The sequence below is a fragment of the Coregonus lavaretus genome, assembly GCF_964263955.1.
Source record: "Coregonus lavaretus genome assembly, chromosome: 9".
NCBI lineage: Eukaryota > Metazoa > Chordata > Actinopteri > Salmoniformes > Salmonidae > Coregonus > Coregonus lavaretus.
The window spans coordinates 48,208,282-48,352,460 of record NC_139996.1 but is presented as its reverse complement, the minus strand read 5'-3'; the positions used below and the strand labels follow the sequence as shown (position 1 = coordinate 48,352,460).

General features: G+C 43.4%; 7 protein-coding genes and 1 pseudogene across 10 annotated transcripts; 3 read left to right on the top strand and 5 right to left on the bottom strand.

The window, feature by feature from the left end:
* Positions 1-8,521: 8,521 nt before the first annotated feature.
* On the bottom strand, positions 8,522-24,524 carry LOC311135505 (apoptosis inhibitor 5-like). The gene is made up of 14 exons (XM_084169510.1): positions 23,845-24,524; positions 22,829-22,990; positions 22,501-22,594; positions 21,522-21,587; positions 20,991-21,142; positions 20,344-20,550; positions 19,701-19,805; positions 19,497-19,586; positions 18,935-19,119; positions 14,421-14,514; positions 14,187-14,243; positions 13,782-13,861; positions 13,157-13,299; positions 8,522-9,084 (listed from the first exon to the last, which is right to left on the bottom strand). The coding sequence occupies exons 1-14, from the start codon at positions 23,917-23,919 to the stop codon at positions 9,014-9,016; spliced, it is 1,581 nt and encodes a 526-aa protein (XP_084025636.1). The 5' UTR covers positions 23,920-24,524; the 3' UTR covers positions 8,522-9,013.
* On the bottom strand, positions 24,453-31,130 carry LOC311135385 (sorting and assembly machinery component 50 homolog A-like; the record flags this gene model as incomplete). Its single annotated transcript, XM_084169320.1, has 15 exons — positions 30,979-31,130; positions 29,489-29,599; positions 29,230-29,331; positions 29,039-29,126; positions 28,797-28,903; positions 28,387-28,517; positions 28,164-28,251; positions 27,782-27,910; positions 27,143-27,214; positions 26,935-27,021; positions 26,613-26,683; positions 25,598-25,665; positions 25,359-25,505; positions 24,567-24,626; positions 24,453-24,457 (listed from the first exon to the last, which is right to left on the bottom strand). Exons 1-15 carry the CDS (start codon positions 30,997-30,999, stop codon positions 24,453-24,455), a joined length of 1,287 nt encoding a protein of 428 aa, XP_084025446.1. The 5' UTR covers positions 31,000-31,130.
* A 405-nt stretch (positions 31,131-31,535) lies between these two features.
* efcab10 (EF-hand calcium binding domain 10) lies at positions 31,536-32,952 on the bottom strand (the record flags this gene model as incomplete). The annotated part of the gene is made up of 4 exons (XM_084169523.1): positions 31,536-31,604; positions 31,734-31,824; positions 32,081-32,245; positions 32,850-32,952. 4 exons carry the CDS (start codon positions 32,950-32,952, stop codon positions 31,559-31,561), a joined length of 405 nt encoding a protein of 134 aa, XP_084025649.1. The 3' UTR covers positions 31,536-31,558.
* Positions 32,953-33,794: 842 nt separating this feature from the next.
* On the bottom strand, positions 33,795-34,917 carry LOC311135513 (ubiquinol-cytochrome-c reductase complex assembly factor 6-like). Its single transcript, XM_084169524.1, has 3 exons — positions 34,800-34,917; positions 34,202-34,341; positions 33,795-34,014 (listed from the first exon to the last, which is right to left on the bottom strand). The coding sequence occupies exons 2-3, from the start codon at positions 34,307-34,309 to the stop codon at positions 33,913-33,915; spliced, it is 210 nt and encodes a 69-aa protein (XP_084025650.1). The 5' UTR covers positions 34,310-34,341; positions 34,800-34,917; the 3' UTR covers positions 33,795-33,912.
* Positions 34,918-35,168: 251 nt separating this feature from the next.
* LOC311135507 (G/T mismatch-specific thymine DNA glycosylase-like) lies at positions 35,169-44,073 on the top strand. Of its 2 annotated transcripts, XM_084169516.1 has the most exons (11): positions 35,169-35,315; positions 35,597-35,667; positions 36,475-36,698; positions 37,106-37,305; positions 37,548-37,617; positions 37,900-38,035; positions 38,219-38,301; positions 38,428-38,522; positions 38,785-38,959; positions 43,279-43,404; positions 43,606-44,073. In XM_084169516.1, exons 2-11 carry the CDS (start codon positions 35,612-35,614, stop codon positions 43,749-43,751), a joined length of 1,311 nt encoding a protein of 436 aa, XP_084025642.1. In that variant the 5' UTR covers positions 35,169-35,315; positions 35,597-35,611; the 3' UTR covers positions 43,752-44,073. The 2 variants fall into 2 exon arrangements, with proteins under 2 accessions (XP_084025642.1, XP_084025643.1); XM_084169517.1 differs by lacking the exon at positions 35,597-35,667 and having other exon boundaries at positions 35,187-35,315.
* A 25,093-nt stretch (positions 44,074-69,166) lies between these two features.
* LOC311135508 (G/T mismatch-specific thymine DNA glycosylase-like) lies at positions 69,167-80,060 on the top strand. 2 transcript variants are annotated; one of them, XM_084169519.1, is made up of 10 exons: positions 69,167-69,297; positions 73,689-73,861; positions 74,098-74,411; positions 74,605-74,674; positions 75,108-75,243; positions 75,410-75,492; positions 75,599-75,693; positions 75,980-76,151; positions 78,007-78,151; positions 79,001-80,060. In XM_084169519.1, exons 2-9 carry the CDS (start codon positions 73,798-73,800, stop codon positions 78,126-78,128), a joined length of 1,056 nt encoding a protein of 351 aa, XP_084025645.1. In that variant the 5' UTR covers positions 69,167-69,297; positions 73,689-73,797; the 3' UTR covers positions 78,129-78,151; positions 79,001-80,060. The 2 variants fall into 2 exon arrangements, with proteins under 2 accessions (XP_084025645.1, XP_084025644.1); XM_084169518.1 differs by lacking the exon at positions 69,167-69,297 and having other exon boundaries at positions 73,714-73,861; positions 78,007-78,172; positions 79,001-79,087.
* A 35,847-nt stretch (positions 80,061-115,907) lies between these two features.
* Positions 115,908-118,736, top strand: LOC311135384 (uncharacterized protein; the record flags this gene model as incomplete). The annotated part of the gene is made up of 8 exons (XM_084169319.1): positions 115,908-115,988; positions 116,111-116,191; positions 116,770-116,828; positions 117,239-117,308; positions 117,396-117,485; positions 118,157-118,240; positions 118,347-118,451; positions 118,602-118,736. The coding sequence occupies 8 exons, from the start codon at positions 115,908-115,910 to the stop codon at positions 118,734-118,736; spliced, it is 705 nt and encodes a 234-aa protein (XP_084025445.1).
* A 2,927-nt stretch (positions 118,737-121,663) lies between these two features.
* Positions 121,664-133,614, bottom strand: LOC311135383 (phosphatidylinositol 4-kinase beta-like; annotated as a pseudogene). Its single transcript has 11 exons — positions 133,162-133,614; positions 126,169-126,396; positions 125,671-125,904; positions 125,427-125,536; positions 125,203-125,306; positions 123,427-123,550; positions 123,200-123,313; positions 122,783-122,934; positions 122,363-122,495; positions 121,998-122,118; positions 121,664-121,845 (listed from the first exon to the last, which is right to left on the bottom strand). The product of its transcript is annotated as a phosphatidylinositol 4-kinase beta-like (transcript).
* Between the last annotated feature and the right edge of the window lie 10,565 nt (positions 133,615-144,179).

Below are 144,179 nucleotides of genomic sequence, written 5' to 3'. Positions count from 1 at the left end.
GCTGCATATATACGTTAATCACTGACGCATCAATGACTAGAATCTGTCCATGGTGGTGAACCGTACAAGGCCCCTCTCAGACCTTGTAAAGCTATGGCGAGATCTTGCTAAACAATGCATTTATCTGGAGAGGTCACGGAGCCTACAAACATAATGATATTCAAGGTACCCTTCCTGCACACGGGTCCTCTAAGGATAAAGACTGTGATTCGATATGAAGTTGCGTTTTGGGATTGAATGCCTATATGATCAGAGGCTTTAGAGGCAGGAGGTGCTGTTGGTACTTTAAGTCTAACGACCAGGGCCGTTTCCATAAAGCGTCTCAGAGTAGGAGTGCTGATCTAGGATAAGATCCACCGTGTCCATATAATCGTATTCACTGTGATCTAAAAGCCAGAACGGATCCTAGATCAGCCCTCCTACTCCGAGACGCTGGATACATACGGCCCCAGGTAGCTGAAATAGAGTTTAGGGAGCAATAGAGCTCTATTGGGGTTCTACATCGTATAGTCTACCACCATCAATAAAGGCAAGTCCACCAATAGAGGCCGGATACGTGTCACCATTCGAGAACGCTCAATGAGTTTCTCTACGTTTTTAGGACTCACGTGGTTCTCCTGCTCTCTCCTTCTCATGTTGACTACTTACTGAGGAACCGTATCAGCGCTCAGACTTTCTCTTTCTCTTCTTTTCTCTTCCACTCCTGGTGTTGCTGCCACCCACTCCTCCCCCACCTCCTGGTTATTTTCGGCTGTGTGTTCGTGCGCGTGTGTGTGTGTGTGTGCGCCAGGCTCCGGATGGCTGGTTTGGGAAATACCTGGTCACGATCAATCAGGGGAAGGTTTAGCTAAGAGCATGTCTCCCCCTACTGCCTGGAAAAGAGAATTGCATGCATATACAGATGGTAGTTAGTCGATGCATACAGTACATAAACGCAAACACACATCACAGGAGGTCGGTGCCACCTTAATTGGGGAAGATGGGCTCGTGGTAATGACTGGAGCGGAATTAGTGGAATGGTATCAAACACATGGTGTCCATGTCATGTGTTTGATGTGATGCCATTCCATTTACTCCGTTTCAGCCATTATAATGAGCCGTCCTCCCCTCAGCAGCCTCCACTGACACACATAATATACAAAACACCCCCTTTTGCCCTCAGAACAGCCTCAATTCGTTGGGGCATGGACTTGTCGAAAGCGTTCCACAGGGATGCTGGCCCATGATGACTGTCTCCTGAGTGGCGCAGTGGTCTAAGGTACTGCATCGCAGTGCTAGCTGTGCCACTAGAGATCCTGGTTCGAATCCAGGCTCTGTCGTAGCCGGCCGTGACCGGGAGACCCATGGGGCGGCGTGCAATTGGCCCAGCGTCGTCCAGGGTAGGGGAGGGAATGGCCGGCAGGGATGTAGCTCAGTTGATAGAGCATGGCGTTTGCAACGCCAGGGTTGTGGGTTCGATTCCCACAGGGGGTATGAAAAAAATAATAATAATGTAAGTCGCTCTGGATAAGAGCGTCTGCTAAATGACGTAAATGTAAATATGACTCCAATGCTTCCCACAGTTGTGTCAAGTTGGCTGGATGTCCTTTGGGTGGTGGACCATGCTTGATACACCCCGGGACCACCCATACACAAAAAAAATGTATGCACGCATGACTGTAAGTCGCTTTGGATAAAAGCGTCTGCTAAATGGCATATTATTATTATTATTATACAAATGGAAAACTGTTGAGCATGAAAAACTCACCAGCATTGCAGTTCTTGACACAAATCGGTGCGCCTGGCACCTACTACCTTAAATATTTTGTCTTGCCCATTCACCCTCTGAATGGCACACATACACAATCCATGTCTCAAAGCTTAAAAATCCTTCTTTAACCTCCTCCCCTTCAACTACACTGATTGAAGTGGATTTAACAGGTGACATCAATAAGGGATCATAGATTTCACCTGGATTCACCTGGTCAGTCTGTGTCATGGAAAGAGAAGGTGTCCTAATGTTTTGTATCCTCAGTATGGTAAAGAGAAATAACAAATGATCAGGATTAAAAAGAGGGCAACAAAGGTGAAAAAGGAGAAGTCAAAGAGGCTTGTAAGACAAGAGAATCTGGGAGACAAAGGTTGCATCCCAAATAGCAACCTATTCCCTATTTAGTGCACTCAGTATTGCCAAGAGTATAGCAGCGGTAACTTGTGCAACTCAAACGCCCTGAGAGGAATAGACTAAGTGTACACTTCCAATCAGATGCCGCCTCTTTGTATTGGTCCCACCCATGTCATGATAGAGTCATATTGCCCTTAAGTGCAGCTCTAGGATACGTCTCCCCCACCATAGATCTGCAGTTACTTACACCTACACCAATGCATGACAATGTCAGCCAAGAAGGTCATGATGTTCTGTCTCCACTTGACAAACATGACTGACTCATTACAGAGGAACGATTTTCCACTCTGGGTTGAAGAGAACGGGATTCTCTCTACCAGACTACCAGGGCTGTGTTCAACAGGGCACAACGTTGTGCAACATTTAATTGAACAGAAACTGTGTTGTTCTGAACGACCAGTTGAAGAACGTTGTGATTATGGTGGCTCAGAGGGTGATTGTGTACAGTGTATTGCTTGTATTGAGCTGCTGCACACGTTTTGTCATTTCAAATGGTCACACTCATGTTGATCAGTTCACACCCTGCTACACCCACAAAATCGGAGCAATGTTGAAGAGCTGTGTGTGCAGTTGGGGAAAACGTGTAGTTCAATTTACACCGTTACGAAATGTAGCAAAACGTTTCACGAACTGAATGCGCCCCAAGTTTCAAAGCTTCTCTTACCAGATCTCAGTGGTCTTAGAGTGGGATGGAATCAGTTCTGCAATGCAAAGAGAAACAAAATACATAATGAAGCTTAAATGACTAGTTTGTACTGTAGGAGATAAAAATAGATCCAGTGGTTTTGATGGAGGGACAAAATGTTGGCCTGTGTTGCCCTCTAGTGGAGGACCTCAGGGCCGTATTAAGTTTCTGAGTCTGTAGTACTGATCTAGGATCAGTTTGGCATTTTAGGTCCAAATGAATCCTGGATCATTTACATTTACGTCATTTAGCTGACGCTCTTATCCAGAGCGACTTACATTATTATTTTCATACTGGCCCCCCGTGGGAAACAAACCCACAACCCTGGCGTTGCAAACACCATGCTCTATCAACTGAGCTACCTCCCTGCCTGCCATTCCCTCCCCTACCCTGGACGAATTGTGCGCCGCCCCATTGGTCTCCCGGTTGCGGCCGGCTACAGCAGAGCCTGGATTCGAACCAGGATCTCTAGTGGCACAGCTAGCACGTGCCTTAGACCACTGCGCCACTCGGGAGACTAGATCAGCACTCATACTTTGAGATGCTTTATGAATATCGTCCCAATTGTTCAAACTCAATTATAAACTGGTTTGTTCGAGCCCTGAATGAGGATTGGCTGACAACCGTGGTATTTTATTTTTATTTTTGTTATTTCACCTTTATTTAACCAGGTAAGCCAGTTGAGAACAAGTATATCAGAATGTGGTATATATTTACTATTCTAATTATATGTTGGCAACCAGTTTATAATAGCTAAGGGCTGTATCCAGGCACTCCGCGTTGTGTGGCGTATAAGAGCAGCACTTAGCCGTGGTATATTGGCCATATACCACAACCCCTCAGGCCTTATTGCTTAAAGAACCAACAGCAGCCAGGATGTTCTTTGCTGCATCTCAGCATCCCAAATGGCACCCTATTCCCTTTATAGTGCACTTTTCTACTCAAAAGTAGCGCACTAAATAGGTTATAAAGTGCCATTTGGGATGTGGTCCCTGGTCAAAAGTAGTGCACTTAATAGGGAATAGGGTGCAATTTGGGACACAGGCTCGTCTTGCTATTAAAGATTCCGCAATAAGAAATAACCGGGGACTAGAAATCCCAAACGCTTAAATTGTCCAGTTAAAATCTCACTTTTAAAAGTTCATATTCTGTTATTTCATACCCAAATAATGTGGTTGACTCATCCTATACTCGATTTTGTGGCCAAGGTATAAATTGGAGAGAAAAGCTTGTAACTCAAACAGACCGTTTAAAAAATGCTTGCTATTTCCTCATAGAACATGATGTCATGTAGGCTCACTCGGATGAATATTTGTAATGACCGGTATAGGCACACACCATTCTGTTGTTGGGGTACACCCACACAATTCCAACACAGAAAATCTGCTTTTGAACAAACTATTTCACTCATATTTTAATTAATTATAGGTTATATTTAATAGAAATCTGGAAACACTGGACAGTTACTTTAAAAATAGTATGGTATGTGTGTTTACTTTCAGATTGATATCATCATCACTGTCACGTGAGTTTGATCTTAACCTCATCCTCAGGCGAATTGTTACCGCATGTAACAGAGAGAGCCTATCAAAAGAAACAAGAAGGGTCTTCATTCAGGAGACTATTAATGATACGATAATACATTTGATATTTAAAGTCCATCAGCTCCATTGAGAAAAAACAAAAACCATAGAAATAAAAATATGAACCCATATGACCCCAAATATGAACCATACTAGACCACGTTGAAATTGGATGTTTATCAGTTCGTAGTTGGGCATTTCCCACAAGCAGCCTTTTGCTTCACTGAAAAACAAACAATGTATTTATATAAAGAGGTGAAGTGAAACTACCATCTGCTTCAGAAACATTTGAGAGGGAGAAAAATAACCTCCTCCACACACACATGTCCCCACATGCAGACCTGTAGCTCCCACTGTGAGCCTGTGTGTGTGTGTGTCTCTGCGTGTCGAGCTAAGCCAGCATGTGTACGACGCGTGAGTGAGGGAGAGCGCGAGTCGGCGCTCCATCCGGGTGTGTAAAATAAAGAGCTTTCTAAACAAGGCAGGCGCTATTTTTAGCTCCTTCAATTAGTGAGCCCCGATTCTACACTCCCTACTTCAAAGCAGTTGTGCGCCGCCCCACGGGTCTCCCGGTCGCGGCCACTAGAGATCCTGGATTCGAACCAGGATCTCTAGTGGCACAGCGATGCAGTGCCTTAGACCACTGTGCCACTTACACAGACATTTCTCTATCCGACTACACACAGAAATGCATAGAATTACTTACGATCTAGCAGTCTTGTTTGCCTGTGATTATAAACACCCACACTGTGTGACAAGACTGGACATTGAATACTGAACTGTCATACCTTCTGCCAGTGTGTGACACCATATGATTCTGTTCACTCTCCTCAACAAGTCCTTGGAGAGGCCCTGCCATGTTGTGTAGTTCGGTTGAGTCCTTGTCAACAGCCGTTTCATCTCTCCCTCTGCAAAGTGTCAATTTTCTTCTTGCCAGTGTCCAAGGTGCTGAAGATGAGGGTTAGGCTGAGGTCTTTAGAATCATCAGCAACCTAAGCACAAGGTTTGTTCCACCTTTAGATAGGGGTCACATCAACACACTATGTATATATACACAAAAGTATGTGGACACCCCTTCAAATTAGTGGATTTGGCTATTTCAGCCACACCCGTTGCTGACAGGTGTATAAAATCGAGCACACAGCCATGCAATCTCCATGGACAAACATTGGCAGTAGAATGGCCTTACTGAAGAGCTCAGTGACTTTCAACGTGGCACCATCATAGGATGCCACCTTTCCAACAAGTCAGTTCGTCAAATTTCTGCCCTGCTAGAGCTGCCCCAGTCAACTGTAAGTACTGTTATTGTGAAGTGGAAACGCCTAGGAGCAACAACGGCTCAGCCGCGAAGTGGTAGGCCACACAAGCTCACAGAACGAGACCACCGAGTGCTGAAGCGCGTAGCGCATAAAAATCGTCTGTCCTCGGTTGCAACACTCCCTACTGAGTTCCAAACTGTCTCTGGTAGCAACATCAGCACAAGTACTGTTCGTCGGGAGCTTCATGAATTGGGCTTCCGTGGCCGAGCAGCCGCAAACAAGCCTAAGATCACCATGCGCAATGCCAAGCGTCGGCTGGAGAGGTGTAAAGCTTGCCGTCATTGGACTCTGGAGCAGTGGAAACGCGTTCTCTGGAGTGATGAATCACGCTTCACCATCTGGCAGTCCGATGGATGAATCTGGGTATGACGGATGCCAGGAGAACGCTACCTGACTGACGAACTGACTTGTTGCAAAGGTGGTATCCTATGATGGTGCCACGTTGAAAGTCACTGAGCTCTTCAGTAAGGCCATTCTACTGCCAATGTTTGTCTATGGAGATTGCATGGCTGTGTGCTCGATTTTATACACCTGTCAGCAACGGGTGTGGCTGAAATAGCCGAATCCACTCATTTGAAGGGGTGCCAACTGTACAGTTTGGTGGAGGAGGAATAATGGCCTGGGGCTGTTTTTCATGGTTGGGTCTAAAAAAAAGTTTATGTCTATTCAATCTTCTCAGATCTACAGCACACAGTGGTCATGATACCTTCATCCTCCTTTGACAGCAAGGTCATTTGGTTCACTCATTCAGTAAATAAATCCTAGCAAGTGCTCAGCCCATAACAAAATAAAATGGGCGTGTTCAGTTGGTTGAACATTTATATTTGCTATGTTTTACAACAGTACGTACCAAACATCATGTTTTCCCAAAATGGTGCAAATACCAGGAGCTTGGAGGTTAGCTACAGATTGTTAAACCAGATGTGATTTAACCAACAATTTTTGGTATCCATTACTGGGAGTTACAGGTTAGGTACTATTTGGTGTAGCACAGAATCTTCGACTAACCTTAGCGATACGGTCTTCGTCCTCGATTCGTGGAAAAATGTAGTCTCGTAAAATGTCTGTGTCCGGTTGAATTTAGAAAATGCTCCTTAATTAAAATACTTTTCTTGCTCCATGTGTACACCGCCATCTTGTCTATTTCAAGTCTTCTCTCATTAAGACAGGTGGGTGTCCACCCCAAAGTGCCACATGTCATAACAGACACCTGACTAGGCTACTAGCTACTACTAACGTTAGACATTTAAGTTTCGCACATGACAAAATCCCACAATTTTGTATCCGTTTCACACATCCATGTGGTTTTATGGAAAACATATGAATGAGCTCCTAACATATATATTTTTTGTTTAAACCTAGAGCCTTACGGATTTGTCAAATAGCAGTCATGTACGCTACCATTTGTACTATCATTCCTAGGTGGCGCACACTGCTGAAGCGGTTGACTTGAAACCAATAGTGCACTTTAACCATGGTTTTGAGACCCTCTCGCATTAAGCTTTATTGGTTGAGGAAAGAAACTGATCTCTGCCGGTCCTCGATGCTAGATTCAAAACGCATGTGACGAAGTGGATAATGCATAGCCTAAAATATAAGAATATAGCCTACACTATCTCCTCGCCAGGAGAGGGCGTAATCACTGTATGGGTAGGCTCCACCATGCTTCCGCCTCACCGGCCTGGAAGCCGAGGCTACATATGGAATGTGGTGGTCAATGTGGTTCATCATGAATTGAGGTGTACCATACAAAGTCCCATATGCATTAGTAGGTTATTTCATAAAGAGGACACTTTCTGATGTGAATGAATGTAGGCATTAGCTATATTATTGATTGGAGTTCCTATAGTAACCTACAGCAAAGGATAATCAGAGTTAGATGACTTTGTCAAAGAAGTAATTCACCATCTGATACTAATACAGCCAAGTGTCTTCCTCCATTAAGACGGTCGATTCGAGTCCTCCGGAATCGCGATAAACCCCTTTAAAAATAATGGCAACACTGCCATCTGTAGGATGGTGGGAGTGCAACCTATCCTACTACTGTACACTTTGTAATGCTCATCCTCGAGTCATAACGCATGTGACAAAGCAGATAAGAAAATTGCATTTAAAGCATTGTAGTGCTACATTTAGGTGTACACGTCCATGTAATATAGCCTATGCAATACGATTATTAGGCAATAGCAGTGTGTTTGTGCGCAAGGCTGAAAGAGGTAGCTCCTTATAAAATGTATTGTTAAATCTTAATTTTTTAACTGTTGGCTGTAGGCTACGTCCCTTTTCAACACACTAACACAATACATGCAAATCTACATTTCAAAGGGGAGGAAAAACATGTGAGATTCCAACCCTTGCCACAATTACAAGGCACTTTACAGAGAGCAATTTGACCATTCAGTCAAATACAAGTGATAGTGAACGTGCGGTTGGACTGAGGTATGAACAAGTATTGGAAGTCCAACGTTCTGTCACGTGCCAGTAAATCGGCAATTTTAATTGGCTGAAACGCATCGAACCTGTTTAAATTTAAATGGTTGCTTATGTTCACAAGTAAGGCCCCCATGTCCTCAATCTGCCTTGGCTGGTTTGAATGACTACCTATGTCCAATTAATACAACTAATAATGATCTGTGCTATTTGGCGTCACAACCTGTTTTGTGGAGGAAATAATCTAGTTTTACTAACAAAACAAAAAAACTGAAAACATCGAAAACCAATGTTGATCTAATTTTAACAAGGTGTTACACAAACAAAGGGAGCAAGGTGGTGAGACTTCAATACAAGTTTATGATAAAATTCAGATGAAAACTTCATTGTCGATTCATACAAAGTAGCGAAGAGAGCAGGCCAATCCAAATCCAAGCTCTAAAAATGTAAGGATTAAATAAAAATATAGAAAGAATGCATTCGTCACCATTTTGTAAAACAAAGAAAGACGTTCCGACATCTGACAAAAATATCAAAATCAGGTACAACTTGGCAGTCTCTGGTTCCACAAAAAGACACTCATAATAATAAAAAAACTAAAACACGATGATCTACTTGAACAACCGCTTCGCCGGGGAACAGTGTCGTGGTAGAAACAACTGGTAGAAAAGTCTGAAGCCCAGTCTCCTTGAAGTGGATTTACTTTGAGGGGGGCGTTTGGAGCCGGAGGAAAAAGAACAAGTGGACACGGGTTGAGGAGCGGTGGTCGTGGAGACCACCTCAGTTGCGGCAGGGATTCTGATGTGCTGCAGTTCAGTGTGTGATGGTGGACTCAGTAGATTCGGCCTCGGCTCCTGCCTCCGAAGCCTCGTCCCCGGCCTCCCCTGAAGCCTCCACGCTGCTCTGGAATCACAACACAGGGACAATAGACAGAAGGTCAGTATGAGGACTCATCATTTGAGTCAGGAGTTTTTCCTGACTGCTTTACCTGGCCAGGAAAGACTGGGCCCTAGTTTTAGTAATTTAGCGTGTTTGACGGGATAAAACCCGATGGCAATGTAGTACATCTCAAACAGCCTATAAAAAGGAAGAAATAATTGGGTCACATGGCCAGAGAAAAACTCCTGCCCCGACTCATCTTGTATTAGAGCTAAAAGGCGTTTTTATCTCAATATTAAATAATTAAATACCTTACTGTAATAGTTTTCCATTCAACTAGTCAAAAAGAAACAAGAATGGCTTTAAAGCAAAAATCTATTTCTCAAGCAAGGATTTTGCTAGGACTGAGGGATTTCTATTAACCTGAGCTGCTGTGCACCGTCTATGGCACGTGACGTGAACGAGCAAAAGTGGTGATGCTGCATTTACATGGTACGAGGTAGACGGCAAACCGGATGTCATTGTTTTCAATGAGAGCACGACGGTAAGTGCCATTGAGGCTGGCGGTGAACGCCGCCAAGGTAGATGGGACTTGCCCCCCAGAGTTAAAATATTTCAACTTTTGCAGTCTGCATTAATGTTGTTTTCTACCGGATGTTGATTTGCTGAAATCACCATAGCAACGCATACCATCGCGCTGGCTTGCTTTTGCCGTCATCAACTAACTTTCTTGTCCCACTATGCCGACTGGCATGATGGTTTTTGCATCCCTAGCCTAAACGCAGCATGAAGGAGGAGCGCCCTTCTCAAATCAAACAGGAATCTGCACCGCTCGGTCATGTTGTCAACAAGGCAGCATGGTGGATCGTCCAGAAATATCTCTTTTCCATAAAATATGTTTTAAATTTTCAAACTAGTTTTAATTAGGAAGGCAAATAAAGCCTTCATATCAAAAGGCAAGTGAATCCTACTCATTACTACACGTGCTCAATCTAGTCTATGTCACTTGTTGAGACGACTTCTCCAGTGCCTTTGAACGGAGCACCTGGCTCACGCCCAGGAGGCAGCCAGGTTCCAAAACAAATGCAATCACTTTTAACCAGGTACAAACTCCGACCACTGGGGGTAATCCTGGCCAGATAATCGAATCCCCTCACTGTCTGGGAGTGGTCTGAGTGAGGGGCCTAATGGGAGGGATATGTAACCTGAAAACTAGCCGTTATTGGCAGAGAGATTTACTACAGACCAGTATCCCTTCTTTCTTTTCTCTCCAAAACTATTGAGCGTGCCGTCTTTAGCCAACTCTTGCTATCTCTCTCAGAATGACCTTCTTGATCCAAACCAGTCAGGTTTCAAGACTGGTCATTCAACTGAGACTGCTCTTCTCTGTGTCACGGAGGCTCTCCGCACTGCTAAAGCTAACTCTCTCTCCTCTGCTCTTGTCCTTCTAGACCTGTCTGCTGCCTTTGATACTGTGAACCATCAGATCCTCCTCTCCACCCTCTCCGAGCTGGGCATCTCCGGCGCGGCTCACTCTTGGATTGCGTCCTACCTGACCGGTCGCTCCTACCAAGTGGCGTGGCGAGAAGCTGTCTCCGCACCACGTGCTCTCACCACTGGTGTCCCCCAGGGCTCAGTTCTAGGCCCTCTCCTATTCTCGCTATACACCAAGTCACTTGGCACTGTCATATCCTCACATGACCTCTCCTATCATTGCTACGCTGACGACACACAACTAATCTTCTCCTTTCCCCCTTCTGATAACCAGGTGGCGAATCGCATCTCTGCATGTCTGGCAGACATATCAGTATGGATGACGGATCACCACCTCAAGCTGAACCTCGGCAAGACAGAGCTGCTCTTCCTCCCGGGGAAGGACTGCCCGTTCCATGATCTCGCCATCACGGCTGACAACTCCGTTGTGTCCTCCTCCCAGAGTGCGAAGAGCCTTGGCGTGACCCTGGACAACACCCTGTCGTTCTCCGCTAACATCAAGGCGGTGACCCGATCCTGTAGGTTCATGCTCTACAACATTCGGAGAGTACGACCCTGCCTTACACAGGAAGCGGCACAGGTCCTAATCCAGGCACTTGTCATCTCCCGTCTGGATTACTGCAACTCGCTGTTGGCTGGGCTCCCTGCCTGTGCCATTAAACCCCTACAACTCATCCAGAATGCCGCAGCCCGTCTGGTGTTCAACCTTCCCAAGTTCTCTCACGTCACCCCGCTCCTCCGCACACTCCACTGGCTTCCAGTTGAAGCTCGCATCTGCTACAAGACCATGGTGCTTGCCTACGGAGCTGTGAGGGGAACGGCACCTCCGTACCTTCAGGCTCTGATCAGTCCCTACACCCAAACGAGGGCACTGCATTCATCCACCTCTGGCCTGCTGGCTCCCCTACCTCTGCGGAAGCATAGTTCCCGCTCAGCCCAGTCAAAACTGTTCGCTGCTCTGGCACCCCAATGGTGGAACAAGCTCCCTCACGACGCCAGGACAGCGGAGTCACTCACCACCTTCCGGAGACATTTGAAACCCCACCTCTAAGGAATACCTGGGATAGGATAAAGTAATCCTTCTACCCCCCCCCCCCCAAAAAATAAAAAACATTGTAAAGTGGTTATCCCACTGGCTATAAGGTGAATGCACCTATTTGTAAGTCGCTCTGGATAAGAGCGTCTGCTAAATGACGTAAATGTACGATTTGGAACTCTATTTGTTATTGGTCTATTAAACCTATACGGCCTGGTGATGTCACAAGGCAAGCCAAAAATCCACCCATGCAAAACCTGCTGATTAGAAAGCAAATTGTATTTTCAAACAGCAACTATCAGGACATAACACTTGTAACATTTTTACAGTTAGTTTCATCAGATGTTGTATAATATGATAACAAAACACAGAAAAAAACATTTTGGCTGCACTGGGCCTTTAAAAAGGATAGTAATATTTAGCTGGTGCCATTCCCTCCATTTAGTTGCATATTTCTCAATAGCTCACATAAAACAGAGGGCTCAGCTTAAAAACAATGGTGATTTTGGATTTCCTATCCTTTTAACACATTAGCAACATTTAAGCATCAGCATGTGCACCTCAGTCACTCTAGTAACACCCTCATATTCCCCATATAGGGTGTACATGGCACAATTAGGGTTGCAAAGCGTTATCTTCGGTAATTTTGGCAATTAACAGGTAATCTATGGTAACTTTGGTGATTTATACTTGAATAACTTACTCATATATAGTATTCATTTTTTGTTTATATCTGTATGCATATTGTCTATGAGTTTCAAGTGATTAGACCATATGGTTCAAGAGAAAATTGCCTATTTAATGAAAAAAAGCATCTAAATCAACAATGGCATTATTTTCAATGAACTCTGCAACTCTTCCAACGATTGACTCTTTTACATTTTAGTCATTTAGCAGACGCTCTTATCCAGAGCGACTTACAGTTAAGTGAGTGCATACATTTGTTCATACTGGTCCCCCGTGGGAATCGAACCCACAACCCTGGCGTTGCAAGCGCCATGCTCTACCAACTGAGCTACAACTGCCACCAGTTCGGCGCCAAAACATTTACAACAAAGACATTAAACATAGTAAAATATGTTTTACAGCTTTGTCATTCTATTTTTATTCTAAAATCACCTTACTTGATTATTTTATATGTTTTACATATGATAAGGCCACACAGAGGTCCAGAGATAATTAGACACCTGTGATAATTTAAAGTACCCAAAAGGCCACTAGATGTCATCGGATAAACTTAAAGAAACTTGAAGTTACCAAAATTCTGGTTATTTACTGGTAAAACTTTGAAAAGTTTCCAGTAATATACCCTCCCTTTGCAACCCTAGGCACAATACAAGATGGAAGTGAACAACATCCACCACACACACAATGGAAAGAAACAGTAGGCACCAAACATCTTTCCAGTTCAGTCATTGACTCTCTTACCCAGAGTGACTAAGTTACACCAAGTGCACTCGACAAAGGTAGATGAGACAAAACGTGAGAGAACCCATGAGAAAAACCCAGATACAACGTCTGTGCAACGTTCTACTGTTTGACATGCTACCCAAGTGCCACCCTCACCGTTGGTGAAGTTGCCAATGGTGGCGCTGTACTTGCCGCTGGGAGGGTTGTAGATCTGTCTCGCGTTCCTTCGGGGCAGGGGGGACAGCTGCTTCTTCATGGTACTGCCTGTGCCCATCTCCTCCCCGGATGGGCGCTTCTGACTGATGGGCACAGAGGGCAAAGGTCACAGGTTACATAGAGGTCACCTGGGGTCATAATGCTAACACTAATGTTGCGTTTTCAGTCTTATCTGATGAGGTTCTTGTGTTTGTACTGAGAAGTTGCTAGTGTCCATACATTGAAGTGGGCAGGTCAGTTGACCCATGAATTAACATTAAAAGGGACATTGCACTCCAAAATCAACATTGGTCAGACGTTTCCCCACACCATCAGTTGTATAGATCTAGCTACATAACTCATCCACAAATCTGGACACTACATGGTACTTATCTCTTCCATTCTTTTTAGATTGTGGCAGAGAGACGGATTTACATAAGATGGCCTGGGATGTGAACTCATCTTGACTACGTTTGAGGTCTGAACATTTCGGATTTTAGAGTGTAAGGTTAATAACACTTAATCAGAAACCCGATATTCTCGGTCACCAGATTACCCATGACAACATTTAAAAAAAGAGACTTACGCTACAGCCTCAGGCTTCTGGACAGGCTTCCAGGACAGAGTGACTGTGCTCTTGTACGATGGTGGGTTGTGGAAGAGATCCTGCAGAAAAGCAGAACAGTAATGAGAATGTTAGAGATACAACTAGCTATGTACAGTTGACCCAGTGTCTTTCAGGGTTGACCCAGTGTCTTTCGGGGTTGACCCAGTGTCTTTCAGGGTTGACCCAGTGTCTTTCAGGGTTGACCCAGTGTCTTTCAGGGTTGACCCAGTGTCTTTCAGGGTTGACCCAGTGTCTTTCAGGGTTGACCCAGTGTCTTTCAGGGTTGACCCAGTGTCTTTCAGGGTTGACCCAGTGTCTTTCAGGGTTGACCCAGTGTCTTTCAGGGTTGACCCAGTGTTAACACATCGAAGATGAACATCTCACCTTGATCAGAACGTTGATGTTGTTCGTGATCTTCAGAGCCACCACTTTGATCTTGTTCTAAGAGGGATGAAAACACAGATTACACTAGAACAGAAGGAACACATGATTAACAATGTCTCCAGAGACTGTTCCTGATTGAATCTGCATGATTCTTTGTGGCTGGTGAGATACCGTCAAGAGGAAACAAAGCAAGTCCTCATCAGAGAGCAAAACAGCTGCTAAGACGATACATACCTCGTCTGTCTTCAGTGCCTCTCCCGTCTTGCCTTGTAGGGCTACTCGCAGCTGGCGAATGTATACCTGCAGCCCTCTGGCAAAGTACTGTAACCTGAAGGCAGGAGAGAAGACAAACTAGGGTTAGAGTGACTGAAGAAAAAAAAAAAAGATGACATTACTGGCATCCAGACACTATAGTGTCTGGATTGTGGTCCTCTGTAGCTCAGCTGGAAGAGCACGGCGCTTGTAACGCCAAGGTAGTGGGTTCGATCCCCGGGACCACCCATACACAAAAAAAAAAAAAGTATGCACGCATGACTAAGTCGCTTTGGATAAAAGCGTCAGCTAAAATGGCATATTAAATTATAGTGGAGACCAGGGCCTAAAATGTACTTTTTGGTCCACCAGACACTATGGCAGATAGATCTACCGGTCACATTTGTCATCAGCCCAAATCTTTACCACCATAATTACATAAAAAAACACATTTCCATGCTTTGTAATGTTTCTAAAACAAGAAATGTATTAGTAAGAAGTAATGTGGTATATCGCGCAATTTCATTTGTGACCTGAGTTTTAATCAAAATAGAGAAAAACTGTTCAGCTGCCCCTTGAAGGGCGGGGGGTTACTATGGTAACGGGACCACTCGAGTCCTGTCACGTGTGTCTAAATACATTTACCTCACGGTGTATAAGACACCGGTCTGATTCGCGCCTGTCTGAGCGGACTGATCCACTGTGGATGGAACATATAACAAATGCGCTTTCTCCCTCGTTGGATAGCGGTCGCTGTCCACGGTTCTGAAACACAGTGTGCTGTTGAATTGGCGCCTTTTCCTAGACCATGTTGCTATGTGCATAATAGCAACGTTAACCAGCATATTGGTGTTGAGAACAACGCCACGGAGGAAGCAGCAGAATGAAGAGATGAGAAAACAGCCCTTGCCTTATTGTCTAAGAAAAGTGAGGAGAGGAAAACAAAATAATATTTATAACAATAATAATAATGCTCCTTTTTCTTGATAGCCTTATTATTACTATTATTATTATTGTAATAATAAATAATCAATCAATCAATCAATTTTATTTTATATAGCCCTTCGTACATCAGCTAATATCTCGAAGTGCTGTACAGAAACCCAGCCTAAAACCCCAAACAGCTAGTAATGCAGGTGTAGAAGCACGGTGGCTAGGAAAAACTCCCTAGAAAGGCCAAAACCTAGGAAGAAACCTAGAGAGGAACCAGGCTATGAGGGGTGGCCAGTCCTCTTCTGGCTGTGCCGGGTGGAGATTATAACAGAACCATGCTAAGATGTTCAAAAATGTTCATAAGTGACAAGCATGGTCAAATAATAATGCCATTATCATTAGTAGGCTTGGTATAGCAGCCTTGAATAACCACCATCGAACTGTAGGCCTAACAGCACATTGTGTTTAGTCTTAATACCGTAACTTACTTAAGCCTATATTTCATCACTTCTATAGGCTACTGTATCAATCAATCATTCATTCATTTGTTAATTTCATCACTTTGGAAAGTATTCAGACCCCTTTACTTTTTCCACATTGTTAGGTTACAGCCTTATTCTGAAATTGATAAAATCGTTTTTTACCCCTCAATCTACACACAACACCCCATAACGACAAAGCAAAAATAGGATTGACATTTCTGCTAATAATAAAAAATTAACGTTAAAATGACATTTACATAAGTATTCAGACCCTTCACTCAGTACTTTGTTGAAGCACCTTTGGCAGCGATTACAGCATCGAGTCTTCTTGGGTATGACGCTACAAGCTTGGCGCACCTGTATTTGGGGAGTTTCTCCGATTCTTCTCTGCAGATCCTCAACCTCTGTCAGGTTGGATGGGGAGCATCGCTGCACAGCTATTTTCAGGTCTCTCCAGAGATGTTCGATTGGGTTCAAGTCTGGGCTCTGGCTGGGACACTCAAGGACATTCAGAGACTTGTCCCGAAGCCACTCCTGCGTTGTTTTGGCTGTGTGCTTAGGGTTGTTGTCCTGTTGGAAGGTGAACCTTCGCCCCAGTCTGAGGTTCTGAGTGCTCTGGAGCAGGTTTTCATCAAGGATCTCTCTGTACTTTGCTCCGTTCATCTTTCCCTCGATCCTGACTAGTCTCCCAGTCCCTGCCGCTGAAAAACATCCCCACAGCATGATGCTACCACCACCATGCTTCACCGTAGGGATGGTGCCAGGTTTCCTCCAGACGTGACCCATTCAGGCCAAAGAGTTCAATCTTGGTTTCATCAGACCAGAGAATCTTCTTTCTCATGGTCTGAGAGTCCTTTAGGTGCCATTTGGCAAACTCCAAGCGGGCTGTCGTGCCTTTTACTGAGGAGTGGCTTCCGTCTGGCCACTCTACCATAAAGGCCTGATTGGTGGAGTGCTGCAGAGATGGTTGTCCTTCTGGAAGGTTTTCCCATCTCCACAGAGGAACTCTGGAGCTCTGGCAGAGTGACCATCCGGTTCTTGGTCACCTCGCTGACCAAGGCCCTTCTCCCCCGATTGCTCAGTTTGGCCGAGCGGCCAGCTCTAGGAAGAGTCTTGGTGGTTCCAAACTTCTCCCATTTAAGAATGGAGGAGGTCACTGTGTTCTTGGGGATCTTCAATGCTGTAGAAATGTTTTGGTACTTTTCCCCAGATCTGTGCCTCAACACAATCCTGTCTCAGAGCTCTACGGACAGTTCCTTTGACCTAACGGCTTGGTTTTTGTTCTGACATGCACTGTCAACTGTGGGACCTTATATAGACAGGTGTGCGCCTTATTAAATCATGTCCAATCAATTGAATTTACCACAGGTGGACTCCAATCAAGTTGTAGAAACATCTGAAGGATGATCAGTGGAAACAGGATGCACCTGTGCTGAATTGCGAGTCTCATAGAAAAGGGTCTGAATAGTTATGTAAATAAGGTCTCTGTTTTTTTGATTTTATAAATTTGCTAAAAACCTATTTTCGCTTTGTCATTATGGGGTATTGTGTGTAGATTGCTGAGGATTTTTTTTTTTTTTATGTAATCCATTTTAGATTAAGGCTGTAACGTAACAAAATGTGGAAAAAGTCAAGGGGTCTGAATACTTTCCAAATGCACCTGTAGATGTAACAGTATGTCAGAAGTTATAATACATTAGTCTTTACGCCAGTGGTGAAGTTACAGCAGCATCCCATGTCACAAGTGCGCTAGATTAGGGTTGAAATGGCTACAAGCTACTTCACCTTTAAGGTTTTGTATTGGTTTATTTTTTGTGACCAATGTGAATTTAAATAAAGAATAATTTTGGCAATTGTAATTAAATTGGTTACTTACTGTACATGTTATCCTTGTAAAGAGACTACGGTGAATGCTTTTGTTTATATGTTTTGTGCATATGAACTGAAAATAGAGCATATTTAATGCAACCCTTGCTGTTAATAGATTGCAAAGCAGCATACAACTGACCTAAACGTTTGGAAACTCATCCATAGCCTTAAAATGCATCTCAAGTGCAATTGCAATGTTTAGCTCACATCTGAAGGCTGGGGGGCATTTAGGATGTACCGCGGATCGCTAAAATATCCTAATGATTATGATCACACTTCCTCAATTCAAATATTATGGCGACACTATAGGAACGCTGGTTTAGAAACTTGGGAATCAAGCTAGAGTTCTCTGTGTGGTCCTATCACCTGTACATGTTGAAATACTATCTTCACACCTAGAATAACAACCTCCAGGCTTCGGTCATAACTGTCCATTTATTTGAAAAAAATGACAGGGGGCAGTTTGGAAAAAAAACGAGTCTTGTCCGAATCGTCATCTGGAATGACAGACATTCTGGAGTAAATTACATAACCAACGTTCTCTACGAGTAATACTACTCCCATGCGAATAGGTCTTTGGACAAGTGCATGTGTTGCATACATGTGTCACGTAAAGAGAGTAAGGGCTGAGGGAATAGGCCATGTTTTTCCTAAACAAATTAGGGATTTCGGTAACAGAACTTCTCAGTCAGAAATGGCTGTAATTAGGTTGCAGCTTCAACAACACAGACAGAACATAAACTGTGTTTATCGCGCTGTGGTGGTCGCTGCAGCAGGGAGGAGAGAGAGACAACAGGTGCTAGTCACTCGCAAGTCTGAGCCCGGCCCGGCACAATCAAATCAATTGCTAGTCGGACTCCCTCTAGTCATTTGTGTGTCTTAATTATTATTACCGAATGTAATGCTTGCACTGTAGAGCCCTGCAAATTGACCACCCGCAAACGTGGCTGGTGAAATAAACATTCTTACCCGCCAATACCTAAATCTACCCGCATTTGGCATGTGTTCATTTAATGCCCTGGAGGAGACTGATAGAAATTCAACAGAAACATTGCTATAACGCATGAACGCAGATCACTAAACTGAAAATGGTGCGAAAACACAAAAAGACCAGAAGATATATGCCAAACGTTCCCACAACAAACCAAGACTGATCAAAAAGACACACAAACGTTGACAAAACATTTGCTGGGGGGGGAACCCTTCCTCTACCTGATCTTGAAGTCTTTAAGGCGCTCTGCATTGATCTTGTCGATGAGGAAGTCAGGCAGCTTCTTGCCCAGCTGGTGGAAGCTGAAGAGGAGACATTCCACGTAGCTGAACTGCAGCTTGGGCTCGTCGCTCGTCGTGTTCTCGCCATTCTCACCCTCCGCCTCTGGGGGAAGCGGCATCAACTCCTAGACACAGGGAGGAAGGGGTTGATCAGTTCGCCTTTTACCAGCCAGGACCAGTTAAGGACAAAACACACCACAACGAACATCGGCTGGGCACACTAGATCACCTCATGGGTGTTGACGTAGCAGAGGCGGTTCAACATGTAGAATCGTTAGGAAATTAAAATGACGGCCAAAGTTCTGTGGTAAGAGGCGAGAGGATGGTCACTCGTTGCTTTTAGCTGTCGTTTGCACGGTCTGTTTTGTCCATTAGCCTTTTACCAGTCTGATAAAGCAGATTTACATGTCCCGGTCCAAAATCAACACCGACCCACTATCCCACGCAGTATGGTGAAAGCACACCGAAGTCCATTACAAGGCTGAGCTAGGCTGTTACTTACCAGAAGCTTCTCAAAAAGCATGGTGAGGTTGGCCTCCACCTTCTCCATGTCCCCACAGAAAGGACTCATCTCAGCAAGCAGCTTTAGCACCTACAAACACACACACGTCAATGACAATGCTATTATCCTGGCATGTTGGAGCCAACATTGAGGACTAGTTGCCTGAACTCTGTATGGTTGGTACAGGGGAGGGCGGTAACTGACCTCCAGCTGAATGTCCAGCTCTGCCACGGGACTGGTCAGGGTGCTGAGGTTGGGCAGGACGTGGTCACAGAAGTAGGTCACAAAGCGGGTGGAATGGACATTTTTCTGGAAGGGTAGCAAAGTTCAAGAAGTCGCAGAAAAAAGTTAATTATAAGAAAGGGGGGAGGGGGTCGTCTACTTGATGTGGTTGGTCGAATCAGGTCAGAACCTTGACCAATAAACATGCATAAACAGGAAAGTAGTAACAATGAGACGTAACGGCACAAACAGATACTGAATCTCAGGGTTCTCATCACAAGAGTAATTAGCCATTTGCAAACAATCAACAGTATGTGTGAGGTGACTGTGTGCGTGAGCATTGAGCAACACATTAGCACGATGTGTTTGGTGATACCGTGTGTGTTGTGAGTGGGAGACTGCAGTTTCCTCAGTTGGTAAACGTGTGGTGCTAGCAATGCCAAGGTCATGGGTTCAAATCCCACAGGGGGCACACACTAAAAGTGTATGCACTCCCTGTAAGTCGCTAAGAGGAGTACATTATTATGACTTGGACCTGTGTGTGTTATAACACTCACAGAGAAGAGGGGCATGGGCTGACCCGTCAGCTTGTGTGTTATAATGTGTATATGTATGCATCACTCACAGAGAAGAGGGGCAGGGCCTGGCGCGTGCACTGCAGCAAGCGGTCCACGGTGTCGGGGTCGGCGGGGTTCAGCGCCTGCTCCAGGAAGGCCTGGTCCACCACCAGCTCCACCAACTGCTGCCGCCCGCTCACCGTCTGCAGGCCCTTCAGTGCCATCAGGATGCGCATCAGCAGCACAAACTCCTCCCCCGTCACGTCCTCCAGCACCTGTGGTTGGAGGGGGAATGGTTCAGAGGTCAATGTGGGTCAGAGGTCAATGTGGGTCAGAGGGCTGAGACGTGTTCAGTAGGCACAAAGCTAAAGAAAACCAGACTACAACGGGGAGGGACTACATGGACTTGTCCAACAAGAAACAGTCATTTTCGCTTGCAAGACGTTTTGCTATGTTGTGCCCTAATGAACAAGATCCAGGAGTCAACGTGAGGCTGACCAGTTACAAATATATCCAACACACAACTAGATTACAGATCCCTACTATGAAGATCTTGTATTCAGTTTGCCAATAATAGTAAGAAAAACACATTCTACTTCATCCCATCTGAGCCCTTTCACAAAGTGCTCTACTAAACAGCCTCAAGCATGGAGTGTATCATCCCAGGTGATTCACTTTGATAGTTGCTACCAAAGCAGAGAGATATGGAACATACCTTCTTTGTCTCTGTGAACACATAGTCCTCCACGTCCTTGGTCATGGTGTCCTCAGGCAGTGTCTTCAGCTTGATGGAGAGGAACTTGATGGCCCTCTCCCTCACTATGTCCTCCCCCTGCAGGATCTGAGAGAAGAGGCCTCGCAGGGTAGCTGAGGCCGAGCAGAGAGATACAGGTTGGCTAGACAAAGTACTTAGAGGCTATACAGTCCTTCAGCCTTGGAGGGGAAGCCATGTTATGCTCACTTCAACAAACGACATCATCTAACTCTAATCCAATGCCCATTTCCCCACTTCATGTGGGATTGAGGCCTGCCAAATTTCTCTTAAAGCGTTGTGCGAGGTTCTACACAACAGATCGTGTGGAATAAAGTCCGCTTGAGGTATGAAAACATCTGAGAAACGACTATTTCTTCTTAACTACATTTGTATTCGTAGAGCATTGCATTATCCTGCCTGTTCACTCATGAAGTAGTCCGTCTTTTAACAATTGAAAGCCTATTCAAACGTGAGAGAAAAATCGACGCTTACCCTTTGCGTCCATCTTGAAGATGGAGACCAGCGCTGTGTTCACTTGGCTGAATTCGGCCGAATCATCTGTAAGCACCAACGTAGAAGAGAGTATAAATATTGGTCCCACAGTTTCACAGAAAGTACATATCTTCTGACAAACTACGCTATGGCATACATAATGTCCACTCCAAGGATACTACAAACAGTGTGGCCTAAGTGGGTCATTTTGTGTTCAGACGCTGCTGCTAGCCTGAGAAAAGGGAAGTCAAAGACAAGCACAGACCTGATAATAGTGCCGTTGATTGCACTTTATAGGGTGGTGCAGAAAGGGAGTAAGATAGGTTTTCATGTTGGGGGTAGGGGTAAATGAGGCAGCAGATAAGGTAGCGAAGGCGGCTCTGAAGAGGGAGGAGGTAGATGTGGTTGTCCCGTTAGGGGGGGGATGGAATGTAGGAGTATCATAGCAGAGGGGTTGACCCAGGAGTGGCAACATGAGTGGGAGAGAGGGAGGCAGTTTTTCTCTATCCAGAAGTCTGTGAGGAAGGTCAGCAGGTATCTGGGGAGTGAAAGGGTGGGGGGGGGGGGGGATGGGGTTCTGTTGACAAGGCTGAGGTTGGGCCATTGTGGATTGGGAAGTGGGTTATTGCTAGTGGGGAAACAACCAGATGGGAAGTGTGAGGAATGTGGAGAGGTAGATAATGTGAAGCATGTCCTGTTATATTGCAGGCGGTATGCTGAGGATAGGAGGACATTTTTCTGTGAGCTGGCCGAGTTGGGCGTAACCACATTTTCGCTTGTAACAATTTTGGCCTCAAATGACAGGCAGAGCGAAATAGCAAGGACGTTGTGGTTTCTCTATTCCAGTGGCCTGCACCTACGGGTGTGAGGCTATTAGAGAATTAAATGTGTCATTTGCACCCCAACCTGAGGAATACAGCGTCTTTGCCGGAAACGTACAAGAAGAAGTAGTAGGTGGGTTAGCTCAAGAGTACTGTACCTGTCTGGAGAAGCTGGGTGAGGATATCTGCTACCCTGACGATGTTCTCCCCGGCTGCGAAACGGGGGAGCTCTTTGATGGCCTGCCTCCGAATCTACAGGAGGAAGGAAGATGACAAACCAACAACAGGTGAGAAATGGAGTAGTGTGACTACTCTGATCAGGCATTACCCAAGTACACTTTTACATTGATTGATTGATTTCTCAAATCTAACTTCTTATGTTTCAAGTGTGTATAGTGGTATATGCATGTTATATTTTGTCAAATGAATTGTGACAATAGTATTTTCCAAATGGAAATGATAGTCCCACTGGGATCAAATCCTTACTGAGACGTCTTCATCCTCACACAGGTCAAGCTGAGCATTGATTGCCGCATCTGCCAGCTCTGGGAAACTGCTGAAGAATTTGGGAATGAACTGTGCAGCCAAGCGCTTCTCCTTGGGACCCCCCTTCACCCCATCAAGGATCACCTGATAGGCATATTTGTGCTGGAGAAGAGATGGAAACAAATTGATACATTCACAAGTTTGTAATATAGGACATCACTGTCCAACATGAATGCAAAAGCTTCCAGTGAATTGGTCAAAAGTGTTCAGTAGAGGACTAGAAAATTGAGCGTTCTGCCAAACAAGCCTGCAATGTTTGAAGCCCTTGGCATAGTAGCTAGCTAGCGCAGGATGTTGGTGGCATCTTAATTGAGAAGGACGGGCTTGTGGTAATGGCTGGAGCCGAATGGTTTCAAATACATCAAACACATGGTTTCCATGTGTTTGAGGCCATGCCATTTACTCCGGCAATTATTATGAGCCGTCCTTCCCTCAGCTGCCTGCTGTGTCAGCTAGCCTTTGAGTTTAACATTGTAAATCTTACCAACATGACAAGTTGCAAGAGTCATGGCGTAAATACGTTTTCGGCAGAAGCTGTGCGCGGGAATCAACATCAACTCATCTTGGCCAACTACAGTACTTAGATAGCTAACTAGCCGCTAAAATCGTCGTTAGGTATCTAGCTAACTACCCCGCTTGCTAGAAATTAAAGTTGATTGCACACAGCTAACTAGCGATGTTCCATGACTGAGCTAGCTGACAAGCTAAACTAAAAACGTCGGGTTACGTTAACTGAAATGAAGAAGGATTAACGTTAGCTACCTACATAGGCACATTTTAGCTAGCTAGCAAGCTAACACTTGTTTAGCATGTCCAGGCGATGCTAGCTAGCTGGCTATGTAGCCAATTCGTTAGCATAACTTTCACCTTTGGCTTCCACTGCTGATATAATTTATATGAAAAGGTAGCTATTCTGGAAGATATTTCAATTAGCTAGCCATTCATCTGATGCTTACCTGGTTCAGGTCCTCTGGCTTGGCATCAGCAAGGATCCCATAGTTACGATACAGCTCCTCGATAGTGACCGCCATCAGTGTCCGACTGCGTGTTGTCGAGATGAGAATACCAACAATATTCCACAGATATTACTTTCAATTCGTCCCTTTTAGTCCAGAATTTCTCCAAACAAAAACAACACTACGTTCTGGTAGTACTGTGTATTGGAAAAGGGGATGGGGAGGGGGGGAGGAAACGTATAGTATGTTCGCTGTGAACGAAACCACGCAGTCCGTTCCTACAACGTACACTAGCCTTGCTACCAAAATTAACATCAGGAAAGACTTTAATGCGCATGGGCCCGCTTCAAACAACATCAACGTTCTGAATGGGCGGACAAGATTCCCCAGTATGCAATGTTAATCTTCTTCATATTCCCTAAAATACGGTTGTTTATATTATTGCGTGCCGAGTGGAGTAATCAATTTGATAGCAGTGATGGCAAACACATATCCTATACATAAAGTAGGGGTACTGGCCCGTTCATTTACTTTATACTTTTTTGGCACAGCTCCTTAATAAATAATATACTCTGACCAACTCAAGCACATCTATAAACTTGTCTGACCTAACCTTGAGGCAAAAATGGTTTAATCCATGCTGTGTTTCAATGCACTAACCATAAATCCATGCCATGCAAAATCAACCGGAAGGTAGGTCAATGCCATAGAAAGACACATACAGCGGATACAGCGGATACACTCTGCCAGTTTCCTCAGGTGTGCTTGAGGCCCGTCACCTACTGGAAAACACACACAGCCTGAGTAAAGCCAGGGCAGGGGTTCCCAGACGTTTTCACTCAGGCTCCCCTTCCATCCCCGTGCGCGCGCGCCAGGTCTATTTCTATGGGCACAAGCACTGTTGCTGCAATTCTACACATTTTGTCATGGGGTGCAGAGAACATTTTGCAGTTTTAAAGCTAATTGTCTTGCAATTCTATACATTTTGCCATGTCTAATGTGTATTCATGTGATATTTGAGTGACTCAAACATTACTACAAAATCTATGGGCTAAGAAAACACAGCTGAAAAAAAAGATTTGATCTGGAAATTTCGGACAAGTTATAAATAGCTCTCTAAGGTTTGCAATGACTAACATGACAAGAGGAACTGATGATGCACTACCCAATCTCGAAATTGCACCTTGTGCATTCTACTATTACAACTTTCAAGAGTAGGTTGAAAGCCGGACTGAGTTGCCCCACAGTTTGGGAACCACTGACCTAGAGGACTGAAAAGCACAGAGGATTCTCTTTCCCTGTATAAAGTCCCAGAACAGACCATTGTAAATTGAGTGGGTTTAAACCAATACCTGACCCAAATACCATATGACTAAGTTGTCATAAAAAAGACTGATTATTATTAGGTGGTGGCATTCCTTCCAATATAATGGTGATTGAGTCCTACAGATTTCTCCTACGGATGAATTTGAACAACATTGATTGTGGGGTGAATTACATCTTTAAACACCCACCATAGTTGAGGTTACACAGGTTCCCGGCATTGAGGAAGAAGTGGGTCCTGAAGAGGTCTCCGAAGCCCCCTTTGCCTGGACGGAAAGGCAGTGGAGTATACAGGTGGACGGCTCCAGCCCAATACGCCTCACCTCCCAGGTAGTCACCTGTCATACCAACAATAAAACCACACGTGATGTGAGAATGTAACCTATCTTAAATCGGACTTTATTGAAACGGACAGTGGATAACATCTCACCTTCACTCTGAGGGCCGATGCTGTACATACTGAATCCCCTGACGCTAGTAGGACCACCGAGATAGAACCTAAGTGACACATAGGGGCGGCAGGTAGCTTAGTGGTTAAGAGCGTAGCGCCAGTAACCGAAAGGTCGCTGGTTCTAATCCCCGAGCCGACTAGGTGAAAAATCTGTCGATGTGCCCTTGAGCAAGGCACTTTACCCTAATTGATCCTGTAAGTCGCTCTGGATAAGAGCGTCTGCTAAATGACTAAAATGTAAATGTAAATGTAGATCAAAAATCATATTGTATTTGTCACAAGCTTCGTAAATAACAGGTGTAAACTAACAGTGAAATGCTTACTTACAGGCCCTTCTCAACAATGCAGAGAGGGAAAAAATTGAAATAATATAAAAATAAGGAATAAATACACAATGAGTAACGATAACTTGGCTGTATACACAGGGTACCAGTACCGAGTTGATGTGCAGGGGTACGAGGCAATTGAGGTATATATGTAGGGATAAAGTGACTAGGCAACAGGATAGTTAAAAAACAGTAACAGCAGCGTATGTGATGAGTCAAAATAATTAGTGCAAAACGGGTCAATGCAGATAGTTAAATAGTTAACCAATAGCTACTCGGACTAACTGTTTAGCAGTCTTATGGCTTGGGGGTAGAAGCTGTTCAGGGTCCTGTTGGTTCCAAGACTCGGTACCGCTTGCCGTGCGCTAAAAGAGAGAACTGGGTGGCTGGAGTATGACAATTTTTAGGGCCTTCCTCTGACACCGCCTGGTATAGAGGTCCTGGATGGCAGGGAGCTCGGCCCCAGTTATGTACTGGGCCGTACGCACTACCCTCTGTAGCGCCTTGTGGTCGGACACCAAGCAGTTGCAGGTAGAAAACCATTAAAGGGTCAAGAAACATCCTAATATACAGATAACATGGCAGGCCACGTTAAATCGTCTCGCGGGCCATGTTTGACACCCCAGCTTTTCAGTGGCGGTATTGTGGAATAGAGAGTACTGTCTTACCTGTCAGCAATGCAAGTTGGCTTATCTCCAATGGGCAGGAGGCACCCCCCCCAGAGAGATGCAGACAGGACCTGGAAGATAGAGGAAGAGGTCTCATCAAAGGTGCTCTCCCACTTGCTCTTTTATCCCACATTTATTCCAACCTGACCACAACCATTTGTCAACCCTCCATCAACAAGCTGTTGGTTATAACTTGTGTTTACTGTAAAAGTGATTATTACCAGTTCAATACTCAGACTGCATTCCAACTTTAGATCCATGTGTGTAACTAAAGTTCACACACACATTTCTTCTTGATAAATAAAACAATTGAGGTTCTCACCGAGTCCCAGAAGAGACGTCTGTTAAACTGGATCTCAAAGTCCTCTTTCAGGAAGCTGGCATCTCCTCCAGTGTATCCAGCCAACTCCTGCAAAACCACAACAATGCATCAGCTGAATGTGTTGTTGGTTCAACATGGTTTGGGAAATGGTTTAAATAGGAAATTATTACTGGCTGCAACACTGGCCAGGTAATGTAAACCTAAACACCTGGTTGATCTTCAGCAAGGCACCACTCCTGGGAAGGATTGCAGAGTTTCTGGTGTCGATGACCATGGAGTGCTATGATTGCAAAGGAGAGGAGACATGTTGATGAAAAGTTTTGTCTCAAATGTCTCAGTGGGTCAAATCCTAACTTGAGATCCACCTGCGCAAAACACATTTTTGCACACATTTCCCATTGACATCATCAATGCAAGATCTGCACAAAAGTCCAAATTAAGTGTACAGATCTCAAAATAGGATTTGGGCTCAAATGTATTATCATGATTAGGCAAGACTGCCTTCTTGTTTTGTGCACCAGAGGCATGGAATAGTCTACAATCCATGCTTCATCTAGATATGTCAGTGCCACTGAATGAATTCAACATTTTGATGGGAGACTGTCACAGAGGAGTGTAAATGCTTTAAAAAAAGTCTGGATCATGTTGTTGAATTGTATTGTATGTTTTTAATTCTGTAATGTATTGATTGTTGCTGCCTTCTTGGCCAGGTCTCCCTTGAAAAAGAGACTCTGGGTCTCAATGGGCTTTTCCTGGTTAAATAACGGTTAAATAAAAAAAAATAAAAAATCCCTGGTACTAAAGGTAGTTGTGGGGGGATTGTGAAGCGAAACTGAAGTCCCGGTACCGAGAGTGATGACTTGAGGGAGTGGCCGCTCTCCTCCCGGACTACAAACGATGCGGTACGCGTCAGACAGCCCAGCTCTCGCCACACACCCTCCCACTTCAGGGTGTGGTTTGTCTTCCAGAGAGGGAACTGTTTGTATGCAAAACAGTAAGGAAGAAACCAGAGAGGATCAAGCATTTGCAAAAGCATTACAGTAGGATGAAATTGAATAGTAAAATAGCTGAGAAATTCAATTCTACTCATATTAGTTAGCATAACAACAGCAAAAATAAAACAATCACTTTGGTTATTTCACATAGAGTCCGGAGGTAACACAGAGCACAGGAGTATACCACACGAGACCTTGTACAGTAATGATAAATTAATGGGAAATGATCTTTACACTGAATTCTGTGGAGACGCCACGATCAGTCTCTCTCAGCGAGCTCCATGGAAATTGGCCTGCAACTTTGTACAAGTTGACGGCGAAACTGCAACAGCCAGAGAAAGTCAATTAGATAGATACGACAAAAAGAGCTCAGGGAAATACAAAATAAACAACAACACAATTCACAGTTTTTCAAGCATTGCTAATGATGGAATTAGCAGCTTGGTTTTTCTCATACTTGCGCTCAAAGTGGCCAGGTTGGGGCTTGAAGAACGACAGCCCATAGGAAGTTTCTTTGGTGCCGTAGGAGAACTGGAAGGTGAGCTTTTCTGCACGACCGAAGACATTGGGCAGCTTCAGACCAAGAACCTAAAGTAGGAGGCAGGTAAACTAGTAAAAACATGACAACAGAGGACGGTACCGCAATAGCACTTGTAATCACCACCATGGCTCTTTCTAAATTAATCTTTCCTCGATTCCTGGTATCCGCTCTCCTCGCTTCCTTCTCAAATGCATTGGAGAAGTTCCTAGGGGGAGGGGCTTTGGACCTTCTCCTCCAATACGGTTGAGAAGCAGGCGAGGAGATAGGATGTGAGAAATGAATTGAAACGATGCACTGAATAGAGCCCATCACTCAGGAGTTCTCACCATGCAGCCTTCGTTATTTCCAACCATGGTGTTATAGCTGCCAGTCATACGTCTCAGCTCAGTCACATCAAACGTCACATCTAGTCCATTAGGTAAAGCATCCACCCCTGAAAGGAAGTATTGTTTTGTTGTGAGTGCTTTACCCACTTTCCCATTCATTTAAGTCTCTTCCAAAGTAACATACTAAACTTTGGACAGATACTGTTCAGATTCAGAATAGATCACCTTTCTAACCACAGTACCTTGTGAGGTATCGATGACAACCTCCACTTGTCTGAAGATACCAAGACGTAGGAGCTTCTGCCTGGCTTCGTGGGCTCTCTTCATGACCTAGAACAAACAGTAAACAAAGTTGATCATACTTTTGCTACAGTCTCTATACAGACTCCACACGAAAATCCATGGTCTGTACTGTACTGATAGATTCACTCACGTCAATCAAGTTCTTGGCTCGGAAGACATCAGCAATCTCGTATGTTAAGCAATCCTCCTTGGTTCTTCCGAGACCATCTATGTGTACACGTTGGACTATGACCTATAGGACAAATATATATAAAGGAATTATAATCTGCATTGACAGGCAACAATAAAAGGTAACTTTTACATTCAACCAAACAGAAATTATATTGGATTAAGTAACAACTTGAGCCAATGTGGTTTTCATTCAGGACTGAGTTACCAAAACACCTTACATCTTTGTTTTCAAGGACCTCTTGTTTTGACTCCTGCTCGATATCTGGCGTCTCAATGTCATCTGCATGAAACCCCAGCTCGGGTCCATGCATTGGCAGAGGATCAAGACTCTGCAACACATCAGAGTTAGTGATGAATACGATTACTTATCAGGCTATATATTGTATTGTAAAGCTATCTGTACAAAACTCATTAGCTGAACAGGTAGTTAGGTGGCTTTAGTGTTTTGGTCATTATGATAAGGTACTAGTTAATCTCAACATTTGTATTTGTATTTATTATGGATCCCCATTAGCTGCTGCAAAGGCAGCAGCAACTCTTCCTGGGGTCCAGCAAAATTAAGGCAGTTATATACAATTTGCAATATATTACATTTCACAACACATTAAGTGTGTGCCCTCAGGCCTCTACTCTACTACCACATATTTACAACACAAAATCCATGTGTACGTGTGTGTATAGTGGGTATGTTATCATGTGTGTGTCTGTACAAGTGTGTGTGTCTCTTCACAGTGCCCACTGTTCCATAAGGTGTATTCTTATGTGTTTTTAAAAATCAGATTTTACTGCTTGCATGAGTTACTTGATGTGGAATAGAGTTCCATGTAGTCGTGGCTCTATGTAGTACTGTGCGCCTCCCATAGTCTGTTCTGGACTTGGGGACTGTTTAGAGACCTCTGGTGGAATGTCTTGTGGGGTATGCATGGCACAGGAGGTTGGTGCCACATTAATTGGGGAGAACGGGCTCGTGGTAATGGCTGGAGCGGAATAAGTATAATGTTATCAAATAAATCAAACACATGGTTTCCATGTGTTTGATGCCATTCCATTCTCTCAGTTCCAGCCATTATTATGAGCAGTCCTCCCCTCAGCAGCCTCCACTGATGCATGGGTGTCTGAGCTGTGTGCTAGTAGTTTAAACAGACAGCTCGGTACATTCAACAAGTCAATATTTCTCACAAAGACAAGTAGTGATGAAGTCAAACTCTACTTTGAGCCAGGAGAGATTGACATGCATATTAATGTTAGCTCTCCTTGTACATTTAAGGGCCAGCCGTGCTGCCCTGTTCTGGGCCAATTGTAATTTTCGTAAGTCCCTCTTCGTGGCACCTGACCACAAGACTGGTATTTACAAGTCACATTCTTAAAAATGTAATTAGTTGAATTTACTGGAAATTTCAGACTGTGGTTTTAAGCATCTAATAATGCAAATAGTAAATGAACCACCATGCATATGATCAGTGGCTGTAGTGCGCGCGCTACACCGGTGCTGTTGTTGCAACTATGCAGCATTTGAACATGTTAATTTCCTTCACTTAGTGACAAGGTATGGACAGTTCGTGTTTCTGGAGTTTAGCTAGCTGCCATAGTTGGCAAGCTGTCCAACTGGGCCCCTTTCGCTTTGCGTGCTATGACTACGCTAGCTATTACGGCTACTGTACTCAGAGGTCATGCTTTCACCCTTTGCATTTTAAGCAGTTATCCTTACCCTAGCGTGAACGGTGCCCATGATTAGGTCTTGAATGTAATGTACTTCAAATGTTGGTGTTTATTTTACGAAATTAAGGGACATTTAATTCACACTCGGCTCAAGAGTATTGTAGCTTCGTGGACAGGGAACGCCATGGCACCACCAAAACCACGCCCCCTCATTCATCCTGGGGGTGTTCAAGATGTCAACGTTTCACAATATATTGCAAAACTAAAACATGTTGAAAACAGTTGCTTACTGTAAACACAAAACAATAGCGTCCACATAAAACCTCTTGATAGCCAGTAAAATGAATATTTTCTAAACTGAAGCTTTGCTTAGTTAACATATAATAACATATACTTGGATTTGTGTAGGACTTTTCGAACAGGTGCATGCCCATTGATGTATGGTGGACAAGCCGAGACAACTTACATTCAAGACTGTGACCATACTGGGTCCAGACAACACATGCCTGACTGTATAACTAATCAAATTTGACCATACATTTAATTATTATGAAGAGTTCATATAGCCATCATAGACATATCAGTCAAAATATCACACGCTCAGAGTGATGGGACAGAGATCTCCAATTTTATTTAGATATAAATGTTGCTGAGCTTCTCTGTAAGCCCTCCTTCCTGTAAAAAAAAATATAGAAAAAATGACAAAGATAGTCATATCACACAGTATCTCACAATAACAAACATTTGATCCAGTGAATGAATATTTGGCTTATGTTTGACTTAAAAGAGATCTATAGATCTTACGCCTCTCTCTTGAAGGTTTCCTGAGATATCTTGTCCTTGGCCACACCTTCAGGACACTCATTAAACTTCTCAATCCCCAAAGTGGTTAGTGCTGCGAAACAGAATCATACATAGTATGTTGAATGAGTGTTTCCTTGGGAGTGATGGAAAGGCATAAACATTGGGGTGTGGTATATTATTATTAGACTTATAGGCTTAGACTTATATAGGCCGAATCATTGGTATGCCCCCCACTTGTTTTTGATGCACTTATCTGATACAGTAGGTACCTCACTGTCCTATCCCCTACAAATTGTTTCTGGGCCATTGCCTCGCAAATGATCAAATGGACCATTTCTGTGACTCACCCTCCTTGTACTGAACAAAAGTGATGTGCCCTTGCTTGGTAGGGTCCAAGATTCCCAAAACGGCATCCAGGTTTGTGTCATTGAACAGGCTTGGGCAATCCAGTGACCGCATTTTGGACACTCTCAGTTGTTCAAGCTGTGTGATCAGGAACTCATTTGGTCTCTCTGTAGTAGAAACAGCACAGATGATGGGGAAAAATATGTATGTCATGTGTCAATATTCCACAAAGCTTAGCCTGCCCTGCTAGGTAGGCTATGTCATAGGAATGATCCTCCTGTTTTGCAGTAGATCAAACATTGGTCCTCTGTAGCACAGCTGGTAGAGCACGGCGCTTGTAACGCCAGGGTAGTGGGTTCGATCCCCGCGACCACCCATACACAAACAAAATGTATGCACGCATGACTGTAAGTCGCTTTGGATAAAAGCGTCTGCTCTGTGGCATATTACTATTAACAACTTATTTTAATAATAATAATAATAATAATATAATATAATATTATTTTCAGTATATCTCAACCATTCTCTTTTGCAAACTAGTGTGAAACAGATCCTGAAAAACAACACTGATTTGGGGGGGATTTCAATTACTAATGTTACCAAAGAGGATGCCAGTGATGAGTTTATTATGATGTCCCTATTTCCTAACGTTAGTCAAGCAGTCAGTGCAGTTAGCGTTAGCACAGCAGCAGGCTAGCTTACGTTTTACTTCAGCCACCAAACAAGATGGGAAGAAAATGTGAACAAATAATTTAAAAAAAGAAGTCTAACCTGGTCTGTAAAAGAAGAGCATGCTTGTTAAATTATCCATGAGTTCGATAATTTTGTGTTTTCTAAGATAATCTGCAGCCTCTTGTTCTCTTGGTGTCGCCATTCTTGCCGTCTCAAAAGTCTAGCTAGCTACATTGGTTGCTATCTATGGTTGCTATGGATACGCCAAAACCTCTGGCGCTGTCTGCGACAATGGTCGGCTGTGCGCGCCTGAATGATCAAAATCAGAATGATAACTTTCAGAATAATTTCAAAGTTTATTCATTAATAAATAATGAAACTCCGATTTTGAAATATATTTGGTGAAATATGCCCTTTCTACGATTTTTTTTTGTTGCGTGTGGACCCAACATAAAAGTATATTAACCCAACATAAAAGTATATTAAAAGCATAAACCCAATAAACATTTTATTCACATCTGCTGCTTAAAAACCCACTGAACATTTACATACATACAGTATCTGACATACTCATACTAGTCTGCGCAGTATCTATATCTGACATTCACACAGCATGTGGCAAGGCTGGAGACATGAGTGATCAATCAGAAGACATGGTTAAAACTTGAGATCACTTTGCTATGGCTCTCGCATCAAGAACAGCAAAGGGGTGTCTTCTCTGCAAGTAGTCCTATACTCAAGACCTCATTACATTTACATTTTACTCATTTAGCAGACGCTCTTATCCAGAGCGACTTACAATTAGTGAGTGCATATATATATATTTTTTCATACTGGCCCCCCGTGGGAATCGAACCCACAACCTCATGAGTTCTCCATGACAGTAGGTTCGATAAATGCAATTGTAGGCTCCTGACCTAAATAGGCTGAGGAGCCTGAAGCTCCAACCAGCCATCATTGCCTGAAGCAACTTTGAATAGAATTGGCACAGGCACATTTATACCACATTAGAGTCCTTTTCATAACAAATGTGATACGCACATGTACATCCATTTTGTTTTATTCACATTTGTCCCTTTGTGGTTTTTAAACATGTGCAATATGTACAAGGATTGCTCCAGAGTTAGATACTGTACAATAATTAATCAGTCTACTGAAATGGTCACTGTCTTTGGGCAGCAGCGGCAGCAGCCTCTTCTCTGGCTTTAAATCCCAGCAGTTCAGTCCTCAACTCGCCAGGTTTGGGAGGGATTTCTGGAATAGTCTGGCAAAGGGAAATAAAAGGTGCATGCATTACATTGGCGTATCAGCAACATTTCAAGCAATGCATTTACGATCTTATGAACAAGTATGCAAAACACAAGACAATGTGGACCCTTCATTTTACGATACATGTGGTCATATAATGAAAAAGCACATGGGGAAGGATAGGAGTTTGTTTCCATGCTTACCAGATCAGGTCTGTAGTACTGATGGACAACCTCTGCTCCGACAAACATAGATAGTACACTGGCACCAAACATCCGCAGGTACCGAGGCCAAGACACACCAGCAGGCATCTTCACATCAGCCAAGAGGACCAATCAGTTACCTATACAGGAGAGAGACAGACAGTGGTGTAGTGATTTGACATTAGCATAAAGCTGGAAGATTTTGATTGGTTCTGGATGGGTGGGCGTTGTGCTAACCCTAACCAGTACCCCAACATCATCCTTGAATCAAATAATCATCACAACATGCTTAGGGCTTGTAGTAGGGTACATTCATGACCTTCCATAATCACAGCCACAAGAAACACAGTTTACATGTGAAACACAGATTTTCTGATATTACATGGAACATCATCAGGGATCCATTGTCATACTGCTACAGTAGTTCTGTCTCCAAAATATCTTATATCCCATATATCTCAATCCTTAGTTATGTCACTTGGCATATGTAACGTTACCTAGCTAGCTGAGTAGCTAGCAAGCTAGTAGTAGATCTTTGGTCTTTGCTCCATAGTCAAACCACCTAAAATAAACACTTGCACTCAGCTATTAACATTACCTTGCTCTATTCTGAAACAGATAAAAGGCGAGTTTGAAGAACTGTTGTTTATAACAGAAATCTATTTATAATTGAAGCACATTGGCAGGTCACTTAGCTAGATAACAGCTCTGCTAACGCAGCGTTTCTTCTTCTTTAGAATGTTATGTTACCGGTGTGGGTAATATTGGCGCGCTACTGCCACCTATCTCGTTCCATTTTCGAGAGATGGAATCTGTAGTTGTGAAATTCTGAAACGACTTTTTCATTCTGGTCAAAAGCGTAATGTACCTACATTATGTAGATAAGCCACATTTAAATATAATGGGTTAATGGCACAAAAGCCAAGTTGATGTGAGCCCAGATCCATACTCCAACCCAGTAGGTGGCGACAATGCAAATACTTTTGCTAGGAAAAAGCCAACAAACTGAAGACAGATCCCCCCAATGTTCCTAAATGGTCTTTGTTTTGGGTGCATTGATCGCCCTCATTCGGTGCATTTGCTGAAAAGGGAATTGTAAACATATGTATAACAGGTATGTCTCTACACAACATATTTTATTAGTTACGCTAGCACGTTTATATACCCTCCTACGCAATTTCCAGAAAGCTTGTTTAGTATAGTAGACTGTGTAGCTAGAATGAATGTTGGTTGTCTGTAGCCCTTCCTACCACCAGACGTCTTTGTGGTGCTATGATAACAATCAGTTTGCCAAATCTAAAGACCTACAGCTTGCCAGTACTCCTACTGTGGTAACTTACAGAGTAAAGGCATATCATTGTAGCTAACAGAAACATGAATATTAATTTATTTAAGTAAATCCTCGTAAAGATGGAAGAAAAGCAGTATACGTCACTGACGGTTCCTACGGATTATCTCCAACAGTGGTGAGTTGTCCTCCAAATGCATTGGTGTTGGAGGTTTTGCATAAAATACAATTGTTGTGGAGTGTCAGTGCAGTCTCCATCAACATACATTTATGAAATAAATTGAATTTTGTAACAACTGACAAAACAGTTACTATTGTCGAGGCCTACACTAGGCTATGCATTATTGTCATCATCACAAACAACATCAGAAAAAGCATGCTTCTTATTGCAACACTGTACTTTTAAAATGAAGAAGCAATCATGGTCCTGTGTAGACAGACAGCCGGGAAGGAATTCAGAAAAACAGACAGACCGACAAACAAAGACAGCTCTACATGGTACATGATCAAATTTAAGATTTGCTAATAAAAAAATGTCATTGGAAGTCTATATGCAAAGTTACTCTGTTGATGCAGAGTATGAGGCAACGTGTCATTGATATGGCCATTTACATTTAACTAAAGTAATCCTAGACCTTAAAACATATGCATAATTAAAACATGGTCATTAATAGCACACATCCATATGAAATCAAATTATTGGCCCATGAGTAGGGCCATAAGTTTTTTCTGACCAGGAAACATGACATGTCAAACCAATGTGTGTGTGAAACATGTATTATTTGAAGGCCTCTATCATCTTTGTTGATGTAAACTCATTCTGAGATCCTAGGAGCATGAACAATTTGTCTATGGGCCCTCCGTCGTTTGTGCGTCATTTTGTTTGTCATCAGTTTCGTCTCATCTCGTGACAAATCCCATGAAAACAAAAGAAGATAGTGTCACCCCAGTCTGCCTCTTGTCCCGTTGTCTTCTCGACCTGTAGGTACCAGTCCACCCAGCAGCACCCCCAAGCTCAACATGTGATGCAGTACCATAACACAGGTCATATGGGTCATTACATGGAGGGATCCAGAGAGGACCGGGTCATGACGGAGCTGTCGGTCCACCAGGAGCTCCCTGTCCACCAAGAACTGGACTTCCATCATGACTTCCTCGGCCATCAAGAGCCAATTGTCCAACATCATCAGCCTGTGGATACATCACAAGGTATGTGATTACTGCCCCTCCCCCTACTTAGCCATGCAATCTACCATGTTTGCTTGGTAAATATTTGTACAGCTCGATTTGCCACTCTGTGCTCTCTTTCCTCCACATACCGTAAACACATTTCCCCAGTCCCCATCTCCCTGGTATTAACATGAACTGACCCATCCTCATGCAGTGCTGTTCCTGTAATCAATCGGTCAATCAATTCAATTATATTTGTCTAGCACCTTTTACAGAATCATTGGGCATGTTTGAGATTGACTACATTGCAGTCGGACTGCACAGGATCACTGATCTATAAATCACCTTGCTTCCCAGATAGGCACTCATTATGTGATCAAGATAAGTGATTCTGCAGCTCGCCTCAAACAGATTCCCCTCAAACTTGTTGATTTTCTTTATTTTAGCTCCAATGCCAGGGAAGAGAAAGAGAGGTCGGCCTCCCAAACAGAAGCCGGGGGAGGGCCAACCACAGGAGGACCACGATCAGGCAGAGGCTCTGAAGAAAGCCAAAAGGACCCTTAACCGCTTCAATGGCATGTCAGTGGATGAGGTTATGGCCAAAACCCTGCCAGACATTATTGACCACAACCTGGACATTTTGATAGTGAGTTTTAACATCATTCAATGAGTGACATTTTTGGAATGGGAATGTTGAGTAGGTCTTTTGATGTGAAGTTTGGCTACATTTGTTTTATCTGTACCGTTTCCCTCTAATGATAGCCCATGGATCAAACGCAAATGTTAGTTAGATTAAAGCTATTAATTACGTGAAAATCTAATCTCTAAAATAACTTTTCGTTCTCTAGCATGTTGCAATAATAAGGTATTTTATTATCCCTTTCTCAGATTGGTATCAATCCAGGACTATTGTCAGCCTACAAGGGACGACATTACCCAAACCCAGGAAATCATTTTTGTACGTTTCACTCAGTATTATTTTTTTCACTTCTATTTTCATATATCCAGAATATTGTAATATGACATACTGACTGCCTGATCAGGGTCATGTTTATTGGGGCACACCGTAGCAAAACGGAAAACAAAAGCTAGCTGTTCTTGTTGGACAAGTTCAGATAGTACCTCCCTGTTTAACTCGTTTGAGACAGCCTTCTTACGTTTCGTGCCTAGTGAGCACGACCCACGTTATTAGTAACATTATGATGAAAGTGACTGAGCTAGTTCTTGTTTCGGACCTTAGGGAAATGCCTGTTCCTCTCTGGTCTTACTGAAGAGCAGCTCAACCACATGCACGATCAGAGCCTACCGGAGAAGTATGGCATTGGCTTTACCAACATGGTGGAGAGAACAACCCCAGGAAGCAAAGACCTCTCAAGGTGTCAAACCCTTTTTTTGTTCAAATGTATAATAATTGTCAAATGTATGTTATTAAACGTGCCATCATAGTAATAATAGTTATAAAACTAACTTCCATGATGTGTTTTCTCTTTAGTTTAGAATTGTCATCATGGTTAATTGGCTGTTCATTGTCTAGGCTAACTGTGTTACTATTTCCACAGCAAAGAGTTTCGTGAAGGAGGCCATCAATTGGTAGAGAAGCTGAAGAAATACAAGCCACTAATTGCAGCTTTCAATGGAAAATGTGAGCACATTTTTGTAGAGGATATCAGTAATTACAATTGTAGTTTTTTATGCTGTCTTTTACAGTTAACTTAAAAAATATACTATTAAAAATGATGATGATAATCATTGCATTGCTCTTTGGCAGGTATTTACGAAATTTTCAGCAAAGAGATCTTTGGAGTGAAGGCAAAGAAACTCGAGTTCGGCTTACAGCCGTACACAATCCCAGAAACCGAAACGGTAAGTAGATTTACCAAAATAGTAAGAAGTCGCAAATGTTTGTATCATGTATCTTGATGTTTGTGGCCATTCTCTGTTCCTCTCATTGGCTGTTCATACTGTTGTTTTGGGGTCTGTTCAAGAGGGTGCAGCGTTATAGAATATTCGGATAGAAATGTATTGTGTGTAGATCAAGTTTAGTGTTTGTGAGTCATGTCGGCTCTGCACATTACATTCCTACCTGCAACGTTGCAAACATTTTCACTCATTAAATACACCCCAGGTGTGCTACTTGATGCCCTCGTCAAGCCCCCGGTGTGCCCAGTTCCCCCGCGCTCAGGACAAGGTTCACTTCTACATCAAGCTGAAGGAGCTACGGGACAAGATCAAGGGTGTGGCTCCAATCGCCCGTGAGGTGCAAGAGACGGAGTACCACTTCGACTTGGGACTTGCCAAAGGTAACTGAATTAGTCTCCCGTTGCCACACTTCAAAGTCTCGTTCACTTGGCTATTTCAGAACGAACATGAGAAAGCTGGAAACTGAATCTCTTATACAGTGCCTTCAGAAAGTATTCATACCCCTTGACTTATTCAACATTTTTGTTGTTACAGCCTGAATTTTATTTTTATTTTTTATCTACACACAATACCCCATAATGACAAAGTGAAAACATGTTTAGACCTTTTAGCAAATTTTTTTGAAAATGAAATGCAGAAATATCTCATTTACGTAAGTATTCACACCCCTGAGTCAATACATGTTAGAATCACCTTTGGCAGTGCTTACAGTTGTAAGTCTCTAAGAGCTTTGCACACCTGGATTGTACAATATTTGCACATTATTCTTAAAATAATTATTCAAGCTCTGTCAAGTTGGTTGTTGATCATTGCTAGGCAGCCATTTTCAAGTCTTACCATAGATTTTCAAGCAGATTTAAGCCAAACTGCAACTAGGCCACTCAGGAACATTCAATGTTGTCTTGGTAAGCAACTCCAGTGTATATTTGGCCTTGTGTTTTAGGTTATTGTCCTGCTGAAATGTGAATTTGTTTCCCAGTGTCTGTTGGAAAGCAGACTGAACCAGGTTTTCCTCTAGGATTTTGCCTGTGTTTAGCTCCATTCAGTCTCTCTCTCTTTTTTTTTTTTATCCTGAAAAACTCCCCAGTCCTTAACGATTACAAGCACACACATAACATGATGCATCCACCACCATGTTTGAAAATATGAAGAGTGGTACTCAGTGATGTGTTGTGTTGGATTTGCCCCAAACATAACGCTTTGTATTCAGGACATATAATGTTCATTTCTTTGCCACATTCTTTGCAATTTTACTTTAGTGTCTTATTGTAAACGGATGCATGTTTTGCAATATTCTGCACAGGCTTCCTTCTTTTCACTCTGTCATATTAGGTTAGTATTGTGGAGTAACTACAATGTTGTTGATCCATCCTTAGTTTTCTCCTATCACAGCCATTACACTCTCTTAACTGTTTTAAAGTCACCACTGGCCTCATGGTAAAATCCCTGAGCAGTTTCCTTCCTCTCCAGCAACTGAGTTAGGAAGGACGCCTGTATCTTTGTAGTGACTGGGTGTATAGATACACCATCCAAAGTGTAATTCATAACTTCACCATGCTCAAAGGGATATTCAATGTCTGCTTTTCTTTTTTTTCTTCCCATCTACCAATAGGTGCCTTTCTTTGTGAGGTATTGGAAAACCTCCCTGGTCTTTGTGGTTGAATCTGTGTTTGAAATTCACTGCTCGACTGAGAGACCTTACAGATAATTGTATGTGAGGGGTACAGAGATGAGGTAGTCATTCAAAACTCATGTTAACCACTATTATTGCACACAGAGTGAGTCTATGCAACTTATTATGTGACTTGTAAGCAGATTTTTATTCCTGAACCTATTTAGGCTTGCCATAACAAAGGGGTTGAATACTTGGACTCAAGACATTTTAAGCTATTCATTTTTAATTAATTTGTACAAAATTCTAAAAACATAATTCCACTTTGACATTATGGGGTATTGTGTGTAGGCCAGTGACACATCTCAATTCAATCAATGTTAAATTCAGGCTGTAACACAACAAAATGTGGAAAGAGTCAAGGGGATACTTTCTGAAGGCACTGTATACACTGAATATAATGTTATTGATAAGTAGGGTGTCCAATCAAAAACACATATTTTGAACAATGGGTAAAATAATATGTTAATTGTGTAGATAATCCTCTAAGAAAACAAATGGTCCAACTCTCATGTCTCTATCACAATCCATTCAAAAGTTATTGGAGTGTTTCCCTTGTAGTATGGCCAGAATTAAGGTGACTAAATCAATGGAAGCCAGAGGGAAAAAAGTGGTAAAAAAAATAATCTGGAAAGTTTAATCGCGTCAACTACACTGGATTCTGTGCAAGAATTAAGGCAACTGGCTACCTGACAGGCTCACTTTCTCGTTGAACTCCTGTTTCTTCTCAAATCCGCAAGACATAAAACAATATAGAGGTAAGATGGATATCGATTTTGAGACATGACATGTAGTATTTTCATATTTTAGCATACGTTATTAATATTAATGAGAAATTCCTGTTATTTTTCAAAGATTTCTCACAAAAACAAGCGTATCTCTGTGAAATGTCAGCGGAGCACTGAGCGTATACCAAGCTTTTCTTCAAAGCCTTTTACATTAATTCAGCTCATGTCATGCTAATTTTACTTTTTGCGACCCGCGGAAACAACTTTGAAGACCGACCACAAATTGAAAAATCCTCTAAAGTTATGAGAAACCTGCATGGCTATGTCAGAGCTTATTATCGGATCTATTATCTTACGAAATCAGACTTTTTGGATATAATGTTAATTATATGTTAGAGAAAGACCTCACTGAACGATTCAGAACATGAATAATAATTTGTCTTCTAAAATGTATTTTATAACATAAGTAAGTGAAATTATCACCAAAGTGCGTTTTCACCCACTCTGGGCACAGTGGGTGGACATAAGGAATAAGACTGATATGATAATAAGGATGCCATCATGTTACGCAAATTATATTCGGTCATTTGCTGTACAAAAATGTTAAATGAAGATACAGTGAGGGAAAAAAGTATTTGATCCCCTGCTGATTTTGTACGTTTGCCCACTGACAAAGACATGATCAGTCTATAATTTTAATGGTAGGTTTATTTGAACAGTGAGAGACAGAATAACAACAACAAAATCCAGAAAAACGCCTGTCAGAAATGTTATAAATTGATTTGCATTTTAATGAGGGAAATAAGTATTTGACCCCTCTGCAAAACATGACTTAGTACATGGTGGCAAAACCCTTGTTGGCAATCACAGAGGTCAGACGTTTCTTGTAGTTGGCCACCAGGTTTGCACACATCTCAGGAGGGATTTTGTCCCACTCCTCTTTGCAGATCTTCTCCAAGTCATTAAGGTTTCGAGGCTGATGTTTGGCAACTCGAACCTTCAGCTCCCTCCACAGATTTTCTATGGGATTAAGGTCTGGAGACTCCAGGACCTTAATGTGCTTCTTCTTGAGCCACTCCTTTGTTGCCTTGGCTGTGTGTTTTTGGTCATTGTCATGCTGGAATACCCAACCACGATCCATTTTCAATGCCCTGGCTGAGGGAAGGAGGTTCTCACCCAAGATTTGACGGTACATGGCCCCGTCCATCGTCCCTTTGATGCGGTGAAGTTGTCCTGTCCCCTTAGCAGAAAAACACCCCCAAAGCATAATGTTTCCACCTCCATGTTTGACAGTGGGGATGGTGTTCTTGGGGTCATAGGCAGCATTCCTCCTCCTCCAAACACGGCGAGTTGAGTTGATGCCAAAGAGCTCGATCTTGGTCTCATCTGACCACAACACTTTCACCCAGTTCTCCTCTGAATCATTCAGATGTTCATTGGCAAGCTTCAGACAGGCCTGTATATGTGCTTTCTTGAGCAGGGGGACCTTGCGGGCGCTGCAGGATTTCCGTCCTTCAAGGCGTAGTGTGTTACCAATTGTTTTATTGGTGACTATGGTCCCAGCTGCCTTGAGATCATTGACAAGATCCTCCCGTGTAGTTCTGGGCTGATTCCTCACCGTTCTCATGATCATTGCAACTCCACGAGGTGAGATCTTGCATAGAGCCCCAGGCCGAGGGAGATTGACAGTTATTTTGTGTTTCTTCCATTTGCGAATAATCGCACCAACTGTTGTCACCTTCTCACTAAGCTGCTTGGCAATGGTCTTGTAGCCCATTCCGGCCTTGTGTAGGTCTACAATCTTGTCCCTGACATCCTTGGAGAGCTCTTTGGTCTTGGCCATGGTGGAGAGTTTGGAATCTGATTGATTGATTGCTTCTGTGGACAGGTGTCTTTTATACAGGTAACAAACTGAGATTAGGAGCACTCCCTTTAAGAGTGTGCTCCTAATCTCAGCTCGTTACCTGTATAAAAGACACCTGGGAGCCAGAAATCTTTCTGATTGAGAGGGGGTCAAATACTTATTTCCCTCATTAAAATGCAAATCAATTTATAACATTTTTGACATGCGTTTTTCTGGATTTTTTTGTTGTTATTCTGTCTCTCACTGTTCAAATAAACCTACCATTAAAATTATAGACTGATCATTTCTTTGTCAGTGGGCAAACGTACAATATCAGCAGGGGATCAAATACTTTTTTCCCTCACTGTATGATCTCTAGATTGTCATGTGTTTGTCAAGGCAGTTCAGAGTGTTGAAGATGAGTAACCTTGTATTTCCTGTATCACTGTGCTACAGAGGATGCTAAGAGGATGGCCATCAAGGAAGAGCAGGTGGATCCTGAGTACGAGAACTGCGGAGGGGCACGCCAGGATGCAAGTCAAAGCACCAGCTACTGCAACATTTCCTCCACCAAAGAGACAGGTGAGAGTAGGTTTCTGAAGACAAGAGTGCTTGTATTTTTTACTTTCGTTAGTTAACCTGGGCCATCTGATGAGGCTGATAGAAAAGTAGACCCTAAAGATGAGACGAGTTAGTATCACTATTCATACAGGTTTTAGGTTTGTTAATCTAAAAGGACATATGTAATAAATATATTATGTTTATTTTTTTTGCTTCTTTCAGAAATGCCCAGTAAGGACCAAGCTACAGCAATGAGCCACATGCCATACGACCAGTGGATGACACAGTCGTTTGCGGACCAGATACCGGACATTAGCTGTAACAGTAGCAATGTACCTCAACCTCAGTTGGGAGCAGAAACCTTTTGAAGAAGGTCCCACAAGAAGAGTCATTGGGTCATACCGTTTCTGAGGCATCATAATGCATGCGTTACACTAGAAGGAAGATTGAGGGGAAATGGCCCATCTTGACTGGACTCCCATTTTCAAATCCTCTTTAAAACACAGGCCATTTCTTTCTTATTTTTTTAACTATTTATTGCATTTCATACAGCATGTGTCCAGTGTCTTATTTTTATATTTTTAAAGAATGGGACTTTGTCGTATCTCTCACTTGTACATGTGGAAGTGTAATTGTGCTCTGGAATTTTCAAGTTTGTTAATACAGAGATATTAAATCAGTTGTAAAACTGACATTGGCAGTTGTTTTGTGTGATCGCAGAACTTATTGATTGTACATTGTTCATTAGGGCACACCGTATCAAAACGTATTGCAACGGGAAACTAAAACAAGTGTTTATTTTTGGAGAAATTTGGATAGTACCTCCCCGTTTGCTTCAGTTTTCTGTTTAGTTAATTCAACAGCGGAAAGCTTTGAAGAAAACCGATAAACGGGGATGAACTGAAATGTTACGCTTTTTTTTTTTACAGTGTCACCTAATGAACACGACTCTAATTTCCATCTCCTGGGTTCACGGCCACCTTGCCAGCAGTTCCAGCAGGTCTCTCAAGGCCTTTTTGCACACAGACTGTTTCAGTTGCTCAACATCAGGTGAAGGTAGCCCCAGTTTCCTCCTTGTGACTGATGATTCATCTTAATCCTGAACCATACAGTACCAGTCAAAAGTTTGGACACACCTACTCATTCAAAGGTTTTTCTTTATTTTTACTATTTTCTACATTTCTAGAATAATAGTGAAGACATCAAAACTATGAAATAACACATATGGAATCATGTAGTAACCAAAAAAGTGTTAAACAAATCAAAATATATTTTAGATTTTAGATTCTTCAAAGTAGCCAGACTTTGCCTTGATGACAGCTTTGCACACTCTTGGCATTCTCTCAACCAGCTTAATGAGGAATGCTTTTCCAACATTCTTGAAGGAGTTCCCACATATGCTGAGCACTTGTTGGCTGCTTTTCCTTCACTGCGGTCCAACTCATCCCAAACCATCTCAATTGGGTTGAGGCCAGGTCATCTGATGCAGCACTCCATCTCTCTTCTTCTTGGTCAAATAGCCCTTACACAGCCTGGAGGTGTCTTTTGGGTCCTTGTCCTGTTGAAAAACAAATGATAGTCCCACTAAGCGCAAACCAGATGGGATGGTGTATCGCTGAAGAATGCTGTGGTAGGCATGCTGGTTAAATCACAGACAGTGTCACCAGCAAAGCACCCCCACACCATCACACCTCCTCCTCCATGCTTCACGGTGGGAACCACACATGCAGAGATCATCCATTCACCTAATCTGCGTCTCACAAAGACACGGCGGTTGGAACTAAACATCTCAAATTTGGACTCCAGACCAAAGGACAAATTTCCACCGGTCTAATGTCCATTGCTCATGTTTCTTGGCCCAAGCAAGTCTCTTCTTCTTATTGGTGTCCTTTAGTAGTGGTTTCTTTGCAGCGATTCGACCATGAAGGCCTGATTCACACAGTCCCCTCTGAACAGTTGATGTTGAGATGTGTCTGTTACTTGAACTCTATGAAGCATTTATTTGGGCTGCAATCTGAGGTGCAGTTAACTCTAATGAACTTATCTTCTGCAGCAGAGGTAACTTTGGGTCTTCCTTTCCTGTGGCGGTCCTCATGAGAGCCAGGTTCATCATAGCGCTTGATGGTTTTTGCAACTGCACTTGAAGAAACGTTCAAAGTTCTTGAAATGTTCTGTATTGACTGACCTTCGTGTCTTAAAGTAATGATGGACTGTCGTTTCTTTTTGCTTATTTTAGCTGTTCTTGCCATAATATGGACTTGGTCTTTTACCAAATAGGGCTATCTTCTGTATACCACCCCTACCTTGTCACAACACAACTGAATGGCTCAAACATATTAAGAAGGAAAGAAATTCCACAAATTAACTTTTAACAAGGCACACCTGTTAATTGAAATGAATTCCAGGTGACTACCTCATGAAGCTGGTTGAGAGAATGCCAAGAGTGTGCAAAGCTGTCATCAAGGCAAAGGGTGGCTATTTGAAGAATCTCAAATCTCAAATATATTTTGATTTGTTTAACACTTTTTTGGTTACTACATGATTCCATATGTGTTATTTCATAGTTTTGATGTCTTCACTATTATTCTACAATGTAGGAAATAGTAAAAATAAAGAAAAACCCTTGAATGAGTAGGTGTGTCCAAACATGACTGGTACTGTATATTTCACTTCAGCAGAGCAGCAGAGTAATTGCCAAATACATGAGACAGACATCTTACAATTTCACATGAGAAAATGTTCATGGAACCAGAATTGAATCACACCTTTCATTAAACAGAAATAAGCATGTCTTGTCTTATCGTAACCAAAATGTTTATGTGGAGGTGTTCATAATTTACAAGGATTGTAGCTGAGTCAAGCTTTCCTGACACACCTGTGATATACTGTCTGGGCACATCATGTCAATAACCAGTCTATAAAGTGTATGCTAGTGGCCAAATTCCTACTCATGGATTATGACTGTGATTCAATTTACTTACTGGGTTGTATTATCTCTTTTTGAGAAAGAAATCTTCCTCCCTGTAACTCAGTCTTGTTTTGATGCTATACTTTGTTGTGTAATTGAGGATTTATGTTGACCCTGAAGAAAATGTACATTATCCCATTCAAACCTAAAAGCCTGGCCTGAATGGATGCTGGACTTATCTGGTGTTGATGATGATGTTGGGTTTTGACAAAGTAAAATCTTCAATATCAAACACAAATGGTAGACAAATGGGTAAGTTCAGTTGTTCCTACACTGTAATACTCTATTGTAGTACTGTTGTAATTGCATAGTTTTTCGTTATTCCACAGCCACAAGTGGAATAGGGATTGTCCTTATAGAGTACCACAGTATAAGTCATAATACCCATAAAACCTAGCGGTCAAACAAGGAAATGGTTCCAATCATTTTTCCACCATTCATTTTTCCCATAGGGGATTTTAGAAACACTTAAATTAAGGGCTGTATTTCATGTAGGCTTACCCTGGTGTGGCGTTTTGATAACCGTGTAAATCTCTCTAGAACAAGGTGACTTATCAATATAGTCGCCTGTATTTACCCCCCCAAAATGAAATGCTAATTAGCTGTTAATGTGGCTATCATAAAGAACTACAAATGCCATGATGATCTAGAAGAGGCTGCCTAATCGAGGCAAAGGTAATAATCTCTGGATTAACAATCTAATATTAGCTAAATTGAGTGATTCATTAATTGGCAACATTTATTTAAATTGACAATTCAGTTTAGTGTCTTGTGTAAGTTTTAAATTGACACAATACCTGTTAGCGAAGGTGTCAGCTAGAGATGACGTGCAGGAGCTTGCAGGGATTTGTAGTCTTGCATGATGTCTACTTTGACGCTAAGGGAAATTTACATGGTTATCAAAATGTCATGCCAGGGTAAGCCTACACAAAACACAGCTCTTATTTGAAGTGTTTCTAAAATTCCCTATGGGAAAAATGAATGGTGGAAAAAAACGATTGGAAACATTTCCCTGTTTGACCGCTAGGTTTTATGGGTATTATGATACCACTGTGGGGCTCTATTGTGTAACAAATCTTTCAACACAATGCAAAACATGGCTAAAGTAGTAAAGAAACATGTTGATGCAATGTTGTTACTACACACAAAATAAGGTTCTTGAGGGGTTCTTTGTCAGGGGTGAGAGTGACGTGTAACCATTTTTTAGTTAGGGTGCTTTACTGCTCAGGTAGGGTTCTTTACTGCTCAGGTAGGGTTCTTTACTGCTGTGATGGTTGTGAAGAACCATCTTGCTCTTCACTTCTCCACCATGTTTTCCTTTATGCCATGAAATTCTACACTAAAAAGTTCCTTTAATTTTACGGTACACTACAGGCTACTGGTTGCAGTGAAAGTATGGTAAACAACAAGAAGTTACAGAATTGTGTGTATTTGTGCCAACCGTCAGTGGAAGTGTTGTACCAGTTTAAGTGGTTGATGGTTATGTTGTCAAAGGTTGACCACCTCTTTTAGCAATGTCAGTTCTGCAATCTTTGTAAGAGCATGTGACAAAGAGCTGCACTGTTAAGAGGTTACTGTGCATTTTACAGTAACTTAATGGAAGTTAGTAGCCTGGTAGTTGCTGTGAATTCTGCTTTATCTAACTGGCAACTAGCTATCAGTATCAAAAAGCTATCAACATTCACAGTAACTTAATAGCCAGTAACTGCCATTAACTTACTGTACTTTCACTGAACTTTACTGATTACAAGATAGCTCAACATTAGTTGACAACTACTAAGCATTCTTTGTGGTTAGTACACTTGAGACTCAGCCTCCCTCACCAGGCCTCAACCTTTTGGTTGACAGCCAACTGACCTTCCTGCCACACCAACAGGTTAGTGAGCATGACAGAGATCAGCCACAGTAACTTACTGTGAATTTTACAATAACTACTTGCAGTAAGCCAACAGTAATTTATCGAAAAATAAACATGAACTTCCTGTTGACCAACTGTCATTAAGTTACTGGAAAATGCACAGTAACCTCTTATTAACCGTGCAGCTCTTGATTGTCACAGGCTCTTACAAAGCTTGTAGAACTGGGAGTGGACAAATGAGGTGCTCAACCTTCATCAACTTAATGATAAAACCACTTAAACTGGCACACACTACCACTAACGATTGCCACAAATACACTATATATACAAAAGTATGTGGACACCCCTTCAAATTAGTGCTGACAGGTGTATAAAATCGAGCACACGGCCATGCAATCTCCATAGACAAACATTGGCCGTAAAATGGCCTTACTGAAGAGCTCAGTGACTTTCAATGTGGCACCGTCATAGGATGCCACCTTTCCAACAAGTCAGTTCGTCAAATTTCTGGCCTGCTAGAGCTGCCCCGGTCAACTGTAAGTGCTGTTATTGTGAAGTGAAAACGTCTAGGAGCAACAACGGCTCAGCCGCGAAGTGGTAGGCCACACAAGCTCACAGAACGGGACTGCCGAGTGCTGAAGCGCGTAGCGCGTAAAAATCGCCTGTCCTCGTTTGCAACACTCACTACTGCTTCTGGAAGCAACGTCAGCACAACAACTGTTTGTCGGGAGCTTCATGAAATGGGTTTCATGGCCGAGCAGCCGCACACAAGCCTAAAATCACCATGTGTAATGCTAAGCGTCGGCTGGAGGGGTGTAAAGCTGGCCGCCATTGAACTCTGGAGCAGTGGAAACACGTTTTCTGGAGTGATGAATCACGCTTCACCATCTGGCAGTCCAGCGGACAAATCTGGGTTTGGCGGATGCCAGGAGAACGCTACCTGCCCCAATGCATAGTGCCAACTGTAAAGTTTGGTGGAGGAGGAATAATGGTCTGGGGCTGTTTTTCATGTTTCGGGCAAGGCCCCTTAGTTCCAGTGAAGGGAAATCTTAACGCTACAGCATACAATGACATTCTAGACGATTCTGTGCTTCCAACTTTGTGGCAACAGTTTGGGGAATGCCCTTTCCTGTTTCAGCATAACAATGCCACTGTGCACAAAGCGAGGTCCATACAGAAATGGTTTGTTGAGATCGGTGTGGAGGAACTTGACTGGCCTGCACAGAGCCTTGACCTCAACCCCATCGAACACCTTTGAGATGAATTGGAAAGCCGACCGTGAGCCAGACCTAATTGCCCAACATCAGTGCCCGACCTCACTAATGCTCTTGTGGCTGAATAAAAGCAAGTCCCCGCAGTAATGTTCCAACATCTAGTGGAAAGCCTTCCCAGAAGAGTGGAAGCTGTTATAGCAGCAAAGGGGGGACCAACTCCATATGAATGCCCATGATTTTGGAATGAGATGTTCAACAAGTAGGTGTCCACAAGTTTAACATATTTTAGACCATGCCCCCAAATATGCTAATGAGCCCCTGGTTATTCTCGCTTCTCTTCCTCACGAAGAGTATCTCTACTCTAGCTCTCATATCGATTGGATACCTGTTTTCCTGCTTAACTGCTCACAAGTGAACCATGATAGATATCGCTGCCGAGCGTAGGTCTTCAGACCCTGTCGAGAGGTTAGGTACTAACCATTGTGTTCCTCACAATGGCCACTGCTATCCCGTCCCAGGATGAGCCTATCACTCAAACCCCCACGTTCTAGTGCTTGCGGTTCCATGATTGCGGGAAAGATTCCCACCCTCTATGCATCAATTGCTTGGATTAGGAACACACCCTAGAGGTGCTCAAGAGGTGAGCACTGCAGACTGCTGAAGAGAGCAGGTCTGAAGAGGAGGCTTAAATGTGCGTCTATCTTGCCTCCGAGCCAACAGCGATAGCTGAGGCTCAGCTCTCCGCAACAGAGCCAAGTTGGGCCGAGGTCATGGATAGCCTAAACTCCCCCCTCCTCACTGTCTGACGACGTGGTGTCAGGGGAAGACGAGGATGACAGAGAGATTAATTTTATGGATATCCTTGAGATAGCGCAAGTGATTGGGACGACCCCCGCCTGGACATGCGCAATAAGAAGGAATCCGGGTTTGGCAACCCTCTCACTGGCTCACCATCTCAGCCTCTCGCGCCGTGTTACTATCGACACCAGCGCCTCACTCCCTGGGAAGGCGGAGCACTTTACTGCCTCCGTTTTTATCAGAAAACGTACAAGGCCTCAGCCCAAGCAAGAGCTCTTAATGTGACCTTTTTATTGTTAGCATATCAGGCTTAGCAACTGGACTCAGACACCCTAGACCCAGATGCTTGGGAGGAGATCTGTATGATTACAGACCTGAACCTCCGTGCCTCCCGTAGTGCCATCTGTTAGAAATTGCGTAATTCAAATCTGGTATTGGAATAAGAGAAAACATAATCAAGAGATATTCAATCCAAGCTAAATTTATTATATGCAAAATGTATATAAGTATGTTGGTTCGTATACGGGCTCACTGAAATACCACGCAGGGCAGACAGAGAACTGATCCATTGTTACAGGTTCTTCTTCAAATACTCTGACAGAGATATTTCCCACTCCCTGCTGGCCAATCAGAGTAGAGACTGAGCGTGGTTTAGACTTACTCAGCCTATCGTTGGCACACAGGCTGGTCCCAGTCCCTTGGCGCTCCACCGTTGCACACTGTTGCCAGGCATACGTTTTTATCATAACAACCTGTGGAGTCAGCACCCAAAAGACACCGTTCCACTGTACTGTAAGTACCTACGTTCAAGGACGGTTCACAGACAACGGTTCACAGACAACAAAGAGGCAGTGTTCGTATCTGTAAGAAATACAAGTCTTATCTGTAAGAAATTCAAGTTTTATCTCATCCTAGCCCCTAACGTTCCTCACATGAATCACAGCTTGTTATGTGAAACAATTTATATCAGTACAGTACAAACCTTTTATGCTTTAATCATTAATGCATTCTTTCTAAGTTAGTCATCACTCCAGTTATGAGAAAATCCCCACACATCCAAGGCTGTGGTCGTATCATGAGCCTAGCGGTGGTGGGAGAAAGGGCTTATCCAACCTAACAGACAAAGAAAAGGTGGACCTCCTGGATGCCCCAGTGACACCCAAGGAGTTGTTTGGGTACACTATCGATGCCATGCGGCAGAAGTGTGACATGCAAAAGAGAAGCCTGTTTCAGCCTGTTGGTTCCTGCGTCTCGCCCCAGCCGCCTCACAACAGTCTTACGCCGCAGCCACAGCAAGGATCCGCCCCTCTATCCTTCCTAAGAGAGGTAAGATGGGTTGGCCAACCTGGGCGCAGACCTGCCGGCTGGATAGGATAGTGTGCAGGACCTACGGCTCTCTGCCCTACCCTCTCTCTTTGGGTTTAATGGTTGCTACTTCTTCCCCTCTCCGGGTTTCGCAGCAGTGGGAAAGCAGGGCTGCGTTAAGACAAAACCCTATTCTCTATGCAGCAGCTCAATTTGTGATTGTGCTCACATGAGAAAATGGAGGTCAAAATGCACTATGCCTGCCCATTATCCTCTATTCTGACCAATAGCAAAAAATCCAGTCCTTTTAACTACATAGATCTGTCCAGCAAGGTTGTCTGCTCAGTGCTCTGCTCTTTGCTATTGCCCTTGAACCCCTAGCGATAAAAATAAGGGATCTTCCTAATATCCACCGTCTTAAGGTGGGAAGCATAGAAAGCCGCTATCGTTAAATGCAGACGATGTGCTCCTTTACCTCTCAGACTCAGTAGCCTCTGTCTCTAGCCTACTAGGGCTAATCAATTAATTTGGCAAACTGTCTGGCTACACAATAAACTGGGGCAAAAGTGACTTCATGTGTCTCTCTGACAATATTACTGCAAGTGAGCTAGAGAGGATACCATTTAAAGTGGTGCATGACCACTTAACCTACCTGGGACTTAAAATACCCCAAAAACCAAAGCTCATCTTCAAGCTGGTTACAAAACTTGAACAAAAAATAGAGAGCTGGAGAATATTGCCTCTATGCATGATGGGGAGAATAAATGCCCCCAACAATGTTTATCTTCTCAGGTTCCTTTGTCTTTGCCAGAATCTCCCAATTTTTCTTACCTCTTCATTTTTGAAAACCCTGGACTCAACAATCATGCCATTTATCCGGGGTTAAAAACCCCATCATATTTGTAAAGTGCACCTGCAAAAGCCCAATGAAAGTGGAGGCCTACCCATCTTTAAACACTACTACTGGGCTGCAAATGCCAGGGTGTAAACTTAATGGCGATTGGGTTTCCCTGATGTGTTAGACACTGATGCCATCCTGTGGCGAAGTTTGGAAGTCAGTACCACAATAAATACCTATTTTACGGCCATGTTTTTCTCCAAAGCAGAGTGCCCAAACAAATTAACAGGCAACAACTTTGCTTTGAGATATTCTTAAACAATTCTAAACCAGATTAAGCATGTTTATAAAGTGCCTGATGCCTCTGTATAAACCCCAATACGCTTTAATCATTATTTTGTTTCATCTCGGTCTCATAAAGGTGTTTGTTGAATGGAAGAAGGGGCTGGCCACAATTGAAGACCTACAGTATACAGTCGTGGTCAAAAGTTTTGAGAATGACACAAGTATTGGTCTTCACAAAGTTCGCCGCTTCAGTGTTATGAGATATTTTTGTCAGATGTTACTATGGTATACTGAAGTATAATTACAAGCATTCCATAAGTGTCAAAGGCTTTTAAAAGACAATTACATTAAGTTTATGCAAAGAGTCAATATTTGCAGTGTTCACCCTTCTTTTTCAAGACCTCTGCAATCCGCCCTGGCATGCTGTCAACTAACTTCTGGGCCACATCCTGATTGATGGCAGCCCATTCTTGCATAATCAATGCTTGGAGTTTGTCAGAATTTGTGGGTTTTTGTTTGTCCACCCGCCTCTTGAGGATCGATCACAAGTTCTCAATGGGATTAAGGTCTGGGGAGTTTCCTGGCCATGGACCCAAAATGTTGATGTTTTGTTCCCCCAGCCACTTAGTTATCACTTTTGCCTTATGACAAGGTGCTCCATCATGCTGGAAAAGGCATTGGTCGTCACCAAACTGTTCTTGGATTACATTTACATTTACATTTTAGTCATTTAGCAGACGCTCTTATCCAGAGCGACTTACAGGAGCAATTAGGGTTAAGTGCCTTGCTCAAGGGCACATTTACGTCATTTAGCAGACGCTCTTATCCAGAGCGACTCACCAATTGGTGCGTTCACCCTATAGCCAGTGGGATAACCACTTAAAACATCTTGGATGGTTGGGAGAAGTTGCTCTCGGAGGATGTGTTGGTACCATTCATTATTCATGGCTGTATCCTTCGGCAAAAATGTGAGTGAGCCCACTCCCTTGGCTGAGAAGCAACCCCACACATGAATGGTCTCAGGATGCTTTACTGTTGGCATGACACAGGACTGATGGTAGCGCTCACCTTGTCTTCTCCGGACAAGATGTTTTCCGGATGCCCCAAACAATCGGAAAGGGGATTCATCAGAGAAAATGACTTTACCCCAGTCCTCAGCAGTCCAATCCCTGTACCTTTTGCAGAATATCAGTCTGTCCCTGATGTTTTTCCTGGAGAGAAGGGTCTTCTTTGCTGCCCTTCTTGACACCAGGCCATCCTCCAAAAGTCTTCGCCTCACGGTGCGTGCAGATGCACTCACACCTGCCTGCTGCCATTCCTGAGCAAGCTCTGCACTGGTGGTGCCCCGATCCCGCAACTGAATCAACTTTAGGAGACAATCCTGGCGCTTGGTGGACTTTCTTGGGCGCCCTGACGCCTTCTTCACAACAATTTAACCGCTCTCCTTGAAGTTCTTGATGATCCGATAAATTGTTGATTTAGGTGCAATCTTACTAGCAGCAATATCCTTGCCTGTGAAGCCCTTTTTGTGCAAAGCAATGATGACGGCACGTGTTTCCTTGCAGGTAACCATGGTTAACAGAGGAAGAACAATGAATTCAAGCACCACCCTCCTTTTAAAGCTTCCAGTCTGTTTTTCTAACTCAATCAGCATGACAGAGTGATCTCCAGCCTTGTCCTCGTCAACACTCTCACCTGTGTTAACGAGAGAATCACTGACATGATGGCAGCTGGTCCTTTTGTGGTAGGGCTGAAATGCAGTGGAAATGTTTTTTTGGGATTAAGTTCATTTTCATGGCAAAGAGGGACTTTGCAATTAATTGCAATTCATCTGATCACTCTTCATGACATTCTGGAGTATATGCAAATTGCCATCATCAAAACTGAGGCAGCAGACTTTGTGAATATTAGTATTTGTGTCATTCTCAAAACTTTTCACCATGACTGTTGGGGAGTAGTGAACTACATGTAGTTCAACTAGTAATGTAACTACATTTTGCAGCAGCTTGGTGGTAGTTGAACTCAATTCAAATCTTGGAAGTTTTTTCAGTAGTTAATTACTTTCTTGCCATGTAGCAGTGACTATAGCTCAGCATTCAACACCATAGTACCCTCCAAGCTCATCATTAAGCTCGGGGCCCTGGGTCTGAACCCCGCCCTGTGCAACTGGGTCCTGGAATTCCTGACGGGCCGCCCCCCCAGGTGGTGATGGTAGGAAACAACACCTCCACTTCGCTGATCCTCAACACAGGGGCCCCACAAGGGTGCATTCTCAGTCCCCTCCTGTACTCCCTGTTCACCCATGACTGCGTGGCCAGGCATACCTCCAACTCAATCATCAAGTTTGCAGACGACACAACAATAGTAGGCCTGATTACCAACAAAGACGAGACGGCCTACAGGGAGGAGGTGAGGGCCCTGGGAGTGTGGTGCCAGGAAAATAACCTCTCACTCAACGTCAACAAAACAAAGGAGCTGATCGTGGACTTCAGGAAACAGCAGAGGGAGCACGCCCCTATCCACATCGACGAGACCGCAGTGGAGAAGGTGGAAAGCTTCAAGTTCCTCTGCATACACATCACTGACGATCTGAAATGGTCCACCCACACAGATAGTGTGGTGAAGAAGGTGCAACAGCGCCTCTTCAACCTAAGAAGGCTGAAGAAATTTGGCTTGGCACCTAAAACCCTCAAAAACTTTTACAGATGCACAATTGAGAGCATCCTGTCGGGCTGTATCACCGCCTGGTACGGCAACTGCACCGCCCGCAACCGCAGGGCTCTCCAGAGGGTGGTGCAGTCTGCCCAGCGCTTCACCGGGGGCAAACTACCGCCCTCCAGGACACCTACAGCACCCGATGTCACAGGAAGGCCAAAAAGATCATCAAGGACAACAACCACCCGAGCCACTGACTGTTCACCCCGCTATCATCCAGAAGGCGAGGTCAGTACAGGTGCATCAAAGCTGAGACCGAGAGACTGAAAAACAGCTTCTATCTCAAGGCCATCACTGTTAAATAGCCATCACTAGGCGGCTTCCACCCGGTTACGTAACCCTGCACCTTAGAGGCTGCTGCCCTATATACATAGACTTGAAATCTGGCCACTTTAATAATGGAACATTAGTTACTTTAATAATGTTTACATATTTTTGCTTTATTCATCGCAAATACTTTTTCATGCTATGAAAAAGTATTTGCCCCCTTTCTAATTTTCTCTACTTTTGCATATTTGTGATACTGAATGTTATCAGATCTTCAACCAAAACCTAATATTAGATAAAGGGAACATAAGTGAACAAATAACACAACAATTACATATTTATTTAATTTATTTCATAAACAAAGTTATGCAACACCCAATTCCCCTGTGTGAAAAAGTAATTGCCCCCTTACACTCAATAACTGGTTGTGCCACCTTTAGCTGCAATGACTCCAACCAAATGCTTCCTGTAGTTGTTGATCAGTCTCTCACGTCGCTGTGGAGGAATTTTGGCCCACTCTTCCATGCAGAACTGCTTTAACTCAGTGACGTGTGGATTTTCAAGCATGAACTGCTCGTTTCAAGTCCTGCCACAACATCTCAATTGGGATTAGGTCTGGACTTTGACTAGGCCATTCCAAAACTTCCAATTTGTTGTTTTTTAGCAATTTTCATGTAGACTTGATTGTGTGTTTTGGATCATTATCTTGCTGCATGACCCAGCTGCGCTTCAGCTTCAGCTCACAGACTGTCAGAAGCTGATGTGGATGCGGTGTTGGAGTCAGGCGCAGGACACAGAAGCTTAGTCGAAAACGACTTTAATTGTCACAAAGACAAATACAAAATCACGGGCCTCAAAACACAGGAGGCGAGCGATTACGCAAAACGTGCGTAAAACACTAACAACTAGAAAACAAATACCATTCACCAGCGGACAGGCGGACAACAACACACAACTGCAAACAAAACCAAAGGAAACTTATAGGTGACCTAATCAATACATAATACGAAACAGGTGCACCAACAAGACAAAACCAAACAAACATAGAGAACATCAAGCGGTAGCAGCTAGTACTCCGGGGACGACGAACGCCGAAGCCTGCCCGAACAAGGAGGAGGAGCAGTCTTGGCGGAATTCGTGACACAGACGGATGGTCTGACATTCACTGGAATGCAGTGTTTGGTTTTCGCCAGGCATTACTGGAACCATGTCGTCCAAAAAGTTATACCTTTGAATCATCTGTCCATAGAACGTTATTCCAAGAGTCTTGATGATCATCCAGGTGCTTTTTGGCAAACTTGAGTCAACTTTCTGGACGAGATGGGTCCCATTATGCCTGGCGAAAACCAAACACTGCATTCCACAGTAAGAACATCATACCAAAGGTCAAGCATGGTGGTGGTGGTGTGATGGTTTGGGGATGCGGGTAGCTTTAGTGTAGCTTATTGAGCTGACAGACATTTTTCACTGTTTCGCTATGGTTTTAGTCATCAATCTAGCAAGAGGGAAATATTTTATTAATGTAGTAGTGTCCCCCTCCCCAGAAAGCTATGACCTTTGGCTTTCACCTGGAATTGTTAATTTATGACAACAACAAAAAACACTTTTCAACCCATATGATCTAGTACACAATAAAAGTATAATAATACATATACAAATATGATGGTATGATAAAACAATCTATAAATGAATGAATTCACCTTTTCATACTTTATAATATGTCAATATATAGTTATTATCTGTTTTAGGAACATCTACCCAAGATTTTTCACCTTCTTTATTACTTTACCAAACATATACTGAACAAAAATATAAACGCAACATGTAAAGTGTTGGTCCCATGTTTCATGAGTTGAAATAAAAGATCCCAGAAATGTTCCATACGCACAAAAATCTTATTTCTCTCAAATTTTGTGCACAAATGTGTTTACATCCCTGTTAGTGCACCTTGTGCTGGGAACAATAAAAGGCCACTCTAAAATGTGCAGTTTTGTCACACAACATAATGCCACAGATGTCTCAAGTTGTGAGGGAGCATGCAATTGGCATGCTGACTGCAGGAATGTCCACCAGAGCTGTTGCCAGATAATTGAATGTTAATTTCTCTACCATAAGCCGCCTCCAACGTCGTTTTAGAAAATTTGGCAATACGTCCAACCAGCCTCACAACCGCAGACCACGTGTAACCACGCCAGCCCAGGACCGCCACATCCGGCTTCTTCACCTGCAGGATCGTCTGAGACCACCCACCCGGACAGTTGATGAAACTGAGGAGTATTTCTGTCTGTAATAAAGCCCTTTTGTGGGGAAAAACTCATTCTGATTGTCTGGGCCTGGCTCCCAAGTGGGTGGGCCTGTGCCCTCCCAGGCCCACCCATGGCTGCGCCCCTGCCCAGTCATGTGAAATCCATAGATTAGGGCCTAATTAACTTATTTCAATTGACTGATTTCCTTATATGAATTGTAACTCAGTAAAATCCTTGAAATTGTTGCATTTATATTTTTGTTCAGTATATAATGACATTAGAGAGTCAAAATCTGTTAAATTTGTGAAGATCTAAATCAACAGTTGGACCATTTAAACAGCGTGCGTCCCACCTATAGACAAGGGGACAAGGGCTATGTAAAGGGCTCGATTTTGTTGTTTTGAGCATATGCAATGTGTCTGCATCCGACATAAAACAAATGTTTGACTTCCACACAAAATTACTTATTTACTTATTTTAGGTTTAAGGAAGTGTGTAGGTCGCATTCTTTATCGTAGAGCTATAAAAGTGTATTTAGATCTGCCTGCTCGAGACAAATTCAGCGATTTATTTGCCATGGCTGTGCCCTGAAGCAGTCGAGCTGGATAAATGTTTTTCTAAGGACCGCCCCTTTGAAGTAACATTGCAGTGAAGTGATATAAATGAATGTAATGATGCAGCCGACAGAGGACATAGTCCTAGGAAGGTCTGGATGGCGGTCTTCTGACTTGAAATGGTGGGAAATCAATAAAATAAGTCATGTAAACAGTAGTAATTCTAGTGCCCAATTTCGGGGACTGTCAGCTTATTAGCTTAACTTCTTACAGAGTGAAGTAATTGGTAGCTTGGTCAATTTTCAGAGTAGCTTCCCCAACAGCAATTTGCATCATTTAACCAGTTAAAGAATACACTTGAACTCTAAGTCAGACAAACTTTGAAACCCTCACTGTGCAATGCTCATTTTATGACCTGTTATTGTCCTCTCCCAACTCAAAACACCTAGTCTTCCAGTTTGTATCCTTTTTCTCCAAATATACAGAGGCCTCTACTAGTCATCTCAAGGAGACCTGGTGTGAAGAGTTGAATATTGAGATCTCCGATGATATCTGGGGAGAAGCCCTGTCTAGAATGAATTACCTCTTGTTCCATCCATGCCAGGTATCAATTGATACAATAAAGTAATGCAGACTTCATTACTTCAAAAACAAACTACATAGAATCTACCCTCAGGTTTCCCCAATGTGTGACAGATGTAAAACCTCAGAGGGCTCATTGACTCATCTTTTTTGGCAAAGCCCCCTACTAAATGACTTCTGGGTGAATGTATATATATTTTTATGGTATTCAAATGTGTATGAAAGGGCCATTGAACCTGACCCAGAATTAGCTCTCTTCAGTTGTTCAAAATCTGCTCTTAAGTCATTTTACGAGGAACAACAAGCTTTGATGTTCAGAATGGTGGCTGCCAAAAAAACATCTTCCTCACAGAATGGAAATCACCAACTTCCCCTTGCTTCCGGAGATAGTTAGCGGAAATGATCAACACCATAAACATGGGGGAAAAACACATTTCTACAGCACTAACTACTCCAACAGATTTCTAAAGATTTGGAGTCCATTTCTTGATCTTCCGGATAAAGACTGATTGTGAAGTAATTGTGAACGCTTACCTGACTACTTGTGTTGTTGTCATGATTATATTGTTGTCCTATTGTTGTTTTATGCCTTAACCAATATTCCACTTTACAGTGTATATGTCTGGCAGCTTTGTTTTTGTGTTTTAGTTTTATATTGAACTGGAAAATAAAATCCTTTAAAATAAAGAATGAAGGGGCCTCTGGAGTGGCGCAGCGGTCTAAGGCACTGCATCGCAGTGCTTGAGGCGTCACTACAGACCTGGGTTTGATCACGGGTTAGGGGAGTGTTTGGCCGGCCGGGATGTCCTTGTCCCATCGTGCTGTGGTGGGCCGGGCACATGCACGCTGACACGGTTGCCAGTTGTACGGTGTTTCCTCCGACACATTGGTGCAGCTGGCTTCCGGGTTAAGCGAGCAGTGTGTCAAGAAGCAATGCGGCTTGGCAGGGTCATGTTTCGGAGGACGCATGGCTCTCGACCTTCGCCTCTCCTGAGTCCGTACGGGAGTTGCAGCGATGGGACAAGACTGTAACTACCAATTGGGGAGATAAAAGGGGTAAAAAGTAAAAAAATAATGGATGATGACCTCCACCGCAGCTGTGGAGTGGGTGACGTCAATTGCCAGAGGGTCAGCCTGCAGAACTGGCAAGTGTCCTTTTTTTGTCCAACTCCGGTGTGCATATTGTACTGCTTGCATTGCGAGTGCACACAATAGACTTTAATTTGCTGATTCGTTTCCTACCTCCTCGCCATCCGTATATTTTCCATAGGGTCCTGTATTGAAGGCCATCCTTGAGCCCCTTACACAGGGTTGTTTCAATCTGTTCGAAACTTCTGAGGAATCCTTGTTTGTAGTGGAGGAACGTTGCTGCCATTTCTGAATCTTTGGTCCTGCCTTAAATGGATAGGCCTAGTTTACCCAAATCACAAAATGACACATTGGTTTCCTTACCCTGTAAGCAGTCTATGGACAAGGTATGACAACAATCCATGCTTCGGTTTAGTTTCCCTGGCACTGTTTACAAATGCATCTGTGGCACAAATCCCATTCCAATCATGGGACCCATATGAGCTTTTTTCGCACTTCATGTTCAAATCATCTACAGTGCCTTCAGAAAGTGTTCCAGCCTTAATTTAAAATGGATTGAATTTAGATGTTTTGTCACTGGCCTACACACAATACCCCATAATGTCAAAGTGGAATTATGTTTTTAGAAAGTTTTACAAATTAAATAAAAATGAAAAGCTTAAATAAATTCGGAAGTGTCATGTCTACTCTCGCTCCTCACCTCCGGAGTTCGACGTTGCCGGTATACTAACCACCGGTCCTAGGATCCATCATACTCTACAGCCAGTCGACCCAGCAAGCCAGCACAACAGCCCATTCAGCAACCCGCTCAGGTCAGCGATGCCCGTTTGTCCCTCCCGGATAAATATGACGGCACACGATCTAAATGCCGTGGCTTCCTACTTCAGTGCTCCCTCTACTTTACGCACCAGATGGGAGCTCCCACCACCGAGGTTGTCCAAGGTTGCCATGGTTATTTCTCTGCTGACTGGGCAGGCGTTGGAATGGGCCACGTCCGTCTGGGAGAGAGGAGAGGAGGAGCTAGATTCATATGAGGGGTTCATGGCTCTGTTCAAATGCATCTCCGATCATCCCCCGGAGGGCAGAGAGGGGGGTGAGCGTTTACTCCAATTACGGCAGGGGGACCAGACGGCTGCCGAGTACACACTCACCTTCCGGACAGTAGCAGCATCCAGCGGATGGAACGAGCCGGCACTTCGCACGCTATTCAGAAGAGGTCTGCGCAAGGAGGTCCAGACGGAATTGGCCTGTCGAGATGACAACCTCTCCTTGGACACACTCATTGCGATGGCCATCCGTCTGGATAACCTACTTCGGGAGCGTCGGTACTATCATCGCTTCGCTCCCTCCCTCAGTGAACACTCTGGATCAGAGCCTGAACCCATGGAGGTAAGGGTCACACGCCCCCCCGCGGCAGAACGACGCAGAAGGAGACAGCTGGGGCTCTGTCTGTATTGTGGTCAAGGAGGGCACCAGGTCCAACGGTGTCTGGCACTTCCTAATCCGGGATCCACAAGAGCAGAGGGACGGTCACGTGATCTTCCACTTCCTAGGGCAGGAGAGAGTATTCCATCTTCATCACTTTCTGCTAAACTATTTTTCGTGTCCATCACACTAGTTGACTGTCCCTCATGTACTGTGTCTACAGCGTTGGTGGATTCTGGTGCCGCAGGGAACTTTATTGACCAGACCCTTGCCTCCTCTCTTAACCTCATCTCTTACCCGCTCCCCTCTTCTTTCCCAGTTCAAGCCCTTGATAATCGGCCACTAGGATACGGAACCATCACCCACATCACCCAACCACTCACCCTCACCGTGGAGTCCATTCATCAGGAGAACATCCCCTTCTTCATCACCAGTGCACCAGGTCACAAGATCATCCTCGGCCACCCTTGACTTCAACGCCATAACCCCACCATCTCATGGTCGAGAATGAGAATCACCGACTGTTCACCCGAATGGCGGAGGACCTGCTCCCCTGTCCCCTGTGGTTCCACGTCGGTTGACCTGTGGTTGCCCTTCAGCCCAACATCCCGGAGGTATACCAGGACCTGCGGGAGGTATTCTCCAAGACCCGCCCCACCCGTCTTCCTCCTCATTGCCCCTGGTACTGTGCCATCGACCTGCTGGCAGGGTCTGCACCTCCGCGAAGACGCATCTTCCCTCTGTCGGTGGCTGAGACCCAGGCCATGGAGGATTACATCCAAGAGGCGCTCCAACAAGGTTTTATCCACACGTCCACTTCTCCTGCGTCGGCTGGTTTCTTCTTCGTGGCCAAGAAGGATGGAGGGTTACGTCCATGTATTGATTACAGAGGACTCAATGAAATCACCACAAAGTACCGTTACCCTCTCCCGTTGGTGCCGGCAGCCATCGAACAGCTCCTCGGGGCCCGGATCTTTACCAAACTAGACCTGCAGAGTGCATACAATCTCATCCGCATCTGGGAGGGGGATGAGTGGAAGACGGCATTTAGCACAATGTCTAGTCACTATGAGTACTTGGTGATGCCTTTCTGTTTAGCCAATGCTCCGTCAGTGTTCCAGGCATTCGTTAACGAGGTGTTCAGGAACATGCTCGGACGCCAGGTGGTCGTGTATATCGATGACATCCTGGTCTACTCAGCTACCCTGGAGGATCACATCACTCACGTTCGAGCAGTTCTGGAACGCCTCCTGGCTAACCACCTGTTTGTCAAGGCTGAGATGTGCCGATTTCATCAGAAGGCTGTCTTCTTCTTAGGCTATCAAATCACCGGTCCTGGGATCCATCATTACGCACACCTGGCATCAATCATTACGCGCACCTGCACATCATCATGAGGCACACCTGGACTCCATTACCTCACTTATTACCTCCCCTATATCTGACACTCCCTTAGGTTCTTTCCCCAGTCAGTATTATTCCTGTGGTTATGCGTAGACGCTACTGCTACGTTGTCTCGTTCCACGTTTGTTGTTTTATTAGACGTTTCACCTGCACCTGCTTCTCGACTCACAGCGTCTTCATTACAAGGAGTAATAATCTACTTAACATGTCACATAATAAGTTGCATGGACTCAATGTGTGCGATAATAGGGTGTAACATGATTTTTTAATGACTACCTCATTTCTCTACCCAACACATACAATTATCTGTAAGGTCCCTCAGTCGTGCAGTGAATTTCAAACAAACATAGATTCAACCACAGAGACCAGGGAGGTTTTCCAATGCCTCGCAAAGAAGGACACCTATTGGTAGATGGGTAAAAAAAAAAAAAAAAAAAGCAGACAATGAATATCCGTTTGAGCATTGTGAAGTTATAATTACACTTTGGGTGGTGTACCAATACACCCAGTCACTACAAAGATACAGGCGTCCTTCCTAACTCAGTTGCAGGAGAGGAAGGAATCCAATTGTAACTTTAAAACAGTTAGAGTTGAAAGGCTGTGATAGGAGAAAACTAAGGATGGATCAACAACATTGTAGTTACTCCACAATACTAACCTAATATGACAGAGTGAAAAGACAGAAGCCTGTACAGAATACAAATATTCCAAAACATGCATCCTGTTTGCATCAAGGCACTAAAGTAATTCTGCAAATAATTTGGCAAAGCAATTAACTTTTTGTCCTGAATGCAAAGTGTTATGTTTGGGGCAAATCCAATACAACATGTTACTGAGTACCACTCTCCATATTTTCAAGAATAGTGGTGGCTGCATCATGTTAGGGGTATGCTTGTAATCGTTAAGGACTGGGCAGTTTTTTAGGGTAAAAAATAAATGGATTGGAGCTAGGCACAGGCAAAATACTAGAGGAAAACCTGGTTCAGTCTGCTTCCCACCAGACACTGGGAGATGAATTCACCTTTCAGCAGGACAACAACCTAAAACACAAGGCAAAATCTACACTGGAGTTGCTTACCAAGAAGGCAGTGAATGTTCCTGAGTGGCCGAGTTACAGTTTTGACTTAAATCTACTTGAAAATCTATGGCAAGAGCTGAAAATGCTTGTCTAGCAATGATCAACAACCAATTTGACAGAGCTTGAAGAATAAATGGGCAAATGTTGCACAATCCAGGTGTGGAAAGCTCTTAAGAGACTTAACCAGAAACACTAAGAGCTTTAAATCGCTGCCAAAGGTGCTTCTACAAAATATTGACTCAGGGCTGTGAATACTTATGTAAATGAGATATTTCATTTTTTATAAATTAGCAAACATTTCTAAAAACATGTTTTCACTTTGTCATTACGGGATATTGTGTGTTGATGGGTGTCACGTCTACTCCCGCTCCGGCGCTCAATGTCACCGGTCTACTAATCACCAGTTCTGGCAACCCATCTTTACCCGCACCTGGCAACCATCATTACACACACCTGCGTCTCATCAGTCACACCTGGACTTCATTACTCCATTGATTACTTATCCTTTATATAACACTATTTTGTTATCAGTCATCAGCTAGTATTGTTTGTTTCTATGTCAGATGCTTCTCTTTTTTTGTATTGGTCCATGTTTGTTATTATTAAACTCACTAACTGCATCCTGACTCCCTGCGTCTACATTACAATGGGTGATTTTGGGTGTTTTTTTTATTTATATAATCCATTTTGAATTCAGACTGTAACAACAAAGTCAACCGGTATGAATATTTTCTGAAGGCACTGTATAAGTGACTTTGTTGTGCTTCACAATCAATTTTACATACTTTCAGGTGCTTTGGACATGATGTGTGGGGAAAAAAAAGAATGCTAATATCGGGTCCATGACTTGAATGGGATTTGTGCCACAAATTCTAAAACGTTAGCATTTGGAAACCGTGCCAGGGAAATAAAAACGCATGGATTGCTGTCATACTTTGTCCATAGATTGCTTACCGGGTAAGGAAACCAATGTGTAATTTTGTAATTTTGGGGAATTATCCCTTTAATTTAGTCCAAGAAGTGAGAGATGAGAGGAACATCAAGGCTGGTATTCGAATCCAAACAATAGGCTCAAAAGACGATTTAATGCCTACATACTTACGCAAAAAAACGGTTCTGGTCAAGATGTTAACAAATCACAACAGGAACAGTAGCTAGCTAGCGAAACACAAGAGTCATTGTCTGTTCTTTTGAGTTTTGAAGTTGAGTCTTTGCCTGACAAAGTGAAGTTAGGATATATAAGTTATCCTGTACGAGCTTATGTGCCGAATACATTACGATGTTACAAGTGTCAAACTTATGGGCATGTGTCAGCAGGGTGTAGGAGGGAGGTTCCAAGGTGTGAGAAGTGTGCAGAAGGGCATGAGACAAAGGAATGTGTAGCATTGGGGAAAGTAGTGGTATGTGCTAATTGTAGGGGTGCCCATGGGGCTGGGGATCAGAAATGTCCCGTGCGAGAGAGGCAGGTTGAGGTTTCCAGGGTAAAAGTAGTGAAGAAGTTGTCATATGCTGAGGCAGTTAATAAAGTAGAGGAAGATGGGTCAAGGGGAAGGAGTGGTGAGAGTAGTAGATATGTACCAGTACAGAGGGATAGGTCAACAACTGATAACCAGGTGGCGAATCGCATCTCTGCATGTCTGGCAGACATATCAGTATGGATGACGGATCACCACCTCAAGCTGAACCCTGGCAAGACGGAGCTGCTCTTCCTCCCGGGGAAGGACTGCCCGTTCCATGATCTCGCCATCACGGTTGACAACTCCGCTATGTCCTCCTCCCAGAGTGCGAAGAGCCTAGGCGTGACCCTGGACAACACCCTGTCGTTCTCCGCCAACATCAAGGCGGTGACCCGCTCCTGCAGGTTCATGCTCTACAACATTCGGAGAGTACGACCCTGCCTTACACAGGAAGCGGCACAGGTCCTAATCCAGGCACTTGTCATCTCCCGTCTGGACTACTGCAACTCGCTGTTGGCTGGCCTCCCTGCCTGTGCCATTAAACCCCTACAACTCATCCAGAATGCCGCAGCCCGTCTGGTGTTCAACCTTCCCAAGTTCTCTCACGTCACCCCCCTCCTCCGCACACTCCACTGGCTTCCAGTTGAAGCTCGCATCCGCTACAAGACCATGGTGCTTGCCTATGGAGCAGTGAGGGGAACGGCACCTCTGTACCTTCGGGCTCTGATCAGTCCCTACACCCAAACGAGGGCATTGCGCTCATCCACCTCTGGCCTGCTGGCTCCCCTTCCTCTGCGGAAGCACAGCTCCCGCTCAGCCCAGTCAAAACTGTTCGCTGCTCTGGCACCCCAATGGTGGAACAAGCTCCCTCACGACGCCAGGACAGCGGAGTCACTCACCACCTTCCGGAGACATTTGAAACCCCACCTCTTTAAGGATTACCTGGGATAGGATAAAGTAATCCTTCTACCCCCCCCCCCCCCAAAAAAAAATAATTGTAAAGTGGTTATCCCACTGGCTATAGGGTGAACGCACCAATTGGTGAGTCGTTCTGGATAAGAGCGTCTGCTAAATGACGTAAATGTGCCCTTGAGCAAGGCACTTAACCCTAATTGCTCCTGTAAGTCGCTCTGGTTAAGAGCGTCTGCTAAATGACTAAAATGTAAATGTAAATGTAAACTGATATATTTTTCAGTAAGATTGGATTTTTAGCATTTATAGCAATGGTTATTAATTGTACTGCAGGGATGGAACGTAAGTCTAAGAAAATTGAGGTTGTGGTGGCAGCTGCATAGAGGTATCTGGGTGTGCGAGACTTGACATCAGAAGAGTTACAGGGAGTGTTAAGTGGTGATGTCCCATCATTTCAGGTTGAAGGCATGAGGTAGGAATGAATATATTTAAATAGTGGAGTGGGTGGTGTTAATGATTAATAATAATTTTGAATTTGTGAGTGTAGTGTTAGATGGTAGGGTATTTCTTTATTTTATTTTTCAAGCAAAATATAAGGGAGTTGTACACCAGTCTAGTAGGTGGCATTGGATACCAACCGCCGTTAAACCACTATCAGTCACCATTAATCAATACAACTGCATATTTTCCTCATACTTTCCCTCATTTTTTATTTTTTTTGAAGTTTTATTTTAAAAAATCAGCATGATTTCAGGAAAATAAAATCTTTAAGATTCCAGCAACACGAAGGTAGCACCTCAGTGGAGCATTGCTGTGTGCCACAATGTGTGGCAACGGTGAATTTCAATTCTGTGTTGAGCTTCCACACATTCCCCATGTTAGAAGTTAGAAGAGATGGATTGTAAATATTCGACTTGACAAGTTCACTGTAACAAATCACACCGAGGTCTGCATCCGTCCTTTCCTAGCTGAGGACTTGATTGAGCCTTCGACCAGCACCGGGCGCAGAAGATTAAATATTAATAAGTTGTATCCTGTTTGCAATGTAAAATAGCTTGCTACCTACGTTAGCTAGCTAAAGTAGCTAGCTAACCACCTTAAAAGTTGTCAATGTAGCTCGACACACATTTTTTTTTAAACCGTTTTGTTTCTTGCACATAGGGGTAACAGAAAAAGCCTTAATTTGATTAACATCGTTCAGTCATTTGCGGGAGATCTAGCAGACAGCAGGTGTAAAGTGCCAAACCGGTACCTAGCTTGATGTTAACGTAGCAATGGAAGTTGACTGGCTGGCTGAGTAGAATGCATAACTACAGTGTCATAACGCGTCGCTAGAGCCAATTAATTGAATAATATAGGCTAAGACTGTTAGGTTGAATACTTTGACTCTGGGTGTGTTAGTTTTGTGAATAATTCACATGAAACTTTCACTTTAATGGTCAGCAACTAGAGAGATAGTGACCAGAGTTTTACATTTCCCAAGTTTATTGCACATATCAGCAGGGATGTAGTGCTGCCATAGTGCAGGGGAGGGGCGCTCCCTCACTTTATTCAATTTGAGAATACACGCTGCTGGTAAAAGATATTTCTGGAAAATGAATAATGATACATTCTCAAATTCTATTTAATTACCACAAAAATTCCATGAAAACGATAGAATGAGAATGACAAACTAAATAAATATGTAGGCAATAGCAGCCTATAGGCAGGTAAATGTGGTTTCTTCCCCATCTTCTCCCTCTGGCGGAGCGCGAATGATGAATAATTGTAGTGTGTGCAAAGGCCCATAGGTAGGAGGATTTACCACTTTGAGCGGGCCAAATCCGACATAACAAGAACTGCCACAGACAGAACTCCAGGGGTTGCTAAAACACCAAAGAGATCTAGGATCCAAATTCACCACGTGTATGCCTTGATGTTCATATAACTCTTGTGCAGTGGAACCCAGAACCATATGTGACCACTTGGTTATGGTGCCGTCCTTTCAGCACCACGATTTGAAGGGTACTCAAATTGCTTAAAATAACCTACGCCTAATAGTCCTATTCATCACTTATTATTATTACAAATAGAAGATTATAACTTCTCACAATGGTGCTTGTTTAGTAAAGTTGGATCAAAGCTCAATCAAATCAATGTCTTGCAAGATCACAATGAATAATTAGTATTTAACAGAACCTAATATAATAGTATATAGGCATACTGTAGCATAGTAGGCCTATATGTAACACCAAAAACACCTCAATCATTTCTTAATTCTACCTGAATAGTAGCCGTTTAAAAACTATTCCTGGGCCGCAAATGGCCCGCATGGCGTAGTATGGACAACTATTTTTGTGGTATGGATGCCACATGCTTTCACCTCAGTCCAATCGGGCTCTCTATAGTAGCATATGCAGAGTTTACACCAACCAAATATTCATTTTCCAGCCTTCTTTTCCACCCCATATATTGATGAGTCCCAATCATGAAAATGTCTCCCCTCATCAAATCCCCTCCCACTCCCTTATCTATCACTATCGAATTGAAACGGCAAACATGCCTGCAAGTTGTGTCAGAGGCTTGGAAGCCAATGGAAAACAACCTCGCGAGTTTAAAAGTCCGTAGAGCAAACCAACGGTGATATGGGGGAGTGAGGCTTGGGTTATATATAGTTTTGCAGTTCATATTAGCATAAATCCCTGATGTCAATAGAAATGTTTGTCATACATGCACTAAACGTTGACGTATTATTTTAGGAGAAGAATGTTTTACTTTGTTTCCCTATTAATCATGTTGGTATCTCCCCATGTCAAAGTTGACGTGCATACGGTCATGTCTTTCTTTGTTACTTGCTACGTGCTAGCAAGTCCAAAGGGAAAGTGATAGAGTACAATCGTTTTCAAGAAAAAAAACCACATTCAACCATATCTGTAAGAGGTATGTATGCATTTGATCAATTACATACGATTCGTATCCATTGGACAGCGAACCAGCTCATTGCTAGTTTGCAAAGGTAGCAAGTCATTCATCCATGCTATTTAGCGCAATAGCTAGCTAAGCTAGTTAACGTTAGCTAGCGAATATAGCTATGCATGCTAGGTATCGATCTATCTTGGCTATCCATAATCGATTAGATTTTGATTGAAAGTACACTATAGACGAAGTCGGGGTAGAATGTGTGTTGGTGTTTACTTTGTTGACAAACCAGCTACTAAAGCGGCACTAGTTTAGCACAAAATGGATCATTTTGACTTTCCTCCCTGACACTGTTGCTAGCTAACGTAGCTAATTCAGAAAGCCAGACATTGACAATGAACAGGAAATGTGCTATATCCAAATCAGAATAATAATGTGTCCTCAACATGAATATTGATCGAACGAACAAAGTAAATCCACCATAAAGATGGAAGAAAAGGTGTATGGAGCACTGCCTGTCCACTCAGAATATCTTCAACAGTGTTGAGTTCTTATCCCGTCAAAAAGAAGCCCAGGAGGACGCCGATTGAACGAAATCCCCCCATGAATGGCCAAATGTTATGAATCTGAAATAACAGCATGTTTTGATTGCATTTATTCATTGTGAAACCTACATCTATGAAATCCTATAACCTAATGCATTGAATTGAGTTATTCACAGAATTACCGTTGTCTTTACTTGCACGCCTAACTGATTGTGCATCTTATGATCTGAGATCCAATCACACACAGACGCATATATACACTATATATACATATGTACATACAGTTGAAGTCGGAAGTTTACATACACTTAGGTTGGAGTCATTAAAACTCGTTTTTCATCCACTCCACAAATGTCTTGTTAACAAACTATAGTTTTGGCAAGTCGGTTAGGACATCTACTTTGTGCATGACACAAGTAATTTTTCCAACAATTGTTTACAGACAGATTATTTCACTTATAATTCACTTCATCACAATTCCAGTGGGTCAGAAGTTTACACACACTAAGTTGACTGTGCCTTTAAACAGCTTGGACAATTCCAGAAAATGATGTCATGGCTTTAGAAGCTTCTGATAGGCTAATTGACATCATTTGAGTCAATTGGAGGTGTACCTGTGGATGTATTTCAAGGCCTACCTTCAAACTCAGTGTCTCTTTGCCTGACATCATGGGAAAATCAAAAGAAATCAGCCAAGACCTCAGAATCTTTTTTGCAGACCTCCACAAGTCTGGTTCATCCTTGGGAGCAATTTCCAAATGCCTGAAGGTACCACGTTCATCTGTACAAACAATACTACGCAAGTATAAACACCATGGGACCACGCAGCCGTCATACCACTCAGGAAGGAGAAGCATTCTGTCTCCTAGAGATGAATGTACTTTGGTGCGAAAAGTGCAAATCAATCCCAGAACAACAGCAAAGGACCTTGTGAAGATGCTGGAGGAAACAGGTACAAAAGTATCTATATCCACAGTAAAACGAGTCCTATATCGACATAACCTGAAAGGCCACTCAGCAAGGAAGAAGCCACTGCTCCAAAACAGCCATGAAAAAGCCAGACTACGGTTTGCAACTGCACATGGGGACAAAGATCGTACTTTTTGGAGAAATGTCCTCTGGTCTGATGAAACAAAAATATAACTGTTTGCCATAAAGACCATTGTTATGTTTGGAGGAAAAAGGGGGTGGCTTGCAAGCCGAAGAACACCATCCCAACCGTGAAGCACGGGGGTGGCAGCATCATGCTGTGAGGGTGCTTTGCTGCAGGAGGGACAGGTGCACTTCACAAAATAGATGGCATCATGAGGAAGGGAAATTATGTGGATATATTGAAGCAACATCTCAAGACATCAGTCAGAAAGTTAAAGCTTGGTCGTAAATGGGTCTTCCAAATGGACAATGACCCCAAGCATACTTCCAAAGTTGTGGCAAAATGGCTAAAGGACAACAAAGTTAAGGTATTGGAGTGGCCATCACAAAGCCCTGACCTCAATCCTATAGAAAATGTGTGGGCTGAACTGAAAAAGCGTGTGCGAGCAAGGAGGCCCACAAACCTGACTCAGTTACACCAGCTCTGTCAGGAGGAATGGGCCAAAATTCACCCAACTTATTGTGGGAAGCTTGTGGAAGGCTACCTGAAACGTTTGACCCAAGTTAAACAATTTAAAGGCAATGCTACCAAATACTAATTGAGTGTATGTAAACTTCTGACCCACTGGGAATGTGATGAAATAAATAAAAGCTGAAATAAATCATTCTCTCTACAATTATTCTGACATTTCACATTCTTAAAATAAATGGTGATCCTAACTGACCTAAGACAGGGAATTTTTACAATGATTAAATGTCAGGAATTGTGAAAAACTGAGTTTAAATGTAGTTGGCTAAGGTGTTTTTTATTTATTTTACCTTCATTTAACTAGGCAAGTCAGTTAAGAACACATTCTTATTTACAATGACGGCCTACACCGGCCAAACCCGGACGACGCTGGGCCAATTGTGCACCGCCCTATGGGACTCCCAATCACGGCCGGTTGTGATACATCCTGGAATCGAACCGGGGGTCTGTAGTGATGCCTCAAACACTGAGATGCAGTGCCTTAGACCGCTGCGCCACTCGGGAGCTATGTAAACTTCTGACTTCAACTGTACATACATACAAAAGTATGTGGATACCCCTTCAAATATGTGTATTTGGCAATTTCAGCCGCACCCATTGCTGACAGGTGTATAAAATCGAGCACACAGCCATGCAATCTCCATTGGCAGTAGAATGGCCTTACTGAAGAGCTCAGGGATTTTTTTACGTGGCACCGTCATAGTATGCCCCCTTTCCAACAAGTCAGTCTGTCAAATTTCTGCCCTGTAAGAGCTGCCCCGGTCAACTGTAAGTGCTGTTATTGTGAAGTGGAAACGTCTAGGAGCAACAACGGCTCAGCCGCGAAGTGGTAGGCCACACAAGCTCACAGAATGGGATCACTGAATACTGAAGTGCGTAAAATCGTCTGTCCTTGGTTGCAACACTCGCTACCAAATTCCAAACTACCTCTGGAAGCACTGTTCGTCGGGAACTTCATAAAATGGGTTTCCATGGCCGAGCATCCGCACACAGGCCTAAGATCACCATGCGCAATGCCAAGCGTCGGCTGGAGTGGTGTAAAACTCGCCACCATTGGACTTTGGAGTAGTGGAAACACGTTTTCTGGAGTGATGAATCCCGCTTCACCATCTGGCAGTCGGACGGACAAATCTGGGTTTGGTGGATGCCAGGAGAACGCTACCTGCCCGAATGCATAGTGCCAACTGTGAAGTTTGGTGGAGGAGGAATAATGGCTCCTGTACGTCACTCTGGATAAGAGCGTCTGCTAAATAACAAAAATAATAATAATAAATAAAATATATATATAGAATGGCTTTACAGTCCAGTTCTGCCTAATCTAGGAGACTTAAAATGCAGGTGTTATAGGGAACATCACAGGTTATTTCTATGATATGTAGAAGCTGTGTCTACTGTATGCTACCTCATGAATATGGTGGAGGTACCTTTTCTGGACATTCTGGTACCTTTTTAAAGATTCTGAAATGTCCTGGAGGGCATGGTGTACTTTACAGGTCTCACTACAACAGCGTTTCCCAAACTCAGTCATCGGGCCCCAAAGGGTCCACATTTAGGTTTTTGCCGTAACACTACACAGCTGATTCAAATTATCAAAGCTTGATGATTAGTTGCTTATTTGAATCAGCTGTGTAGTGTTAGGGCAAAAACCAAAACGTTTTTGCCCTAGGACCGAATTTGGGAAACCCTGTACTAGAATATACACTGAGTATACAAAACATTAGACTGATCAGGTGAATCCAGGTGAAAGCTATGATCCCTTATTGATGTCAGTTGTTAAATCCACTTCAAATCAGTGTAGATGAAGGGTTAAAGAAGGATTTTTAAGTCTTGAGACAATTGAGACATTAATTGTGTATGTGTGCCATTCAGAGGGTGATTTAAGTGCCTTTTGAACGGGGCATGGTAGTAGGTGCCAAGCGCACCTGTTTGTGTCAAGAACTGCAACACTGCTGGGCTTTTCACGCTCAACAGTTTCCCGTGTGTATCAAGAATGGTCCACCACCCAAAGGACATCCAATGAACTTGACACAACTGTTGGACGTATTGGAGTCAACATGGGCCAGCATCCCTGTGGAACGCTTTCGACACCTTGTAGAGTCCATGCCGACTTATTGAGGTTGTTCTGAGAGAAAATTGGGGGGTTGCAACTCAATATTAGGAAGGTGTTCCTAATGTTTGGTATAGTCACTGTATTTCAGTTATAGAATTAACACTGGGGGTCCTTTTCTTTTGTCTTCCTTCTACAGGATTCAGTCTACTCAGCAGCTTCAAGCTCTGCAGGGACAGTGTCCAGGCATCAACCACCACCACAGTCCTCACCCTCACTACGCAGAGGGACCAAGAGAGGAGAGGGTCATGGCACATATGGCTGTCAATCATGAGCTCATGGCTCAGCAAGAGCCCGCCAACTTAGTGAAAGGTACCCTGGTTCTTTATTCCCACAGAGCTGTATTCAATTAAAATAAGGACATGATCCTCAGTGTATTTATGGCCCGATGGATTTAAAGTTGATTAATTTGTGGGAGAAGTGTTCTATGATGCATTTCCCCACAGATTAAAAACAAATGTCTCATCGACAAATCAGCGTTCATGTGACAGTCGAGGCTAGTGTGAATGTTCACAGCAAGGTGATTGGAAGATCTCTCCCTCTTGCAGCTCCAGCGAAAAAGCGAGGGAGAACGGCACAACCGAAGGAGCCCAAGCCACCCAAAATGCCCAAGCCACCTAAGGAGCCCAAGCCACCCAAGGAGCCCAAGGCACCCAAGGCCAAACCGGGCCCCAAGGCCAAACCGGGCCCCAAGCCCAAGAAAGGCAAGGAGGGTCAAGAGGCAGACGGCACGCAGGGGAAAATAGACGAGACCTTCAAGAAGGTCAAGAAGAAAAGGGACCGCTTCAAAGGCATGACTGAGGATGAGGTCATGAGTAGAACTCTGACTGACATCCTTGACTACAACCTGGACTATGTTATCGTGAGTTCAACGCTTTTGTCGCTTTGTGCCAGACAATTATTTTATGATGTGCGCCAGACAATGGAGCTACTTGATTTGTCCAATAAGAAATGCTCATTTTCTATTTCAGCTGGAAGACGTTATGTCTTGTGTGCTCTAATGAGCACAACCCGGTAGTATAATGTGCAACTCTTTGTGCAACTTTTTGTTCTAGATTGGAATCAACCCAGGTCTGGTGGCAGCCTATGTTGGACGATGGTTCCCTGGCCCTGGAAACCATTTCTGTAAGTTGCTTTAAGTATATATTCAGTCTCTTACTTTGAAAACATTTACAATCTTCTTCTTGTGGTCCTCTGTAGCTCAGCTGGTAGAGCACGGCGCTTGTAACGCCAAGGTAGTGGGTTCGATCCCCGGGACCACCCATACACAAAAAAAATAAAATAATGTATGCACGCATGACTGTAAGTCGCTTTGGATAAAAGCGTCTGCTAAATGGCATATTATTATATTATTATTATTATTTGTCAGCTCTTTCTTTACCCCAACGCCATTTATGAATCAAATAAATTGCTAAGCTTTAAATTCAAGGCAATGTTATGTTACTCATGCCGAACAGGATGATGCAGTTGTATGCTTAGTGCGCAGAGCATTAAGATCTTCACCCCAATTTCAGAAAAATAATGGTACAACGAATTAATGAATAGTTATCCTCTTCAGGGAAGTGCCTGTTCTTGTCCGGATTCACTGATGAGCAGCTTAACCACATGAGCGACACCAGCCTGCCAGAGAAATATAAGATCGGCTTCACCAACATGGTGGCAAGGACAACGCCTGGAAGCAAAGACCTCTCAACGTAAGCTTAGGAAGAAAATAATAAAATCCGTCAGTCTGCAATGTGCTAAAGAATAATGAGTGAGATGATAGACATTTCTGTCTCGAACAGTGGCCACACAGCAAGCTGAATTCACATATACTGTAGATGGAATACAATGTATGACTCAACTTATGTTTCTTCACAGCAAAGAGCTACGTGAGGGCGCCTTAATTCTTGTCGAGAAGCTGAAAAAGTACAAGCCACTTATAGCTGTTTTCAATGGAAAATGTAAGTAGCTACATGTATCCCTGCTAGAGGAGAAAATTCCAGTGGCCAGAACTTTCCATTGAAATTGAAATTCCATATTAACCATTGAAATACTGTTTATTCTCAGGTATCTATGAAATGTTCTGCAGAGAGATGTTTGGTAAGAAGCCCAAAAAGCTTGACTTTGGTCTGCAGCCACACAAGATACCGGACTGTGAAGTGGTAAGGGTTCTGCTACCTGGTAGTGTGTGTTGTGGTGCTCCAGATACTGTATTTTATGATGAATGGATGATAAAGAAATGAAGAGTTGAAAGAAAACGTACTTCCTGGATTAAGGTATTTTTCACAATAACTGGTCAAAGTGTCACCTTTTGACTAAAGATTCAAATCTAACAAAAACTATTTGAAATAGTCAACATTAACTATGATTATTGGCATTGAGCATACAGTGGAAGTACAGTGCCATTTCCCTTTGAAATGACTCATAACCCTGCCCTCGCCCCTACAGGCATTGTATCTGATGCCCTCGTCAAGTGCCCGCTGTGCCCAGTTTCCCCGTGCCCAGGACAAAGTGCACTTCTACATCAAGCTGAGGGAATTGAGGGACCAGCTCAGGGGCGTGGGCAGATCTGACGAGATTCAGGAGTTGGAGTACACCTTTGACCTGGGACTGGCCAAAGGTAAGAGAACGTGCTGCAGTCAGTGCTATAATGAGTATTCAGACATTTGCATAATGTACAGTGAGGGGAAAAAAGTATTTGATCCCCTGCTGATTTTGTAAGTTTGCCCACTGACAAAGAAATGATCAGTCAATAATTTTAATGGTAGGTTTATTTGAACAGTGAGAGACAGAATAACAACAACAAAATCCAGAAAAACGCATGTCAAAAATGTTATAAATTGATTTGCATTTTAATGAGGGAAATAAGTATTTGACCCCTCTGCAAAACATTACTTAGTACTTGGTGGCAAAACCCTTGTTGGCAATCACAGAGGTCAGACGTTTCTTGTAGTTGGCCACCAGGTTTGCACACATCTCAGGAGGGATTTTGTCCCACTCCTCTTTGCAGATCTTCTCCAAGTCATTAAGGTTTCGAGGCTGACGTTTGGCAACTCGAACCTTCAGCTCCCTCCACAGATTTTCTATGGGATTAAGGTCTGGAGACTGGCTAGGCCACTCCAGGACCTTAATGTGCTTCTTCTTGAGCCACTCCTTTGTTGCCTTGGCCGTGTGTTTTGGTTCATTGTCATGCTGGAATACCCATCCACGACCCATTTTCAATGCCCTGGCTGAGGGAAGGAGGTTCTCACCCAAGATTTGACAGTACATGTCCCCGTCCATCGTCCCTTTGATGCGGTGAAGTTGTCCTGTCCCCTTAGCAGAAAAACACCCCCAAAGCATAATGTTTCCAACTCTATGTTTGACGGTGGGGATGGTGTTCTTGGGGTCATAGGCAGCATTCCTCCTCCTCCAAACACGGCGAGTTGAGTTGATGCCAAAGAGCTCGATTTTGGTCTCATCTGATCACAACACTTTCACCCAGTTCTCCTCTGAATCATTCAGATGTTCATTGGCAAACTTCAGACGGGCATGTATATGTGCTTTCTTGAGCAGGGGGACCTTGCGGGCGCTGCAGGATTTCAGTCCTTCACGGCGTAGTGTGGTACCAATTGTTTTCTTGGTGACTATGGTCCCAGCTGCCTTGAGATCATTGACAAGATCCTCCCGTGTAGTTCTGGGCTGATTCCTCACCGTTCTCATGATCATTGCAACTCCACGAGGTGAGATCTTGCATGGAGCCCCAGGCCGAGGGAGATTGACAGTTATTTTGTGTTTCTTCCATTTGCGAATAATCGCACCAACTGTTGTCACCTTCTCACCAAGCTGCTTGGCGATGGTCTTGTAGCCCATTCTAGCCTTGTGTAGGTCTACAATCTTGTCCCTGACATCCTTGGAGAGCTCTTTGGTCTTGGCCATGGTGGAGAGTTTGGAATCTGATTGATTGATTGCTTCTGTGGACTGGTGTCTTTTATACAGGGAACAAACTGAGATTAGGAGCACTCACTTTAAGAGCTCGTTACCTGTATAAAAGACACCTGGGAGCCAGAAATCTTTCTGATTGAGAGGGGGTCAAATACTTATTTCCCTCATTAAAATGCAAATCAATTTATAACATTTTTGACATGCGTTTTTCTGGATTATTTTGTTGTTATTCTGTCTCTCACTGTTCAAATAAACCTACCATTACAATTATAGACTGATCATTTCTTTGTCAGTGGGCAAACGTACAAAATCAGCAGGGGATCAAATACTTTTTTCCCTCACTGTACATCATTAACACAAGCTACATTATTATGAAAAGGGACAGTATGACATTTCATTTTGATATGAAATGAAAATCCATCACAGTCCTGCCCCATCTCATGGTCTCAATGTATTCATAATCACCTGAAGGAGCTTTTTGAAAACTGTCTTGTTTACCAGATAAATTACCAAAAAATACATTGAATTCATTGTTTTTCTCCCCCTTACAGAGGACGCCAAGAGAATGGCGATCAAGGAGGAGGCGTACGACCCAGGCTATGAGGCAGCCTTCGGCGGAGCGTACGGCGAGGGCGGGTCCGGGCTTGAGGAGGGCCAGAGCAACGGTCACTAACTTCTCGTCGGCTGTAAACACAGGTCAGCACATAAAGACACAAAGTATGGACCATACAAATATAATGAGAAGTAACTATTTCTATGGTGGGGACTCGTCACAGGACACTTGAGTCGTAAAAGTGGTAGTTAACCCAAACTACGAAAATACTTATGCATCCTCACCTTGAAATGAGTCTAGATGCCACGAGGTATTGTGATCCACACACTGGATTTGTATGTGCCCTGAATTCCTCCTCCTGACTCTGCTGTAGATCTAAAGGGGCTGAATAGGTGTAAGTAATATGGCGGAAATTACATCCAGCCTATTAAAAAGGCATATTTTGCGTATTCCTATCCAATCCCTTCAGATCTACAGAAGTGGCTAGGGGTCGATTTGGAATGCAGGGATAGTATACTATACGCAGTCACATAGAGCCCCACAGTGGGCGTGTCATAAACCCTAGCAGTCAAAACAGGGAAATGGTTCCAATTGTTTTTCCACCATTCACTTTTCCCATAGGGGATTTTAGAAAAAATAATTGCACCCCTTGGGGTCCCCAGGACCGAGTTTGGGAAACGCTGAACTACAAGCCAGAGGATGGGTACATTGTTGTTTTGCAGTTCTCATAGAGATTTACACACTTATCAAAACACTTATCAAAACACTTATCAAAACGAAGAAGAAGAAATGGACTACTTTAAAATAGAGAAAGCCCTCAATGGTGCTGCCCATGCTGTCACAGAAGCCGTAATACCACAGATACAAAGAAGCCCGATCTAGCGACCTCCATGCCTAAAACACTTAACTACCTGTTCCTAACAATGGGCTCGAGGTAGCATGCTCAAATGACCTCACCTCAGAGCTTTAAAGGTATTTTCTTCTAATTTCAGACGCTGCCAAGAAGGCAAACACTTACCAACCTCCTACGGCCGCCACCACCACAGAGGGACAACTCCCAGACAGACAGTGGATGATAAAGTCTTTCACTGATCAGATTCCAGACATTGGTGGCTCTAAAGAACCACAGGCATGGGCGGGCAATGTATAAGAAAGGGTAAATGGCTCCTAACGAGCCCTATCTAGACGTGCACAGACCTCAACCCCACACATCCTTTACCCTCCCTTCAACAAGAAGCTGCACCTCAGTTTGAAGACTGAAATGATAGTTTTTTTAACATTTTTAATGGATTTTTTTGCCGAGTAGGGATATACACTTGACTAGTTGATAGATGGAATTGTCTAAATTGATCATTTTTAAAGGATTTGTGGAATATTAGCTTTTTGATCTGGTTTTGTCATACCGTGTGTTTGATTGCCCGCAAGGCAGTCTTTTAAATATGTGAAATCAGGGATTTGACAATTTGTTGTAAACTGTACTTTGCCACAGGCTGGCACAGTAGGTATAAGCAAAGCATGAATACTGTATTTGTTAATGCTCTGACTGACAGTACAAATGGCCCTAAATCAAACTTTTACACACAGGTCAAACAGTCCTAAATGAACCTGTGGCAAAACACATACAGTAAGATGATACTGTAAGTAATGCATTGTGAAGTTTAGGATTAGCTAGTATTCTACTTTTATAAATTCTGTACCTTGAGGAGAACAGGTACTGAGTGATATGTGAACGAACTTGACACATGGTCAAAAAGTGATTCCACAGAGGGCAATGTCTTCACAAGCCTTTTATCATGGAGTTGCAATACTCAAGATGGGTGCTATATATTTTATTTTGCTTTATCTTATATTTAGTATGTTTCTGAAAATGTTGATAAAATTATGGGGATTTTCTATTTTACTTGACATTGTTATTTTTTTTACTTTGCAGCCTGAAAAGATAGTATCAGGTAATATTGTTTTGTAAGAGTTCTGAAGGTGTGTTTATTAAAAACCTTGTCTCTAGCCTTCGTTCTGTTAGCAGGTCAATAAATTATCTTCTGTTGCATCCTGAATGACTAAACCCTGATTCGTCTTCATAAAAAAACAAAAAAAATGTTTTTAAATGATTTGCAACGGATACGAAAAATGAGTTTTGGACAGGATGTCCCTTCAATCAGTGTTTTCCCCCGTTTGGTGCCTAATGAACATGACCCTGTTCTTTCTTCCCTTTTTCCACATTTTGTTACATTACAGCCTTATTCTATAATTGATTAAATACATTTCTTTCCTCAATCTACACACAATACCCCATAATGACAAAGCGAAAATAGGTTTAGACATTTTTGCAAATTTATTAAAAATAAAAAAACATCTTATTTACATAAGTATTCAGACCCTTTGCTATGAGGCTCGAAATTGAGCTCAGGTGCATCCTGTTTCCATTGATCGTCCTTGAGATGTTTCTACAACTTGATTGGAGTCCACCTGTGGTAAGTTCAATTGATTGGACATGATTTGGAAAGGCACACACCTGTATATATAAGGTCCCACAGTTGACAGTGTATGTCAGAGCAAAAACCAAGCCATGAGGTCGAAGGAATTGTCCATAGAGCTCCGAGAAGGGATTGTGTCGAGGCACAGATCTGGGGAAGGGTACCAAATCATTTCTGCAGCAACTTCTTCCATTCTTAAATGGAAGAAGTTTGGAACCACCAAGACTCTTCCTAGAGCTGGCCACCCGGCCAAACTGAGCAATCGGGGGAGAAGGGCCTTGGTCAGGGAGGTGACCAAGAACCTGATGGTCACTCTGACAGAGGTGGGAGAACCTTCCAGAAGGACAACCATCTCTGCAGCACTCCACCAATCAGGCCTTTATGGTAGAGTGGCCAGACGGAAGCCACTCCTCAGTAAAAGGCACATGACAACCCGCTTGGAGTTTGCCAAAAGGCACCTAAAGGACTCTTAGACAATGAGAAACTAGATTCTCTGGTCTGATGAAACCAAGATTGAACTCTTTGGCTTGAATGCCAAGCGTCACGTCTGGAGGAAACCTGGCACCATCCCTACGGTGAAGCATGGTGGTGGCAGGACCATGCTGTGGGGATGCTTTTAATCGGCAGAGACTGGGAGACTAGTCGGCATAGAGGTCCTTGATGAAAACCTGCTCCAGAGCGCTCAGGACCTCAGACTGGGGCGAAGGTTCACCTTCCAACAGGACAACGACCCTAAGCACACAGCCAAGACAACGCAGGAGTGGCTTCGGGACAAGTCTCTGAATGTCCTTGAGTGGCCCAGCCAGAGCACGGACTTGAACCCGATCAAACATCTCTGGCGAGACATGAAAATAGCTGTGCAGCGACGCTCCCCATCCAACCTGACAGAGCTTGAGAGGATCTGCAGAGAAGAATGTGCCAAGCTTGTAGCGTCATACCCAAGAAGACTCAAGACTGTAATCACTGCCAAAGGTGCTTCAACATAGTACTGAGTAAAGGGTCTGAATACTTAAGTAAATGTGATATTTCAGTTTTATTTGTTTATTTTATTTTTGAAAAAATGTCGTAACCTGTTTTTGCTTTGTCATTATGGGGTATTGTGTGTAGATTGATGAGTGAAAAAAACCGATTTAATCAATTTTAGAATAAGGCTGTAACGTAACAATGTGGAAAAAGTCAAGGGGTCTGAATACTTTCCGAATGCACCTGTAGATGTAACAGTATGTCAGAAGTTATAATACATTAGTCTTTACGCCAGTGGTGAAGTTACAGCAGGATCCCATGTCACAAGTGCGCTAGATTAGGGTTGAAATGGCTACAAGCTACTTCACCTTTAAGGTTTTGTATTGGTTTATTTTTTGTGACCAATGTGAATTTAAATAAAGAATAATTTTGGCAATTGTAATTAAATTGGTTACTTACTGTACATGTTATCCTTGTAAAGAGACTAAGGCTGGGATTCAATCAGAAACCAAGCTATAGTGGCTTGACATTTTAAAGGACATTCCTAAAATGAATCTGACATCTGCAGCGTTTACCTTGAATGCGATCTGTGAACGCAGTAACATTGCCTTTAAAAGTAGCAAAGCCCACAAGTGCGATAGGTATATTCAGCGAAATTACATTGCCACGACCAGCACCACAGATATTGAAATGAGCGAGATGCAATACTTAGCTCTCACACAGTATCGGCGCATGAGCATGGGTTCGCTTCACGCTGTTCACAGCGTGGTAGCCAGGGCACCAAAACAGCGGAGAAGTTGAACCTCACGCTTCAACGCTCTTAGTTTTGGAAATTGACCCACTATGCTCTTTACTTTCTGCATCTACGTCATATTGCTGAGTCTACCTTTAATTAATGTAGATGTACAGTGCCTTCAGAAATAATTTACACACACTTTTTCCACATTTTGTTGTGTTACAGCCTGAAGTAAAAATGTAATTGAGATTTTGTCACGGGTCTTCACACCATACCCCATAATGTCAGTTGTAGTATGTTTTTAGATTTGTATACAAATTAATTAACATTTACATTTTACATTTTAGTCATTTAGCAGACGCTCTTAACCAGAGCGACTTACAGGAGCAATTAGGGTTAAGTGCCTTGCTCAAGGGCACATTAACGTCATTTAGCAGACGCTCTTAGCCAGAGCGACTCACAAATTGGTGCGTTCACCCTATAGCCAGTGGGATAACCACTTTACAATTTGGGGGGGGGGGGGGGGGGTTAGAAGGAATACTTTAGCCTATCCCAGGTATTCCTTAAAGAGGTGGGGTTTCAAATGTCTCCGGAAGGTGGTGAGTGACTCCGCTGTCCTGGCGTCGTGAGGGAGCTTGTTCCACCATTGGGGTGCCAGAGCAGCGAACAGTTTTGACTGGGCTGAGGGGGAGCTGTGCTTCCGCAGAGGAAGGGGAGCCAGCAGGCCAGAGGTGGATGAACGCAATGTCCTCGTTTGGGTGTAGGGACTGATCAGAGCCTGAAGGTACAGGGGTGCCGTTCCCCTCACTGCTCCAAAGGCAAGCACCATGGTCTTGTAGCGGATGCGAGCTTCAATTGGAAGCCAGTGGAGTGTGCGGAGGAGGGGGGTGACGTGAGAGAACTTGGGAAGGTTGAACACCAGACGGGCTGCGGCATTCTGGATGAGTTGTAGGGGTTTAATGGCACAGGCAGGGAGCCCAGCCAACAGCGAGTTGCAGTAGTCCAGACGGGAGATGACAAGTGCCTGGACCAGGACCTGCGCCGCTTCCTGTGTAAGGCAGGGTCGCACTCTCCGAATGTTGTAGAGCATGAACCTGCAGGAGCGGGTCACCGCCTTGATGTTGGCGGAGAACGACAGGGTGTTGTCCAGGGTCACGCCTAGGCTCTTCGCACTCTGGGAGGAGTGAAGCTTTTGTCTTGAGTCAATAAATATTCAACCGCTTTGTTATGGCAAGCCTAAATAAGTTCAGGAGTAAAATAACGACGCCTATTAATAGATAAAAAAAAGAAAAGAAGAAGCCGACACGGAATATTCCTTTGCGTATGGTGTTATTAATGGCACTTTGGATGGTGTATCAATACACCCAGTCACTACAAAGATATAGGCGTCCTTTCTAACTCAGTGGCTGGAGAGGAAGGAAACCGCTCAGGGATTTCACCATGAGACCAATGGTGACTTTAAAACAGTTACTGAGTTTAATGGCTGTGATAGAAAACTGAGGATGGATAAACAACATTGTAGTTACTCCACAATACTAACCTAATTGACAGAGTGAAAAGAAGGACGCCTGCACAGAATAAAAATATTCCAAAACATGCATCATGTTTGCAATAAGGCACTAAAGTAATACTGCAAAAAAAAATGTGGCAAAGAAATTAACTTGGGGCAAACCCAACAAATCACTGACCACCTTTAACATGCACCCCAATATCCCGTTATTATTTTGGGATAGTAAAGTATTCTGTTTTTGAATTGCTGCATATAAACATTATATCCGTTTACAATACCCCGAAAAAGCATATATCCCGGTTATGAGAAGCCTGGGATATGCTGATCTTTGGGATACTGGGGCATGTAAACATCTTATCCCGTTTACTGTTGTTTTTCACTGTCTGTGCAGGCTCAGTTTCGCATATCATGGGTGTTGTGATGTTTTCATCTGATTGTCAAACAAATCACTTCAAGAAGTAGGCTACCTGCACAGTTCAATCCACCATAATAATTTATTTAGCTGATACTCTGTACTGGACCTTATAGTTTACTGGCTTAGGCTACTTTCACCCCTAATTTAGACACATTTCTGCTTATAATTTTCAACATTTGGTAGGCCATATTATAATTTCCGACATGGTAGGCCATTTGTTTGTCAACTATAGTTAGATACATGCAGCTTCTCTTCTGTCATTACTTGTTGCCCTAGAAGACTAAATAAAGTAGTGCTCACCAGAATAATGTCTTACATCGATAGAATTAATGCATTAGTAACCTAGTTAACACCAGTAAAGTTGTCTGTTTCGTTTAGGGACCGGGGAGAAAATGCAATAATTTAAAAACAGTGGAAACCGTGTATAAGGAAATGAAAAGCTGAGAAAACTGTAGCTCCTCCAGTGACAGGCATGAGGCAAGAGGTCTTGATTCAAATACAGGGCTTTAATGCTGGTCAACCCGTGAGAACTGGTTTAAAGAAAGAAAAAATACATTAACAAAATAATGCCATATGCATGTCTCACACATCTGGCGTTATAATCAAGCTCATACAGCTAGCCACTTTATGTATATTTTACACCAAAACTGACGCACGTAAACACAAACACCCTCATAGCAAAATAAGTAGTCAACAAACCTCATTGCTGCTTATCACACGGAGGTACTAAACATCCTTTTAAATGTCCTTTATCTTCTTCTGTATACTTTCTTTGTAAGTATGCACTTAAACACGATAACAGTGGAAAAATAATTCGCTTTTTCGCGGTAAAGTTTTCTCGGTGCGTCGCTAAAGGCGCTCGGGTGACAACACTCGGGCGGAACCAATAATTAGTTCCGTCTTGCTGTAAACGTACAATACAGAAGAAATTAAATAATAAAAAGTGCAAATACATGAAATAAACTGGCGACAGAGGCAGTTACACTCCCACCAAATCACAAGTGATTTCTTAAAACTTGGAGACAAACCTACTGCATGAATAAATAAAATGAAACTCTGTCCTAATAAACAACTAATAAACTGTGTGTGAGTGTATGATAGAACCATCAGTCTGCTTCTAGCAATGTAACTGTTTTCTGAATGGGTCTCTCCAGGTAAACAGGTTTGGCTGTACGCTTTCCTCTTCCATCCAGGGAGGAGTCACTGATGAGTAACTTGAGTCTCCTCACTCTTTCATCACTTCCAGGATAGACCTCGATGACTCTTGCTAGCTTCCATTGGTTTCGTGGTGTGGCAGCATCTTGTAACAGAACAATGTCACCGACCTTTGCATTTCTGCGATCTTTGGTCCACTTCTGTCTGTGTTGGAGATTCAGGAGATACTCTTTTTTCCATCGTACCCAAAAGTTGTTGGTTAAGAGTTGAACTCTGCGCCATCTTTTGCGGAGGTAGAGATCCTTCTTGACAAACTTTCCAGGAGGAGGGAGAATGATTGTGGATTTCATGGTCAAGATGTGGTTTGGTGTCAAGGGCTCTGGACTGGTAGAATCGTTCAGATGATCAGTGGTTAGAGGTCTGCTATTCACAACCGCCATAACCTCATATAGAAATGTTCGTAGGGAAGAGGAGTCAAGTTGCCTGGACGACTGTTCTAGAATGGACGCCAGGACACTTCTGATAGTGCGGATTTGTCTTTCCCAGACTCCACCCATATGACTTGAGGCAGGGGTGTTCATGATGAACTCGCAGCCCAAATCTTTGAGCTCTTCTTGATCCATCTCTTTCAGTGCTTCAATGAACTCACGCCTTGCTCCGACAAAGTTTGTCCCTTGATCACACCTTATCTGCCTTACTGATCCACGAATGGCGATGAATGAACGCAGAGCATTGATAAAGGCATCTGAGGTCAAGTCATCAAGTGCTTCAATGTGAACTCCTCTTGAACACAACGGACATAGTTTGTGCAACTGGTTGGCTTTGTCTTTGACCTTTGTCTCCTTATGATGTCTAAGGCGTTGAATTTCTTGAGAGAGAGTTGCTTCTTGGACCATCTTGATTATGGTCAGCTCCGCCTCTTTCCTTTCCTCCAAGTTCGAGGCCTCACAGGACTTTGGCTTGAGACCTTTGATTTCCTTAGCACGGCGCTTGAGTCTGGCAACAGCCTTCACCATTCTTGCCCAGTCTGAGAACTTGTGTAGACGATCTAAAATTGTTTTTGCTTCTTCTGCCTGAGTGTCATGAACCTGAGCTTTCTTGACCTCTGGGTCACTGCTCTCGATCTCTCCCACCATGACAACTCCAGTTGGTAGCTCTTTTTGCCAAAGAAGGTCTGGACCTGTGAACCAGTTAGAAGCTGTGAGTTGTTCTGCTGTGACACCCCTTGAGGCGTGGTCAGCTGGGTCATCTTCTGAAGCCCTTTCTACAAAATCAGATTCCAACACCTTGATGACGTCTGTTGGAAGGACTACTTCTTTGATCTGTGTTCTACAGACATAGTGCACTTCGTTTGGGAGATTTGGAAGAACTGATGTCACTTGCTTCACAATGACTTGATGGCTTATTCCAAAGGCATCTCCAAAGTCAAGACATGGGTTGCCATAGCCGACTACACTCCAACCCAAGTCTGTTCTCTGAGCAAAGGGCTCATTTTCTTCTCCAGCAACCACTTGTCTTGGTACAAGAGCTTGAGGACAGTTGTAGCCAATTAGTAGGCCGATGTCACAGCTCTGCAGAGGAGCAATTTCATCTGCAATGTGCTCAAGATGAGACCATGCCTTGGCAGTCTCTGGTGTGGGAATATGATCTCTGTTTGCAGGGATGAATTCTCTTGAGTAAGTTCCTGGCAGGTAGATTATCTTATCGGAGTAGAATCCTCTTATTTGTAGATCAGTCAGCCTTCTGCTAGGCACCACTGTATTTCTTGAAGCCATTGTGGAGAGCTTTAACTGGACTGGTTCATTTTTAGTGTGAAGCACCTTTGCTGTCTCTTCAAGGATGAAGGTCGTGTCACTCTGTGTATCGAGAAGAGCGTACACAAGAACTTCATGATTTGGCTTACTTGTAGTGGACAACCACACAGGAATGACTGAGGATGTATGGGTGCCTTTAACATTCTGGATAACTCTGTTAGATGTTACCTCGCGTAGTGGTTTTGTCACCCTTTCTTGTGAACGATCTGTCGTTCCTTCTCTTGACTTGTCACTCTCCATTTCTCCATCAGTCCTTGTTGACATTCCTCTTTCTTTGCTGCGATTATCGTGTAGGCAGGTTGGATGTCCTTTCTCACAAGTATCACAGATCCTTCTATTTTCACACTCCTTTGAGCGATGGCCAGGCTTCAGACAGCCAAAGCACAACTTCATCCCTTGAACAAACTTGACTCGCTCAGAGATGGTTTTATTCATAAATTTCCAACACTTGTGTAGACTGTGACCTGACTCACAAAAAACACAGCTTGTGGAGGAAGCTTTTTCATCTGAGTTAGTTGCTAGTACCTTTGCTCCGAGAGCTCTGTTCTTTAAAACATTGATCTGCTCACCTTCAGCAGGTTTCAGAGCATGGAGAGATGTTATTGGGTTATTTGCAATCTTAGCTTCACGTGTGAGAAACTTTACAAACTGCTGGAAGCTTGGGAATGTGTGACTTTCTTCCTCCACTTCTATGACCTTTCTGTTCCATCTCGAGGTCAGCCAGTCTGGAAGCTTTGCAAGTAACTTCTGGTTCTCATTGCAGTCATTAAGTACTTCGAGGCCTCTGATCTGAGTCATAGCAGCCTCACAGCTCCGAAGAAAATCAGCAAACTCTTGAAGTTCGATACTGCCTTTGGAGCTTATCTTGGGCCATGCCTCCAGCTTATCTCTGAATGCTTTGGCTATGAGGAATGGATTTCCATATCTTTCCTCGAGAATCCTCCATGCTGCGTGATAGGCTGACTCTGAACCAAGCAGGAAGTAGCTCTCTATAGCCTTTTTAGCAGGTCCACCCACATACTTTCGCAAGTAATATATCTTTTCTTCGGCTGGAATGTTTTTCCGATCAATGAGTGTCTGAAAAGAAACCTTCCAGTCATTGAATCTGAGTGGGTCGCCATTGAATATTGTTGGTTCAGGTATAGGAAGACGACCTGCACTGATGGACTCTGCAAGTGCTCTAACAAGAGCTGCTGTGCTGTCATCCTGCTTTGAATGTGCCCGGTCTTGTGGTGAAGAATGGTGCTGCAACAGATTATTTTCATGTTTAACTTCTTCCTTTTCCTTCATACAGACACTTTGATGGAGTAGACTGCTTATTTCTTTATCTGAGCACTCACTCTGATCATACACTCGCTGACGTGCCTTAGCAGCCTTTAACTTTTTAACTATCTCTAGTCGCTCCAGTTGTCTCCGCTTTGCATCTAGCACCTTTTGTCTCTCTGCAGCTTCAGCTTCAAGCCTTTCCAATTCCTCAATGCAACACTCTTGTTCTAGTAGTACTTCTAGAGTAGCTTCATTGGCAGCAACTTCAGCAGCGGCATCTTGTCTGCTAACAGAAATCCGACTTGAATGTCTGGAGCTGCTTTGAGCATGAGAGGACTTAGTGCATTGGGATTTGATACTTATCTTGTCTGAGGCTACAGACTTGAATATAGACGATGTCGCCCTGTTGCTTCGTTGTTCATCTCCTCCACCGTTATCTTCTGTCTCCAAACGATATTTTGCAGTTTGGATGATCTTCCTGGTTACTGCATCACAGTTGTCAATTCTGCGACGTGTGTCATGGTCAGGGTTGTCTATGCGCCTTAACTCATCATAAGCAATGTTCAGATTCTCTGAGGCAGCACTTATTTTGCTTATGTGTTCATGTAGCAGGTTGTTTGAGCATTGTCCACTCAAAGCTTGCTTGGTGTCTTTAGCAATAGCCTTCCACTCCTCATAGCTCACAGTGAAACGGTGAGCAAATCTTCTTATTTGCTCATTGTACAGTTCTTGGCCCTTTTCTGTTAACTTTCGGTCTCTTTGGCTTCTTCGTGGTGCTTGTGAGGAAGTGTGGTCATTAGCTCTTGTGCCTTTAGTAGCCTGTGGTTGCATGTCTATGCACTGCTGCTCTATACTTTCACCTACATTAACCTGCTTTCTCCCAGAGGTAAGACTAGGCTCTGACATTGTTACTTGGTATACTTAAATTTGGGTTAAATCTAATTTGGCCTGTAGCTAAGTGATTCAGCTCCCATTAGCTATTCACATTTATACTATTTTTACCACTAATATTATTTTTTAGAACATATTCACATCTACTTCACACAAATCAATATCACGTTGTTCTATGAAATGCAAAATTCAGTCTCTTGGTTGTAGCTTAGTTAACACTTAAACATACACACAACTATACCGTATGAATATGAAGGCAAAAATGTGTCAGTCTCTTGTGGGAAATAGTTTAAGCTTCTTTGCATCAGCTGGATTCATGGTAAGACGCCTGGATTCTTCTGTGGATGCTGCGGCTGTGTAAATGTCAGGAGCAGATGCACACTCTTGGATGTAGAGATGTCCCTTCTTGTCCATGGATCACGGCTCTTTGGTACTGTCTTCCTCGTCTACTCATGCAGAGCAGTTGAGTTCTCACTGTAGCTCCTCCAGTGACAGGCATGAGGCAAGAGGTCTTGATTCAAATACAGGGCTTTAATGCTGGTCAACCCGTGAGAACTGGTTTAAAGAAAGAAAAAATACATTAACAAAATAATGCCATATGCATGTCTCACACATCTGGCGTTATAATCAAGCTCATACAGCTAGCCACTTTATGTATATTTTACACCAAAACTGACGCACGTAAACACAAACACCCTCATAGCAAAATAAGTAGTCAACAAACCTCATTGCTGCTTATCACACGGAGGTACTAAACATCCTTTTAAATGTCCTTTATCTTCTTCTGTATACTTTCTTTGTAAGTATGCACTTAAACACGATAACAGTGGAAAAATAATTCGCTTTTTCGCGGTAAAGTTTTCTCGGTGCGTCGCTAAAGGCGCTCGGGTGACAACACTCGGGCGGAACCAATAATTAGTTCCGTCTTGCTGTAAACGTACAATACAGAAGAAATTAAATAATAAAAAGTGCAAATACATGAAATAAACTGGCGACAGAGGCAGTTACAAAAACTATTAAACATTTCTGATAAGAGTTCAATTAGTCTTGGGTGCATATTTTATGTGGTTGAAATACTGTCTGCTTATATAACAGCATCAAAGATAACAGTTACATGTCCATTAGCATTTTCTCAAGAGATGCTGAAAGAAAAAAATCTTATTTCTCCACTCCTGTTCCTGAGATAAAATGAACATTTGTTGTATAATTTTACTGCAAGAAATGCATAATTCTGCAGGAGTTCATATTATATTAGGCTACATGTGAGAGGTTATGTCCAGACTTCTGTTACTATTTAATTTAACCCATATTAATTTAAATTAGGAGTATTCTGTTTATTCACCGTTACAAGGATACTGCCAAAGGTGATTCTTATGTCATTCAGACTGTTTTGAAGTTGATACAACCGGCTATGATAGCTGAGGTTCATAGCTAGGTTCTGAACTAATATTTATATCAAACGTTTTAGGGTCCATACACAGATCGGCTACATAGCTAGCTACATATCCATAGGCATACAGGTATATTTATCCTCCACTGCACAATAAGCAAGAAAATAGTTAGCTTGCTACATTACTTCAGCTGCATTGCATAGCAAATATTAGCAAGGCAAGCTTACAAAATTGTACATTCCATTTGCAGTAGCTAAATGCATTATCTAGCTAGATTCTTCACATCCACTGTTTCACAAGACGACAGCCTGTTTTTTTTGGTTGTTTCAGGAGTCCCTAAAACATTAAACAACCAGAATTACAATTCCATACTCATGTCACAACGCCAATAAAGTTGGTCAGCTAGCTTGCTAAATAGTGATTTTCGTAAATTACCTTTATGACAAAAAAATATGCATAATCGTTTCTCTACATCAATTAACATATTCCTCTCAACTGTACATTTTTTGCATGATTGGTTATGACGTTATAATTACTTACATTTGCTTCCATTCTAGTATTTTTGTCAGCCATCTTTGCTGAAGAAAGTCTCCAGCCTTGGGTCGCATAGCGTCAAATTCGTCCTTGGAACCACTCGATATGAGTTGTCATTGCCCAGCGGTCACCGCTGGTGATTTGCATAAAGTTGGGAAAAGTTTAACATTTTTTACCCGCCTCCCACGCCACCTTCGCGCCGCCCAAAGGTCCCACGCTTCTCACCGCTTTCCTTCCATTGAAAATGAATGGGAAGCGGTGTTTCACCGCGCGAGTGGAGGACAATGTGTGTGAGCGACGTGCCCGACGCCGATTGGGACGGAGGTGTGAGTTTGGTGCGAAGAGCTCGAGTAAAGGATGCCCAGGTAGCGAAGAAGGACCGAAGTTTATTGCTCATATTTGATCGAAAGCGCTATGAATAAGTGTAGAAAGGGAGAGTAGGAAGTTAAATGGAGTCCCTTGAGAAAGCAAGAAACAGATGTATGTCAGGAGAAGTGCAGTATTATCATAAGGAAACGTATACCTGGATGACAGAGGAGGAATGGAGGGAAAAAGAGAGGCAGAGGAGGTCTAAGAGAGAGAGGGAGGAAGACTGTGAGCTTGAGTCTGTTAAAAATGGTGGGAAAGGGGAGAAGGTTTGTTAAATGTAAGCAAAGTGAGCTGAAGACAGGAGGAGAAATGGAAGTGAATGAGGGTGAAGTATCAGAGGTGGAAGGTGTGGTGAAGTACTCGGAGCCCGAGGATTGCACGGAGGGTCAGGATGAAGATGAGTCTGTGACAGTAGGAGTAAAGTTTTTGGAAAAAGTGGAGCCTTGCCTTTTGGCTGATCCAATTGTGGTTTCAGGATGGGAGAAAAGAGCATTGGGTAAAGTGGAATCGGTGAGGGTAACCAGAAGTCGTCTAGTGATAATTGTTTGTGTTTCTGTTGGGCAGTGGGAGAAGGCGCTCAGATTTAGACAAATGGGGGAAAGAATGGTGAATTGTTTTGCTCTCAAGAAAAGGGCGCCATTGAGAGGAGTGATTACTGGGGTAGCAGTGAATGTAAAAGTTGACCAACTGAAGGGGAAGATTCCCGGTGTGTGTGATGCTCGTCGTTTGGTGCGACACAAACGGGGGCGAAAGTGGGGAAACAGAAGAGTCATTGTCTGTTCTTTTTAGTTTTGAAGTTGAGTCTTTGCCTGATAATGTGAAGTTAGGATATATAAGTTATCCTGTAAAAGCTTATGTGCCGAATACATTACGATGTTACAAGTGTCAAACTTATGGGCATGTGGCAGCAGGGTGTAGGAGGGAGGTTCCAAGGTGTGAGAAGTGTGCAGAAGGGCATGAGACAAAGGAATGTGTAGCATTGGGGAAAATAATAAGTAGTGGTATGTGCTAATTGTAGGGGTGCCCATGGGGCTGGGGATCAGAAATGTCCCGTGCGAGAGAGGCAGGTTGAGGTTTCCAGGGTAAAAGTAGTGAAGAAGTTGTCATATGCTGAGGCAGTTAATAAAGTAGAGGAAGATGGCTCAAGGGGAAGGAGTGGTGGGAGTAGTAGATATGTACCAGTACAGAGGGATAGGTCAACAAGTTATATATGTTTCAGTAAGATTGGATTATTAGCATTTATAGCAATGGTTATTGATTGTACTGCAGGGATGGAACGTAAGTCTAAGAAAATTGAGGTTGTGGTGGCAGCTGCAGAGAGGTATTTGGGTGTGCGAGACTTGACATCAGAAGATTTACAGGGAGTGTTAAATGGTGATGTTCCATCATCTCAGGTTGAGGGCACGAGGTAGGAATGATTATATTTAAATAGTGGAGTGGGGTGGTGTTAATTATTAATAATAATTTTGAATTTGTGAGTGTAGTGTTAGATGGTAGGGTATTTCTTTATTTTATTTTTCAAGCAAAATATAAGGGAGTTGTACACCAGTCTAGTAGGTGGCGGTAATGCAACAAATTGGAAGCCAACCGCCGTTAAACCTCATCGAAGAAGAAGAAGTTTCACCGCGCGGTGAATTTTACAATTTTGAGAGTGTTCGTCACGTCAGCCTCGGAGAGCGAAAGCACCTGGTCTTCTAGAGCAGCGACAGTCTTCCTGGATGGCTCGAAGCGAGTATAGAATGTGGTAAACTCGTCTGGGAGGGAGGCTTCGATGGGCACCACACAGCTGGATTTTTCTTTGTAGTCTGTAATAGTCTGTAGTTCTTGCCACATGTGACGCGAGTCTGAGTTGTGGAACATCAATTCAAGTTTGAGTCTGTATTGTCTTTTTACGTCCCTAATGGATTTGCGGAGCTCGTACCTACAGTTGAAGTCGGAAGCTTACATATACTTAGGTTGGAGTCATTCAAACTCGTTTCACAAGTAATTTTTCCAACAATTGATTACAGACAGATTATTTCACTTATAATTCACTGTATTACAATTCCAGTGGGTCAGAAGTTTACATACACTAAGTTGACGGTGCCTTTAAACAGCTTGGAAAATTCCAGAAAATGATGTCATGGCTTTAGAAGCTTCTGATAGGCTAATTGACATCATTTGAGTCAATTGGAGGTATACCTGTGGATGTATTTCAAGGCCTACCTTCAAACTCAGTGCCTCTTTGCTTGACATCATGGGAAAATCAAAAGAAATCAGCCAAGACCTCAAAAAAAATTTTTGTAGACCTCCACAAGTCTGGTTCATCCTTGTGAGCAATTTCCAAATGCCTGAAGGTACCACGTTCATCTGTACAAATAATATTACGCAAGTATAAACACCATGGGACCACACAGTCGTTATACCGCTCAGGAAGGAGACACGTTCTGTCTCCAAGAGATTAACGTACTTTGGTGCGAAAAGTGCAAATCAATCCCAGAACAACAGCAAAGGACCTTGTGAAGATGCTGGAGGAAACAGGTACGAAAGGATATATATCCACAGTAAAACGAGTCCTATATCGACATAACCTGAAAGGTCGCTCAGCAAGGAAGAAGCTACTCCTCCAAAACAGCCATAGAAAAGGCAGACTACGGTTTGCAACTGCACATGGGGACAAAGATCGTAAAAATGTGTGGGCAGAACTGAAAATGTGTGTGCGAGCAAGGAGGCCTACAAACCTGACTCCAGCCAACCTGACTCCACCTTACACCAGCTCTGTCCGGAGGAATGGGCCAAAATTCACCCAACCTATTGTGGGAAGCTTGTGGAAGGCTACCCGAAACGTTTGACCCAAGTTAAACAATTTAAAGGCAATGCTACCAAATACTAATTGAGTGTATGTAAACTTCTGACCCACTGGGAATGTGATGAAGGAAATAAAAGCTGAAATATATCATTCTCTCTACTATTATTCTGACATTTTACATTCTTAAAATAAAGTGGTGATCCTAACTGACCTAAGACAGGGCATTTTTACTAGGATTAAATGACAGGAATTGTGAAAAACTGACTTTAAATGTATTTGGCTAAGGTGTATGTGAACTTTTGACTTCAACTGTACCTCCGTCAAAATCTCAATTTATCTCAGAGATTAAAGAAAACAAAATCCATCTTTAATAACTTCCTCCAGCGTGACCTCTATTATTGGAAGGGTTTATTGTCCAAAGCAGAGGGTCTCTCATGTTTTGTCTTCCCTGCTCTATCCCTATTTGTAGCTGATCAAACCAGCAAGGATATCAACACAACTTTCCTAGACTATATGGAAATATAAACAACACACATTTCAGAAGTCTGTAATGTCAAACCAAAGAGCTGATGGTGGGCTTGAAGTACTAGAGTTCATTATCAACAATACCTTTAAATTAAACTGGATAAAAATATGTATGCTTAGCTCTGAATCTACATGGTACTTCATTCCCTGTCATATTTGTATGACATTGGGTGGTCTTCAATTTTGTGCAACTATTCTCCAGCAAAATTACCCATTAAACTATTCAAATTTCATGAACAAGCCCTTTTAGCCTGGAAACTATGTTATGTCCACAACTTCTCCCCACACAAAGCACTTCTGTGGAACAACAAAGATATTGTTATTAAAACCAACTCTTTGTTCTTCCCTAAGTGGTTTGAAAGAAATCTTATATTTGTGCTTGATTTATTTGATAAAGAAGGAAATATACTCTCATATAGAAAGTTCTTAGAAACATATAACTTTCCAATACATTATAAATCATGTAATTCTATATTCAAGGCAATACCTTCAGGATTTACTCAATTAATGAAACGTTTTGGAGAACGTCAAGATAGATGCACAATTTATTTTAGAAGGTTGCCCCCTGCTGGATAAGACATGTAATAATACACTCTTAAGATAACTTTTTAAATCGAAGAACAAGATCTCTCCTAGAGGGAAATTCTTCTGGAATGCATATAAACTCAGCAAAAAAATTAATGTCCCTTTTTCAGGACCCTGTCTTTCAAAGATAATTAGTAAAAATCCAAATAACTTCACAGACCTTCATTGTAAAGGGTTTAAACACTGTTTCCCATGTTTGTTCAATGAACCATAAACAATGAATGAACATGCACCTGTGGAACGGTCGTTAAGACACTAACAGCTTACAGACGGTAGGCAATTAAGGTCACAGTTATGAAAACTTAGGACACTAAAGAGGCCTTTCTACTGACTCTGAAAAACACCAAAAGAAAGATGCCCAGGGTCCCTGCTCATCTGCGTGAACGTGCCTTTGGCATGCTGCAAGGAGGCATGAGGACTGCAGATGTGGCCAGAGCAATAAATTGCAATGTCCGTACTGTGAGACGCCTAAGACAGCGCTACAGGGAGACAGGACGGACAGCTGATTGTCCTCGCAGTGGCAGACCACGTGTAACAACAGCTGCACAGGATCGGTACATCCGAACATCACACCTGCAGGACAGGTACAGGATGGCAACAACAACTCCCCGAGTTACACCAGGAACGCACAATCCCTCCATCAGTGCTCAGACTGTCCGCAACAGGCTGAGAGAGGCTGGACTGAGGGCTTGTAGGCCTGTTGTAAGGCAGACATCACCGGCAACAACGTCGCCTATGGGCACAAACCCACCGTCGCTGGACAAAAAGTGTTCTTCACTGACGAGTCGCGGTTTTGTCTCACCAGGGGTGATAGTCAGGTTCGCATTTATCGTAGAAGGAATGAGCGTTACACCGAGGCCTGTACTCTGGAGCGGGATCGATTTGTAGGTGGAGGGTCCGTCATGGTCTGGGGCGGTATCTCACAGCATCATCGGACTGAGCTTGTTGTCATTGCAGGCAATCTCAACGCTGTGCGTTACAGGGAAAACATCCTCCTCCCTCATGTGGTACCCTTCCTGCAGGCTCATCCTGACATGACCCTCCAGCATGACAATGCCACCAGCCATACTGCTCGTTCTGTGCGTGATTTCCTGCAAGACAGGAATGTCTGTGTTCTGCCATGGCCAGCAAAGAGCCCAGATCTCAATCCCATTGAGCATGTCTGGGACCTGTTGGATCGGAGGGTGAGGGCTAGGGCCATTCCCATTCCCAGAAATGTCAGGGAACTTGCAGGTGCCTTGGTGGAAGAGTGGGGTAACATCTCACAGCAAGAACTGGCAAATCTGGTGCAGTCCATGAGGAGGACATGCACTGCAGTACTTAATGCAGCTGGTGGCCACACCAGATACTGACTGTTACTTTTGATTTTGACCCCCCCTTTGTTCAGGGACACATTATTCAATTTCTGTTAGTCACATGTCTGTGGAACTTGTTCAGTTTATGTCTCAGTTGTTGAATCTTGTTATGTTCATACAAATATTTACACGTTAATTTTGCTGAAAATAAACGCAGTTGACAGTGAGAGGACGTTTCTTTTTTTGCTGAGTTTATTACTGAAATTGAATGGAAGAAAGCTTGGTTGCTCCCTCACAAATGTTGTATATCAAATAAAGTCAAATAAATTCATTTTAAAATCTTACACAAAATATACCCTTGCAATAACTTGTCTAAATTCATGGACTTAGAGGACATATGCCTTTTCTGTGATAATGAAGGGATAACTATTATACAATTTTTTTTAGTGTGACTCTGTGATTTTGGAGAGTTAAGTAATTACATTTTTTATTTCATTAATAAGACCAATGTATTTACAATGAAAGATGTAATATGTTATTATTCAAATGAAAACAAAACTACTGAATTAGTCGTTAATTTCTTCATTCTCTCTAGTAAATTTTGTATACACAAAAACAAATATTTGAAATCTGTCCCCAAATGCAATATATTTTTACTTGAAATCCAATATTTAATAAAATCTCTAGAATTGGTCAATAACAACAACAAAAAACTGTATTCTTACAACTCTATCATAGGTTTATACAACTGTAACCCCTGATATTCTTTTATTTGAGGTACTTTAACTTTTGAAACTCAATTCATGTGTAGTATGTTTTTGTAATTTGTAATTTTTATTTTATATTTTTTACTTTAATGTTATTTTATGTTTCTCCAGAAAAAATATAGGTGTAGTGATGTCCTATGATTTTTTTGGTTATTGTATTGTAATTAGAAATTTAATTAAAAAAAATATATATACAGTATATACAGTACCAGTCAAAAGTTTGGACACACACTGGCTCTCATGAGGACCGCCACAGGAATGGAAGACCCAGAGTTACCTCTGCTGCAGAGGATAAGTTCATTAGAGTTACCAGCCTCAGAAATTGCAGCCCAAATAAATGCCTCGCAGAGTTCAAGTCACAGACACATCTCAACATCAACTGTTCAGAAGGGACTGTGTGAATCAGGCCTACATGGTCGAATTGCTGCAAAGAAACCACTACTAAAGGACACCAATAATAAGAAGAGACCTGCTTGGGCCAAGAAACACGAGCAATGGACATTAGACCGGTGGAGATTAGTCCTTTGGTCTGGAGTCCAAATTTGAGATTTTTGGTTCCAACCGCCGTGTCTTTGTGAAACGCGGTGTAGGTGAATGGATGCTCTCCGCATGTGTATTTCCCACCGTAAAGTATGGAGGAGGAGGTGTTATGGTGTGGGGGTGCTTTGCTGGTGACACTGTCTGTGATTTATTTAGAATTCAAGGCACACTTAACCAGCATGGCTAACACAGCATTTTGCAGCAATACGCCATCCCATCTGGTTTGGGCTTAGTGGGACTATCATTTGTTTTTCAACAGGACAATGACCCAACACACCTCCAGGCTGTGTAAGGGCTATTTGACCAAGAAGGAGAGTGATGGAGTGCTGCATCAGATGACCTGGCCTCCACAATCCCCCGGCATCAACCCAATTTAGATGGTTTAGGATGAGTCGGACAGCAGAGTGAAGGAAAAGCAGCCAACAAGTGCTCAGCATATGTGGGAACTCCTTCAAGACTGTTGGAAAAGCATTCCAGGTGAAGCTGGTTGAGAGAATGCCAAGAGTGTGCAAAGCTGGCTATTTGAAGAATCTCAAATATAAAATATATTTTCATTTGTTTAAAACTTTTTTGGTCACTACATGATTCCATATGTGTTATTTCATAGTTTTGATGTCTTCACTACTATTCTACAATGTAAAAATTTTTACAAATAAAGAAAAACCCTTGAATGAGTAGGTGTGTCCAAACTTTTGACTGGTATTGTATATAAAATACAACTGCTTGCCTTGTATGCCTCGTGCGCCACGGAGTCATCGGGATTCGTTCTGCTGACATTGAATGCTGTGGTACATGCTCTCAGCATTGTACGGATACCCAGGGTTTTTGGTTGGGGTATGTCCGGATTGTTATTGTGGGTACCACATCATCAACACATTTCCTAATGAAGCCTGTGACTGACTATGTATATTCCTCAGTGTTGATGGATGAGTCCTGGGTGGATGAATCTTTGAACATATTCCAATCAGTATTCTTAAAACAGTCCTGCAGCATTGCCCATCTTTACAAAGATTTTTGGAGCAAGACATTCCTCTTATATCACTTTATGATATCACAACAGGGATTACACAGTTGTCGTAGAAACAGTTCCAAGAACAGAAAAGCAATGTCACTCCATAGAATTAGGACACACTGGTCATTCCGCATGCAGACAATGTCAGAACAAGTGGTAAGTGGCTAAATCCTCGGAATGTTTTATTTCAATAGTTGTTTTCCTTACTTTATTGCGGCTTACTGTATTAAATGTGAGACATTACACGGAAATGAAAATAATGTGATAATACAGATTTGAGTAATTTAACTTTTTGCTATAAATAGCTTTTGTAATCTTAAAGGTGGACACATTGAATGAAACACCTGCCAATAAGATAATATTTGATTTATCAAATTGATGATTACTTGGGTGCTGCCAGATGTGGGCATGTGGGCAGGATTTAAATAAACCCAACCCAAGGAAAACTGTTACATACCCTTCATTCCGTGACATATTCTTTTCCAATTATCTTGTAAAGTTATCCTATTTACACTTTGTAGTAAATCTTGACACTAGAATAAATGTTTCTGACTCATATCGACGCCACATAGGCTGTTTTCAACCAGAAAAGTAGTTTTTTCAATTAATTCGCTCTTTAACTGATGAAAGCTAATTTAGTTTGTGAAGAAGCAGGATTGGGTAGTAGGGTCAGGATCAATATGGAGGCCTGTGGCCTGCATGTGTACTGTACTGTGTTTATAGTATGTTGGGATGATCCCTAGATTTGTGTCGGGACTATATCTTGTGGAAGGATGAAATAGTATGAATAAATTCATCAGAATAATGTTTTTAATGAAAATATGTCAATTTGAATATGTTGGTAACCCGTTGTATAAAAGTGATAATGCCATCGAAGCCAGTGTTTAGAGGATATATTGGCACGGTTTGCCAGCCCTCGACTTCGTCTCGGGTCTAACAACACCCATGCCAATATATCCACCAAACACCGGCTTCTCCCGAGTGGCTAGTGGAGCTGTGCCACTAGAGATCCTGGTTCGAATCCAGGCTCTGTCGTAGCCGGCCGCGACCGGCAGATCCATGGGGCGGCGCACAATTGGTCCAGGGTAGGGGAGGGAATGGCCGGCAGGGATGTAGCTCAGTTGATAGAGCATGGCATTTGCAACGCCAGGGTTGTGGGTTCGATTCCAGTATAAAAATAAAATAAAATAAATACAAACATATGTACTCACTAACTGTAAGTCGCTCTGGATAAAAGCGTCTGCTAAATGACTAAAATGTAAATTATCACTTAAGGCCAGGCACCACAGGCTAATAAGGATTTTTTTTACCTTTACTGTCATCAGACTGAAACTTTACCAGTTGAAAGTATACATAAATACAATATATTTTGTATTACAAGTTTCATTTATTTTTAAATTAAAGTATGCAGATGAGGCAAACCCTACTTAAATATGTGCTAATTTGCATATTACGAGAATGCGTTTTCAACACATTGCTTCAAGGCAAATTATCTATTTTTGTCTTATTGTGATAAGACACTCAATGGTCAGGCTTTTACATTACAGTTTATCAAAATATTGTCACTTCATGGAATTATTTAAAAAACACTATTCACGTATGACAGATGCATATTTTGCATATATTTACAGATAAAATGACACTTAAAATCAAAACAACACAAGATATTTTAAAAATCCTCTGTATTAGTTTGACTATAAGACCTAAGAACCTGTGTGTGGAATAATGTGAATGTACGTCCTTTGAAGACTGAGAAAAATGTATTGGCACAGCCGATAAATATAGGCTAATGCAATTAAAATGTACTTTCCATAAATATGACCATTTATGTCACATTAATGAATCTCTTACTCATATATCACTTCTAAACTGACAAATAAACATCAAATATACCTTTTACAAATACATCAGCACGTTTAATACATTTGTTTCAAGCAACAGAGCATATGCTTTGAATACTGGTCTGTTGGTCAAGTATGGAGTTTTGGGGAAATTCTCATATCACTTTGCTCAATTTGTCACATACAAGGCTTTTTGTATGGCTGTTGAAATGTGCAGAACATGAATCAGCTATGCCTGCCCCACATGTACGGCCCTCTTTGAGTTTGCTGGTGCCACTTTACTTTCTTGACTGTCATGGGACCGGCGCCTACGCTTGTCACACTCCATTGAAGCAGCATCAGCTCTCACAGCACGCCTTGCATCCTCCTGCTTCCAGTGTCACCAAAGTACTGTCAATCCACAATTTGTCTATCACATTTGATATAGCAGTGGCTCCCTCATTGAACGTGGCTACTGCAATACTGGATGCTGCATCAATGCGTCTTTTGCCCACAAAGACAGTTTTGGGGCATCGCGACCATATTAGAGTTCAGACATTCATTTGCATTCTGGGTTCCTCCGTGCTACATTCTTTTGAGGAGGTTATCATTTGACATCCTATGATATACAGGTACCATTTTCTGTGCAACCTCTATTCAAAAATGTATGGCCTCAATGGTTTTTGTGACTGGGTGGATCTTCACCATTTTCTAGGGCTCGCTGGTACCAGCACCAATGCACACACCTATCCCGTAGTTGGAAGTCAATCCTCTCTTTTGCCAAGTGCCATCAAAGGATCCATGAATGTCTATAATGGCATCCTCATCCTCCTTCAGCAACTCTGCTATGTCTGGGTCTGTATCTACGTATGCTCTTCTAATTAGCTTTGCAGCACTCTCTGACTGTAGCCCTCTCTGCAACTAAAGTAAAGTACTTATTATGTCTGTCGACATTACAGTCATAACTGCAGGACTAAATATCAGCATGTTACTCTATGTAAATATCTGCATGCTACCCTATGTAAATATTAGCATATCAGCATGTATTTACTTTATGTAAAGCTAATTTCTCAGTAATCACAGTACAGCCCTGTGACACTGTAGGCATGTGTGACAGTCTCATTGTATAGTTATGTTTTCCTATCAGTCTGTTTATTCACTTTGAATACATTTGCTGCAGCAAGGATATAAATATTATATATAAACAGCAAGTCACCTGACAATAATGGGCTACTCTCTCTTTTTATTTACCTGTCACTCTCCTGTCTCTGATATGAGCTGATACGCAAGGAATCCCTAGGACTTTGCTTATTTTCTTTAGAGCTGCATAACCAAGTCCAAGTTTGTGGGCTAGAAGAACCATCCTCACATTTACACTACCGTTCAAAACTTTGGGGTCACTTTCAATTTCCTTGTTTTCGAAAGAAAAGCAATTTTTTTGTCCATTAAAATAACATCAAATTGATCAGAAATACAGTGTAGACATTGTTAATGTTGTAAATGGCTATTGTAGCTGGAAACGGCTGATTTTTAATGGAATATCTACATAGGCATACAGAGGCCCATTATCAGCAACCATCAATCCTGTGTTCCAATGGCACGTTGTGTTTGCTAATCCAAGTTTATCATATTAAAAGGCTAATTGATCATTAGAAAACCCTTTTGCAATTATGTTAGCACAGCTGAAAACTGTTGTGCTGATTAAAGAAGCAATAAAACTGGCCTTCTTGAGACTAGTTGAGTATCTGGAGCATCAGCAATTGTGGGTTCGATTACAGGCTCAAAATGGCCAGAAACAAATAACTTTCTTCTGAAACTCATCAAATAACTTTCTTCTGAAACTCATCAGTTCTTGTTCTGAGAAATGAAGGCTATTCCATGCGAGAAATTGCCAAGAAACTGAAGATCCCGTACAACGCTGTGTACTACTCCCTTCACAGAACAGCGCAAACTGGCTCTAACCAGAATAGAAAGAGGAGTGGTAGGCCCCGGTGCACAACTGAGCAAGAGGACAAATACATTAGAGTGTCTAGTTTGAGAAACAGGCGCCTCACAGGTCCTCAACTGGCAGCTTCATTAAATAGTACCCGCAAAACACCAGTCTCAACGTCAACAGTGAAGAGGTGACTCCGGGATGCTGACCTTCTAGTCAGAGTTGCAAAGAAAAAGCCATCTCTCAGACTGCCCATCTTAATCTTTTATTTTTATTGGCCAGTCTGAGATATGGCTTTTTCTTTGCAACTCTGCCAAATGGTTTTGTGTCACAGTTGATGCCACACAGGGCTACGGGCCAGAAGGTTGAGAGTTCGCCGACCACCACGGACTCACTCTCCCTGCCTGTCTCATTATACTACGATCAGAACCGGCTGCAGACAGTAGCTATGTTTCCATAAACTTGCCCACTGATTTTTTCTTGACATTTAGAAAGTCTGCATAGAAAATAGATGCGACAATTGCCTGCAAGGGTGTATTTCCATCTTGTGTCGATGAAAAGGGCTGGACGTAATGACGTCACACCTAAAAAAAATGGTTTTAACAAAAACCTACAGTGTGGAATAAAAGTGTAGTGGTTGAAGTGTTTACATTACCCATTTAGGCAAATTGCGCATTAATAAATTGCAGACAGCCCGTATGCCCTCCCACCTATCTGTTTCATGTCTCAGGTAGCCCGCGAAAGCCAACATGGACAGAATGCAATAATTCACTAATATTTGCCATATTCTAATAATTCACGTGCCAACGTATCGCCACGGTCAGTGCAATGGTGAAACTTACACTCCTTTAGATCTGAAATAAATGGAGGTGTGGTATATGTGGTATATGGCCAATATACCATACCTCCTTTCCACCAACAGGTTTCTGTGCCAATGCTCCACACGCAACGAATAAGCAAGCTTCATGTCCATCAGATGCGTCAAACTCTTTGCGTTCCGGCGGAAGTCATTAATTGTCAATGGAGCAGTACGCAACTCTACGTTTGGGATGCCGCACTACGCCTCGATCACACCGACAATCTCATTGCATTTTGGTACACCGGAAGTTCATTCATTTCCAATGGAACTCTGCATTTGCCTTTCAGCATTGCATTGCATTGCAGAGGCAGTTGCACTGTCTTCTGTGTGGTGCATAAATTGGATTTATCGAACATATGCATCAAATTGTATGCGTAGATGGCTTGACGGAAATGGTAGCAGAAGGTGAAAGTTGAACTTTTGTTGCACACATATCCAGATTATGCTGTGTATCATTTTGCGCAATATGCTGTGTATCATTTTGCGCAATACGCTGTATGTGTGTTCGAGGCGCTAGGCTGTGGTGTGTTCTGTGTACTGCATGAGTTAAATATTTTCAACTCGTGCGTTGCATTACCATGTGGTGGTACAATCTAAAGTTAATAAAAGTTCCCCAAGGCAGGGGTGGCACCATAAAGAGGCCAAATGATGATGACTATTGTGTAGTTAGAGAAGAGAAGATATCGGCTGAAACTTTGTCTCTGGTAAGAATGGCACTGGGACAGTTCATCCTTACTACACTTGGGTAGTGCGCTCTGTTGGCCAGTTTTCACAAATCCAGCCATTCAACCAGCCAACAGAACTGTTCTGTGCGCAATTTAGCATGCCATCATGCAGGGCAAGCTAGTGATTTGAAATCAGTACTCTATATGGGAACAACCAGTTCAATGTATTTGTTAACATATAGACTAATATGTTATAAATTGTGTTCTTACACTGGTACAGTTATGCCCTATGAGAGATGTACAACTGCGCATGTGCGAAAATAAAGAGAGGGCATTTTCCCGCGTTCTGGTTGAAACACCAACGATGAACATGTGTGTTTATTCCTCCGTTAAGTAAGCCGGTATTCCTGTCCTGAAGATGATAGCACCAACAGGTTATGGGCCCAGGAGGGAACATGGAAGCCGATGGAATAGATTATGTTTCGACGGAGATGAAAAAAACTACGAGTTATGGGAGACGAAGTTTTTGGGACACTTGCGTTTGCTAGGGCTAAAGGCCACCATATTGAGCGTGGATGAAGATGAAGAAGACGGAGAGAAAAATGAAGAAGCCTACGCCGAATTGATACAGGTTTTGGATGATAAAAGTCTTTCCCTGATAATGAGAGAAGCAGCAGATGATGGGAGAAAAGCGTTGAAGATATTGAGGGAACATTATGCAGGTAAAGGGAAGCCACGTGTGATTAGCCTCTACACTGAGCTAACTTCTCTTCAGAAAGCCAGTGACGAAAGTGTTACGGATTATATCATTCGTGCTGAGACGGCTATTACAGCACTGAGGAATGCTGAAGAGACTTTAAGTGACGGGCTGTTGATTGCAATGATTCTGAAAGGTTTGCCCGAATCATTTAAGCCGTTTGCCATCCACATAACGCAGAGTGACGAGCCGACAACTTATGGCAAGTTCAAAACCAAGTTGAGGAGCTATGAAAGCACCGAGAAGTTTAGCGCCATTTCCACTGACGACAACGTGATGAAGGCAAGTAACATTAAAGTTAGCTGGCCAAGAGGAAGAGATAAAGGGACCGAGATAACCTGCTTCAACTGTGGCCAGAAAGGGCACAAGGCCCGGGAATGTAGTGTTACTGGAGAGCACAGAGAACGGAGACAGTGGTGTAGTTTTTGCAAGCGCTCCACTCATACTGACGCAAATTGCAGACGAAAAAGAAGAGACAATGTGAAACAAGCAACAGATGCTGAAGGCCACACATTTGCATTCAAAATAAGTGACTGTCAGGTTCGTGGACTGAAACATAAAGGGCTGATGGTTGATACGGGAGCAACGTCACATATAGTCACGGACATCGGGAAGTTTAAGGAGTTTGACGAGACTTTCAAACCGGAAAAACATTCCGTGGAGCTGGCTGACGGAACAAGAACGAATGGTGTCGCGGAGAGGAGAGGTGCAGCGGAGGTTTACCTGAGAGACAACACGGGTCGTCGGGTGAAAACAACGCTGACGAAGGCGCTGTACGTGCCGTCGTTTCCACAGGACATTTTCTCTGTTAAAGCAGCGACAGCCAACGGAGCTTCAGTCAACTTTCGACAGGGGTGTAACAAGCTCATCCACAAGAACGGTACCACTTTTGACATTGAGGAGTACGATAGACTTTACTATCTTAACACTGTAAGTGATGAAAATGATGATGGATGTCATGGGTACTATGATATTCACACATGGCACAAAATTCTTGGCCACTGTAATTTTGAGGATGTGTCAAAGTTAGAAAATGTGACAGAGGGAATGAAAATCACAGGTAAGATTGACAAATCTACCCTCAACTGTGAAATCTGCACACAGGGAAAATTTGTTCAGAGCAGAAACAGAGAGCCTGATGAAAAGGCAAAAGCAGCTCTTGAGCTTGGGCACACTGATTTGGCTGGCCCTATTGAGCCAGAGGCGAAAGATGGGTTCAGATATACTCTAGCATTTACGGATGATTATTCAGGGGCAGTTTTTGTGTATTTCCTAAAAGCAAAAAGTGATACTGTAAAAGCTACTGAGAAGTTTATTGCTGATGTGGCCCCTTATGGAAAAATAAAGTGTGTCAGGTCAGATAATGGCACAGAGTACACAGCCAAAGAGTTCCAGTCACTGCTCAGTAAGAATGCCATAAGACATGAAACTTCAGCCCCTTACTCACCCCATCAAAATGGGACCGCTGAGAGAAATTGGAGAACACTGTTTGAAATGGCAAGATGCATGCTACTTGAGAGCAACCTACCAAAGAAATTGTGGACATATGCTGTAATGACTGCTGCAGTAATTCGCAATAGGTGTTACAATAAGCGTGTAGGACAGACTCCACACTACATGTTTACTGGGAGAAAGCCTGATCTTTCAAAGATGAAATAATTTGGATCTGTTTGCTATGCATACAGACAGAACAAGAAAAAGTTGGACTCAAGATGTGAAAAGGGTATTTTTGTCGGGTATGATAAAAATAGTCCAGCATACCTAGTCTACTACCCAGACACTGGAAAAGTTCTTAAAAACAGATTAGTCAAGTTCGTTACAAAAGGTGTAGTCGAACGCCAAACTCAGACAGATTTGGAAATGAGTGATGATCTTCATGGGGAGAGATTTCAATCCCCCATGCCAAAAGCCAAGATGGCAGATCAAAATTCCGAAGAGACACAAGATGTGCAAAACGAGACTTCAGATAGTCAGAGTCCACGCTTTCCAGACAGAGAGAGGATGAAGCCTCAGTACTTAAAAGACTATGAGTGTAAAGTGAAGTGTGATGACCAGATACCACCTAGTGTTGACTACTGCTACAGAGTAATGTGCAATGCACCACAAACCTTCAAAGAAGCAATGATTTCACCAAAATCAGAGATTTGGGCTACTGCTATGAAGGAGGAGATGGATTCCCTTAGGGAAAATGATACATTCACATTGACCACACTGCCAGAGGGTAAAAATGCAGTGGGGGGCAGGTGGGTCTATGCGGTCAAAAACAATTCAGATGAGACTGAGACATACAAGGCAAGATATGTTGCAAAGGGATATAGTCAAGTGGCAGGAATAGACTATAAGGATACTTTTTCTCCAACTGCAAATATGACATCAGTACGTTGTTTGATGCAGCTAGCAGCTCAGTATGACTTAGAGTTACATCAGATGGATGTCAAAACAGCATATCTACATGCTCCTATTGACTGTGAAGTGTACATGGAGCAACCAGAGGGTTTTGAAGTCAGGTCAGATACAGGTGAGCAACTAGTCTGCAAACTGAACAAGTCACTGTACGGCCTGAAACAGTCAGGAAGGAACTGGAACAAAATGTTGCATGATCACCTTAGTGAAAATGGTTTTACACAGAACCCAGCTGATCACTGTGTTTACAACAAACAAACTGCAACAGAAAGGATCATTTTGATAATTTGGGTCGATGATCTAATTATCGCTGCTAGTGATAGTGACTCACTCACAAGTGTAAAAGAAATGTTAAGTGAAAAATTTAAGATGAAAGATCTTGGGAGGCTTAGACATTTCCTAGGCATTGATTTTACACAAAGTGAAGGGAAAATAAAGATGAGCCAAACAAGGTACATAACCAAGATACTGGAAAGGTTTGGTATGTCAGACTGTAAAACAAGGTCAACACCATGTGAACAAAAAACAAACTTTGATGGTGATGGTGAACCTATTGATTCAAAAAGGTATCGTGAAGTGATAGGCAGCTTGATATATGTTATGACATGTACAAGACCGGATATCAGTTGGATTGTCAGCAAGCTGTCACAATACCTATCAGAACCAAAAGAGCAACACTGGATAACAGCTAAACATGTGTTGAGGTACTTGAAGGGGACAATGAATCAGGAGTTGTGTTACAAAAAGGGGGTGGAAAAACTCAACCTCGTAGCATATAGTGATGCTGATTGGGCAGCAGATCAAAGTGACAGACGAAGCATAACAGGGTATTGTTTTAGTTTAACTAAATGTGGACCTGTTATTTCATGGAGGTCTAAGAAGCAGCCAACAGTAGCTTTATCTACATGTGAAGCAGAGTACATGGCACTGGCTGCTACAAGAAAGTTTGTACCTTGTACAGTTATTGGGCCAGATGGATAGTGAGTGCCAATATGCACCAGTAACAATCTTTGAAGATAACCAAGGTGCAATTGCTCTGTCAAAGAACCCAGTATGTCGTCAGAGATGTAAACATGTTGACATCAGATATCATTTCATTCGATCTGCGCTCAGTGATGGCAAAATAAGTATTGAATATTGTCCAACGGCAGACATGGTTGCAGATGTTTTGACTAAACCTGTAACGAAGTTCAAAAATGAAAAATTATTGGGTTATATGTTTGGAATGTAAACTGACATTTGTGAGATGTATAACTGTAAGCTAAATGTGTTGATAGTTAGGTTGAATACGACTTGTACAGTATAAGAGCAAGTGGGGGTGTTAACATATAGACTAATATGTTATAAATTGTGTTCTTACACTGGTACAGTTATGCCCTATGAGAGATGTACAACTGCGCATGTGCGAAAATAAAGAGAGGGCATTTTTCCCGCGTTCTGGTTGAAACACCAACGATGAACATGTGTGTTTATTCCTCCTTAAGTAAGCCGGTATTCCTGTCCTGAAGATGATAGCACCAACAGTATTGATGTTGCTAGAGATTATTGACAGAAGAATAGAAACAAACTAGATTCATTGTTGTAATGCGCTCCTGGTTGTAATTATTACATGTGTAAGCCCACAACAGCATTGCTGTTAGATAGCTTCATTTATTTAGTTAGCTATACGAAATTAATAATTGCCTAAAACTTATATTAGCTGTATGGCTAGCTTTATTCAAAATAGCAGAACATACCTGCCAGGCGACAAGTCAGCTCTCCCGCGCTGCCTCTCTTTACGCGAAAATCGTCATGCAGACTTGTGCCCTCATGGAGATTCCGTGCAGTGGATAATTAATACTGAGGTATTCATTTGTGATACTTCACTAGGCTAAAACAAGGTTTACTCGTTCATTCGTGTCGGTCAACCACTGAAAACATAAATGTGTCAAACTTTGTCTGCCTCTTCTTATCCATTTGGTGGAATTTCAACCATGCTCCGTCTTCTCTGCTTCCCACCCCTCCTCGTGCACTTCTCCAATCCTTCCTCTCAGTCTCACAACAAGAGAATAATGCTAGTGTCTCGTTTCCCCTAGCAACCAGTTGCTATAGGAATATTCCTTAGTAATTCAAAGTGTTGATGATGATGATGAAGAGTCCAGATGTATGACCACGATAGTTAGATTAGGCTAGTTATTCAATCAAACACATTTATTTTACAATTATAGACCCCTAACCTAGGAAGAAATGTGTCTCTTATAAACGTCTGTGTGCAGTTACAGGTAGCATACTCCAAAAACTAGAGAAAATTCGACAAAAAATATATTAAATCCACCTTTTGCACAGTCCTCGGCATTTTAGCTGTGCACATCTCACATTTCCCAACACCGTTGCAGTAACTAGTCGTTTCTATGCGAAGCGGCTGCGGCCGCTTGTAGAAGTAGCCTTAATGACAGCACTTCCCACAGTGCGACCAAAAGAAAGATCTACACATATGCAAGAGGTATTTATCGCTCAATACAAAAAGTGGATTTAATATTTTTCTGAATATTCTCTGTTTTTTGGAGTTCCACCTGCAACTGCACACAGATGTTCATAAGAGACACGTTTCTTCCGAATCGAGAACAAAGAAAGTATCGCCAAGGTTTGTAAAAAAATATCCTGATTATGGTAAACAGCAGCCTATGCAAGATCTCAGATGAGCTTTAGCTCTGCCACTGAGGTTCGTGTTTACATGGCTATCTAGCAGTAATGTTAGAGGCTTTGATTCAGTTAGTCTACTGGGAGGAGAAGATTTGTCTTTCCCCAGGATACCCTTGCTTGTGGAGATAATGCTAGCAACCGAATGCTTTAATAAAGGATGAAGGTATAGTAGACCCAAGTAGCCTATTGTAAACTGTAACACATCTCACAATTAGAGTAACATGCAATTTTATCATTGGGGACATCACACTTTGTGCTATAGAGTATAGACTGTTGGGTTTAACAACATTTCCAAAACTCCATACCTGATCATAGGCTTTTGTTTTGAAATGTGTATGCCAGTAATGTTAATTTTATCACCAGCACTTTTGGAACCATAGCACCACTGTAGCTATATAATCCAACCACCTTGACTGATGACTGTCAATTCCTGCTGGAAGTTTCTAACTTTCACAGACTAACCAACCTTTTCTAACTTTCACAGACTGACCAAACTTTTTTCACAAACGTTTTTAGAGTAAGATTGTTGGTCATGAAGATGTCCCTTTCCTAAAATATTGTAGCAAACAAGGGGCGGGGAAGCGAACCCAGGTTACATGCGTGAAAGGCACACACCCTACGCATCGCTCCAACAGATTTAACCCACTTGGTCAGAATTGTAATGTGGCTCACTGTATTAGCGAGGATCACTACACCGTTTCGACCACTTTGACCACCAATATGCAGCCTACAGTTTTTTAGAGAGACAATAGATTTGTGGGAGTCCTTCGTAATTAAAACACTAACCAGCCGTAACATAGGCATTCGATTTCTATTGTCTGCCATTTTCTTTTAGCCTCTGATTACTTGTATCTCCTAATGACGATGTGTGTTGGTGTACTGGTTTTCCTCAACAGCCACCCTCTTTGGATGTATTATTGTTGCCGGCTGTACAGCCAGAGCTTGTGTGCTCGCCCAGGGTTTCAATTTTAGTCTATTTTAGGATTAGGGTTATGTCATGAAACGTGGGCTACTAGGCCTACATTATAAATATGACACAATCAGCATTTCACTTTGGATATGAATAATCCAAATTATCAATCAGTTATCAAAACGCTCAGATATAACCACCAGGGCAGGAGGGCGAAGAGATGAGAAGAGTAGGCTATCTCAGCTGATTTATGCAGGAGATTTAAAATAATAATGTAAAACATATCTGTAGGCTTTTTAGTAACTATTTGAATGATGTTTTAGTCCAATGCATGTTGGTTGAACGCTTTGACACCTTGAACGTGAAAGTGAGTGGTTCAGTGAGTGTCTCCGCCTAGAACATCACAGAGCTGATGAACGCAGCAACGTTCTTTTTCAGAACCATGGTGAGCGCATTGTGACGCTGTCCCTTCTACTCCTACTCAGAGCCATTGATACAGTATTTTCTAAATGGTTATACTCCTACTGTTCTCTAAACAATGGTTTCATAGTTTACAATTGTATAAACTCCCAAATCATGCTCAAAATTCAATTTAATTGATGTCACTGTTGAGTGTTTTTTAATCAGTTTGATAAACATGTTTGTCCCATTGTGACATAGCCAACCATGACTTATGGAAGAATGTGACGTATTAATGGTCCCTATCAAACCCTGTAATTCTAAGAAAGAATTGTCAGATGGTTTTGAACTCAGTCAAAATCACTGCAGTATGTAGAGCGATAATGAGTAGGTCTATGTTCAGTCGTTTGTTGACAGCGACCCCGCTGAGATTCCTCCGCGAGAGGCCACTTCTGAGTGCAGCTGGCCTGTTGTTTGCGACCGGTTCGGCAGTCTACTTTTATAGCAAATATTACGGTATCGGTGAGGATGCACTGGCCACCGTGGAGAGCGTGGACCGTGTTGTCACGGTTGAGGAGGGTAAGTTTACATATTTGACAATGTCTAAATAGTAATAGTCCCAAATGCCACCCAATACCCTATTTCTTATTTTGACCAGGACCCATAGTTCTATGGTTAAAAGGCGCTGGTCAAAAGTAGTGCACTAAATAGGGAATAGGGTGTCATTTAGGTAGCAATCATGGTGATGACATTTTTTACAGTGTAGCCCTAGATTAACAACAACAAACAAACTTGCTCCTTTGAAACCAAACCTTTGCTTTAGGTTTAATTGAACATGTTGGTACATTATGCAGACACATAAATACATTTGATGTCATACAATATAAAACACAAGTAAATATATGATCAGCCTAACTACATGGACAGATGTCTGGTGTCTTGTAGCTAGTATTTCTTAAACTTAGAGAAAACAATCCTTTATTGTTTTTCATAAAGATAATGAGCCCACCCTGGACCAGGAGGACCCAGTCCTTGTTCAGGTAAGAATGCTGCAGGCCTATCAATAGCTTGGGTGCCAGTCTTTCTGCTCTCTTGCCAATTCCATCGTGGCAATATGATATTGGCATCACAATCCCATAAGGAGTGGACAGAGAGCTGAAACAGACTGGCACCCAGGCTATAACAATACTGCTTCATTAGCAGGATTGGTTCAATAACAATCTGTCATTCAAACTGTCATTTTACTGACTCATAAATTGATCCTGATTTTCTTCCTTAGTATGTGGTTGAGGAGGTTGGGCACCGGCCCTGTCTGGCTTTAATCCCTTGGTCTGGACCTCTGTGGGTTCCCAGCTCTGTAAGTCCATCCATTCTGATACTCTTTGGTCTTCTCTCTGGTCTTAAAACTGGTTTATGTACTTTAAACATAAACATGACGTTTTCTGAAGAACAATATGGAAATACATTTCTGTAAACATATTCCCTATTTTTTATAACTGCAGCCAACATATTACCTTACCCATGCTGGGAGGATGCTGGTGAGAGAGCTGGCAGTGTTAAACACGCAGGTAACCATGCAGATTATTGGACAAAGCTCATCTGATCTAATAGGCAGGATTACCTTCAGTATCCACTACGGTAGTGAAATACTTTGATGTTCGTTCCCTCATTTTCTCACAGATATTCACAGTGGAGCAGCCCATCTTCATCTGTTTCACTCCTGCTAGGAGGATGGTATGGAATGAACTGTCCTCTCAAAATGAACAGGTAGCCATTCATATGCAGGTACCTCAGATGTTTCCTTAACCTTTCAACACAGACCTGTGTAGTGTCTCAGAATATATCATGCAGTAGCCTCCTCTTGTGATCCTCCCTATAGCAGTCTGTCAGACCTATAGGCTACCTGTCTATCATTCAAACTGACTTTTAATTTGATCCTGTCTTGTTCCTTAGTATGTGGATGAGGAGGTTGGGCAGCGGACCTGTCTGGCTTTAATCCCTTGGTCTGGTCCTCTGTGGGTTCCCAGCTCTGTAAGTCCATCCATTCTGATACTCTTTGGTCTTTAGACTGGTTTATGTAACTTAAACATCAACATGATGCTTTCTGTAGAACAATATGAAAATACATTTCTGTAAACATATTCCCTATTTTTGTAATAGTCTGTAACACTGCAGCCAACTTATTACCTTACCCATGCTGGACGGATGCTGGTGAGAGAGCTGGCAGTGTTAAACACACAGGTAACCATGCAGATTATTGGACAAAGCTCATTTTATCTAATTGGCAGGATTACCTTCAGTATCTACTATGGTAGTGGGATACTTTGATGCCCTTAAAACTGTTCCCTCATTTTCTTACAGATTTGCAAGATTGAGCAGCACATTTTCATCTCTCGTGCTGGCATGATGGTATTGGATGAACTGTCCTCTCAGCTTGAAGAGGTAGCCATTCATCTGCAGGTACTTCAGACATGTTCTTAACATTTATATCTCAGACCTGTGTATTTCAACTATTATCATTGCAGTGGCCTCCTCTTGCAATCTTCCCTATGCCAATATTTTACTCCTATACAGTACCAGTCTATCATTCAAACTGACTCTTAAATTGATCCTGTCTTGTTCCTTAGTACGTTGATGAGGAGGTTCGGCAGCAGCCCTGTCTGGCTTTAATCCCTTGGTCTGGACCTCTGTGGGTTTCAAACGCTGTAAGTCCATCCATTCTGATACTCTCTGGTCTTTAGGGGGGCTTAAACATAAACATAACTTTTTCTAAAAGAAACTTCTGGAAATACATTTCTGTAAACATATTCCCTTTTTTTATAGCCTGTCAAACTGCAGCCAATTTATTATCTTACCCACGCTGGGAGGATGCTGGTGAGAGAGATGGCAATGTTAAACACACAGGTAACCATTCAGATTATTAACCATTACTCATCTGATCTAATAGGGATAATTACCTTCAGTATCCACTAGTAGAATACTTTGATATCTTTAAAGCTGTTCCCTCATTTTCTCAGATTTTCACAATGGAGCAGCCCATTATCATCAGTTTCACTCCTGCTAGGAGGATGGTATGGGAGGAACTGTCCTCTCAAAATGAACAGGTAACCATTCATAGGCAGGTACCTCAGATGTTTCCTTAACCTTTGAACACAGACATGTGTATTTCAACTGCCAATTGTCTTAGAATCTATCATGCAGTAGCCTCCTCTTGTGATCCTCCCTATTCCAGTCTGTCAGTCCTATAGGCTACCTGTCTATCATTCAAACTGACTCTTAATTTAATCCTGTCTTGTTCCTTAGTATGTGGATGAGGAGGTTGGGCACCGGTCCTGTCTGGCTTTAATCCCTTGGTCTGGACCCTTGTGTGTTCCTATCTTTGTGAGTCTATCCATTCTGATACTCTCTGGTCTTTAGAGGATATTAAAGATTAACATCAAGTCACTAGTTTTCTATAAAACCACATAATGAAAAAACATATTCCCTTGTCTTCATAGCCTGTCTTCTCCAAGGCCAAACCAGTCTACTACCTCACTCGTGCTGGGAGAATGCTGGTAACAGAGCTTGCAGTGTTAAACACACAGGTAACCAAACACATTATTAACCAAAGCTCATCTGATCTTATAGGGAGAATTTACTTTACCCTGTTCCCTTTTTTTTCACAGACTTCCAAATTGGTTATTGAGGAGCCTACCATTCACCTCACTGAAGCTGGGAGGCTAGTGCTTGACGAACTGTCGGCACCTTCAGATAGCCATTCACAGGTAGTCAATCACATTATTAGACAGTCATAGCTGATTAGTAATAGTACACATTACCATGTCCTCTATCTCCACAATTGTGTGTCTTATTCATCACAGAGCAATCTCTATAATTAGGGGATATCTTTGTTTTTCAGCCAAATAGGGAAGACTCTGGTTTTCCCTATGAGAAGTTGCAGCTGGTTGGGAACTGGGGTTCGTTTCATTTCCATTACTGGAAGATCCATTATGGACGAGTGCAGGTACTTCAGACATATTCTTAACATTTATGAACACACCTGTGTATTTGAACTCCCAATTGTCTCTGGGTTTTCTTTTGTATGTCTGTCCCTAATTGAAACCTAGGGGAAACTTGTCGTACGAACATCATGTGGGCTCTATATCACTGCCAGGGATTATACTCAGAACTGAAATCGCCTGCCAAATGTTATAGACATCTACAGCTAACATATAGAGAGAGGTCTGGAGACTGAAGGAGTTTTTTCTTTATAGCAAAATGAAGAGGACATGCATCACCTGTGCATTGTGAGGGGAGTGGAGAAGCAGCTGTGGTGGAGCAGAGTCATCCAGGAAAAAATCCTGGACCCATGGGTGAGAGATTCTCAACTGGTCTTTCGTCTCAAATGCACCTGATTTGTGTCAAATGACGCACATGCTATAGGTCTACTTATATTTCCTGGATGAAATGTAATGTTTCTCTGTCTCTTTTAAAGGGTCTCGTCCAGGTGGTCCTCACCAACAAGAAGCTGATTGGTATTAAGGTACAGTCAGGCAATTTTTCACAGAAAAAATGTAAAGTGGCAAATGTCCATTTACCTATTTGAATAAATACATGTTGACAGAAAATGAAATTACACGTTCTAATCTCTTGCCTCATTTTTAGTTCCTTGGTAGAAGGATCCATGGACTCATGTCCGGCCTTGTCAAGAGGAGGTCTGAGTTCACCTATTATGAGGATGCCCAGGTACACCCCGTTGTTTCTCTGTGTTATGATTTATTTCAGTGTTTGGTTGAGGGGTTTTCAATATGGTGGTTTTCAGTGTTGGGCTGACAGTGTCACATGTTGTGTGTTAAACAGCAGGTGGATATCTCCACCACAGTGGAGGGGTACCAGGAGAGGGGGGATGAGATGATGGCATATCAGTTCTCCACCTCTGACATCATCACCACCCCTCATGAGCCGTCCTCTGGCTCCTCTCACCAGTTCCCCCAGAATTCTCCGCCTCCCCCTTTCCCTTCCGATTCCCCTCCCAGTCCCCCTCCACCTTACCACTCCACCCAGGACCAGGACCAGACCCCTGACAGCACTCCTCAGGTAAAACTCTTTCTACAGTCAATAATTCTTATTTCATTTGTACTTGTGTGTACAGGTGTGTGTCATTGTTTTGGTATCGATAGGTTTGTGTTGTCTGTCAAGGGTCAAGTTGTTAGGTCAAGATGAAAGTATTGTTATGATGTCACTGAATGTTTTGTCTGCTTCAGTTGATGTTGCAGGTGAAATGCAGTTTAGTAGAGTTTAAGTTAATGTGATGTCTGTTTTAGGAGTTTGAGGAGGAGTTTGTGGAGGAGCAAAATAATGCTGCAGATGTGCCCCAGTTGCGGTGGGTTCGCTTTCATGTGTTCATCTATAGTAAAAACCTTTGCTTTGAAATAATCTGCCCAATATTGTAGTTATACAGATGTAGGATCTTAATTTGAGACAGTTTGCTACAGCAGGAAAATAATCCTGCAGCAACAGGATACATTTTTCGTTAGGGCAAATCGAGTCTAAAATTTCAAAGTGGAAATTACAAACTTGAAAATTCCAAATACGCTACAAGTTTGCATTTCCTGCCGTGCAGGAAAATTCTCAGCAACAAAAGAGTGATCAAATTAAGATCCTACATTGGTATGGTCTTTCTGAATCCTGCAGTTATAATATAGGCTAACATAAAATTATTTCTTAATTTCATGGCACTGATGTTTTAGCTTCTTAGGTTGAACATTTGTTATTGAACATTTCTATTTACAGGCGTTACTTTGAAAACCAAGGGACAACCAACTTCTCTCTGAGGCTGGCCGCTATCAGACGTGCTATGGAGGTGAGAAAATGTGAATTTAGCACCTTTTGTATTTCACTTCATGAACATTTCTGGACTATTTGTAAAAGTACTGTCTTGTTCTCACAGGCTCTGACATCCTCAGACAGTACCTCCCTCAATTACCTCACCCACGCTGGGAGGATGGTGTTGAGTGGACTATCCGAGCTCAACCAGCAGGTAACCAATTACATAATTGTGCAACGTTCATCAGACCAGATATATAGTTCCCACTGGGCACAGATGTCATTTCAACGTCTCGTTTTGATTTACATTTGGTTGAGTTGTCAACTAATGTGAATTCAATGTGAAATCCCCCCCAAAATTAACGTAATTGGATTTAGGTTAAAAGACGAAATTCCCTTACGTTGATGACTTCTTTCAAATCCAATCAGTTTCCCACTTTGATTCAACATCATCACATTGACATTTTTTATTGATACAACATTGATTCAACCAGTTCTTGCACAGTGGGTTACCTTTAGGCAACAGTGATTCATAGGGTTTAGTTGAAAAGTTTCAGCGTCATACTAGCCAAACAATCGGAGGCCCTTTGAATTACAGACCTGAATCTTTGAGTTTATGATCTAAGTTTTAAGGAATTTTATGATTGTTTTGTTTTGAGGATGTGAGGCAGTTTCAGCAGGCCTACGACCTACTGGTGAACTTCATTAATGAGCCAGCAAACAGGGAGCGACTAGAGCAGGAGATGGCTCTCGTAGGAGTAGGTCTACATGCAAGCTTGAGCGTTAGCTGCAGGCACCGTCTTCTCATCTAACATCTACTCAATGAGACTTTCTAAAGTGCTTGTCAATGAAGATTATGTAATTATCCTATTTGTTTGACTTCAGATCGACCGCATCAACTTCGCAGATGTTTTTTATGAATTCGTTCTACTAAGCCTTCTAGAAGGAAAGACATCTCTTCCTATATCTGTAAGTGGCCCTAAGAATGGAACATCCTGTTGTTTATCGATGCTATACACACTGTTGTCATATCAGATCTGTAGACACTCACTCATGTCCCCTGTTCCTTCTCCAGGAGCCTGGTAGCTTCCTTTATCTGCTCCTGCAAGTCATAATGAGGATTGACCCTCCTGGAGGAGCCTGGACAGAGGCTGCTGAGAACTTCTACCTCCTCGTTAAGGTACATTTGTGTGTCTCTCTCTCTCTCTCTCTCTCTCTCTCTCTCTCTCTCTCTCTCTCTCTCTCTCTCTCTCTCTCTCTCTCTCTCTCTCTCTCTCTCTCTCTCTCTCTCTCTCTCAATAATAGTTGATGATGTGTCTGTTGTCAACAGGGCCAGATGAAGGCATGGCTACAATCCATCTTCAACCTCAATGACTCAATCTATGAAAGCCCAGAGAGGCTCTCGGGGGAGGTGATGCGGAATCTAGAAATACAGGTTGAGTTCCTGCTGTCCAGCCTGGATTAAGGTTCCCAAACTGAGCTGAGGGCCCCATCACAAAATAAAGTCTTTTGCATTTACAGTTTTTCTCAATTGCTAAAACACTAAACCCTATTGTCTGAACCAAATGCTCAGTTGCCTGAACCCACTGATTGAATCAATCACTCTTTTGGCAAAACCATAAGCACTTTTCACCTGTTTAGACATAACTTGGCAACACATTTTCATTGTGATGCACCCGTGCTGCATAATGGTGAGCACAGGTGACAAAAGTCAAACACAATTAGAGCACAGGTGTCACTACTTGAACACAACAACTCAAAATTGATCACACTTGTGGCTAATGATGTGAGGGAACATATACAGTAAGCCAGTTCAGAGAGCACTGGTTTGTGAGGCCCTACAATGGATAGAAATCTGAGAGGAAGAGTTCGTGTGAGAGGAGGTCGAGGTGGTCGAGGTGGTCAGCGAAGACAAAGAACAGTAATATCTGATGAAATCAGAGCTACTGTGATTGATCATGTTCTTGTCCATGGTATGAGCATGAGGGAGGCTGGACAAAGGGTGCAACCAAACATCAGTAGATTCACTGTGTCCACCATAATCCGAAGATTTAGAGAAGAGAACAGGTAATTACCTTTTTTTGACATTATAGGACAGTATGTAAATGTTGACAGCAATTACTGTATGACATACTATATACTGTACCACAGTATACTGTAAGTAAATATATGTTTCAGTACATCACTGTACCAATGTACTGTAGTATTGTAATGGAGGGTTGGTCTAACTGTTTGTAGGCCTAGTATTCCGTGTATATTTTTTGTAACTCCATGTTCTCTTTTTGTAGAATTGAAAGACTGCCACATGGGGGTGGGAGGACAGGTATGTTCTCCCCACACCAAGAGACCCTAATTGTTGATATGGTCCGTGAGAACAATGCCATTAAACTGAGCGAAATTCAGCAGAAGATCATTGAGGACCATTTAAATTTTGAGGGTATCAACAGTGTCAGCCTCTCTACTGTTGATCGTGTCCTCAAGCGCAACAGACTGCGCATGAAACAGCTATACAGAGTGCCCTTTGATCGCAACTCAGACAGAGTCAAAGAGCAAAGATTCCAGTATGTACAGGTTGGCATATATCCAGACACATTCAATGTTGATTACTCTAAGTAGTGATTTACTGTAGTGGCCTAAATCACTTTTTCCGTATCACTTACAAAACTATATCTATTTCTACAGAGGGTTTTTCAACTGGATGCAATGGAAAGACCCCATCAATACATCTACATGGATGAAGCTGGGTTTAATCTCACCAAAAGGAGAAGGAGAGGCCGTAATGTGATTGGCCATCGGGCCATTGTTGGTGTTCCTGGGCAGCGTGGTGGCAATGTCACATTATGTGCTGCCATCAGCAATCATGGGGTAGTCCACCATCATGCCAACCTGGGGCCCTACAACACTCACCAGCTCCTCATTTTCCTCAATCACATGCGAGATGCTTTGTTAGGGCAGCAGGATGAGCATCCCATCTATGTTGTTGTTTGGGACAATGTGAGTTTTCACAGAGCCCTCCAGGTTAGAGAGTGGTACAATATGAACCAAGGTTTTATCAATCTTTGCCTTCCACCGTACTCCCCTTTCCTAAACCCCATTGAGGAATTCTTCTCCTCATGGCGGTGGAAGGTATATGAACGCCAACCTTACACCAGGGTAAATCTCCTGCAAGCCATGGGACTTGCCTGTGGTGACATAGGTGTGGAGGCATGCCAAGCCTGGATACGGCATGCCAGGGGTTTTTTCCCCCGTTGCCTGGCCAGACAAAATGTGGCCTGTGATGTGGATGAAGTCCTGTGGCCTGACCCAGTACGGAGACATGATGCTGTGGCTGAGTAATGCACTTATTCAGTAAGGACAAGAGTCCCTAGAGAATTGAACTGTGACGATAGAGAACAGTCTCTTTTCTATTCATTGCATTTCTATCTATAACACTAAGTGCGTTACAGATGTGCTCTACTGAATGAGCCCCAGTTGTCCAAAACCCAGATTGAAATGAAACTGCACCTGCTATTAAGGATGGGAACAAAAACACATACAACCAGCAGCTTTGCTGCATGCTTGGACCCCTAATAAGAGATTAGTGGGTCCTAGTTCAATTTTCCAGTTCAAGTTTAAACATCATTCAAAACACATAAAAACCTTGGATGAAGGAGTTGTTTTCCAGACAGATAACACTCATACACCAATGGTTGTTATAGTCCTTTTTCCCCTCTCTTCGGGTTGGCTCACTCTTGATAACCACAGAACTTTCAGAGAACAAAGAAAATGTCCATTAGAAAACCTCAGCAATTGATATGTCTTGTGCTTTCGTTGTCGTTACATAGTGGTTTCTCAACTTCTCAAAGTCAATTTTGCTCTAAGAACAAAAATAAGTACATATATTCTATATGTACTGCTTTGTGATGCTCTTGCACAATTGATCTACAGTTATTCATTTTTCATCCATTCTGAGAAAAGTCTTCTTGGCTCCTCTGAATATAGACCACTACCACATTGCCCCTCCCCCTTTTCAATGAAGTACCTTCTCCGATATTGATACTTATCCTTTTCGTGTGTGATTTGAACTGTGCGTTATGCCTCGTTTTAGAACAGTCAATGCGGTAAATGTCCTATGGATAGGAGGACAAGAGGGAGAGGAGGTGCGGACTCCCCCTCCACAAGGCCAAAACAAGGAGGGGGTAAACAGTGGTCTGTCTAAGACAAAGAACATACCGAGTTTGCAAACAGGTCCTGTAGCACTAGTCTATACACAAGTCCATTTTCCTAAATGTGCTGCTATGGCAAGCACACATGCGTGAGTCCATATGCACATGTTCACCACCATCTTTATATGTATGTTTGCTTGCTCTCCCATGTGGTTGTCCCATGTAGTAGAGTTTGGTGTCGAACTGTTCACATGATGCCGTTGGTGAAGTACTGGAAGCCGTCGTAAAGCTTGGTGGTGATGGAGCGCATGGAGCCATCCACCATCTGCTCCACCAGCACCTGTAGCTGCTCCTCCGTCAGGCTCATGTGGAAACGTTCCTTCAGGTAGCGGATGGTGCTGGAGCCATGGAAGCAGGGTAGGTGAGAGCCTGGTGGGGGAGGAGAGAGGGGAGACCCAGGGAGAGGGAGTCAGAGGAGTTGCAATCCCAAGACCACAGAGAAACCGGGCAGATAGATAATGTTTATGGAAAAACACCACAACACACTGGTCATGCTAATATACCGTTTTAGCTAACAGTACCTTGCTGCATGATCTCCACTATTTGGACCACCTTCTCCATGTGTTTGCGAGCAGCTATCAGGCCCTGGAGCATCAGCATCTTGTAGTAGTTGAACATGTCTCCATCCAGGCCTCCCATCACCTGAGAGAACCACAGACAACAGAGGTTAGTCTTTACACATAAAAAACCAACAGGTTATGCAGGCTACTGCAGCTAACCAGCAAACTCGCTAATAGCATCTTTGAACACTAACAAATGTATGCATTTATGCAGTGAACATTTTGTGAGGTTTCTAGCTAGATTGTATGATCAATTCCACAGTGTTCTCCAGTTTACACTTATATGACAATGCCAATTCGCATGCAGTATAATTCATTTGACTCACATCCACAAATTCGCTGGTGAGCTTAAAAGCGGAGGTCTCAAAGCCCAGGTTCCTGGGCGAGCTGGACAGGATGAAGCCAAAGTCAATGTGGATTATGTGGCCCTCCGAGTCCAGGAGGATGTTTCCATTGTGTCTGGAGAAAGACAGAAAGGAGATGAGGGATAGGGGAACTGAGTAAAGGGTATAGGAATAGAGGAGAGGGTGGGATGTGGTAGTTGATATCAGACCACAAAAACTGTGTTTACACAGGCAGCCCAATTCTGACCTTCTGCCCAATTATTGGCAAAAGATCAGAATTGTGCAGCCTGTGTAAATGTAGCCAAACAGGCTCAAAGACAAAGGAAGCTAAGAGGGGAAATGGAACATGTGAGTAATGTAACGAGTGACACTGAAGAGGGGTGAAAAGGGAGGGCTGCCCACCTGTCTTTAACCTGCAGCAGGTAGCAGATGAGACTGTAGCCGGCGCAGCTCTCCACAAAGTTGCACTGGGCGGTGAGGAAGGCCTCGGTGGTGTAGCTGCCGTGCTCCTGCAGGAAGTAGTCCAGCAGAGACAGCTGGCTCTGCTTCCTCACCTGGAGCACAGAAACAGCATTTTGTATGAAATAGCAACAGACACAGTATTCCATTAGAAAAAGCTACCGACACGGCATTCCATTAGAATTAGCAACTGACACGAAATTCCAGTGCGTGATCAACCATTACTTAGATTATCAAAATCTTTCATCCCAAGAGGTACTGGATTACATAGCTAAACAACTCGGCTTGAAGTTATTGTTAGGCAACTTTGTCATGAGATTTCAAGTGCACAATTGGGTCCATCTCCTTTTCTCTGCTCACCTGGTGCAGAGAGACAGCGTTCAGCACGGGCTCGATCATCCCGCTGTCCGATGACATCACCAGGATCTTATAGGGCTTGATCCACAGGGGGACGTGCTCCTGCTCCCAGATGGACTGGAGAGGAAAGGGGAGTAGTGGAGCGAATTAGTGATTGAACGAATGCTAATAAGAATAAATAATTCAGAGCATTTCTGTGGAATGGGACTCTACTGTGGAGAGTCAAGTACCTGTAGCTGGCTGAGCACCTGGAAGGCCAGTAGCTCTTGCCTCAGGTCGTCCCCACACTTCACGATGACCGACAGCAGCCGCCAGTTTGGCAGGTGACCGTAAGGGGAGCCCTCCCTTATCCGCCTGAGGGATGGAGAGAGCGGAAAGAAATAGTGAGACACAGCAAATGACTTTACAATGCCACAATGTGTTGTCTTCGCTGCACTAAGTGGGACAGACATGTATCCTCGGGTGGGGGATTGTGTATGCCCATCCATTTAGTCTCTTCTAGTAATTACACTGCTCAAAAAAATAAAGGGAACACTTAAACAACACAATGTAACTCCAAGTCAATCACACTTCTGTGAAATCAAACTGTCCACTTAGGAAGCAACACTGATTGACAATATATTTCACATGCTGTTGTGCAAATGGAATAGACAACAGGTGGAAATTATAGGCAATTAGCAAGACACCCCCAATAAAGGAGTGGTTCTGCAGGTGGTGACCACAGACCACCTCTCAGTTCCTATGCTTCCTGGCTGATGTTTTTGTAGTGGTAGCATGAGACAGAGTCTACAACCCACACAAGTGGCTCAGGTAGTGCAGCTCATCCAGGATGGCACATCAATGCGAGCTGTGGCAAGAAGGTTTGCTGTGTCTGTCAGCGTAGTGTCCAGAGCATGGAGGCGCTACCAGGAGACAGGCCAGTACATCAGGAGACGTGGAGGAGGCCGTAGGAGGGCAACAACCCAGCAGCAGGACCGCTACCTCCGCCTTTGTGCAAGGAGGAGCAGGAGGAGCACTGCCAGAGCCCTGCAAAATGACCTCCAGCAGGCCACAAATGTGCATGTGTCTGCTCAAACGGTCAGAAACAGACTCCATGAGGGTGGTATGAGGGCCCGACGTCCACAGGTGGGGGTTGTGCTTACAGCCCAACACCGTGCAGGACGTTTGGCATTTGCCAGAGAACACCAAGATTGGCAAATTCGCCACTGGCGCCCTGTGCTCTTCACAGATGAAAGCAGCTTCACACTGAGCACGTGACAGAGTCTGGAGACGCCGTGGAGAACGTTCTGCTGCCTGCAACATCCTCCAGCATGACCGGTTTGGCGGTGGGTCAGTCATGGTGTGGGGTGGCATTTCTTTGGGGGGCCGCACAGCCCTCCATGTGCTCGCCAGAGGTAGCCTGACTGCCATTAGGTACCGAGATGAGATCCTCAGACCCCTTGTGAGACCATATGCTGGCCCTGGGTTCCTCCTAATGCAAGACAATGCTAGACCTCATGTGGCTGGAGTGTGTCAGCAGTTCCTGCAAGAGGAAGGCATTGATGCTATGGACTGGCCCGCCCGTTCCCCAGACCTGAATCCAATTGAGCACATCTGGGACATCATGTCTCGGATACTTTAGTCCAGGTCTGGGAGGAGATCCCTCAGGAGACCATCCGCCACCTCATCAGGAGCATGCCCAGGCGTTGTAGGGAGGGCATACAGGCACGTGGAGGCCACACACACACACTACTGAGCCTCATTTTGACTTGTTTTAAGGACATTACATCAAAGATGGATCAGCCTGTAGTGTGGTTTTCCACTTTAATTTTGAGGGCGACTCCAAATCCAGACCTCCATGGGTTGATACATTTGATTTCCATTGATAATTTGTGTGATTTTGTTGTCAGCACATTCAACTATGTAAAGAAAAAAGTATTTAATAAGATTATTTCATTCATTCAGATCTAGGATGTGTTATTTAAATTTTTTTGAGCAGTGTATATTTCTATGTACCAATCACCCACCTGACTTTCTCCTGCCAGGGCTCCTTGAGCGCCACAGCGGACGGGTCCTCCGGATCTTTCCGGAACGTTGTGGGGGTGTGGCCAGGTTCTCTGATAGACGTCGCCTAAGACAAAAGAAACATGCGGTTGTAAAACAGCTATCCAGACCAAAACTCTATAACAAGCAAGTCTTAAAGACAAACTACAAGCTAGCAGGGCAATTCTGTCAGGCAGTGACCCTGTACCTGATGTCGCCAGCGGCGATGAAGACAGGCTCCTTGCTCTCCGTGCTGGTGATGCTGTCCACAGAGAACTGGGAGATGTTGTCACTGCTACTGGTGTGGCCTTCTGGGAGCTGGAACCATAGAAGGACCCCAGAGTTAAAAGTACATTCAAATCTGATTCACCTCCTCCTTCCCCAACAACCTAGTCATCAAAATGTGACTTAAAGTCAGACGGTGCCACCATGTGGTTGCCATGGGTACCTACCTCCACTTCCAACTTGCCGATGTCATCCACGGCCCAGGCCTCGTCGTCGTTGTCGTAGTTGGGCACGGTGGAGAAACTGCCGGCGCGCTGCTCGGCTGTGATGCCAACGCACTCCGGGAGGAGGTTGTCCACAGAGCGGGCGCTGCGGATGCATGTCTCCGGGATGCGCAGGGGAATGCCGGACGTCTCGAACCTCTCGCACTCCAGCACCTCCACGTAGATGATGTACGGGGCCTGAGAGGAAGGGGAGAATGAAGAGGTCACTGGAGTTCTAGACCTATTTTTGTAAGGTACATTTATGCAGGAAGTCCCATTGACAAAGAGCATTGGGGCCCACTCCATCTAAACTCCAGGCTCCTCAGGAAATAAATAACAAACTAACAAATGAGTTAACTAATTAATCGTGTCAAACTACTAGGCATTCTGGTCACCTTGTTTTTGGAGCCTGTTGTGTGTGTGTACCTCCTTATACATGTGTATTACAACAAGTTGCCTCACCTTATCTTTGGAGTTGAGCACCACGGCCTGTGTGTGGGGAACGCGCACCACGTGGTGGTCGAAGGCTGCAGTGGGCAGCCAGACGCGGGCTGGCAGCTTGTGGTTGAGCTGTGACAGCTCTGAGATGAGCTGCCAGGTCTTCTGCTCCTTGGTGGGCAGCGTGGCCAGCCGCTTTCCGATGCCCATCAGAGACTTGATGAACTCCCTCTGCAGCGTCAGGCCCAACGGCTACAGAGAGGAGGAGCGAGGTTAGGAGGAGGAGAGCTGGTTAGAATCTAGATCAAGACAGATGTCTTTTTGTGTTCTGAAGACATTTACAACAAGCTACAGCAAATAACAAGTGGCACATCTTTTTTTTAGGGTCCTTCCTTGAATGACTGCACACACAAAAAAAAAAAAAAGAGGCTGAGAAAGGAGGGAGGAAGATGGGTATGATGGGAATTGAAAGAAGGATGTTTTAGGAGCGGAATCTGAAGAGAAAACCAAGGGGAGGTATAAGACTAAGAATGCATGGGCACAGGGAGAAAGAAGCAAATAAATTAAATTCTGTCAACCCATTGCAGTACCACATTCCAGCACCAGAGATCAGTACCACAATGGTTAAAATGAGAGACTTGAGCGAAACCCAGATACCAAACAAGCTCTTGGGCCTTGGAGATGTTTAGTCAACTTATGGTGTCCAATATCTTCATATTTAAAGTATGAGCAATATTCAATACCATTATAGTAGGTCAAAGTACAAATCTAGGAAGTCCTTTGTTCTACAGTCCACCATTAAGGCTACTTTGAAATTAGATAACATCTCAATCATAAGGTTACTATATAAAAAAAGTACTTACATTTTGTTTTGTTATGGAAACAAGTTCCAATTAAGTAGGCTAACATATGGGACAGTTAACATTTTTGTTAAAATACTTAACACAAGAAAAAAAGGTTCATTTGTTAGTTCTTAGTTAAAGGTAGACTCAGTGAAATGTATGTTGCCACGAGCAGCACCGCAGATATTGAGATGAGCGAGATAAAATACTTTCACAGTCGCACTGTTACAGCATGGTAGCCAAGGGACCAAAACAGCGGAGAAGTTGAGCCTCGCACTTCAACGCTCTTAGTTGTTGTGGAAATTGACCCACTATGCTGTTTACTTTCTGCATCTACGTCATCCCACTGAGTCTACCTTTAATACCAGGTAGGCCAATTTTTGCGACATGAACTACTGCCAGTGGCGTATTTGTTGCTTAGGACTACCATGTAAAATGTGTAAACGTGTGTAATTATGACTGACTTTGACTGACTCTCCTTCAGTAAAGGTTACTCCAGGTGTCTTTACATTTAGCTGAGTCTCCCCATTCCAAAACTCCCAGAAGCATTTTTCAAAAACATGAAGCAAGTTATCCGATTACAGAGAGAAAAACAACCCAAGGGGTTGAGACCATTGCACTACATGCCAATGTCCATACTTTTATACCACAAAGAAATCATGCCCAATGCATACATGTGCTAGTTGGTGTGGACATTGAAACAGAGCCTAGAGGTGGCGTTGACACACAGATTAGGGCTAGGGCTGTTGCGGTGACCTTATTACCGCCAGTCACGAGTCGTGACCGCAGTTAAATTCCCGTTGGTAAAGGTAATCCCAATCCAAAACTGCGCAAATGAACGGTGCTGATGGATAGCCTACCAAACTTGCTAATGGCCTGGAACTCAGTGCTCTATTGTCCCTCTAATCACATCATGATTTAATTTGAATAATCTGAATGATGAGGACAAATAATTATGGAAGTTACAGTTCCTGTTCCGAAATGGACACGGGAAAGCCCCGGACCCAATATGCATACATTTTTAAAACCTCTCCCGAAAGGACAACTGGTCTGATCCGAGTGAGGGAAGCAGCAGAAAAGCCAATTGTTTTGCTACTTTATTCAACCGGACCCATGGGAGGGGAGAGAGCGAGAGCGAGGCTGTTAGGGAGTGGAGGCCGTTCGGTGTGTGTGTGAATGTATGAGTAAGCACCATGAGCCTGAGAGAGAGACCGCAACCACTGTTAACTTCTTGCTAGTTATTTATCATCCAATCCGATTATTCAGTACCTGTCTTGACTGTATCAAACTGAGAGAAGCTAGCTAACTCGGCTAATTGAGCCTAGCCATAACATTACTGCGCTTTTCACCGTCCTACCGTTAGCCTACACATAACTCCACTCAGACTATAGCGTAAATAGCAGCATACCCGTTGGCTTTTGGTCGTTGTAGCCTCTCATTTCACTTTTAATTCCATCTTCCATTGATTAGATCTCCCCCTCTCCAAATCATCAATATATAGAGTTGCATCATGCAGCCCTTTATGTTTTGATTTCTAAGACATTCCCTGGTTTATAAGCCTATCACAACTAAATCAATAATGGATTTTATTGTGATGGCTATATTAAAAATGTACTTTGACTTTTTTAAATCTAGATGTTCCAAAAGCGCGCTAAACATGTTTATGTTAATTAACGGTCAATTACCGTGAGACCAGCAGTCATTTGCATGACAATTACCGCCTGCCAAAATGTCATGACCGCCACAGCCCTAGTTAGGCCTATTCAAAACCACAGATTTTCCAGGACGAGGAACCTGTATTTCATAGCATTTCCTTGGTCTTTTTGTGTTGACAGGCAAACCAAGCAGCTTCCTTAGCATTCTACTTTTGTAGTCAAATGTCAAAATGCCTTTCCTGTGAAGAAGTGTATTTTCTGGATCATGACCAAACGTCATGACTTCCTGACATTACTTCCAGAGTGGACAGGACGTTCTGTTGAGGAAGGGTCCCCGAGTGTTACTGGGATCGGATTTCCCTACTGATTCTGGACCCATGCTTAACGAGGCAAAATAATTGGTGTTCCAAGTGGCTGGGTAACACTTCCCAAAATGTAATTCATAGATTTGAAAAGGTAGAGTGGAGATCTGCTCTATCATATAGAGTCGAGTCCTGGCACAATTACCGTATATATTTTTTTATTTTACCTTTATTTAACTAGGCAAGTCAGTTAAGAACATATTCTTATTTACAATGACGGCCTACACCAGCCAAACCCAGGACCAATTCTGCGCCACCCTATGGGACTCCCAATCACAGCAAGTTGTGATACAGCCTGGAATCGAACCAGGGGGTCTGTAGTGACGCCTCAAGCACTGAGATGCAGTGCCTTAGACCACTGCGCCACTCGGTTATGGATGAAGCCGGCACGAAAATAAAATAACCCGTCTTCTTTTTTTGTGGAACAACTGTTCATGGACTCAACAACATGATGAAACTTTGCTCCTTGCTGAAACAAGCAAGGTGTTGTAGCAAACGAGTCTTCTGCTCTATTGCACTCCATTGTAAAGTGCAAGGGTGACAATATACACTACATTACCAAAAGTATGTAGACACCTGCTTGTCAAATATCTCATTACAAAATCGTGGGCATGTTGGAAGATGTTGGAACATTGCTGCGGGTACTTGCTTCTACTCAACCACAAGAGCATTCGTGAGGTCGGGCACTGATGTTGGGCGATTAGGCCTGGCTCGCAGTCAGCGTTCCAATTCATCCCAAAGGTGTTCGATGGGGTTGAGCACAGGGCTCTGTGCAGGCCAGTCAAGTTCTTCCACACCGATCTCAACAAACCATTTCTGTACGGACCTCGCTTTGTGCACAGGGGCATTGTCATGCTGAAACAGGAAAGGGCCTTCCCCAAACTGTTGCCACAAAGTTGGAAGCACAGAATCGTCTAGAATGTCATTGTGTGCTGTAGCGTTAAGATTTCCCTTCACTGGAACTAAAGGGCTTAGCCCGAACCATGAAAAACAGCCCCAGACCATTATTCATCCTCCACCAAACTTTACAGTTGGCACAGTTAGTTAACTATTAGCATGTATTAATGTCATTGTCATGTCAGATGTCCTATATCCAGATAAACTTTCCACCGGCACTCACGTATAACCGCAAATGGCCGACATGCAGTTGATACAGGTGTGTTGATGAAACCAATATTGCATACTCCGGTTGTAAAACAGTCTCTCAAACGCTCAGAATTTGCTAGGATTCTCCTCTATTCAATACTGGCCATGTAATTCTGACATATATATATACACACACATATATATACACACACACACTACTGTTCAAAAGTTTGGGGTCACTTAGAAATGTCCTTGTTTTCAAAAGAAAAGCAATTTTTTTGTCCATTAAAATAACATCAAATTGATCAGAAATACAGTGTAATACGCGCTTTCTATTCTGGTTAGAGCGCTGTTCTGTGAAGGGAGTAGTACACAACGTTGTACAAGATCTTCAGTTTCTTGGCATTTCTCGCATGGAATAGCCTTCAGTTCTCAGAACAAGAATAGACTGACGAGTTTCAGAAGAAAGTTGTTTGTTTCTGGCCATTTTGAGCCTGTAATCGAACCCACAATTGCTGATGCTCCAGATACTCAACTAGTCTCAAGAAGGCCAGTTTTATTGCTCCTTTAAAATCAGCACAACAGTTTTCAGCTGTGCTAACATAATTGCAAAAGGGTTTTCTAATGATCAATTAGCCTTTTAAAATGATAAACTTGGATTAGCAAACACAACGTGCCATTGGAACACAGGACAGATGGTTGCTGATAATGGGCCTCTGTACACCTATGTAGACATTCCATTAAAAATCTGCCGTTTCCAGCTACAACATTAACAATGTCTACACTGTATTTCTGATCAATTTGATGTTATTTTAAAAATGGACAAGAGGGCATACATGGGCACTGACAGCTGAGCCCAGACTGTAAACAAAAAAGGGCTGTAATGCAACACCCACCCAATCTGCACTGCGGGGGTGGTCCCACTCACATTACAGCGCGGCTCAAAATTGTGGACATATTTCACAGCATTCTTCTTCCTCTTCACTGTGATTGGTGCCTCTTGGTTTTTCCTCACTGTTGCAATCCAGCCAGAGGCCAAGTAAAAAGATCAAATCAAAATTAGTCAGGTCAGTCCTTAGGCCAATAACCAGGACTAACAAGATGGCGTGTGAAGCCTTATCAATAAGGACTATCAGTACAGTATTTATTATCAAAGCAAAATGGACTGCTTGGCATCCAACTAGTGATCACTGTGTACTAATACCACAGAGTTTCTAAACCCAGAGGCGCAACACGCGAGACTTCCCATAATGCTTGCGAAGCAGACTCAGCAGACCAGACCAGGGTTTGGTAAGTTAATGGGAGAAGTGAAAAATGTATTCTTAGTTGTTAAGTTTCTCGAAATCTAAATGCAACACAGATTCAAGCTAGGCTTAAGTAGCGGAAACTGTCATTACTACAACCTCATGAAAGTGACAGGTTTTTATTTGACAAAAACTTTGATATAAAGTTGTTTTTGTTGAAAATAAAAACCTGTCACTTTCATGAGGTTGTAGTAATGACAGTTTCCGCTACTTAAGCCTAGCTTGAATCTATGTGCCTTTGATTTGACGGCCTGCACGACCGTTAAACCCGACGATGTGTTTCTGCACATGAGCTTAGCTAGCTAACGTTGCCAAAACATCACCTACAAGCGTGATCGGGGATTTCTATTGGAGAAGCAGTTTCTGCCCATCTTTGCTAATACATCCTAAAGAGCAAAGTCAATAAAGCGAAGTGCCCTTGAACTCCTTTGGGCTGTTGGTTGCATTCTGTGGATTGTTAATGTGCTCCACCTGCCCTACATGATTCTTCACAGCACAGACACAGATTAAACAGGGATCACTGGCCACAACAACACCAGCAGGGAGGTTTGATGCAGGCATACGTGGGGAAGGGAGGGGAGGAAAACAGAGTGAGGGAGAGCGAAAGAGAAGGAGAGGAGATTAGCTGAGAGAGGGATGGGTAGAGGATTTTAAAAAAGGATGACAAAAACAGGCACAAAAAACAGAATAGAGAGAGGTGAGAGAGAGACTAGAGGTGAGAGGAAACATTGGTAGTAGGGAGAAAATGCATAACACAGCAAGATGCCTGGGAGAGTCCAAGAAAGCTTTGAACGAGGGGAGAGGGACCGTCTTTCTGCTATAGTTCAGGACCTTGTCCCATCTAAAACTACCCAATTTGATTTCTCATAAAATAACTGATCCCCTGATGAGAGAGAGAGAGGACTGACAGAAGGTTGCAAGCCAGACAATCAGTGAGACCGAGAGAAAGGCCAGACAAGAGGAAGCAGAAAACTTCCACCAGAACCATATCGCTCGTCAACACTGACACAAATCCTGCCCCAACACAAACATGCTCACAATAGCATCTGCTAAACAATCTAATGTCTGCAATGATAGAAAGTGACCAATTTTTTCACCAAGCTCTCCATTCGAGAGGGACCCACCCTCAACCTCACTCTGACACCAGCTGCAGAGCAATCTGGCTGAGAAGTCCAGCCAAAAAGGAGACGGAGGACACTGCACGCCCAAAACAATAGGGAGGGAACTCTGGAGATGTGGGACAGATGCTACCTAACCCCACCCCCTTCTTTATTAGTTAGACTGAGGGTAGTCTGGCTAGACCATAGAAAGAGCTGGAATAACGCTCTTCAATGTCCAAAACTCGTACTCCTGGGCTCCCAAAGAATGTTCAATTTTGACAGAACAGTTTTTGCACAAGTAATATTATTGTGAGACATGGAAGATGAGCCTGCAAGTCGCAAGCAAACGCTGCACCTGCGAATAATAAAAAGTATTGCTGACTCAGCACACTCCAGCATGGCTGATCCAAGTTTCACTTGCTGAATCCCACAGTGTTCTGTAGGACAACCATTTACTACTGACACACAGATGGAGAAAAACTTGGTATTCAGGTTACTCAGGGTTTCCTGTGCTTTATCATCCATAGGGACTATAAAAGAGAACATGTATGCAACAGGCCTACTATTAAAGATTAAAAACGTACAAAGACATTCTATACTCTACAACTCTGATCCCACTCTCCCTTCCCTCTTTTTGTATGACAAAATATGTTAAAAAAGGTACTCACCTCATCGTAGCCGCTTTCCACCTTGGGGTTGCTGGCTGTTCTCCTGAGGCTACTCCCCAGGCTTGTGCAATGCGTGGCGTCCGACTTGGATCGCTGATGTGTCCGCTTGGAAGGCGAGAGGTAGGCATCGGCAGGGATGATTTGGCTGTCGGGGGCCGGGGGCGGCTCCACGGTGTGCCGCTGGTGGTGTCGAATGTGGGCAACGTCCCGCAGCCCAGGGCTGGCGTCCGCAGCACCGGCGGGACCCACACCTTTAGAAGCTGAGTGGGGCTTTAGTTCGTCTGAGAGGATTAGCTTGCGCAGCTTGGTGCCGCGCGAGTGGCGCTGGATAGAGATGTGCATGTCGGAGGAGTAGGCGACGAGCAGCCATGCCGTCTGCAGGGAGAAGGCAATGCTCTGGTGGCAGCGGTGCACCACTTAGGGCCGGATGGCGTCGCCCATATCCTCGTCCATATAGGAGATGCAAAAAAGTTTGGTTAAAATTAGAGCTAAAGTTAAAGATGACTATATGGGAGTAAGAGAAGAAGAGTCCCATTTAAAGGTCCAATGCAGCTGTTTTATCTCAATTTAAAATAGTTTCTGGGTAACAATTAAGTACCTTACTGTGATTTATTTTAAATTAAAATGGTCAAAAAGAAACTAATAGCTTCTTAGCAAAGAGACATTTCTCAAGCAAGAATTTTGATAGGACTGTCTGGGAGTGGTGTGAGTGGGGAGGGGAAAACTAGCTGTTATTGACAGCGGTTTGGAGGTGTGATGTCACCAGGCAGGCCAACATTTCGTCTCACCACCATAGAATGACATTTCAGGCGTCTTTTAAAATGGCTCTTACACTAAAAACGGCATTGTAATCTTTCAGAATTTCACTGTTATTCCAACCTCAGTGTGGAATATATATAAAACACAGGAAAATCATGTTGACTACACTAAGGTTTTTAAGCAAACCTGGGACTTGAACCAACTATGAGAAGTCGGCATTTGATTTACAGTACTTACGAACAAAGGTCAGTTCAGGCGGTTACTGCAGTTTTGCGAAGGTCGGATATACAGGCCCTTTTGAAGTAGCTTCAGGGGGAGGGAATTTCAGCAACACACTACAGTACTAGACCACACCTTGAAGTCTTAATCGTCGCCACTTCTTGCTTTGTATTTAATTTGTCATGTCAGTAAAGGAAAATCTAAACAAACTCATGGTGTCCAATGACTAATTTGTCTGGTGAATGTCATTCATTATTTCACAATTGACTCATTCAACCAATATGTAATGATACTGTACACAGCTGGTTTTATATCTGTTGTTTTTACCTGCCAAGCTCCATTTTCTAATTCTTGTGGAAACGTTTTTGAATGTTCTTAAAGGGTTACAGTGGAACCGGACACTAAAATGGAAGTTACTCACGCATACAAACACACATATTTATTTTCCACTTGTTGCAGGACCATTGCAGTTTTTCCAAAACCAATCATAGGTTTTTCTTCCCTTGCAGCCTCTTCTCTTCTGGCTGCCTTTGTGTTCTTTGGTTTCCACCTTTCTCATATCTTCCTTTGTCTTGAGGTCCTCCTGTTTCTTCTAGTCAGCTTTAATCCGTTTCTGTGTAAGTTTGTCCCACTCGTTCTCACTCTTAAAAGCAGCCAGATACTTGTTTCTGACTACTTTGACCCATTTCTCCTTTATGAAATCCTTCTGGGCCTTCTTAAACTTCATATCTTTGTGATGCCTCTTTTGTCCCAACTTCTTGTTCTTCTCCTACTTCTGTCTCTCATTTTCCATCTTTTTCTGCTCCATCTTTGATGGCTCTTTCCATGACAGACCAGGGGAAAGCTATTATCCTATTGATGTCACTTGTTAAATCCACTTCAAATCAGCGTAGATGAAGGGGAGGAGAGGTTAAAGCCTGGAGACATGGATTGTGTATGTGTGCCATTCAGAGGGTCAATGGGCAAGACAAAATATTTAAGTGCCTTTGAACGGGGTATGGTACACTGATACGTTCTCATACTTACAGCTATACATACTCACACTTTCATACTCACATTCACACACGAACCCCACCTTCAACAGGTCTGATCACATACAAGGCCCCTGGATAGGCAATCGAGTAGGCTACTTCCTTACATCAAACTAGATGTAGCTCCGGCGCTGATGTGCTCTGGCATTTACAGGACAGAGCGTACTCACCAATTCTTGCCCTCTCACTGTTTATTCTCTTCCCCTTGCGCCTTATCGCTCTATATTTGTATCTGTTTATGCAACCTATCTTCCTTGGCCATGCATGTATGTGATAGAGACAGAGATACTAATACTTTATGGGAATTAACCCTGTTCTTAGAATCAGCACTGTAGAACATAGCGTGTATAATAAGTATATTGTTAATTGCAGTGTAGCCTAGGTTGCCTCTGGCTATGAATGTTTCTGTACTTGTATCAGTACATTTTTGGCTAATAACATAGACCTAACAATTATTGTAAATGTGTGTTTACCTTGTGTTATAATAACCTATTTTCAATTTAAATGATAGGACTGACTGAAAAGCTGACTTCCTCCATTATAGGCTCCTGGTTGTAATTATTACATGTGTAAGCCCACAACAGCATTGCTGTTAGATAGCTTCATTTATTTAGTTAGCTATACGAAATTAATAATAGCCTAAAACTTATATTAGCTGTATGGCTAGCTTTATTCAAAATAGCAGAACATACCTGCCAGGCGACAAGTCAGCTCTCCCGCGCTGCCTCTCTTTACGTGAAAATCGTCATGCAGACTTGTGCCCTCATGGAGATTCCGTGCAGTGGATAATTAATACTGAGGTATTCATTTGTGATACTTCACTAGGCTAAAACAAGGTTTACTCGTTCATTCGTGTCGGTCAACCACTGAAAACATAAATGTGTCAAACTTTGTCTGCCTCTTCTTATCCATTTGGTGGAATTTCAACCATGCTCCGTCTTCTCTGCTTCCCACCCCTCCTCGTGCACTTCTCCAATCCTTCCTCTCAGTCTCACAACAAGAGGATAATGCTAGTGTCTCGTTTCCCCTAGCAACCAGTTGCTATAGGAATATTCCTTAGTAATTCAAAGTGTTGATGATGATGATGAAGAGTCCAGATGTATGACCACGATAGTTAGATTAGGCTAGTTATTCAATCAAACACATTTATTTTACAATTATAGACCCCTAACCTAGGAAGAAATGTGTCTCTTATAAACGTCTGTGTGCAGTTACAGGTAGCATACTCCAAAAACTAGAGAAAATTCGACAAAAAATATATTAAATCCACCTTTTGCACAGTCCTCGGCATTTTAGCTGTGCACATCTCACATTTCCCAACACCGTTGCAGTAACTAGTCGTTTCTATGCGAAGCGGTGCGGCCGCTTGTAGAAGTAGCCTTAATGACAGCACTTCCCACAGTGCGACCAAAAGAAAGATCTACGCATATGCAAGAGGTATTTATCGCTCAATACAAAAAGTGGATTTAATATTTTTCTGAATGTTAACATATAGACTAATATGTTATAAATTGTGTTCTTACACTGGTACAGTTATGCCCTATGAGAGATGTACAACTGCGCATGTGCGAAAATAAATAAAGGGCATTTTCCCGCGTTCTGGTTGAAACACCAACGATGAACATGTGTGTTTATTCCTCCGTTAAGTAAGCCGGTATTCCTGTCCTGAAGATGACAGCACCAACAGGTTATGGGCCCAGGAGGGAACATGGAAGCCGATGGAATAGATTATGTTTCGACGGAGATGAAAAAAACTACGAGTTATGGGAGACGAAGTTTTTGGGACACTTGCGTTTGCTAGGGCTAAAGGCCACCATATTGAACGTGGATGAAAATGAAGAAGACGGAGAGAAAAATGAAGAAGCCTACGCCGAATTGATACAGGTTTTGGATGATAAAAGTCTTTCCCTGATAATGAGAGAAGCAGCAGATGATGGGAGAAAAGCGTTGAAGATATTGAGGGAACATTATGCAGGTAAAGGGAAGCCACGTGTGATTAGCCTCTACACTGAGCTAACTTCTCTTCAGAAAGCCAGTGACGAAAGTGTTACGGATTATATCATTCGTGCTGAGACGGCTATTACAGCACTGAGGAATGCTGAAGAGACTTTAAGTGACGGGCTGTTGATTGCAATGATTCTGAAAGGTTTGCCCGAATCATTTAAGCCGTTTGCCATCCACATAACGCAGAGTGACGAGCCGACAACTTATGGCAAGTTCAAAACCAAGTTGAGGAGCTATGAAAGCACCGAGAAGTTTAGCGCCATTTCCACTGACGACAACGTGATGAAGGCAAGTAACATTAAAGTTAGCTGGCCAAGAGGAAGAGCTAAAGGGACCGAGATAACCTGCTTCAACTGTGGCCAGAAAGGGCACAAGGCCCGGGAATGTACAGTTACTGGAGAGCACAGAGAACGGAGACAGTGGTGTAGTTTTTGCAAGCGCTCCACTCATACTGACGCAAATTGCAGACGAAAAAGAAGAGACAATGTGAAACAAGCAACAGATGCTGAAGGCCACACATTTGCATTCAAAATAAGTGACTGTCAGGTTCGTGGACTGAAACATAAAGGGCTGATGGTTGATACGGGAGCAACGTCACATATAGTCACGGACATCGGGAAGTTTAAGGAGTTTGACGAGACTTTCAAACCGGAAAAACATTCCGTGGAGCTGGCTGACGGAACAAGAACGAATGGTGTCGCGGAGAGGAGAGGTGCAGCGGAGGTTTACCTGAGAGACAACACGGGTCGTCGGGTGAAAACAACGCTGACGAAGGCGCTGTACGTGCCGTCGTTTCCACAGGACATTTTCTCTGTTAAAGCAGCGATAGCCAACGGAGCTTCAGTCAACTTTCGACAGGGGTGTAACAAGCTCATCCACAAGAATGGTACCACTTTTGACATCGAGGAGTACGATAGACTTTACTATCTTAACACTGTAAGTGATGAAAATGATAATGGATGTCATGGGTGCTATGATATTCACACATGGCACAAAATTCTTGGCCACTGTCATTTTGAAGATGTGTCAAAGTTAGAAAATGTGACAGAGGGAATGAAAATCACAGGTAAGATTGACAAATCTACCATCAACTGTCAAATCTGCACACAGGGAAAATTTGTTCAGAGCAGAAACAGAGAGCCTGATGAAAAGGCAAAAGCCGCTCTTGAGCTTGTGCACACTGATTTGGCTGGCCCTATTGAGCCAGAGGCGAAAGATGGGTTCAGATATACTCTAGCATTTACGGATGATTATTCAGGGGCAGTTTTTGTGTATTTCCTAAAAGCAAAAAGTGATACTGTAAAAGCTACTGAGAAGTTTATTGCTGATGTGGCCCCTTATGGAAAAATAAAATGTGTCAGGTCAGATAATGGCACAGAGTACACAGCCAAAGAGTTCCAGTCACTGCTCAGTAAGAATGCCATAAGACATGAAACTTCAGCCCCTTACTCACCCCATCAAAATGGGACCGCTGAGAGAAATTGGAGAACACTGTTTGAAATGGCAAGATGCATGCTACTTGAGAGCAACCTACCAAAGAAATTGTGGACATATGCTGTAATGACTGCTGCAGTAATTCGCAATAGGTGTTACAATAAGCGTGTAGGACATACTCCACACTACATGTTTACTGGGAGAAAGCCTGATCTTTCAAAGATGAAAGAATTTGGATCTGTTTGCTATGCATACAGACAGAACAAGAAAAAGTTGGACTCAAGATGTGAAAAGGGTATTTTTGTCGGGTATGATAAAAATAGTCCAGCATACCTAGTCTACTACCCAGACACTGGAAAAGTTCTTAAAAAGAGATTAGTCAAGTTCGTTACAAAAGGTGTAGTCGAACGCCAAACTCAGACAGATTTGGAAATGAGTGATGATCTTCATGGGGAGAGATTTCAATCCCCCATGCCAAAAGCCAAGATGGCAGCTCAAAATTCCGAAGAGACACAAGATGTGCAAATCGAGACTTCAGATAGTCAGAGTCCACGCTATCCAGACAGAGAGAGGAAGAAGCCCCTGTACTTAAAAGACTATGAGTGTAAAGTGAAGTGTGATGACCAGATACCACCTAGTGTTGACTACTGCTACAGAGTAATGTGCAATGCACCACAAACCTTCAAAGAAGCAATGATTTCACCAAAATCAGAGATTTGGGCTACTGCTATGAAGGAGGAGATGGATTCCCTTAGGGAAAATGATACATTCACATTGACCACACTGCCAGAGGGTAAAAATGCAGTGGGGGGCAGGTGGGTCTATGCGGTCAAAAACAATTCAGATGAGACTGAGACATACAAGGCAAGATATGTTGCAAAGGGATATAGTCAAGTGGCAGGAATAGACTATAAGGAGACTTTTTCTCCAACTGCAAATATGACATCAGTACGTTGTTTGATGCAGCTAGCAGCTCAGTATGACTTAGAGTTACATCAGATGGATGTCAAAACAGCATATCTACATGCTCCTATTGACTGTGAAGTGTACATGGAGCAACCAGAGGGTTTTGAAGTCAGGTCAGATACAGGTGAGCAACTAGTCTGCAAACTGAACAAGTCACTGTACGGCCTGAAACAGTCAGGAAGGAACTGGAACAAAATGTTGCATGATCACCTTAGTGAAAATGGTTTTACACAGAACCCAGCTGATCACTGTGTTTACAACAAACAAACTGCAACAGAAAGGATCATTTTGATAATTTGGGCCAGATGGATAGTGAGTGCCAATATGCACCAGTAACAATCTTTGAAGATAACCAAGGTGCAATTGCTCTGTCAATGTCACGGTTTCGGCCGAGGCGGCTCCTCCTCCTTGTTCGGGCAGGTTTCGCCGGTCGTCGTCTCCGGAGTTCTAGCTGCCACCGCTCGATGTTTCGTGTTTGTTTGGTTTTGTCTGTTAGTCACACCTGTTTTGTGTTAGGTCTCATTTAGCACCCTATTTAGTTTCCTTGTTGTTAGGTTTGTGTTGTGTGTGATTGTTCGTGTCGTGGTTGCGCTACCCGTGTCGGTACGCTATTTTCCTGAGCTTTCTCCTTGTGTTGTGAGGAGAGATTTACGCACCTGTGTGTGCGCTTGTATTTACGCCTGTGTGCGTCTTTTGCCTCCGGGCTGTTTTGGATTACTTTTCGTGCACAGTAAAGTCTTGTTGGACTTACCCTCTGCTGCCTGCGCCTGATTCCACACCACACCCATACACAGCACCGTGACAGAATCACACACCATTAGATGGAATCAGCAGGAGCACCCGTCGACCCCATGGAGGAGCGTCTCCTTGGACACGAGCACCGGATCAACCGTATCGGGCACGCCTTGGAGGGCGTCATGGACACCCTTCGTCGATGGGAGACCAGCGGGGTTCCCATAGCCCCACCTATCGCACCATCACCTTCACCACCGGACAACCAGCCCGTCCATCGACCGGAACCCAGTGGGATTCGGCTCTCGCTCCCGAGGGCGTACGACGGCACCGCTGCCGGGTGTCAGGGGTTCCTCCTACAAGTGGAGCTCTACATTGCCACCATACACCCGGCGCCCTCGGGATACGAGAGCGTTTCCGCCCTCATCTCCTGTCTCACCGGCAAGGCGTTGGAGTGGGCCAACGCCGAGTGGAGGGGAATAGACGCCGCCACCGTCACCTATGCGGAGTTCTCCCGTCGCTTCCGTGCGGTCTTCGACCATCCACCAGAGGGGAGAGCGGCGGGGGAACGTCTATTCCACCTCCGACAGGGGATGAGGAGCGCTCAGGCGTTCGCGCTGGAGTTCCGGACTCTAGCGGCTGATGCGGGGTGGAATGAGAGGGCCCTCATAGACCACTTCCGATGTAGCCTTCGGGAGGACGTCCGCAGGGAGTTAGCCTGCAGGGACAGTACACTAACATTTGACCAGCTGGTGGACATGGCCATCCGACTGGACAACCTGCTGGCGACCCGCGGACGTCCCAGGGGGGGGTCCCCCATTCCACCCTCCAGCGCCTCCGAGCAGTGTCCGATGGAGCTTGGAGGTGCTGGCGCTAGAGGGAGAGGAGGTAGGAGCCCGAGGGGGGCAGTCTCCTGCACCAAGTGTGGGCGCGGAGGGCACACCGCGGCTAGGTGCTGGGGAGGGTCCCCTGGTGAGGGAGAGAGCAGGTCGTACAGTGGGGAGTCCACCCAGGTGAGTAGGCGCCCTACTTACCCAGAGCTTTCTGTCGTTCACATTACCTTACCTGTTTGTTTCCCACAGGTTGCACCTCGGTCCCAGCATAAGGCGCTAGTCGATTCAGGCGCAGCTGGGAATTTTGTAGACCGGAGATTCTGTGTTAAGTTAGGGATTCCCCTCCTTCCAGTCGACAAACCCTTTCCTGTACATGCCCTAGATAGTCGTCCGTTAGGATCTGGGTTGATTGGGGAGGTCACAGCGCCACTTCGGATGATGACGCAGGGGGGTCATGAGGAGACGATTCAACTCTATCTTATCGACTCTCCTGCGTATCCGGTGGTACTGGGGCTTCCCTGGTTGATGACCCATGATCCTACTATTTCGTGGCGAGAGAAAGCTCTTAAAGGGTGGTCTGCTCAGTGTGAGGGGTTATGTCTGGGTGTTTCCGTAGGGGCGACCTCGGTGGAGAGTCCGAACCAGATGCCAGCACTGCACATTCCTCCTGAGTATGAGGATTTGGCGCTCGTGTTCAGTAAGACCAGAGCGGCACAGTTGCCACCTCATAGACAAGGGGATTGTGCGATAGACCTCCAGACAGGAGCAGCGCTTCCGCGGAGCCATGTGTATCCTTTGTCACAGGAGGAGAAAAGGGCAATGGAGACTTACATTGCCGAGTCTCTGAGACAGGGATACATACGGGCCTCCACTTCTCCCGCGTCCTCGAGCTTCTTTTTTGTGAAGAAAAAGGATGGAGGTTTGCGTCCGTGTATTGATTACCGCGGTCTCAATCAGGTGACGGTGAAGTACAGCTATCCACTTCCTCTGATTGGGACCATGACGGAGTCCTTACACGGGGCAAGGTTCTTCACAAAATTGGATCTCAGGAGCGCATATAACTTGGTGCGCATTAGGGAGGGCGATGAGTGGAAGACAGCATTTAGTACTACATCCGGCCATTACGAGTATCTCGTCATGCCATATGGGTTAATGAATGCTCCATCAGTCTTCCAATCGTTTGTAGACGAACTTTTCCGGGACATGCAGGCGCAGGGAGTAGTGGTGTACATAGATGATATTCTTGTGTACAGTGCTACTCGGGCCGAGCATGTAGCCCTGGTGCGCAGGGTATTGAGGAGACTGTTGGAGCATGACCTGTATGTCAAAGCTGAGAAATGTCTGTTCTTCCAGGAGTCAGTTTCCTTTTTGGGTTACCAGTTGTCTGCGTCAGGGGTGAGAATGGAGGTGGACCGAGTGTCCGCCGTGCGTAATTGGCAAACCCCAACTACGGTTAAAGAGGTGCAGCGGTTCTTGGGTTTTGCGAATTACTACCGGAGGTTTATCCGGGGTTTTGGACAGGTGGCAGCTCCCATAACGTCTCTTCTGAAGGGGGGTCCGGTGCGCTTGCAGTGGTCAGCTGAGGCGGACAGGGCCTTTGGGAGACTGAAGGACCAGTTTACCTCGGCCCCGGTGTTGGCGCACCCGGATCCCACTTTACCCTTCCAAGTTGAGGTGGACGCGTCTGAGGCCGGTATCGGGGCAGTTCTTTCTCAACGATCCGGTACACCACCTAAGCTCCGCCCCTGTGCTTTTTATTCTAAGAAGCTCAGTCCGGCGGAGCGGAATTATGACGTAGGGGACAGGGAGCTGTTAGCCGTAGTACAGGCCCTAAAGGTGTGGAGGCATTGGCTTGAGGGGGCTCAGCACCCTTTCCTCATTCTGACCGACCATCGTAACCTGGAGTACATTCGGGCAGCTAGGAGACTGAATCCTCGCCAGGCTCGATGGACTATGTTTCTCGCCCGGTTTGTGTTCAAGATCACTTACATCCCTGGGTCCCAGAACGGGAAGGCAGATGCTCTGTCCCGTCGGTATGACACGGAGGAGAGGTGCGTGGAGTCCATTCCCATACTACCGGAGTCTTGTCTGGTGGCACCGGTGGTGTGGGAGGTCGATGCGGAGATCGAGCGGGCGTTACGCACCGAGCCTAGTCCTCCACAGTGTCCGGTGGGTCGGGTGTACGTCCCGCTTGAGGTCCGGGATCGGCTGATTTATTGGGCTCACACGTCCCCCTCCTCTGGACATCCGGGTATTGGCCGGACGGTGCACTGCCTTAGTACGAAGTACTGGTGGCCAACGTTAGCCAGGGATGTGAGGGTTTATGTCTCCTCCTGCTCAGTATGTGCCCAGTGTAAGGCGCCCAGACACTTGCCCAGGGGTAAATTACAGCCCCTGCCCGTTCCACAACGACCCTGGTCTCACCTCTCGGTGGATTTTGTTACCGATCTTCCCTCCTCCCAGGGGAATACCACCATCCTGGTCGTTGTGGATCGGTTCTCGAAGGCCTGTCGTCTCCTTCCCATGCCGGGTCTTCCTACGGCCCTACAGACCGCTGAGGCTCTATTTACTCACGTCTTCCGGCATTACGGGGTGCCCGAGGATATAGTGTCCGATCGAGGCCCCCAGTTTACCTCCAGAGTCTGGAGAGCATTTATGGAACGTTTGGGGGTCTCGGTGAGCCTTACCTCGGGTTACCACCCGGAGAGTAATGGGCAGGTTGAACGAGTCAACCAGGATGTGGGTAGGTTTCTGAGGTCATATTGTCAGGGCCGGCCGGAGGAGTGGGCGAGATATGTGCCCTGGGCCGAGATGGCACAGAACTCTCTCCGCCACTCCTCCACCCAACTAACCCCTTTTCAGTGTGTATTAGGGTACCAGCCGGTTCTGGCACCATGGCATGAGAGCCAGATCGAGGCCCCCGCTGTGGATGAGTGGGTGCGGCGCTCGGAGGAGACGTGGGACGCTGCACACGTCCATCTGCAGCGTGCCATACGTCGACAGAAGACGAGCGCCGACCTACACCGCAGTGAGGGGCCAG

Bases quoted from the DNA above. Each gene is read 5' to 3' on its own strand.
- LOC311135505 (XM_084169510.1), bottom strand. From the start codon at position 23,919: ATGGCGGTCACTATCGAGGAGCTGTATCGTAACTATGGGATCCTTGCT. The intron at 19,806-20,343 runs GTGAGTGATGCA...CTACCCTTCCAG, and splicing joins AGGCCCTGCCCCTCTTCTCT to AAAAATGTCCATTCCACCCG. The intron at 13,300-13,781 runs GTAAGTCTCTTT...TGTGCCCATCAG, and splicing joins CAGAAGCCTGAGGCTGTAGC to TCAGAAGCGCCCATCCGGGG.
- LOC311135508 (XM_084169519.1), top strand. From the start codon at position 73,798: ATGGCACATATGGCTGTCAATCATGAGCTCATGGCTCAGCAAGAGCCC. The intron at 74,675-75,107 runs GTAAGTTGCTTT...TATCCTCTTCAG, and splicing joins TGGCCCTGGAAACCATTTCT to GGAAGTGCCTGTTCTTGTCC. The intron at 75,244-75,409 runs GTAAGCTTAGGA...GTTTCTTCACAG, and splicing joins GGAAGCAAAGACCTCTCAAC to CAAAGAGCTACGTGAGGGCG.
- LOC311135507 (XM_084169516.1), top strand. From the start codon at position 35,612: ATGGAAGAAAAGCAGTATACGTCACTGACGGTTCCTACGGATTATCTC. The intron at 38,302-38,427 runs GTGAGCACATTT...GCTCTTTGGCAG, and splicing joins TGCAGCTTTCAATGGAAAAT to GTATTTACGAAATTTTCAGC. The intron at 43,405-43,605 runs GTGAGAGTAGGT...TGCTTCTTTCAG, and splicing joins TTCCTCCACCAAAGAGACAG to AAATGCCCAGTAAGGACCAA.
- LOC311135513 (XM_084169524.1), bottom strand. From the start codon at position 34,309: ATGCCTGCTGGTGTGTCTTGGCCTCGGTACCTGCGGATGTTTGGTGCC. The intron at 34,015-34,201 runs GTAAGCATGGAA...TCCCTTTGCCAG, and splicing joins AGTACTACAGACCTGATCTG to ACTATTCCAGAAATCCCTCC.